General features: G+C 46.6%; 1 protein-coding gene across 1 annotated transcript; it reads right to left on the minus strand.

Moving 5' to 3' along the window:
* Window positions 1-20,191: 20,191 nt before the first annotated feature.
* On the minus strand, window positions 20,192-121,633 carry LOC115092930 (protein NipSnap homolog 3A-like). Its single transcript, XM_029604368.1, has 6 exons — window positions 121,456-121,633; window positions 79,971-80,175; window positions 47,932-48,090; window positions 36,543-36,692; window positions 35,458-35,544; window positions 20,192-20,482 (listed from the first exon to the last, which is right to left on the minus strand). Exons 1-6 carry the CDS (start codon window positions 121,519-121,521, stop codon window positions 20,406-20,408), a joined length of 744 nt encoding a protein of 247 aa, XP_029460228.1. The 5' UTR covers window positions 121,522-121,633; the 3' UTR covers window positions 20,192-20,405.
* Between the last annotated feature and the right edge of the window lie 263 nt (window positions 121,634-121,896).

Raw genomic sequence — 121,896 nt, forward strand, 5'->3', positions numbered from 1 at the left:
TTCCCACAGGTTGCTTGCAGTGTTTGCTGCAGATTTATCCCTTTTTTCCTGTTCCCTGCAGGCTTACTAAGGATGGTAGTAGATAGGACTGTAAACGGAGGGGCACGGAAGTTTTTATTGTTTTCCTAGAGACCCAGCAATTGATACATATTACCCAAGTCTCTGGGTGAAATCCAGAGCCCCCAGGTATGTTGGGCGAGGAGAATGTCCTGATAAACAGGTTGAGTTAAGTCCTGGAACCTCACAAATGGTCCTTGAACAGGGGAGTAGCAAACTAGATATTCTGCACATGGGGACTCCCTCCTCCTGGTATACCTGCACCTCCATTGGACAGAAAGGCCCCTAACGTCTGCTCCAGATGAGTGATACAAGGCAAAAAGGCATGACACTGACCCATGACTGAGAAAAAGGATGGGACTCTCTTCAAAATTCCTTCCAGTGCTACACATAAACCAAGCACTAGATGGCATCCTAAGAGTAACGAAAGAATTCATGGAGCTGACTGCAGAGCTCTTTCTACAGCACACAATCTTGATTCAGGCATAAGAACATAAGAAATTGCCATGCTGGGTCAGACCAAGGGTCCATCAAGCCCAGCATCCTGTTTCCAACAAAGGCCAAACCAGGCCACAAGAACCTGGCAATTATCCAAACACTAAGAAGATCCCATGCTACTGATGCAATTAATTGCAGTGGCTATTCCCTAAGTAAAATTGATTAATAGCCGTTACTGGACTTCTCCTCCAAGAACTTATCCAAACCTTTTTTGAACCCAGCTACACTAACTGCACTAACAACATCCTCTGGCAACAAATTCCAGAGCTTTATTGTGCGTTGAGTGAAAAAGAATTTTCTCCGATTAGTCTTAAATGTGCTACTTGCTAACTTCATGAAATGCCTCCCAGTCCTTCTATTATTTGAAAGTGTAAATAACTGAGTCACATCTACTCGTTCAAGACCTCTCATGATCTTAAAGATTTGTGTCATATCCCCCCTCAGCCGTCTCTTCTCCAAGCTGAACATGAGAAATTATCAAGAGAAGTTATTTCTGTCTACTAGTTTGATTTTATGTATATACCCAGAAATTTGCATATAGGTGTGCCTGCAAAAACAGCATAAGGCTCAAAATTAAATCTTGGGTGATCCGGATAATTTCCCAGTCGCCTCTACTAAGCTTTAAGCCTGCATCAGTTATTACGGTCCCGGTCGCGAGTGCCGCGACCAGGCCCTTACCTCCACGTTCCTGGACCCGTTCCCGCTTCTGTTGGCAAAGTTCGCGGTCTGTTCGGCGGCATCCCCATGGGGGCAACGCCGCCGGGGAACCTCCGATGGACGCCCTGCTCCTAGGCGCACGCGCGTGCAAGTTGGATGCCTTTCTAGACCCGTTCCCGCCATTGGTGACTCCGCCCAATTCCTGACGTCAGACACCGCGGCCTTGATAAGCCGGCTACGGACACTCAGTCTTCGCCTTGCAACGGGGTTACCTTGCGGTTCCCAGTTGCTCCGTGCCCCGGAGTGGGTTGCCTTCCTGAACTCGCTCCGTTCCTGCCTGCTACACTACCTGCCTGGTTCCTATCTGCTTGCTACAGTACCTGCCTGGTTCCAGTACCCGAGTCTTGCTACAGTTCCTGCCTGGCTCCAGTACCTGAGTCTTGCTACAGTTCCTGCCTGGTTCCAGTTCCTGAATCTTGCTACTGTTCCTGCCTGGTTCCAGTTCCCGAGTCTTGCTACTCTTCCTGTCTGGTTCCAGTTCCCGAGTCCAGCTACAGTTCTCTCCGGTTCTAGTTCACCAGCCTGCCTGCTCCGGTCTCGGTTCCACCACTCGCCTAAGTCCCAGCGGCCGAGCTCCTACGGGCTCCTCCCGGGGGGGGGCTCCAGCTTCCAGGGGTGAAACCTCACCTAAGTCCCAGCGGCTGGGCTCCTACGGGCTTCTCCCGGGGGAGCATCGTCCACATCCTGCCTGACATCTGCCTCCCGGCCTGTGTTTACCTAGAGACAGCTGAACACTTTTCCCAGCCTCTTGCAGGTCGGCCCAAGGGTCCACTAAACTGAGACTCCACAACATCAGTTCAGTTATTTATCTTAGAAGAGTATGGCATGCCTCCCCATCCTAAGTTTAATTTCTCGCTTTACATCTTTTTAAAGTAACTGCAAGTTTTATACAGTTGGAATAATTCTTGGTTTCACATTCTTGCATGACAAAGACTCAGGGAGCCCAATTTTATAACATAGTGCTTATGACTGAAGTCCGCATGCACTCTGTACAGGTGTACTTCAACCATAATTTTCAAAACGGATTTATGCACGCAAATCTGCTTTGAAAATTAGGCGGCTCATGTGAATTCTTGCATGGCAGACATGTGCACAGCTATAGCTGCAAGGAAGCAGGTGCAAATGTTCCTGGGCACATTTCTACACATACTTTTGGTTTTGGAAAGTAGGCCCATGAATGGTTTCCCTGCCCTACCTCTCCCCTGGGAATGCCTCTTTCAAGGAGACATGAAACTACGTGTGAAATTGCCTCCGCGTGTACTTTTACACAGACATCTCCTGTGGTAATTTTTTCAGAAGGCCTATACACTCCTGTAAATCAATGTTTTCCACGTGTATATGTTTTTGAAAATGTAGCCCAAAATATTTCTCTCTTTCCCTCCCCCAAAGTATTTTAAAGCACTTCTTCAGCATAGCTAACTCATTTTCAGCTTCGGTGACATGCTACCCAGGAGTGTCTATTATGTACTCAGCCTACAATGTAAATGTTAACTCCATTCATCAATTACCGTATTTGCCGGCATATAGGACGCAGTGGCACATAAGACGCCCCCCAGAAAGAGGCCTGTGACTGGTTTTCCTTTTGGAATAGAAGAAAGGATTTCAAAGATACTGGAAAAGTGCCCACTGTCTGAGGAGCGAGAGCACGCCGCCTGATTGGCTGGTGTTGGGGAAAAGGGACTTGCTTCGGCCAATCGGGAGCAAGGGCGCATAGAATCAACATTTACAGCAGGAGGGAGTGACTCGAGGAGTGAGGGCGCGCTGCCCGATTGGCCGGTGCTGGAGAATGAACATTTTACAGCATCCGGTGGGGGGGAGGGAGTGACTCGATGAGCGAGGGCACGCTGCCCGATTGGTCGGTGCTGGGCAAAAGGAGCTTGCCAAAGCAAGCCCCTTTTGCCCAGCACCGGCCAATCGGGGAGTGAGGGAGCGGAGAATGAACATTTTTACAGCATCCGGTGGGAGGAGGGAGTGACTCGAGTGAAGGTGCGCTGCCCGTTTGCCCAGCACCGGCCAATCAGGGAGCGGAGAATGAACATTTTACAACATCCGGGAGGAGTGACTCGAGGAGCGAGGGCATGGAGAATCAATTTCTACGGCGTCCGGAGGTGAGGGTGAGTGACTCGGGGAGCAAGAGCGCATCGGCCAATCGGGGAGCGAGGGCGCGGGGAATCCACCAGACGCTATAAATTTGGACTACTGGCGCATAGGATGCACTCCTTATTTTTCACCTATTTTCAGGGGAAAAAAGTGCGTACTATACGCCGGCAAATACGGTATATTCTAGCTGATAAATACAAGCAGGGCCTGTCTCCTAGGAATCTATAGTAAGTGCCACAGAATTTGGCCCATGCCACAGAATTGTGCAGTCCTCTATAGAACCACAGGAGACCAGAGGCAAAGTCAGGTGTGCAGCAACTGGATAGGCATAGGTGTGCATAAGCAAGTGTGCACCTCGCACTCCTCTCCTAGAGCATGTGCTGATTGGGCTGTAGTAGAAATAGGTTGGGGTGTGCATTCATTTTCGACATATTGGCAATCCGCAACGTATATATCCCTATTCGTTTAATTTGTGGGGAAGTGAAATGTATCGCGACTCCCCACGAATATAACGTATTATCTGTTTCATCTGTTGCGCAGCGTGTGCACTATTTTCTTCGCCGCCATTTGCAATCGGAGGATGCCATTTGGGTGTATCCAAAGCCAAAATCCAGCCCTTTCCTGTGAGTCATTAGTGACCTCACAGCCGTGTCAGAGTGGGTCGGACAGGTTGGCACGGATGCCGGAATGCAGCATATCAGCGATAACATTTTGTGAAATGCATTGAATGCAGCCAATCGCACAGTGACGATTTTCCTGATGACCCAGAACTATATATACTTAAGCATGTGGTGTCCCACGTACTTTCTTTGCAGGGGTGGTCTGGGGAGGTGGTCTCTGCGGAAGGTGGCTGCACTCTGAGCTAGTCTGAGTTCAGAAATCTCTATTCAATTGCTAGCTAGGCTAGTTACTTAAGAGAAAAAGATATTTGTTTATTTTGCTGCAGTGCAAAATAGCCCTGTTTGTTTGTTTTTTTATTAATTTTTCAAAACTATTACAAAGTAATAATCAACTTTGCAAAATGAAATATTAAAGTTTTGAACATACATTCAAAACTTCAAAATTGTTTGTTTTTTAAGCAGTTTATTTAGGTGATCTGAGACGGCCTCTCTGTACCAGGGAGAGAAGCTGCTAGCAGTGCCATTTTGTTTAATTCACCCTCTGGGCTAGGCAAGGCACTGTGACAGTGGGCAGTGGGTAGTTTAACAGACTGAACTTTATTATTGGGACAGTCTGTGCAGTGAAATCCCCAGTCTGCCTCTTTTGTGCTTACAAGCAAGGTGTGTGTGTGTGTGTGTGTGTGTGTGCGCACTTATTTAAAAAGTTTTGTATTCTGTCATTCGAAAAGAATGGTTTACATAACAGATACATCATAAAACAAAAACAACAATGATATTTATCAGAGGGAAAATTACAAAAATGTTTTCAATGTAAAAGCAAAACAAATAATAAAAGGATGGGAAAATAATATCATTACATTACTGCATAACAGGGCACTGTGACAGTGGGCAGCCAGTAGGCACTAGGCAGTGACATTAAATCCATAATGTCAAGGAAAGCTAGATGTGGTCGAGTGATTGGGACTGGCAGAGGAGGCACTTCAAAAGGCACTAGTGCCAGTCCCCCATTAAAGTTAAAAAGGGACCTGTTGCAACTAAACTCTTTGGAGGGGCAGGCAGTTCCAACCGGAAAAAAATGAAATCTAAACATAATGCATCGCCACCACCTGTTTCTGACCCTGTAGTTTTGGAGGTGAGGGAAGGGGAGGCTGAGTCATGCCAGACCAAAATGTCGACACCCAAAAGCAGCAGTGGGACAGAAGTCTCGACTAAGCATTGACAATATAGCGTAGGCACCGTTGCTTCTGATTCAGATGAAGAATCATCTTGTGTGGGATTCTCATCAGAAACGGAAGAAGTAATAGCTGACAAAGTTTTAGGAGGATCAGTTAGTCCTGTCTTAGCCTCCACTTCAGTGCAGCAGGGGAGAGATGAAACTGATGAGGAGGAAGAACAGTCAGCACAGGCACAGAGGGTGACTAAGGCTCCTGGCATTGCTTCTCAGGGTGCACCCACTACTAAAGCTCCAGTGCCAGCATCCACCCCCAAGGCTATACAGAAGGGAGGATCACAAAAGACATCTGCGATCTGGAGCCACTTTAAAGTGACAGATGACCCATGTTTTGCTCGGTGTAATTACTGTGGCAGGGCTATTAGCAGAGGCAAGCAAATGGGACATCTATCTAATTTTGACATGACGCATCATTGAAGAGGCAACACCCAACAAGAGTACTGCCATCTGGGGATGGTGGCAGTACCAGTCAGGGGACCCCTTCCAAGCAGCGTAAAGAGGTTGAAAAGCAGCAGAGTCAGCCCATGCCCTTATCCCCTTCTAGCACTCAGGTGGCAGGCCAGCAACCCCCTGACATGTGGCAGAAGCGACAACCTACCATGGAGGAAATGGGGTGGAGTGCGGTAACGCTATCCTGGGGTAGGAGGCAGGCAGCCCAGGAGCATTGGAGAAATGATTGCCCTTGATGACCAGTCCTTGCAGTTAGTGGAGAATGTGAGTTTCAAGCATTTTCTGAAGGTCGTAGTTCCAAATTACAAAGTCCCCTCCAGAACCACATTTAGCAGAAATGACCTCCCCAGCCAGTACAAGCAGTGTCACAGTCGCATCCAAGCACTGCTAGCTAAGGCACAGGGGAGTGTGCATTTCACCTGCGATATCTGGACCACCATGAATGCGCACACTCTTTCCTCTCCCTGAAAGAACACTGCTGGGACCTGGCTGAGGCAGGGGCAGCCAGCAGCTCTATTACTGAACAAGTATCAGGGTGGAGGTGGGCTTTACTGCACACCTACCTGACGGACCAGGCCCATACCGCAACCAGTATCCTAACATGCATCAGACAGAAGCTGGAGGGCTGGCAACTACACCAGCGAGACAGGAATCCTCATGCAAGGTTCTTTGTCACAGACAATGGAGCAAACATGGTTAAGGCAATAAACGACGGGCACTTTAAGAACATCCGATGTTTTGCACACACTCTGCACCTGGTAGTGAAGTCAGTTCTGGGGTTGGATTCCAATGACCAAGAGAATGACTACCTGCATAGGTTAATACAGAAGTGTAGGAACATAGCAGCGCACTTCCACAGAAGTGTGAAGGCGGGGCAGGTTCTCCGACAAAAGCAGACTGATTTGGACATGCCTCAAAAGCGTCTCATTCAAGACATTGCCACCCGGTGGAATTCCACCTTTATGATGCTGGAGAGATTAGTGGAGCTGCAGACACCCCTTCATGAACTTTCTGGTACAATGGACATAGGTGTGCAAAATCCCCTAGGGCATCATGATTGGTTAGTCATGAGTCAGCTGGTAAAAATCCTGCAGCCCTTCAACGATGTCATGGAGGAGCTGAGTTCCAGAAGTGCCACCTTGGCTGACATCATCACTATAGTTAATCTCCTGGATGAAAAGTTGGAGGCCTTTAAACAGGAAGAGGGAATGACAGTTGAGGTGCTGCATTGTCTGGACATGTTGCAGCAGCAGGTGGAAGAGAGATTAAGGCCTTTAACAGAACAGAACACATACATGCTCGCCACAATCTGTGATCCCCGTGTGAAAGGGAAATTCGCCCTACAGTACGATTGTCTTTAATTGGTGAAGGACTTGCTGTTATCAAACGTCCGTGAACAGGAGCGCCATACACAGAGACAGATTAGGCGTGAAGCAGAGGTGGAAACAGCGGGCACTTCAGAGAGTTCTTGTAGCCCAAGCTGGAGCAGCACTCTGTCAGTGACAGCTAGTACCTCCTCCTCCTCCACTTTAGAATGCCAAAGGCATGTTGCCCATAAAGATTCATCTGTTGTGCTATGGGCTAGAGAGAAAGCAGCTGGCATGAGTGATTCTCAGCCCACCCAAGCCAAGGACACATCAGCACAGCAGACAGTGACACGGTTTCTCTCAGAGCCGAGAGAGAACATGCAGACAGATCCGCTGGTATATTGGGCACACAAGTCCACTGTCTGGCCACACCTAGCCAAAGTGGCATAGCGATATCTGTCATGTCCACCAGCCAGTGTGCCCAGTGAACATGTCTTTTCAATGACAGGGGATATCATGAGCCCTCACCGCTCAAGGCTGGCACCAGAGTTGATGGAAATGCTAGTGTTTTTGAAAGTAAACCTGCCTTTGCTTGGGTTTCCAAATTTTATCTGTGAATGGCAAGATGAATAAAAGCAATTGAAAGCCTTGCAGCAGCTCCAACTGCCTCCTATGCTCCAGATAATATAAGCACTGCAGCACATGTAGCTGACCTTAAACGCTGTGCCTGTCCGTCCACAGTCAAGGCCGTACGTCCCTGCAAGGGCCTGACCTAAAACGCTGTGCCTGTCCAACCACTGTGCAGGTCATACGTCCCTACAAGGACCTGACCTGGAATGCTGTGCCTGTCCATCCACTGTCCAGGCCGTACGCATTTTCAAGAACCTAACCTGAAATGCTGTGCCTGTCCATCCATTGTCCAGACCATACGTCCCTACAAGTGCCTGACCTCTAACTCTGTGCCTGTCCGTCCACTCTCTAGGCTGTACATCCCTACAAGGGCTTGACCTGAAACACTGTGCCTGTCTATCTACTGTCCAGGCCGTACGTCCCTACAAGGGTCTGACCTGAAACGCTGCGCCTGTCCATTCACATTTGGAATGTAAGAACATAAAAAGCTGACTTAAGATGTTTGGAGCTTGCATATTTCATATGCTCAATATTTTTCATGACCTTGCCAAAGTAATGTTTATAGTTCTATCGAAAACTGGTGGTAGTTGCACTCTAGTTCATCCTCTGTGTTCACATTGTTTACAGAGGCACTGTGTAAACCACAAAGTCAACATAGGTTAATATTGTAGATTTTGACTTGGGTAGCGGTTTCCTTATTTCTGAGAGCTCTTCCTGTTCCTTTGTCATCAGCTGAAGTGCATAAGTACAGTTAATAGCTTCTGGGTATTCAAAAATAATCTCCAGCTCAGTTCTTGCTTTACAAATGGCAGTCTCTATTGCTCTAAAAGCATCTTCTGTTGAATTATCTTTCAGAAATGAAAAAGATGCCATTTTCTTCTGGTAGTGAACCAGTTCAGGAAGAAGTGACAGGTCAAACCACAATATACCTGCACAAAGGAAATCCTCGAATGCTGTGCCTGTTCTGTATTGGGACCCTTACTTTTCAATATATTTATTAATGATCTGGAAAGAAATACAAGTGAGATAATCAAATTTGCAGATGATACAAAATTGTTCAGAGTAGTTAAATCACAAGCAGATTGTGATAAATTGAGGAAGACCTTGTGAGACTGGAAAATTGGGCATCAAAATGGCAGATGAAATCGAGGCGTCATAGTGGATATCACATTGAAATCGGCAGTTCAGTGTGCTGCGGCAGTCAAAAAAGCAAACAGAATGTTGGGAATTATTAGTAAGGAAATGGTGAATAAAACGGAAAATGTCATAATGCCTCTGTATCGCTACGTGGTGAGACCGCACCTTGAACACTGTGTACAGAGGTCAAGCCCACATAGGGACATAAGGCCTTGACGGACAGGCACAGCAATTGAGGACAGAGGTCAAGCCCACATAGGGACATAAGGCCTGGACAGACAGACACAGCATTCGAGGACAGAGGTCAATCCCACGTAGGGACATAAGGCCTGGACAGACAGGCAGGCACAGCAGACGAGGACAGTGGGAAATCCCACCTAGGGACATAAGGCCTGGACAAACAGGCACAGCATTCGAGGACAGAGGTCAAGCCCACGTAGGGACATAAGGCCTGGATGGACAAGCAAAGCAATCAAGGTCAAACCCTTGTAGGGACACAAGGCCTTGACAGACAGGCACAGCAGTCGAGGACAGAGGTCAAGCCCACATAAGGACATAAGGCCTGGACAGACAGGCAAAGCAAAAGAGGTTCAACCCCTTAAAGGACGTAAGGCCTGGACGGACAGGCAAAGCAGTCGAGGATAGAGGTCAATCCCACCTAGGGACATAAGGCCTGGATGCACAGGCACAGCAGTCGAGAACAGAGGGAAATCCCACCTAGGGACATAAGGCCAGGACAAACAGGCACAGCAGTCGAGGACAGAGGTCAAGCCCACGTAGGGACATAAGGCCTGGACGGACAGGCAAAGCAATCAAGGTCAAACTTTGTAGGGACATATGGCCTGGACGAACAGGCAAAACAGGCAAATACTGTGTACAATTCTGGTCGCCACATCTCAAAAAAGATATAGTTGCGATGGAGAAGGTCCAGAGAAGAGCAACCAAGGGTTTGACTTAGATTGTAAGCCCTCTGGGGATAGGGAAATACCTACAGTACCTGAATGTAATCCACTATGAAGTGTTGGAAAAGCATGAAAAGCGGAATATAAATAAATAAATAAATAAATAACAAATTGCTGTGCCTGTCCATCCAGACCTTATGTCCCTACATGGGCTTGACCTCTGTCCTTGAATGCTGTACCTGCCTGTCCGACCATGCCTTATGTCCCTAGGTGGGATTGACCTCTGTCCTCGACTGCTGTGCCTGTCCGTCCAGGCCTTATGTCCCTATGTGGGCTTGACCTTTTCCTCGAATGCTGTGCCTCCCTGTCCGTCCAGGCCTTATGTCCCTACGTGGGCTTGACCTCTGTCCTCGATTGCTTTGCCTGTCTGTCCAGGCCTTATGTCTATACGTGGGCTTGACCTCTGTCCTTGACTGCTGTGCCTGTTCGTCCAGGCCTTATGTCCCTAGGTGGGTTTCACCTCTGTCCTCGACTGCTGTGCCTGTTTGCCCAGGCCTAATGTCCCTAGGTGGGATTCACCTATGTCCTCGACTGCTGTGCCTGTCCGACCAGGCCTTATGTCCCTACAAGGGTTGGACCTTGATTGCTTTGCCTGTCCGTCCAGGCCTTATGTCTCTACAAGGGTTGGACCTCAATTGCTTTGCCTGTTCATCCAGGCCTTATGTCCCTACAAAGGTTGGACCTCAATTGCTTTGCCTGTTCGTCCAGGCCTTATGTCCCTACAAGGGTTGGACCTCGATTGCTTTGCCTGTCTGTCCAGGCCTTATGTCCCTAGGTGGGCTTGACCTCTGTCCTCGACTGCTGTGCCTGTTCGTCCAGGCCTTATGTCCCTATGTGGGATTGCCCTCTGTCCTCGAATTCTGTGCCTGTCCGTCCAGGCCTTATGTCCCTTCGTGGGCTTGACGTCTGTCCTCCATTGCTGTGCCTGTCCGGCCAGGCCTTATGTCCAGTCCTTATAGCTGTACCCTCGTTGCAAAGGGAAACCTCAGAATCTGGCAATTCAAACTAGTAATCTTTCATAGCATGGATCCTTAAATAAAACAAACAGTTTTCTTTAGTTTCAGGGCAGAGAAGAGAACTTCCTCCATCTTGCTTATGAAGTCATGATCTGTTTGCAAATGCTTAAATCCTAACAATTTGTACCATTATACATCTTAGGGGCTAGCCCATTCCAGGGAACCTTTCCTGCTCAAAGGAAAGGGAACTCTCCCCATTGTTGCCGCCTATCTCTTAGCACCTGTTGAGTCATGTTCAGAATGAGAAAAGATCTCCAAGGTACTTAGACTGTGGCAAACACAACACAGTGAGACCTTGCTCACAGTGAGACCCTGCTCCAGGTCACCACGCTTTGAAGGCTCGTGCTCCACTCTAGGGGCCAACCCATTCCGGGGAGCCCCTCCCGGCTCAAAGGAAAGGGAACTCTCCCCATGTGTAGCCAGCCTGTATCTACCCTCTAACCCATGTTGAACCACTTTTTACATGGTAACCTCCTCCGCCTCGGCCTTGAAAATTCTCGTTTGTATATCGGCTAACTCTACCAGATTTTAAAAGACCAGCAAGAGCTCACTAGATGCCAATGGAAACAACCCACTCTAGGGGCCAACCCATTCTAGGGAGCCCTTTCCTACACAAATGAAAGGGAACTCTCCCCAGGTGTAGCCAGCCTGTATCTACCCTCTGCCTCTGTGCCTTGCTGCCATATACCAGATGACTCATTCAACTCCATGTGGTGTTCTGGCCACTATCATGGTTCCTCAGTGTGTTGGTGCTAGTCTTTCTGCTTGCTATGTCCCCCCTTCATTGTGCTGTAGGATGTGGATGCCACTTGTCTTGCCGCTTTGCCTGTCATGCTGCCTTCGAGGGCTCATGCATCTGTTATCGGTGCTCTCTTTCGAAGCTGTGTGTTTTTGACACTCTCGCTGCTGCTTTGCACCTCTATTAAAGCAATCTTCTTGCCACTCCTGGTACCCCTTTGCCCCTTTAAAGTACCTTAGGCTATTCATGCCACTTTGGTGCCACTTCGCCACAATCTAAGTACCTTGGAGCTGTTTTGTTGTTCTGATGATTGCTCCCCAGAAGTTTCATCAAAATTGATCATAAAACCCCAATTCTGCAGCCAAAATAGGCTGCAAATACTTCCCCCATTGACTTTAATGGGAACCGGAAAACGAATGCACATATCAATGTATCAGGGGCGCCATTGAACGAATGCAACGTATCTGGGCCCTGACGAATATGTATCCCGAATCCAATGAATAGTTTCCTGCTGCACATCCCTAGAAATAGGACAGAAAGGGGTGTGTGGAGGTGAGTACTTAGTTTACATCCAAGCTGATGCAATATAGTGCTCTCAGGTTAGCGTAACAGGCAACACTCTATTGGATGCGCATTTTGGACGCTCTAACATAACCCCCGATGCAATACAGGGATTAGCACTTCCCAGCGAGCGCATAGCTAATAGCACTCATCACATGCAAACTCCATCTAGAAGAGCCTATTAGTTATTATCCCATGATGCCAAAAATTGCCACGCGGCAAAGGCACCCATTTTAACATGGCAAATTTAATGCCTGCCTGGGAGCTGGCGTTAAAGCACGTTGCCCTCAATGGCTCACCAAAAAAAAAAAAAAATCAATCCTGCTTTCTGTAATTCCTCCTATTAGTATCATGGCAATACTAAGTAGAAGGAACCACAGAAATTAGAATCATGCCATTCTCAAGGGCTCAACAACAACAAAAATAATCCTGCTTTCTGTGATTCCTCATAGGGGGAGCCACAGAAAGCAGCATCCCCAAGGACTTGCCCAATCGGAACCTCTGCCTTCAGTAAGTGAAGGAGTGACTAAATCAATATTAAGAGTTCTTCACTCCTTCACTTACTGCTGATTGGTCTATTCACTGTCACATGTCAGTGAAAGGACCAATCCCCTTTCACAAGGGCCGCACAAATTACCCATTGCATGTCCCTTTTAGTGCAGCTGCTCATTTGCCTATTGCATTGAGTGCCCAGGAGAGGTGAATGTATGCACATTCAAAAAATACTATGGCCAGTTTGGACGCACATTTTTTACGTGACGATATTGCATTGGCCTGATCAAGTGTTTGCAGCTGTTAATGGGCTTACTCAGAAGACAAAACAGCAATGGTGTTTGGTAAGGGCTTTTTAGGGATTCAGTGACTCCATAAGAGTTCGGTTCCTAATGTATAGTTAGTTCCCTAAGCAATGTACCCGCAGCCCACGGCAAAAACTCAGATATGCTGGCAAATTTTTCCATTGGCCAGTCAAAGCCACAGGCAGCGAGAAGAGTTGAAGCAAGCCAGATCCACTGCCGCTGTCACTGCCAGCCATCTACAGTTCCCCCACTCGCTGGCCTAAAATATCTCCTCCAGCCAGTGGAGTCTCTGGGCATCAAGACTTTGGGAGCCTTTCCTCACAGTTGGAAATGAGATTAAAAAAGGCATAAGAATTCAGCACAGGGCATCTGCGCCCTAGTGGGTTGACAGGCCCTGCTGTGGCCTCACCCTTTGTATGGGTTTCCTAGGTAACAGAAAACTCATGCACGAGAAAGGGGCTGGGCCATAGCATGGTCTGCGAGCGCACTCGAGCTTAGAGGCCCTGAGCTGAATTTATTCTTTTTGCTTTCATAGTATGTGGTGGGTGGGGGGGGCAGATACATGTCTACTGTGCCTATTGGATAATTCAGCATTGCCTCCAGCCAACAGGGGGAGTCAGTGAGTAGCACTTGCTGCTGCTGCTGCTGCTGCTTCTTCCTCCTTTGGAGGCTTCCTTCTGTAGTCTCACAATATTACTGGGCCCCCCACATACTTCACTCTGCAAATGCCGCTCACCCAACTCCTCCTGGCTGGAAGTGATCAGAAGGGAGGAAAGGCCGATGATTGTGCCAGAGGTGGAGCCGGGAGAGGGAAGAGAAAGTGATTATGCCAGGGGAATTGGGCGGATGATTAGGCATTTCAGTAATATCTGGCACATTTATTGAATCCCCTGCTATGACCATCACAGATTGCCACTGCAAAACTATTGTCTAATGCTATCAGTTAGAGCAGGGGTCTGCATTCTTTTGAAACAGAACAGCCATATCCATTTTTTAAAATTTCTCCAAAATATTTTTAGACTTGCCACCCTGTCACAAATTGGAACACTCATGTAAATTGTCTCCCTTCTTATCCTCAGCAACTACGCTCTCTCTCTCTCTCTCTCTCTTTCAATCCCCTCCATCCTCAGCAGTCTCTCTCTCTCTCTCTCCCACTTTTTCTTGACTGCCCCTTCATCCCAAGCAGTTACTCTCAACCTGCCCCATCTCTAGCCTTCTCTCGTAAAGCTGCCTCCCCCTTGTGTATAAGTTTTATGTAATATGAAAACCAACAGAGGGAATTGTATCGGAATTAGTTCTGTAAGTAGACAAACTTCAGATACTGAGAGGGGATATTGGTTCCTGGTGTGCTGTGAACATTTATGCTGTTGCTCTATTTTTTTTTTATTATTCATACATTTTTGTATTGGTGCTTAAGAAACATGAATCTTAATAAACAGATTTGAACTAAAAGCAGATGCTCCCTTTCCCTAGTTTCTTGTTCACTGTGTCTCCAGCCAGGACCAGGCACTTGGACCAGCATGAGTAGTAGATAGCACTTCCTTCCCCCGCAGCCTGCACACCCAGGGCCTTCTTCATTCACAGCCGAGGATAGCGTCTCCTTCCCTGCGGCCCACGCGTTCTGAAAGTGCCGTTGCACTATGTCCCTCTCCCTCCGCAAGAAGTCTGATGATGCCAACACTGTGCCCGTTCCCTGCAGCCCTCCCGTGCTGATGATGGCTACCCACAGTCTCCCTGTGACTAAGGACACTGCCACAGATTTGTGTGTGTGTGTGTGTGTGTATGTATTTGCTCAGCACCAGCTCCGGCATGAAGGGTTGCTGCTGACCCCTGAGCCTCACCATTCAGTAAACGAGTGTAGACAAATATGATCTGAACCAGTTATCTAAGCACCCAGGAGCCAGTCGTCTCAGAGCAGCCTGCGTAAATGCTCTCAGCAGCCTGGGTATTGCAGTGACGATCTTCTGCCCCAGGAATACATAGTGAGACCCATTTCTCAGCTCAATAAAAGAGCAAACTGTTGGCTAATACACACCACTGCAGGGCACTGCCCTTTTGACAGCTGCAAGCATTGCTTTGGAAGCTGATTTATTTGAATTTTTTACCACTGTTAAAGGGATACTGCCAGGGCCAATGTCATAAGAAATCAGTATAACTGAAAATGATCCTACTGTCATGAATGCTTTTTTAATTAATCATGTTTATTTTTCTGGTCTTTGTTATATGGATCTTGGAAGTAATTATCTACAGCCTGCACAAGAAAAGTTGGTAAATGTACACAGGAGTTACACCAGTTTTCAAAGTGTACTTGCATGCATGCATATGTTCACTTTTAAAATTATCCCAAAACAGTTATCCTCACACAATTTCACCTACTAGAAATTTCCACGCACCCTTTTGAAAACGCAAAAGGAGGTGCACAAGCCCAAATCCCCCCAGGAACGCCTCTGCTCAGTCGGGGTAAATTCACATGCATACAGGAAACACGTAAATTTACCTGCATATCGGGTAGGCAATTTTAAAAGAAGCCATTTCTGCAGCTAAAGCACTGTTTTACCTACAGAAATGCCTACGAAAATTATCCTCAGAAAGGAGCTAGAGTCTTGGTCACAGTCCAAAAAATTCCTGCAGTAGCTCAGCAACTTTTCAGAAATGCCTGCGACCTAGGACCTGAAGACAGATCTGCATACTTCTCCCAGCAGCCGTGGCAGAAGACTCCAGAGGTCAATGGGAACTGTCTAGACAGATAAATAGATATATAGAGAGATAGACAGATATATATATATAGAGAGAGAGATATAGATAGATATATATGAGTACATATTTAGGTATTCTCTTCAGTATTATCTGATTTTATTTATTCTCTGTTCTACCCTCTTATTGCTTAAATAAACCTATTAGAAAGACCTGGAACCATGATGTATTGTTCATGTGAGTATTTGTGAAGGGAATAAGCTCCTGGGTATAATCCCGGTAATTGTGTATGGGTAAGCCCATGAGGTAGTCCTGTTGCATGTAGCTGTAGTTCCTCAGGTAACTCCCAGTGTAGACCCCAGTGAGATTGGGCCTCGCATTCAAGTCCCCAGGCAGAATGCCAGCATGCACAATCTGAACCAAGAACAAATTTGGTACCAAGAGTGAAGTTCCAGGTTTCAATTAGCCTGCACTGTATGGGGCAGATTTTTAAAAAATACGCAAGTGCGAACTTTTGTTCGCGCACCAGGCGCGAACAAAAGTACGCTGGATTTTATAAGATACGCGCGTAGCCGCGTGTATCTTATAAAGTCCGGGGTCGGCGCGCGCAAGGGGGTGCACATTTGTGCAACCTGTGTGCGCCGAGCCCAGCGCGAGCTGCATGTTCCCTCCGAGGCCGCTCCGATTTCGGAGCGGCCTCGGAGGGAACTTTTCTTCGCCCTCCCCCACCTTTCCCTCCCTTCCCCACCCCCGGCCCTATCTAAACCCCCCCTTACCTTTGTCGGCAAAGTTACGCCTGAAAGCAGGCGTAACTTTGTGCGTGTCGCCGACAGCCCTGCTCCGTCCTCCGGTCCCGGGGGCTGGTCCGGAGGCCTCGACCACGCCCCCGGGCCCGCCCCCGAAATGCTGCATCGTTTTGGGAACGCCCCCAAACACGCCACCTCCCTCCCCTTTTCAAAAGCCCCGGGGCTTAAGCGCGTCCCGGGGCTTTATGCGCGCAGGGCCCTGCGCGCGTAAATCTGGCCTTTTAAAATCCGCCCCATGTGCTTTGTGTATTTCTTGATCTTTTAGTGTGAAGGGCAGATGTTTTTGTTTTGGTACCGTATCATGTTGTTTGTGTTAATGATTTCTCTTGTAATCTGCAAAACACAGGATAGACATAAGAAAACATATTGACAGGCCGATACAGTAAGGTCGCATGGAAAACAGGCACTCAGTGTTCAGCACCTGCTTTTCTAATGAGCACCCACCCACCTCTCCTGGGTGCTTGATATAGTATTTAAATGAGGAATCACACTAAAAAGGAAGCACTAGGGACAATAGTGTGCCCCTAGTACCTCCTTAGCAGCGGGAGCCCAGGAGACGTGGCTGTCAGCGGGTTTGGAAAATGGACGCTCATAAAATTGAGCATCCATTTTCCTAACCTGACTGCGGCACACTTTAAAAAATATCTTTTTTTAATTTAAAAAAAAAAATGTTTTTTTACCTTTTGGTTCCTCCGACTTAATATTATCATGATATTAAGTCTAAAGATGTACAGAAAAGTGAATCGGGCTCCACTGTTTATTGGCCTGCTAGTAAAGAATATTGTATATTTAGCTTCGGCATCACGTGGTCACGGAAGGTATCATTTGATAAGGGTCAGAAGGACAGTAAGGGGTAATTAAAAGCAGAAATGAAGGGAAAGTATCTTTTGGAGATTGCAGCAGCATGTGGGAAAAAAAACCTATGGGGTCCTAATGTCGTACCAGACTTAAATTCATTTGCTGTTGTGGAGAATATGATTACTAAGTTTATAAACTCCACAGTCCCCAAGGATCGGAATCTCTGTGAAGGTTTGAGCTGTTCTGAGTTATGTGTTACACAGCTGGAAGCAGGGGTTCCAGCCAGTGAGATTAAGCAGAAAAATCATTCAAGTGCTAGGGATTAATGGCAAGAGTACCCATTAGGATGAGGCTGAATAAAGACAAGAATGTAGATGTGCATCCCCGTCCCTCCCCCAGAGATCGAGGCAATTCATTGTGCTGGTAAAAAATATGGGGAAAGGCAGTGCGCACTGATCTTCATGGTACCTACTCTCAGTGCTTTTACCAGAGTAACTGAAAATTCAGTATATGGCTATCACTGGTTCGTGTTATTAGGAACTAGTTTTTGATGTATGCTTGCTTCAATGGAACATTTAGAGGTCAATATTCAGCCGCTATGTGGCTAATTAACAGGCTGATACAGTACAGTGCGCTCCGAAGGAGCGCACTATTAACCGGCATTTGGACGCGCGTTTTCAACGTGCTAGCTTTACCTCTTATTCAGTAAAGGGTAATAGCACGTCGAAAACGCGCATCCAACCCCCCCGAGACTAATAGCGCAATGCATGTTGATGGCCCTATTAATCATTCCCGCGCGATACAGTAAGCAAAATGTGCAGCCAAGCCGCACATTTTACTTTAAGAAATTAGCACCTACCCAAAGGTAGGCGTTAATTTCTGCCGGCACCGGGGAAGTGCACAGAAAAGCAGTAAAAACTGCTTTTCTGTGCACCCTCTGACTTAATATCATGGCGATATTAAGTCGGAGGCCCCAAAAGTTAAAAAAATTAAAAATTAAAAAAAAAATTTTTAATGGGCCCGCGGCTCACAAACCGGATGCTCAATTTTGCCGACGTCCGGTTTCCAAACCCATGGCTGTCAGTGGGCTCGAGAACCGACGCCGGCAAAATTGAGCATCGGCTGTCAAACCCGCTGATAGCCGCCGCTCCTGTCCAAAAAGAGGTGCTAGGGATGCGCTAGTGTCCCTAGCGCCTCTTTTTACCGCGGACCCTAATTTAAATAAATTAATTTACTGTATTGCTCGCACAGGAGAGTGTCCTGTGTGCGTGCCGGGAGAGTGGGCGCTCGCCCGCTCTCCCGCGATTTTTACTGTATTGGCCCGTAAGTTAGCCGGATATACCTATCTGGCTAACTTAACTGTGCTTATTCAGCGGCACAGCTATGCTGCTGAATATACCCAGCTATCTTAAAGTTAGCTGGATAGGTATAGCTGGCTAACTTTACACCTGCCCTACAGCGTGGGCAGAGTTAGCTAACTCACTCCTCCTGGAAACACCTATTGCCCGCCTCTGGATCGCTCCTGACTAACCCGCTACATTCTAAATGGATAACGCATTATCCAGCTAGAATATAGCTGTGTAAGAGTTTTAAATTCATGGTTTGGCCATTTAGATGGATAACCTTTCAGTTATCCATCTAAATGGCTTTTGAAGGTCTATCCCGTAGAATCTATTCTGAACCCTGGTTTATCAACAGACAATGGGCATTCAGTGAAAGTAGAAACTGCAAATATTTGCCTGTTTTGGTTTGTTCTCTCCCTTCTTGTCATATGAAAAAAGATATCTCGTCTGCTTAATAGTCCTATGCTTACCTAGATTAATGATTTAAGTTGTCTCAGGAAAAAAGGGGAAAACATTTAGTTAAACCAGGAATTTTTTTTATTATTTTATTCTCCATCTTATCTAATTTAGGTAGAAAAAGAAATTTGGGTAGAGTTGTATTAAGATTACATGAAAACTAGTGTAAAGGATTTGTGGCAAACAGGAATGTAGTATGCTGATGCTGAAATTTTGTGGGGGGGGGGTTTTCGTTTGATATATCTCTAGCCTATGACTAAGCTCATAGGAATGTAAACCTTTCTGCTTTTTTTGCTTAAAAAATAAAAATCATGTATCTATGGCTGGCCCAGGAAGTTGCAAAATTATACTCTTGATGCCAGGATTCCAGTATTGGTTCTGATTAAGATGGAAATACTAGCCAAAAAAAAAAGTGTCCAAGAGAACTGCACTTTGTGACTTTTCTTATTAGGATTCTGATTTTAAGGCTTTGGCTCTAACCAGCTCTCATTATTTTACAGTCCCTTTAAATAGATGTTTTTATAATAGGATTCAGTTTGCAATAAGGTATATAAAGACCCCTTGGAAAGATCACATTGGCATTTATATTAATTGCTGTTTTACAAAACCATGAATATAACTAGAGATGTACTTCATTTTAAACTTTCGGGTCGGCTTTGGGTCGGGCGCTTCGTGGAAAACTTCGTTTTCCTACGGGTCTTTTTTTTTTTTCTGCAGATTTTTCAAACCAAAAAAACCCCACCCCAACCCTTCAAATTTATTTAATTACAACCCACCCACCATCCTGATCCCCCCAAGACTTACTAAAAGCCCTGGTGGTCCAGCGGGGTCCTGGGAGCTATCTCTCCCTCTTGGGCCATCGGCTGCTACTAATCAAAATGGCGCCGGTGGTGCATTGCCCTTACCATGTGACAGGGGCTACTGGTGCCATTGGTCGGCCCCTGTCACATGGAAGGAGCAATGGATGGCCTGCGCCATTTTCAAAAATGGCACCGGCCGTCCATTGCTCCAACCATGTGACAGGGGCCGACCAATGACACCAGTAACCCCTGTCACATGGTAAGGGCAAAGGGCCACCGGCGCCATTTTGATTCCTGGCAGGCCCGATGGCCCAAGAGCAAACGATTGCTCCCGGGACCCCCGCTGGACCACCAGGGCTTTCAGTAAGTCTTGGGGGGGGATCGGGATGGTGGGGGGGGGGGGTTTGTAATTAAGTAAATTTGAAGGGTTGGGTTTGGGGTTTTTTTTTTATAAATTTGCCCCTCCCCCCAGCGCTAACCCGAAAAATGAATTTTTCCTGAATTTTGGGAAAAATCCGTTTCAGGGTTCGGGTCTCCTGAACCAGGACGAATTAGGCAATTTTGTTGAAATTGCCTAATTCGTTCTAAACAAATGCACATCTCTAAATATAACAAGAAAGGCATATCTTCCCAATTTAGATAGGCAGATTGTGACATCAGTTGGTGCCTGCTGGATTCATGGAGAGCTACTTCAGTGGTGAAAACAATGCTGGAATCAGGAGCATGTTCTGTTGGGACTCCACGAAGCTTAGGCTCTCCCTCACTGCAAGCAGAACATAGTAAAGTTTACATTCCAACAACTGAATAATATTCATTACTAAACTGTACATCCTTATTATCCTTCAAGTATAGGAAGTATGGAAAGCTCAAAAGGAGCAGCAGTTGTTAATCCATTGTGGCCAAATTTTCTAATTTGCCAAACAAGAACCAAGGTGATACCTTCACTGGGATTGCAAATGTAAGCTTTCAGAACCACTATGGGCCCTTCCTCAGCAAATCATGAAGCGACCTTAGCAGTCCCCAAAGCTAATATTTTAAAGCATTCATTGGTCATCCAACCTGGCATCTAAGCAACAAGCACTGTACATTGCCATGCAGCATACCTAGGTCAGGTCTCCATTCCCTGGGCCATCCAGAGTTGGGGATGCTGTGGAGGTAGTGTTTCATACCCTTACTCTACAGCATCCCCAGCCAATGCTCACTAACAGCACCTAGTGGTCAGACTTAAGGAACCACAGTTGTAGGGTTTCAGACTGAGTTCTGGTGTATCACTGTAGGCCAAGGATTGTGCTGCAGTGGCTAGGCTGGTGTAGTCCTTGCCCTGCTCCGGTCCTAGGCACAGGGCCTCAAAGGGAGACTCATGGCCAAGATTACATCTCATGATCTCCCAAGGTTCTTGTATAGAAGATAAAGAAGTCTTTCTTTCAGGGCCCTTAGGTTTTTTCTTTCTGAAGCCCTTCTGCTCATCAGGCTGGTCAAAATATTAAAAAGCAGCATATGGACACCACAGCTGTTCAAATTAAAAGTTCTTTACTGGAACTGATGGCAGGCAAAACAAAGTAAAAAATAATGATACATCAATGGCTAGTGCACCAAACAGAACACAAAGTCCAAGAGTCACACAAATAAATGTCCGTCACTTTCAGCAACAATTACAGCTATCCTACCGTAACAGGTCAGCTCTTGGTATAGGAACCTTCCTCCCTTGGGTTCTCCCAGGTACCTGCTTGAAGAAAGCTCTTTTTAACTTTCAGAAGCTTCTCATACTCTGTGGGAGCATCTGGCTGACTCCTCCTCAACTAGGAGCTAGAACTCCTTCCTTAGATGGGTAGTTTCTTCCCTTCTCAAAACTCCCACCAAAGCAAAATTCCTCTCTTAGTTAACACTTTCCCTAAACTTCTCCCAACACAGTTCAGGAATTTCAAACACCACGGCTTCCTGGTAACCTTTTAAGAAAATAAAAATTGCCATGTTGGGTCAGATCAAGGTCCATCAAGCCCAGCATCCTGTTTCCAACAGTGGCCAATCCAGGTCAGAACTACCTGGAAGATCCCATAAAGTAGATCTAATTCATGTTACTCACTCCAAGGGATCTCTTGGGGTTCTTCTTGTTGAACCCCAGGACCTATCTCCTTCATGGAAATATTGGGTACCCCTCCCTTGGGTCCCCTTTACTGGACAGGAATTCTTCCTTTCTCCAGACATTCCTCAGTAGTGCGACAGTCCCATTCCAGGATAGATCTCTACTAGCCCCACTCTGTGGGGAGATGGCAACCTCAGACTGTGGTGCTTCTCCAGACTCCAACTCCAAAATCCCACTGTGTCACATGGATGCAGGAATTTTATTAAAACTATGATCCTCCTCCCACTGGGGAGTGTCAAACCTCCGAATACACTCCCACCTACACTGACTTCACTAGCTGGAGAGGAACTGCTGAGACCACTGAGCCTATACCATTGGCACACCAGGACTGTTAAGACCGCTGTGCTAGTAAGGGCACATATGGGGGTCTCCTTATACCTGGTAAGTAAGAGCGAAAAAGAAAATAGGGGAAAAATCAGATAGTGAAAACCAAGCTACTTGGAAATGAAGATTCATGGTACCATAATGCGGTAAAAGATGGCTCCAAATGAGCTGGAGGCCCATACGTACAGGCGGAAACTTTTGAACCAAAAATAAGTAGTAAAAATAAGAATTCATTGGTGAAAACTTAGAAAAGCATTTGGGTAAGTAAAGTACCTGCTTATATTGCTGAGATTTTGTAGAAAATACGTGAAAAATAGTTTTCAAGAATCAAGCAGGGGAAAGGAGTTAAAAGGTCACATGGAAGAGTAAAACCAAACCATTGTGAGAGAGCTACGAGCTGAAGCATAGTAAAGGATGGGAAATTAGCACAATGTGGCAGAATTCTGCAATAAGAACGGCTACTAAAACATGAGAGGCAATGTAGAAAAAATCAGAAAGGGGACGGAACTTATTTAATTGAAGAAATAAAGTCAATGGCATGACAAATTTAGACAATCAAATATACCAGATATAGGGCACCATAAATTAAAAAAAATATGAAATAATGCTTGCAACTTTCACAAGAAATGTTATTATGCAGGACCTGCTTGAGAGCTTTAGTTTTTAGGGCCTGTATCTCAGAGGAGCCATTTTTAACTGTCCAATCAAATAAAGCAAAATAAATCCTCCAATCTGAAACTCAACTACCTCTCTAGTCTATTAAATGACGATATGCCGCAATATTAGCAAGATCTGAATGGGTGAAAGTTTGATATCAGACATTATAATTTTTTACATGCCTGACCTATGGCTTTTAATTGGCTAGTTTCTGGCAGTCCTTTTTCCCTATCCAGTGGAGGATAAAATACAACATCTCAATACTATTAAAAAATTATGGACAATTGACTCACTTCCATGGACTAACATGACGTTACGGGTATATAATCTGATGAGAGCCTTGCGCTCGTCACAGAGAGCTCTGCTGAACGTGCCTTCAATCCACCAGGCAAAATGTGTTGATATAAAAGAAAATGCTTTCTCGATTGCTGCACCATCATTATGGAACTTGTTGCCTTAAGAGCTAAGGCTAAAAGGCTACACTAAGACATTCAACAGCTTATTAAAGATAAGGCAAGCATTGTCCTAAATAGGTTTGCTCTTAACGCTATAGTAAACCCTTCTCCATTGATCTTTGGATGTAATATGTTTTGTTTTAGTCCGTGATAACATTAAAATCTGTGTATAGTTTAGAATGTAAACCGCCTAGGGCCATAGGTACTGGCGGTAGAGAAATACAAATAAATAAATGTGCTGTGAGTGCATGCCTTTTCTATGAATTATTTGTGGGCAGGCAATCAAGGTGAAGGTTTTTAATATTCACATTTTTATAGTATATTACCTAACCTATAAGCTATTGTCATAAGATTTTCTGCTTCAGCTTCTTGAGGCTACTTTCCTTAATAACAGACATTTCTTGATGCAGCTTTATTGTGAAACACTGGCCACAGCGTCTTTTCATGTTTTATAATCTCTTTGACAGCATCTGGAAATCACTGACCACTGTGCAGCTTTTCTTTCAGACTATAAGACTGCATTGGATGCACTTTCTATGACATCATTTAAGCTAAACATTGTTGTGTGAACAATGTTGTTGAGTTTGGGTTTACATTTCCAATTATAAAATGAATATGAAGAGACTTTGGAGGTTTTTATGATCAATGATTAAGAGTATTTGAGTCAATAGTTTCTTTTTCACATTTAGTTCTCATCTGAGATCTTTTCCTCTTTTTATATGTGTCTTTAAAGCCTGCATGTGAATTTGTGTATCTGTTAGATGACATTTTTCTTTTTTTATCTTTAAATGTTTCAAATGAGATATTGTGTTCTATTCACAAACATCTTTGAAACACAGCTATGAGCTTTAATCATGTTCTAGTTTTGTTTGTTTGACAGAGTGCATTTGTACAAAACATTTCTTCAAATTGGTTGGAAAGCTCATGATTACATATAAAGTACCGTGGTAGACTGGGTAAGTGCTTATGTGTATAGTACATACCAGCCTCTCTTTTATATAATAGTGAATAATATTCTTGTATAAGATGTCAGTATTGTACCATACACACAGGGCCGGCGGAAGCACTAGGCGAACTAGGCGATCGCCTAGGGCGCTGAGCATTAGGGGGCGCCGAGCCGCTGACGGCCAATGGCCGCCGGTGGACGTCATCCCAATGGCAGATACACACAGCAAGAAGATCGCAGGGCCGTGGTACAGTCGCGTCTAAACATGCTGGTGCTCCTCCTCCTTCCTGCCCGCGCGGCCCCGGAAGAAAAATGTTGCCGGAGCCGCGCGGGCAGGAAGGAGGAGAAGCAAGGAGGAGGAACATCAGCCAATGCAGGAACTTCTCCTCCTTCCTGCCCGCGCGGCCCCGGAAGAAAAATGTTGCCGGAGCCGCGCGGGCAGGAAGGAGGAGGAGGAGCATCAGCCAATGCAGGAACTTCTCCTCCTTCCTGCCCGCGCGGCCCCGGAAGAAAAATGTTGCCGGAGCCGCGCGGGCAGGAAAGAGGAGGAGCATCAGCCGCGTGCCGGAAGGAGGAGGAGCATCTGCCACGTTCAGAAGAGGATCAGCGCGGCTCGAGAAGACCGGGGCCGCTGCAGAGCCCATCCTGCAGTGGCCCGTGAAGAGGAGGCCCAGAGGTGAGAGAGAGAGACTGAGGGTTTGTACAGTGTGTATGTGTGCGTGTATGAGATGAGTTGAGAGACTGTGTGTGTGTGTGGGAGTGAAGACCTGAATGTTTGCAGAGACAGCATGGGAGAGCCTTTGTGTGTGTGAGAGACAGCATGTGGTAGTGAGAGCCTGTGCTTGAGCAAGACAGCATGTGGGAGTGAGAGAGAGCCTGTGTGTGTGTGTGTGTGTGTGAGTCAGCATGTGACAGTGAGAGCCCGTGTGTAGGAATGATTGTATGAGAGAGAGCATGTGACAGTGAGAGCCTGTGCTTGAGCAAGACAGCATGTGGGAGTGAGAGTTAGACAGCATGTGCAAGAGAGAGACTGTGTATAAATGATTGTATGAGGGACAGCATGTGAGAATGAGTGCCTGTGTATGTGAGAGAGAGAAAGCATGTGAGAATGAGAACCTGACCGTGTGTTTGAGGGAAGCAGACAGATGGAGAGAAAATAAATATGTTATAAAAGGAATTGGCAAAAAAATAAGAAAGGGAAGGTGGAAAAAAAAAGCCTGTGACCAACCGATTAGAAAACTAAGATCAGACAGCAATGTAAAAAGAAATAAATTACTTTTTACTGATTGGAACATGTAATCTTTGGGAATGTGCAAGAGTAGCACTTTCTCTATGCGGATCTCACAATGTACGAGATCAGCATAGAGGAACTGGAAGCCCATGGGGCCTGCACAGAGGAGGCAGCAGAATGGGCTTCAGTGCCAATAGCAGCAATCAGCACCTCCGCAATAGCCATACAGCGGCAGTGACAGTGGCAGCAGAAGAATGAGAGAGGCTCTGAGGTTGCTGGCAAAAGAAAGAGAGGGGGTCTCTGCCTTTAGTGTGTGCATGTGTATGAATGGGAGTCTGCCTGGGGGTGTATGTGTGTGAATGCATGGGTGCCTGCCTGAGGGTGTGTCTGTGAATGAGAATGTATGGGTGTCTTCCTGGGGTTTGTATGTGTGAGAATAGGTGCCTGCCTGTTTGTGGTGTATGGGTGTGTGTGAGAATAAATTGGTGCCTGCCTGGGGGTCTGTGTGTGTGAGAATGAATGTGTGCATGCCTGGGGGATGGGGAGGGAGTGGTGTGAAAATGAATGGGAGCCTGCCTGGGGTTCAGTGTGAGAATGACTAGGAGCTTGCCTGTGTGTGTGTGTGTGTGTGAGAACGAGTGGGAGCTTGCCTGGGAGTGTGTGTTTGTGTGTATGTGAGGGAGCCAGTGAGAGTGAGAGCATGAGTGTGTATGAGAAAATCCAGGGGAGTAAGAGTTTGTGTGGGGGTGTGTGTGGAGGGGGAGAGAGTGCCTTAGAGCCTGAGTGTGTCAGTGTCTGTGAGAGCGAGAGGTTATGGTTGGGTATAAGAGCATGAATGTGTATGTATGTGACAGTGTATGTGTGAGAGAGAATGGACATGTGAGTATGTGTGAGAGAGAGAGGATAGCCTCCTAATCCTCGACAATATCAGGGTGACTGGAAATCAAGAGCTCCCATGTATGGACAGCAGGGGCTTTTTAAAATCCTTATTAATTTTAATTATTGTGTGTTATTTGATATATGTACTGTTTTGAAATATTTTATTGGTGTTGGGAAATTGTAAAAAATGTATATGATTTTAATTAATAGAAATTCTATTTATCAGTAGTTTTAAAATATTTTATTAGTATGGTTTTACTATTATAACTGATGCTTTGTTTCTTGATTTTATTTGTTTTATGAGGAATGGTGGTTCTGTTTTTCCATTATTAATACACAGAGTCTGGCTTCTTGGGGTTTCCATTCCAGTTTTTGTCTAATTTGTGCTCCTTTATTTTGTATTCTGTATTTGGTGAGGGTCTGTCTCTGCTCTGTGTGTGTGACCACGATGAGAGATTCTGCTAGCATGTAGTGTCTGTATAGGGATCTATAGCAATCGGGTTTGTTTTGTTTCCTCAGTAGGTGGTGTATTGTTATCCCAGGACCCAGTGTAATATTTACCCTTGCTTTTTCACAGGTAGGGTTATTATTGTTTGAATCCTTGGTGTTATTACAGTTATGTTATGATGGGATTGCAGTATAGATTTTGGGTGTCTCTTTTGCGGTGCTTTATGTTAGTTCACAATGTGTCTGGCAGTGGAAGGTGTTTGTGCTGCTGTTACTGTGAGGTGACACCAGAATTTGAAAATATCTTTTAGTATGATGAGCTGTAAGGGAAACATCCAAGCTCCATTGTTTGGGGGGAATTTCAGTGGATGCACAGAGATACAGAACTGGAGGTGCAGGATTTGTATTGACATTCTGTCCCTTCCTATATATTCCAGACTTCATTCTCATAATCATATAGAATTAGTTGAATGAGGCTATCAAATAATTTTATAGTAGTTTTACTAGAAGTGTGAAACTGGCCAGCTTTTTAAAATAATGCAGAGGACCCTTTGGACTTTTTTTAACAACACTTTTTTTTATAACCAATTTTAAAGCAGGATCCATGCTATAGAGGTGGGTGTGATGAAGAAATGTCATTTTGGCTCCCCCCCCACCCAAAACAAATTCTTCTGTCTAGAGATGCCACTGATTTTCTGTGGCACACAAATGCATTGGCCCCTGGGCGCTGGAGACCCTTGGTGCGCCACTGGGTGCGAGCCATATGGGGCCGCAAGTGGTGGCAAAGAGGAGTGGAGATTTGGCGGGCCGCAAGCAGTGCCCAATCTGCTCGCGACCCAGAAAACCCCAGTCAGCGGGCGTGATTGAGAATGAGGTAGGAGTCGGGGCCGAGACCGGGGGGGGGGGGGGGGGGCGCAAGGAAGAAGGCTCGCCTAGGGCGCCAAATCCCCTTGCACCGGCCCTGCATACACACAAAATAATTCAGCAGGCCTGCTTGACATGACTAGGCCCTATGATTTTCTGGATAATACTGAACAATCCCTGACCCTTGCTTATCAGACTCAGTGGCTCCAGTTTCTTTTATGAATGTCAAATGAGAAGTTGTCTCTTCCATCCTGGACATCACACTTGCATGTAAGAACCAAAAGGATATCCATTCCAAAAGGGACAAAGCAATTTCAAAACACAGATGCAAATGAAGATCCTTAAACCTTAACAATATAAAAATAGAACCATCAAGGACTAGCAGGGAGACACACAGAGAGAAGAGCACACTGGAACATCATATACATATTTGCATACAAACTCACATCCTCTCTTTTTCAACTGCACAGCTCTCTAATATATAGATTTGTAAAAAGCTGTTGTGGGCGTGGACATTTGGGCTGAGGTGTACTTGGTGCAACCTGCAAGAAGGAGTTCTATAGGTCCCCACCATCGACTGGCAGAGTTAGCTGAGGCAGAGGCCCAACTAGAGCTTCTTCTATACCAGTCCTCGTTCCTCTTAGGTTGAGCCCTTGGGTGCCGAGGCTGGTAGGACTTAGGCATGGGTCTATATTACTGAGCTAGAGATCCGTGGAGGCAAACAAGTCACAGGCCAGGGTCTGGGGCAGGCTGAGTACATGAGTAATTGAAGGCAGGCAGCAGTCAGGCTAGGCAGCATTCAATGAGGTCAAAGGTCAGGCAGTGGTAAGTGGCAGGTAGATTTCAATCATAGCCAAGAGTCAAGCCAAATTCAAAGCCAGAGATCTGTGTGAGGGAAAATGGGACAGATAGGCAGGTAGGGCGGCAAGGAGTAGCACAAATGGGCAGGAGAAGACCAGGAACTGAAGAGTGACGGCTGGAAGACTAAGAACTGAAGACTAACTGGAAGACCAGGAACCGAAGACTGACCACAGGATAAAGATGAAGACCTGAGGATGAAGGCAAAGAACTCAGGCCTGACCACAGGACGAAGACAAAGAACTCAGGAAGGAGGACCAAGGAACATAGGAATGAAAAACAGGAACAGAGACCAGGAACAAGCTGAGGCAATACAGTCTATCAGAGTTATCCGACTATTGCCGAGGTAAGGAGAAGCCCAAACTTGTGACCTCTTCAAAAGGGGCTGAGGAGCTTTTCTCGCTGTGGGCCCTTTAAATTTAGACAAGGGGCATGCGCGCATGTGCCTAAGGAGAACACACTGCATCAGAAACTGTCAGCGGCATCTTGGCCACAAGTCCTGACAGAATGCTACTGTGTCGGGTGGCAAAACGTGCATAAGGAGGCTCCCAACAGGATGCAGTGCATTTGCCCGGAGCATAGTAGAGGTGGGAGTGGCGATCCGAGGGAATAACCCACTGACCACCGAATGCAACAGTACTCCCCTCTTAAGCCTTGCTCCTGAGGCCTTGAGTTTGCAGGGGTACCAGCCACAAAGAGTTCTTCGGACCCTTATGGGTCTTTTGATTCGGGAGGTAGTTTCTATAACCAAATGACTGGTTTTGTCCCCTAGGTCATGCAATTCTTGGAACTGAAACTGACTAGTAAACGAAGGAATGGTCTCCTCTGGATTGCTTTGGCCAAGGGCAGAAGTCACTTTTAAGGTAGGAATGGATTCCTCCTTTTCAGGATCCAGGCAGGCAAGAATAGACAGAAATAAATGTTTTTTCTCCCTCTCTTGCTAAAGAAGAGTGTGCAGGGCTCGATTCTCTTCATCTTTCCTAATGACTTAAAGATTCAAAGTTTTTCATGGTATGGTTACTTTCTTTTTCCAGGGTTTCACGTTCATACCTCTCTTTTCCCAACTGTTCTTTTAATTATCCAAAGACTATTTTAAGAGTATTCTCCTGGAGGCACTGTGGAGTGCTTTCAGTTCCTCAGGACTCTCTACCGGAGGTGGAAAGTGTTGGAAAGGCGGAGGCCATGATTACCAGGTGGGGGAATACAGGATTCAATGCATCTGGGTCCACAATGGAGACGTTCCAATATGGTCCAGTTAAACTGTGACTAGTATCACCAGAGCCAGGGCCTGCCCTGAACAATTGGACTCATGGCTCTGGAGAGTACATGGAAGCTAATGACCTCTGAATGCGAGGATCCCACCCTTAGAGTAAGTGGCACAGAGAACTGTGTCACCAGACCTGGGAAAGGTTCCCCATATATGGAGTAGAGTGCCAGAGGTGGAGTCATAAGCACCGTGGGAATCCAGAAGCATTCAACAAGTTCTTGCTGAATAAAGTTCCCTCTGGAGCCAGAATCCACCAGGGCTCTAGTGGAGAAACATATGGTAGAGTGTTCTAAGGTGACCGGTATGAGAAACTGGGGAGTTGAAGTAGTTAGGCCTAGAGTTACCTGCCCCAGTGACTCAGGGGGGGGGGGGTGTGTGAAAAACCGTTCCTTCTCTCTGGGCACTGAGCTATAGGTGGCCTGGAGCCACGCAATAGAGACAGAGGCCCAATTGTCGACATCAGGTCCTTTCCTTGACAGAAAGATGACATCAACCTAATTGCATAAGCTCTTCTTGTGGCAACACCACAGGGTGGGAGAATCAGGCAGAGTCAAAGTTTGAAGCGATAGTACCCAGGTTCTGTCTCTCTTTGCTGCGCAATCCTCTTGTGCCCTCTCCTGAAGGCATCTATCGATCCTCCCTATGAGGTCAATAAGAGCTAACAGGGAAGATGACAACTCCAGGGCCACAAGCTCATCTTTGATCTTTGGCCACAGACCCTCCAAAAAGATCACTAGAAGTCTGTCTCCCTGACAAGTCAGCTCTGTGGCCAGGGTTTGGAATGTGATTGTGTATTCGCTAGGGACCAGACGACCTGGCGCAGATACAGGAGATCGAACTCCATAGTGTGCGGTTGGTCGGGCTCATCAAAGACTTGCTTGAAGACGGAGACAAAGTGCTGCAGCCCCTGGAGGAGTGGATCCAAGGGCTTCCATACCGGAAAGGCCCAGGCCTGAGCCTTACCGTCGAGGAGGAAGTGTATGAAGGTTGTCTTTACTGTATCATTGGGAAAGAGTGCTGCTTGGAGCGAGAAGTGCATATAACACTGATTAAGAAATCACTAGCCCTATTTAGGATCCCTGGCATACTGGAGCGGTGCTGGCAACTGGATTATAGGCTGGTTAATTACTGAAGGCAGTACAGGGGTGACTACTGGTGGTAGTGGAGTGGCAGGTGCTAGCAAAGTATCCAAACGTGTGGCAAGACAATTCATATCTGCAGTTAGTAGTTCCAAGGATGTCTGTAGTGCCTGCAATTTCTGGGCTAGGCCAGGAATGGCCTGTAACGTAGACAGGTCCACCAGGTCCATGGCCTTGGCAATCTGTTGCGGGCGTGGACCCTTGGGCCAAGGTAGAGTTGGTGCAACCTGCAGGGAGGAGCCCTGCAGGTCCCAACCGTTGGCTAGTAGATTTGGCTGAGACAGAGGCCAACTGAAGCTTCTCCTATACCAGCGCTCGTTTCCCTTAGCTTGAGTCCTCAGGTGTCAGGGCCAGCAGGACTTAGGCATGGGCATCTTTTACTGAGCTCGAGATTCTTGGAGGCAGGCAAGTCCTAGGCCAGGGACTGTGGCAGGTTGAGTACTGTCATAATTGTGGGCAGGCAGCGGTCAGGGCAGGTGGCATTCAACATGGTCAAATGTCAGGCAGTGGTCAATGGCAGGCAGAGTTCAATCAGAGACAAGAATCAGGTAGTGTTCAGTGGCAGACGGAGTTCAATTGTAGTCAAGAGTCAAGCCAAAGGCCAAGCCAGAGATCCTTCTGAGGGAACACAGGATAGATAGGCAGATAGAGAAGCGAGGAGCGGGCAGGAGAAGACACTGAAACTGATGGCTAGAAGACATGGAACTGAAGAGTGACTACAGAATGAAGACTAAGAACTCAGAAAGGAAGACCAGGAACACAGGAATGAAGACCAGGAATACAGGAAATAAGACCAGGAACAAGCTGAGGCAATACACTCTACCAGAGATAGTCAACCTATTGCTGAGGCAAGGAGAAGTAGCAAGGAGTGGTCTTTTGTAGGCCCAAACTTGTGACCTCATCAGGAGGGGCTGCAGGGTTTTTCTTGCTAGGATCCCTTTAAATTTAGGCAAATGGTGCATGTGCGCCTAAGAAGGATGTGCCGTATCGGGAATCGTCGGTGGCATCTCGACCACGAATCCTGGTGGGATACTACAGTGTCAGGTGACAGCATGGTGCATTGGGAGGCCCTCGCCACACCAGGATATGGTGCATTTGCCCGGACCAGGGTAAAAGTGAGAGCGGCGGTCTGTGGGACTAGATCCATGGACCACCAAACAAACAAAAACGTAGATGTTATATAAAATATTCTTTTTGTAGGAATACCTAACTTTGTGTTTACCTTATTCTATTATACCCACTGCTTCTGGAAAGTGAACCTAGAACCTGCATTATTACCATTATTATTACATAGAAACATAGGCAAGAAGATGAAGCCAGAGGAGGCCAGAGGTCGGGACAGACAGCGAGAAGGAGAGATACAATGGGCAGGCAAAAGGTCGAGCAGGCAGCAGACAAGGCGAAGTCCAGGAAACATACCGAGGTCAGAGCCAGAGAAGCAGTCTGAGGAATCTGGAGGATAAAAGCAGGAACACGGAGCCAAGAGCAGGGTCAGGAACCAGGTGCGTGGAGACAGGAGTCAAAGATCAGGAGCACAGAGTCAGGAAGTAGCCAGCTACTCACTCAGAGTGGGACCTGTTGCTGAGGCAAGGGGGAGATGGCCAAGCTGTTTATATAGTTCCCCAGCCTGATGTATTCAGCCGGGGAAGCTTTCCCGCCACTGGCCCTTTAAATAGCGAGGAGAGATGCGGTCACACACCTAGAGAAGCCGACGTGTGGGTTGGCATTGGCAGTGCCGGCATCCACAGAGGCAATGGCTTCCTGCCGTGCATGTGGAGCATGAGACCAGAGGCGGGACGGCATGGCCAAAAACAGGGTAGGAGCGAGCCTCCTGCCCCTGGAGGTGAGGGACACCGGCCTCAAACATCCATGGCTGGTGAACGCATCACATTGGTTGGTGTTTGAATCCAATTCCCTGTTATGCCTTGCCATTGAAGCAGAAAGCAATGTTAGAATTTCAACAATATCAAGGCTTATTGGTAAGAACATAAGAACATGCTATACTGGGTCAGACCAAGGGTCCATCAAGCCCAGCATCCTGTCTCCAACAGTGGCCAATCCAGGTCATAAAAACCTGGCAAGAACCCAAAAACTAAGTATATTCCATGTTACCGTTGCTAATGGCAGTGGCTATTCTCTAAGTGAACTTAATAGCAGGTAATGGACTTCTCCTCCAAGAACTTATCCAATCCTTTTTTAAACACAGCTATACTAAATGCACTAACCACATCCTCTGGCAACAAATTCCAGAGTTTAATTGTGCGTTGAGTAAAAAAGAACTTCCTCCGATTAGTTTTAAATGTGCCACATGCTAACTTCATTGAGTGCCCCCTAGTCTTTCTATTATCCGAAAGAGTAAATAACCGATTCACATCTACCCGTTCTAGACCCCTCATGATTTTAAACACCTCTATCATATCTCCCCTCAGCCGTCTCTTCTCCAAGCTGAAAAGTCCTAACCTCTTTAGTCTTTCCTCATAGGGGAGCTGTTCCATTCCCCTCTTCATTTTGGTAGCCCTTCTCTGTACCTTCTCCATCGTAATTATATCTTTTTTGAGATGCGGCGACCAGGATTGTACACAGTATTCAAGGTGCGGTCTCACCATGGAGCGATACAGAGGCATTATGATATTTTCCGTTTTATTCACCATCCCTTTTCTAATAATTCCCAACATTCTGCTTGCTTTTTTGACTGCTGCAGCACACTGAACCGACGATTTCAATGTGTTATCCACTATGACGCCTAGATCTCTTTCTTGGGTTGTAGCACCTAATATGGAACCCAACATTGTGTAATTATAGCATGGGTTATTTTTCCCTATATGCATCACCTTGCACTTATCCACATTAAATTTCATCTGCCATTTGGATGCCCAGTTTTCCAGTCTCACAAGGTCTTCCTGCAATTTATCACAATCTGCTTGTGATTTAACTACTCTGAACAATTTTGTGTCATCTGCAAATTTGATTATCTCACTCGTCATATTTCTTTCCAGATCATTTATAAATATATTGAAAAGTAAGGGTCCCAATACAGATCACTGAGGCACTCCACTGGCCACTCCCTTCCACTGAGAAAATTGTCCATTTAATCCTACTCTCTTGTTTCCTGTCTTTTAGCCAGTTTGCAATCCACGAAAGGACATCTCCTGTCTTATCGCCATGTTCATAAAACTTGGCTTTAGTGAATCTAATAGCTTTTTCAATCTTCTCTATTTCAAGAGAGCGCAGGGCCTGGCGAGTTTTCTCTAATTCATGTAACGTATGGGGAGAGCAGTTTTGTTTATGAAGAGATTCCAGTTTGTGAATCTTAGCCAATAAGCCATTAATTTGTTTACGTCTCTCCTTGCAACAAAAACTGGCATAGCTAATCATTTTTCCTGTTAGAAGGGCCTTAAAGACCTCCCAGTGCAAGGTAAGATTGTATTCATCATCTGGATTGTGCTTGTTGAATTCAGCAGTGGCCTGGATGTTTGACCTTTTTGATGTTTCTACTTCAACTTAACTGAGTTAGTTAGAAGTTGGTAGATGGAGAGGTAGGATATAATCTGATGAGTAAGAAGAGTTTTATGGAATTCATCTGAGCCTGATTAACTCAGATCAGATAGGGTTAGTGACACCTGTGAGCCTCAGCAGGACTTAACACTGATCTTAAAATCATAGATCTACTTTTTACTGTTTGCAGGGATAATGGAGAGGTCACTACCTTCACCTTACAAACGTAAGGCCTCTTGCTAAATGTTTACAGTAACCTGAAAATTGTGATTAGACTGAAGAAAGGAGATAGAGAAACAATACAAAGGTCGCTGATCTGACCCGGGCCCTGTAGCAATTTGCTAATATTTACAGGAATCATAAAAATGTCACTAACATTGTGAAACCTAAAAGTCATGCTTAGGCTGAGGGAGAGGGCTAGGCATATGAAAAGACTTATAAAAATGATCAGAACTATCAGAAATCAGATCTCTTCAAGCAACAGACTTACGGAAGTACCAGAGTGAAGAAAGAGCCCAACATATATATATTGGATGTTATTAGGTTATTAGACAGTTAGTATGTATGAGGAAATCTAAGTAGATGTAGATTTATATCAGTCTTGTTGTGTTGACCTTTAATATGTATGTTATTATTGTAAACTATTGTGATCTTCATTGGGAGCAACGGTATATAAAATGTCTAAATAAATAAATAAATAAGGTTCTGCACAGAGCAAGTGGAAAAATAAAGAAATACTTAGGATTATAATCGAGCTGAGCAATTCAGTGGGCTAAAGGGATCGACTCCTTGTGCAGAATCCTCCCTTTAGCTAGTCTCACACAAATAACATTAGTCTACTCTGGATCAGTCATCAGAAGAAGATGGAACATATTTTGCTATAAATCTCCATAAAGGACACACCTCTCTAATCAGTACAGATTTGTTACAGAGCAAGAATAACATCTTCCTAGTATCTATTTGAGTTTCCATAATACAATGTTTGGAGATGTTATAGACACTTCATCCATCCTAAAATCATTTGCTAACTTACCAGCTGCTACCATTCTGGGATCCTCATGGGACAGGTGTCTTCCAGAAGCACGACTATCTGCATTTTCATACCACCAGAGTACATGAACTGTGACAACAACAACAAAAACACAAGAACAGCATTAATATTCTTGTAAAGCTAGAATAAATCATGTAGAGCAGAAGATAAAGGTATGCAGATATTTCTTTGTATACCTACAGTATCTTTCTCTCTCATAGGTCAATTTTTAGAAGCCATCTACTAGGTAAATACTGAACATGCTTAGCAATGCTAAGTTTGGGAATTGCGTTAACCCTGCCTGCAGATAATTGCCTGGGTATGTAGGTCTGTATGTCTCACTTTCCAATGAGAGAAAAGTGAATCCAAAAACCTTCTTCATCTGAAGATGTCATCAAATAGGATTTAAAAATAAAAAGAGTGAGCAACATAAATCATAGTAAGTAATGACTAAAAATGTGAGCTTTGTGAATAGAGATTACAAGCTGAGAAGAGATGATAACTTTTTTGCTGTTAATTTATCATTAGTTCCTTGCCATCCTGTCTCTCCTACCTAATTCTATCTCCTCGTACCCCTTTCCCTAATGCACCCTGCCAGCTCTTCATACCAATAAACCTGCAATGGTTCTTTCTTCAGCTCATGGGAACTTACTTCACTAACCAATGTCCTGATTCACATCCCATACCTCTTCTTTGGCCCGTAGGGAGCTGGGGAACTCTGCGGTGTATAACCCTTGTCCTGGACCAATGTTTCTCTGTTCTATTGGCTTTGAACTGGGCAATCTGACTAGTCACAGCCTGAAGAAGACCGTGCATCTTCTCTTTTTGGCTAGCAGGGAATTTCTGCCAATCATGGCTGATCCTGATCCTGCACTAAACATCTTAAGATGTTTTGATGATTTTGATGATGAGTACCTCCTAGACTAAATAGCACATGGTCCATAGCATAACCAATAGTTTTGAGAAAACTATTGACATCAAACTTAGTCCTCCACAGCTACCAATTACATTACTGTGAATTATGCGGCAATAACAAACACAGATGTTTTCAGGCGGCACAAATATTCCCAACAGAGACCAAAAATTACCTTTGCTAAGTAATCCATATTCTGTGTGGAAGACTCCAATCAGCTTGTTGTAGTCAGTTGAAACATGGGTATTAATTATAGTTTTGAAGGCCTCACCCCAAATAGCTGGTCCCCCTTGTTTCATCTGAAAGGTAACCATCTCATACATCCCTTGAGGAAAAAAAAGACACATAACAAAACCATAATACCATAACAACATTAAGGGCCTCTGGTGAGACTACAAAACACAAAACCAAAGCTCAAGTGATAGAATAATGTGACCATTTCCACCTCTCTTTCAATATTTTATATAAATTAAATTCTGCTGATAACTCTCTTTCAGCTCCCAGTGATCATGGTCTCTTCCTGGACCACACACACCAGGCCATTTCTTCTTTTGTATAAGAAAGACTCTCCTGCTGCAACACTAACTGGCATATGAAATATTTCTGTAATTACAGGCATTGAGTCTGCTATAAGTATGCTGTGAGTAGTACCATTGCAGCTTGGTACCAAATAATAATATAGGGAGGATCTGGATGCCTCCATGGTTGCTAAATAGCTTTTTGGCTTCAAGAAACAGATTATGAATTCACATTTTACTAGTCTTGGGAATTCTTAAGAGCCCAATACCCTCCCCAGACAAGAGTCAGAAGGTTCACTGAAGTGATCATGTCAGTTAGGGATTTCACAAAATTAGCAATTGTTTACTCAAAGGCTGGATGCTAGGACATGCACAAGTTTGACCACTAGATCTAACATACACATAGCAGATAGAAACATTTTATTAGTTTGCAGATGTGATGTTAGCAATTGGTTGTGATTTTGTGATTTAGTAATCACATGAATTCTAGCTAATAGGGTTTAGGGACGAAATATTGGAAACTATTTGGCAGGGTTTTATGGTTGACTCCACAGCAGGGCATGTAAATATAATGTACACATATTGTAAATTATATTGTATTTATTATTTTGTTGTGTCTGAGGACCCTTGGACTGAGGTGGGATTGGCTCTACCTGCAAGGAGGAGCCCTGTAGGTTCTCACCATCAGCAGGCAGACCCAAGCAAAGCAGAGTCTGGTCAGGAGCTTCAACTATACCAGCCTGCGTTCCCCCTTGGGTTGAGCCTTTGGGTGCTGGAGCCAGCAGGATTTAGGCGAGGGTCTCTGCTGATTACTGGAGATGTGGTCCAAGTCTGGGCTGGGGTCGTAGGCAGGCAGTGGTCAGGCATATCAAGTATCCAGGTGATGGCCAAAGGCCATTCGGGCATGTCAAGAGACTAGGCAAAGGTCAAGATCAGGTATCCATCCAAGGAAGAGGAAGAGGGATGGATAGGTCTGAGGCAGGCAAGGCAGAAGCAGGTAGCACAACGAAGACTAGAACAAGCTGGGCAACAAATTATAGCAACACATTCAATGAAGTAACTGGACCTATTGATGATGCAGAGTGCAATGGGAGAGCTACCCTTATATAGGGCAGAATGGATGACGACATCGCTAGGGCTGCAGGGGCTTTCCCACCACAGATCTTGTAAAGGGGTTGCCATTTGGTCAATGTGTGCACCTAAGGGGAGGCAAGAGGGAAGCTGAGGCTGGCAGCATCCTACTGCATGACACCTGAGGGCCCACTGCTGGGGAAGGAGCCAGTGGTGTCCCACAGCATTGGGAGAAAGAGCAGCTGGCCTGGCCACACAGATAAGGGTGGTAGTTCATGGGAGGCACTCGGGAACCGCTGAACACAACAGTACCCTCCTTCTTAAGTTTTCCCTAAGACATTGGGTTTTATGGGATACCGCTGATGAATCTAGCACTTGCTGTTGAAGAAGAGGGCAGGATGAATCTACAAGCAGGTTCTCTTGAATGTAAGCTGAACTGGGTGGAGATAGAGGGTAAACCTGGCCCTGAGGGGGCGTAGTTCTGGAAATTATCTCAATGCCACAGTTGAACGTGTGATGAGGAAGCAGGGTCTCAGCACTCTTCTTAGAGAAGACATCCGCATAATCTGAATATTGAGGTGAGAATCCCAGCAGGCTCTACAGATACCAAGCAGGAGCTTGTACATCCATTCCCCGGCAGGAGAGCTCCAGGGTAGACCAATCAAAGAGAGGTTGATGCTGTTGGAGCCATGGCAGGCAGAGTATGATGTGGTTAACAGCTCTGGGGATGACATGGAAGCTGATCTTCTCTGAGTGCAAGGTTAAAGGCACAGTGGTCTGGGTCACCTATCCAGGAAATGGCTCCCTTAGACCAAGGATATCACCAGCGGTGGAGTTGTCTGGGCATTGTAACTGATTGACCAGTTCCTGCAAAGTAAAGTTTCCCCCGGAGCTGGAGTCCACAAATGCTTGGGTGGAGAATATCATTGGGCCCAGTTCCAGGGTAACCAGCAAGAGGAATTGGTGAGCTAGAGTAGTAAGGCCTAGAGTCATGTCCCCAAGTGACCCTAGGCATTGGCATTTCCCAGCTTCTTGGAGCAATGAGCCAGGAGATGACCTTGAGCCACAAAGTAGGGACAAAGGCCCTGTTGTCTGCAACAGTGCCTCTCTTCTGGGGCATGGCGGTAGTGGCTCAGTTGCATTCGTTCCTCCAAGGGAGAAGGAGAAGCCAAGGGCATAGCAGTAGCAGGCAAGGGCTGGCATTGGAAGCGAAGTGCCAAGGAAATACTTCTGCACACTGGACGGATCTCCCTGGTCCTTTCCTGCAATTGACCCAGAAAGCAACAAGGAAGACGATCTATCAAAGCCATGAGGAAAAGAAAAAAAGATAGAAAAGTCCTTAAAATTCTTTATTGTGGTAAACAAGGCAATTGCTATCTGTGTTTACCACAATAAAGAATTTTAAGGACTTTGGAGCTATCTTTTTTTGTTTTCCTAACCTGCAATTGTCAATCTATTTTGATGGCTAGGGAGATGAGTGCCTCCAGTGAGGTGGGGAGCTCCCAGGTGGTGAGCTCATCCTTAATCTTCCCTGAGAGGCCTTCCAGGATGATGGCAACCAGGCTGTCCTCCCTCCAGTTGAGTTTGGCAGCCATGGTTCTAATTTCCACTGCATACTCACTTAAATTTCGGGAACCCTGATGGAGATAGAGTAGATCAGAGGCCATCATGGCTGCTCGATCTGACTCCTCAAAATGGAGCAGAATTGTTCCATAAACTGCTGGAGGTTGAGTAGGAGGGAGTCCACATGCTCCCAGAGGAGGGAAGCCGAGACCAGCATAGTCTCGTCCAGTAACAAAAGAATATATATCATCTTGGCTTGATCACCAGGAAATAGTGAAGTCTTTAGCTGAAAGTGCATTTTGTACTGATTGAGAAATTCCCAGCACCACTTGGGATTCCCTGCATACTGGGGAGGAGGTGGTATCTGAGGAACTGGCTGACTGAGTGCCGGAGAAGGTGGCGGCACCAGTATAGGCGGAAGTAGTGCAGCAGGTGTAGTCCAAGCACCCAAGCGAGTAGTGAGGTGGTTCATCACTCTGGCCAGAAGCTCCAAGGCCCCCTGTTGGTCTGGCAGCCTGTGGGCTATACTGGGTATGACTTGGAGCAAGGTCAAGTCCACCGAGTCTATGGCCTCAGCAAACAATTCTGTCTATGGACCCTTGAGCTTAGGTGAGATTGGCTCTATCGGCAGAGAGAAGCTCTGCAGGTTCTAACCATCAGCAGGTGGACCTAGGCGAGGCAAAAATCAGACAGGAACTTCACTTTTATTATTTCATGTTCCCCTTGGGTTGAGCCTTTGGGTGCCAGGGCTGGCAGAATTTAGGTGAGGATCTCTGCTGATGACTGGAGATGTGGTGCAAGGCCAGGCTAGTGTCATAGGCAGGCAGCATTCAGGTGTATTGAGTGTCCAGCAAAAGTCAAAGGCAGACGGAATTCAGGCATGTTGAGTGTCCAGGCAACGATCAAGATCAGGTATATGACAAAAAAAGAGGAAGGGGGATGAATAGGGCTGAGGCAGGCAGGCAAGGCAGGAGCAGGTAGGACAATGAAGACTGGAATAGGCTTGGCAACAAAGGCTGGAACACGCTGGGCAACGGGTGGTAGCAACACACATTACAAAGTAATTGGGTCTGTTGCTGATGCAGAGTGCAGTGGGAGAGCCACCCATATAGAGGGCAATGTGGATGACATCACTAGGGGCCTTAGCAGCTTTTCGCCATTGCCCCTTTAAATGGGTTGCATTTGGATGCACGGGAAGCTGAGATTGGCAGGGAAGGAGCCAGCACCATCCCACTATGTCGGGGGGAGAGTGGCAGGCCTGACTGCACAGGTAAGAGTGGAGGTTCACATGAGGGACCTGCGGACTGCCGAACTCAACATATTTATTTATAAAAACAATTTATAGGCCACATTATTTAGATAAGAAGACTGTACGTTGAATATCCTTTTTCAGGTAAAATCTGTTACTTTAATTGCATGGAGGCCCATATTCAGACACAATCCAGATAGCAAACTTTAACCAGCTAATTTTAGGAAGGTCTACAAGCTGACCAGACTTAGCTGAGTAAGTTATCTGGCTAACTCTGAATCTCGAAATTGCTGGTTAACTTAGCAGGCTAACTAATCTTCTCCCAGTTAGCCCCCAGATGCTCAATTCTAGCCTTCTAATTTGTTCACCAGCTATAATTTAGCCAGATAAGTGCCCAGATAGTCATTCAGCCAGTTTACTTCTCAGTTAGCTGGCTAAATGCTTCTGAATATGGACCTCATAATTTTTAATTGTGTGTAGGAATGGATGAGTGAGGTAGCTCAGATGGGCGTGGGAACTTGGGGACTCTGTTTAAAAGAAGGGTTCACAATCTTGGTGTGTTGTGGTCCCTCTCTAAAGAAGGAATACTTTTTTCAGGAGAATGGGATTTCAAAGTAATTAAATTGTGCCTGTTGTACTATCTTTGTTTGTAGCATTTTTGGAGGGGTGCCAAATTACTAAGGGGAAAATTTCTAGCCTGCCCTGGGCACCTACATGTCTCAGTCTAGCCCTGTGCCCCCCCCCCCCCCCAGAAGTTGCCATCCTGTGCTAAAGCATGGGCTGCACCTCTGCTCATGTGGCATCTGGCCACATGGTGCCTGAAGGAAAAAGGCAATCATCTCTTCCAGAATGGCAGGCCACAGAGCCCCTTCTTTCTTAGGTCTCTTTACCCCACACTGCAGGGGGTGGAGGGGTGGCAGCAAGGTGAGGCAGTTTGAAGAAGGAAAGAGAAATGTCAGCAGCCCAGTACCACTGAATGGAAGAATGCATCGGAGCTCATCCCTAACACCCAAACAGAACTGAGGGAGATGAGATAAGCTGGAGGAGAGGAGGGCAAAGAACAGCATGAAGAGGAGGAGGGAGAGGGGAAAGGAAAAGAAGAGAGGAAGGGAAAGGATAAATTGGAGAGGGGAAGGGTAAGAGAAAAAGGAGGGGAGGAATGGGGAGAAGATGGCAACAAAATGGAGGGAGAGCAGCAGGAAGGGAGAAGAAAGCCGGATAAAGGTGAAAGAGAAAAATCTTAGGTATCACCAAGAATATTCTAATAAATGGAATCACAACCCCTAGTTTTCTACATAAGCTCAGGAGAAGATTCAGCAGCAAGTGTTCATTGACACATCTGCATAAATTTGAATACACGTGCATATTAAATAATATAAATGTTCATTTACTTTATATAAGTAAATTCATTTCCTTACCCTCCCATATGGCTAGATAAATTATTTTTAGTTGTTTTGTTTTTTTATTTTAGTTTTTTTTGGGTGAGAGAAAAGAGATCTTAGTAATTGGTTAGGGAAGGAAAGAAAGAGGATCGATGGGGAAAGAAGAATTAAAATTGGAGACAGAGGGAGGGGAAGGATGGAGAAGGCAGGGAGATCTGGAAGGATAAGCAATGTAGGAAGGATGGGGAGGAGCATCCAGGGGAAGGGGCATCCAAGACTGGGAGAGGGGAAGGATCCCTTCTCCTCTTACTCTGTTTCCCCACCTGACATAGATACCTTTTCTCTCACAAGCATCCACTGCTGATTCCCTTTCACATACACACACCCTGTTGGTCTTCTATTGTCTCTCTTTTGCCCCCCCCCCCACCACACAAACACACACACACTAATCCTATCTCATTCACTCCTTTGAAACTGATCCCCCTCTCAATATCCATCTGGTCCCCCTCATACATTAGCATCCCTCCAGACACTCTCTCAGCCCCTCACTGATTCCGTCCCACCTTCATTTCCCACCCTCCCCCCATTGATTAAAAAATCCTTTCCCCTCCCCCACTGCTGATTCATACCCTTCTCGTCCTCCCCTCTTGTTGATTAATAGGCCTCTCACCTTGTCCCCTTACAATCCCCATGGTGCCAGTCTGGATTGGCAGGAAGTGAATGGAAGTACTCAAGCCACATCCTTTCCTGCAACCTGAGGCTTAAAGTGACATTTGGGCCCTGGATGGTTTAGGAGGACAATTCAGCCCAAGGCATCACTGCTTCACCTTTTCCTCCTGCAGGCAGATGAATGTGAGGAATTTTATATATTTGCACCTGACTGCACAGCTATCCCCAATCCCCATTCTCCCGTGATTCCACAATGGCCCATGCAATTCTGCAGTGAGGGCTGGATGCTCCTTCCCTTGCTGCAAATCATGAATAGATGGGTGACCACAGACCCTGCATATGATATTAGGCACTGATGATCCTTACTTGCAAGTTTGTACAACCAAGCTGAAGGAAAAGTGTGCAGCAGTTGTGAACAGCCCCTCTAAACTTGTTAATTTCATGTTTTCCAATCTCAGAATGAGCAAAACACAAACATTCCCAGGTATGTTAATGTAAATTAGTATAGTTAAAGGCCAGCATAAATTTCCTTTTTAACCACATTTTTATATATTCCTTTTAATATAAACATTAGAGGTTAATAATTTTTTTTAGGTAAATCGTTTAATCTTGTTTTTCCTATTTCTTTCTTTGAATTCTGCTGACTTCTAATAGATGTCCTGGTCTCCTTTATCCAGCTGACCTTTCACTTTTATTGTCCATTATCTTAAGTTTCCTGCTACTTTTCTGCTCTTTGCAATAAGGAAAGAGGGAAAGACAAGTTTTCTTAAAGCACTTGCAGGCCGATGCAATATAGGGTGCTCGGGTGAGTACACTGTTTAACTTGTGGTTAGATGCTGGTGTTGCACTGGAGGTGGACCCTTGGCCTGGTGCAGGATTGGAACAGCCCTCTGGTTGGACCTAGAGAGCGCCTGCCACCAGGAGGCGGAACACACAAGGAGACAGAGGCTAGCTGGAGTTTCACCAATAGCAATCCAGAGTTTCCGCAGGTTGAGCCCTTGGGTATCCTGACCGCCTGGACTTAGGTGGGCCTCAGAGGGTCTCCCAAAGAGGTGGCAGAGACGTGTGCCCACCACGAGCAAAGGTACACGGCTGGTGAAGAAAGGAGGGACTAGACCTGAACCAGGTTCAAATGAGACCTCAGGAAAGCAACAGGAAATGAAAGTCCTCTGGGCGAGATAGGCAGCACCTACTGGTCTAGTCTGAGGTAGGCCGCGGGCAGCGTCCGAGCAGGCTGGTCTGGTGGTCACAGGAGCAAACAGAGTATCCGAGTGAAGCGCAAGGGTCAAAGCCAGGGTATCTATCCGAGGGTGGTCAGCCAAAGCAAGGGTCAGTTCCGAAATCAGTCCGAGAGTAGTCAAGGTGAACAGAGGTCAGTTCCAGGTGGCAGTCAACATGGACAGGCAAGCAGAGGTCAATTCCAGATGGCGGTCAAACATAGTCAAGAGCAGGCAGTGGTCAGTTCCAGGCAGTGGTCAAACGTGGTCAGACAAGCAGGGGTCAGTACCGTGAATCAGTCCAAGAAGGTACGACAAGAGGAGGAACGTGGAGCAGGAATCCGGACAGACGGTGGAACACAGAGAGGACCACGGGAACACAGGAACACAGGAGCACTGGAAAAAGACAGGAACATGGAACGCAGGAACACTGGAACAGACAGGAACACTGGAACAGAGACTGGATCAAGGAAGCAGGAAGAACACAGGAACATAGGACAGCAACTAGCTACACTGAAGGTGTCGATCCAATTGCCAAGGCAAGGTTCTGGAAACAGAGCCTCGCCTTAAGTAGGAAGCCTCAAGTGACATCATTGGGCAGTGTCCGAGACAAGATTCCCGCCCTGGGCCCTTTAAATATGCAGACGTAGGCAGCGCGTGTGCCTAGGGGCGGGGCCGAAGACGCTGAAGAAACGGAGCCCCTACAGGAGCTCCGCTGAGAGGCCTGCGGCGTGGAGGAAGCTGGAGAGGCCCGAAGACAGTATCAGGGACGTCAGGAGCTGGCGGCTGTGGCAAGGGAAGAGGAGCCGGAGCTTGTGGAGGGAAGTGCGAGGTGAGCAGGCCCAGTTGCGGCACCAATGCAAACAGGATGCGCATCAGTTGGTTTTTGACGCATATCCACAATCCCTTATTCTAGAAGGGGATTAGCGCATCCAAAATGCACGTTCAGCCCCCAGCGAAACTAATAGTGCTCATCACATGCAAATGCAGGTTGATGAGGCTATTAGTTGTTTTCCCCCGATTCAAAAAATAAAATGTGCACTCCTTTGCAGCATGACCCCTCATTTAACTATTCGATCACACACCCAGGAGAAGCAGCTGGGCATGCGTTAGGAAAGCAGACGCTCAACACTGAGCGCCCATTTTCCACACTGATGGTGGGTTAGATAGCAATCACAAGTTGAACTGTTAATTAATCAAAGGCTGTGAAAATGTCAGTGGTCATCAACTCAACAAAGATGGACATATGAAATTGCAGAGATTGCAAAAATAACTTGGTCTTTCAAAGTACATAAGTTAATTGTGTGTTTAGTAAGTGAACTGTGTCAAATCCCAGACATCAGAAGCAACAGCTGGCAAGTAAACTTCTGAATTGGAAAAGTTTCAGTAATCTTGCATGAACAGTGCCAGTATGATGTCATGGCAAGATTTCCACTGATTGAGCTGGAAAAGGTGTAAGTTACTAAGAATTAGTTGCTGAAAGAACTCACTCATGAAGGAACTCACACTTCAAAGAACTTACTTACTAACCAATTCACTTATACAGCTGTGCATAACTGCAGTAACAAATTACTGTAATACCGGTGCAATTACAACCAGCTGTAAGAGAGATTCACAGCACTAGTGACAAGACTAACAGCAAAGTGCAGCATCCAGAGTAGCCCAAAAAACAGGAAGGAAGACGGTCTAGCAAAGCCGTGAGGAATATCAAACAAAGAAGCCGAAGTCTTCAGAAGTATTTTATTAAAGAGGCAATATTCCAGTAAATGCCCGACTCAAGGCCTGAGTTTCTCCCGACCATGGGCTGCTTCAGGGGCTGCTCATGACAGATTATGGCAATTGCCAGGGAACAGTACAGTTATCTCATACCTCATCCAGTAATGCGAAATCATTAAAAAAGGAGGTTTTCCAATTTGTTTATGAAGACACTTTAAAAGCTGCGTAACACAGGTACATTCAAAATAGAATGAAATTGCTCCAGATCACACAGTGTTATGTTTTAAAACTGGAGAGCAAAACAAGCTGAGGAAATATTTGTTACGATGCAACGTATGCTTGACGCTATAGCTTGTTCTACTCTCCAGTTTTAAAACATAACACTGTGTGATCTGGAGCAATTTCATTCTATTTTGAATGTACCTGCGTTACGCAGCTTTTAAAGTGTCTTCATAAACAAATTGGAAAACCTCCTTTTTTAATGATTTTGCATTACTGGATGAGGTGTGAGATAACTGTACTGTTCCCTGGCAATTGCCATAATCTGTCATGAGCAGCCCCTGACGCAGCCCGTGGTCGGGAGAAACTCAGGCCTTGAGTCGGGCATTTACTGGAATATTGCCTCTGTAATAAAATACTTCTGAGGACTTCGGCATCCAGAGTAGCAGCATCATTATCAGAAGCAGAGAGAAAGAGACCTGCATGAGAGAACTTTAGGACATCTGGGAAGAGACAGACAGCCGCTGGAAATTCCCAGTTCCAGCTTGTGGGTGAGAGATTTATATGAAGGCTAGGATTTGCAAATGTTGTTTTCCTATTTTAAGCAGAGCTGATCATACATTTAATGGGAATTCACAAGGAGTTTTAGGGTAACAGAATACCAAAAATTATCTTATGGTTCAGGGATATTTTTGATTTAGTATGGGGTCACTGAAAATATAGCATGGTGAATTGTTGTTGTCCAGTGGTAGGTTTAAGTCAGATTGAGAATGTCATAATAATGTCTGATGATATACAGAATCTTGTCTTCTGTTATGAAATATATTTTGTTTATTGTTAGGAAGCTTTGTTAATAAATATTGGTGGCTTATCTTTTTTCTGCCTAACAGTGTGGTTTATTTTTGGTGTGGAGTGGGGCCTTAAGATAAACAAGGAAAGGTTTATCAGGGTATTCGTACATGAAATAGGGGGAAGAAATCTGGGGGGGCTGAACTTAGGATAATTTGCCAGGTTTTCTTCCCTAGTAGTTTACACTGACAGTATCTAAAAAGTGCTCCGCATACCAGCACTAATAGTATGCCATATATATAGCCTCTTAATGTTAAGACAGCTCCACTGCGGAACTCAAGTTTGTAAAATCGTATTGCTTAGAATATAAAAAATGGTAGAAGGCTTTTGGAATGCAAATAGGGGTAGATTTTCAAAGGGTTATGCGTGTAAGATACGTGCGTAACTCCCGAAAACCTACCCCTGCCTCCCCCTGTGCGCGCCGAGCCTATCTTGCATAGGCTCGGCGGCGCGCGCAAGCCCCCGGGACGCGCGTAAGTCCCGGGGCTTGAAAAAATGGGCGTTCTGGGGACGGGGCCATGGACTCCGGAACAGCCACCGGGCCGGGGGATAGAGAGCCGGCGCGCGCAAGTTACGCCTGACCAGAGGCAGGCGTAACTTCTTCGATAAAGGTCAGTGGGGGATTTAGTTAGGGCTGGGGGATGGGTTAGATAGGGGAAGGGAGGGGAAGGTGCAGGGGGGCAGAAGGAAAGTTCCCTCCGAGGCCGCTCCGATTTCGGAGTGGCCTCGGAGGGAACGGAGGAAGGCTGCTTGACTCGGCGCACGCAAGTTTCACAATTGTTCACCCCCTTGCGCGCACAGACCCTGGAGTTTATAACATGAGTGCGGCTGCGCGCGCATGTTATAAAATCGGGCTTAGATTTGTTCGCACTGGGTTGTGCGAACAAATCTACACCCACGCGCATGTTATAAAATCTGGCCCATAGTTATTTTAGCTTAGCAGTCAGGAAGGCCAGGGCACATCTTGGTACATTTTACTGTTCTATTAAACAATTTTAATTGCAGAAAATTCATATCAATAATTCTTTCTTTCGCCAATGCATATTTATAATTACTTCTAGAAAATATTGGACATCCTTCCTCATTTGATACAGGAAACAATCACACTCACCCGCTTTTTCAGGTTTCCCCAGCTGACACCATGGAACCAGATAGGCAACTTCAACACATATTTTATCTAACATAGGTAGTGCTTTGGAGATCATTTTTTCCTGCCATTCTTGATCCTGTAATGATTTTCTCTGGGCTTCTGTTCGGTGGGCAAAACTATCTATGGCAGAAGGGGAAAACAAATTAAGTTGAAAATATGAAGCATATGTACATCATTACTTACCTTTTTTGTCTATGTCTACACCTTTGGCTGCTAAGTTCAGATGTATCTGAACAATTTCAGATTATGTTCAAATTAATTACACAACCAGAGGACTAATTGCACATAGTTTCATATTTGAACCCACAATATAAAATGATTCCTAACAAGGAGACACACTGTTTTACAGTTGTTGCATACTTTATGGTAAAATTATGTTCAAGCACAGTGAACACTTGGAGGTCTGATTTACTAAGGCTTTTCTATTCATCTTTGTCTATTAAAACCCCAAGTGGCATATGGCTTTGTGTTTAGAAACATTACAGTCTGTTAAGTTTTGATCCTTCAAGGATTATTTTTTCCTCATAGGCAAAGAATGGGAGAAAATCCTTAGTGAATCAGGTCCTTAGTGCTTTAGATCAGTGGTTCTCAATCTTTTTTCTGTCGGGACACACCTGACAGATGGTTCTCACACTGAACCCATGATCATCACAGGGCTAAATGTAAACATATATTCTGTATCTACAGGAACTGCCCTGACCCCCCAACAATGGGTGCAGAACAGGACTAGCACATTCCTCTTTCAATTTACCATGCAAAAAAGATATTTTCTGGTGTCATTTCAGTAACAGCAACATAAACAGTTTTTATGCGCAATAGCCCTCCTTATGAAAAAACAATAATTTATCACCAATACATGTCCTATTGAGAAAACACAACAAATAATATTGATACAAATGCCTACATGCTAGTAAAATACCTCACCACGGTCACACACACAAAACTGACCTTCACCAAGTACAGAAAGATCGCAAATTACAAATATGGAGACAAACTGGAATGGAGATCCAAAAAAGTCACTCTGCATTCAGTGCAAAACTGGAAACAGAAATATAGCACCTATCAGACTCCCAGGATCTGCAATAATGCTCACAAACTAATGCACAAAAAGTTATAACTGCATTATGGAACTCATTCAAACGGTAACAACCCTACCTATGAAAACATAGAAACATAGAAACATAGAAATGACGGCAGAAGAAGACCAAATGGCCCATCCAGTCTGCCCAGCAAGCTTCACACATTTTTTTCTCTCATACTTATCTGTTTCTCTTAGCTCTTGGTTCTATTTCCCTTGCACCCCCACCATTAATGCAGAGAGCGGTGATGGAGCTGCATCCAAGTGAAATATCTAGCTTGATTAGTTAGAGGTAGTAGGGGCAGTAACCGCCACAATAAGCAAGCTACACCCATGCCCATTTGTTTTTACCCAGATTATGTTATACAGCCCTTATTGGTTGTTTATCTTCTCCCCTGCCGTTGAAGCAGGGAGCTATGCTGGATATGCATCGAAAGTGAAGTATCAGGCACATTTGGTTTGGGGTAGTAACCGCCGTAACAAGCCAGCTATTCCCCGCTTTGTGAGTGTGAATCCTTTTTCCTTCTCCCCTGCCGTTGAAGTTATGCTGGATATGCGTGAAGTATCAGTTTTTCTTTTCCCCTGCTGTTGAAGCAGAGAGCTATGCTGGAAATTCGTGATGTATCAGTCTTTCTCCCATGCCGTTGAAGCAGAGAGCCATGCTGGATATGCGTCGAGAGTGAAGTATCAGGTACATTTGGTTTGGGGTAGTAACCGCCGTAACAAGCCAGCTACTCCCCGCTTTGTGAGTGCGAACCCTTTTTTCTTCTCCCCTGCCATTGAAGCAGAGAGCTCTGCTGGATGTATGAAGTAACAGTTTTTCTTCTCCCCTGCCGTTGAAGCAGAGAACTATGCTGGATATGCATTGAAAGTGAAGTATAAGAATGGAGTGATCAAGCTAGTTGAAATGCATCAGGAATAGAGGAAGGTGGAGGTAGTAATTTGGTTATTTGGTTTGGGGTAGTAACCGCCGTAACAAGCCAGCTACTCCCGTCTTTGTGAGTGCAAATCCTTTTTTCCACATTTCCTCTTGCTGTTGAAGCTTAGAGTGATGTTGGAGTCACAGTAACCATGTGTATGTTTATTGAATAAGGGTATTGTCTCCAGGCAGTAGCCATCATTCTGGCGAGTCACCTACTCTTCATTGGCGGCCTCTTGACTTTATGGATCCACAGTGTTTATCCCACGCCCCTTTGAAGTCCTTCACAGTTCTGGTCTTCACCACTTCCTCCGGAAGGGCATTCCAGGCATCCACCACCCTCTCCGTGAAGAAATACTTCCTGACATTGGTTCTGAATCTTCCTCCCTGGAGCTTCAAATCGTGACCCCTGGTTCTGCTGATTTTTTTCTTATGGTAAAGGTTTGTCGTTGCCTTTGGATCATTAAAACCTTTCAAGTATCTGAAAGTCTGTATCATATCACCTCTGCTCCTCCTTTCCTCCAGGGTGTACATATTTAGATTCTTCAATCTCTCCTCGTACGTCATCCGATGAAGATCCTCCACCTTCCTGGTCGCCCTTCTCTGTACCGCTTCCATCTTGTCTTTGTCTTTTTGTAGATACGGTCTCCAGAACTGAACACAGTACTCCAGGTGAGGCCTCACCAAGGACCTGTACAAGGGAATAATCACTTCCCTTTTCTTACTCGATATTCCTCTCTCTATGCAGCCCAGCATTCTTCTGGCTTTTGCTATCGCCTTGTCACATTGTTTCGCAGACTTGTTTCGCAGACTTGTTTCGCAGACATTGTTTCGCAGCCTTGTCACATTGTTTCGCAGGCAACACTACAAATATTTAACCAGGCCCTAAACACCAATACACCGCCTATGAGGAAAACAGAACAAGCCAAGCTGCTATGGATCCGTACACAGAAACAACAAGCTTGCAGAATACCTTTACCTGGGTCACATACGCAGAACAAAGATAGACTCTCACCAAATACAGAATAAAGTAACCATCAAGTTAATGATTTTGTTTTTCCATTATTGCACTGCATATACTCTGGCTTCTTGCTGTTTCCAGTTCAGTTTTTGTCTCCACATTTCTATTTATACATTTCTCAAGTAATATAAAATAATAATTCTAAAACTAGAATAATAAATATAATAAATGTTTCAAAACAGCTGATAAATAGAATAAAATCCAATCATTAAAAACTTTCAAAATTATTAAAAATTCCCTAAACACCAATAAAATATTTCAAACAGCAAACACATTACATATGGGCTGATACAGTACTGTTAGCCAGCATTTGGATGCGCGTTTTCGACACGCTAGCTTTACCCCGTATTCAGCAAAATTGAGCGTCGGCTGTCAAATCCACTGACAGCCGCTGCTCCTGTTTGAAAAGAGGCGCTAGGGATGCGCTAGTGTCCCCAGTGCCTCTTTTTACCGCCAGGCCTAATTTAAATAAATTTTTTTAATGTATCGCGCACACAGGAGAGTGTCCTGTACGCGCGCTGGGAGAGTGGGCACTCGCCCACTCTCCTGTGTTTTTTACTGTATAAGCCCGATAATACCCAATAATTAAAATGGCAGTCAATCAAGAAAGATAAACTTAAAAAGCCACCTTTACTTACCCTCTCCAGCAACTCTCCTATTCCTTTCCTTTGTAGGCCTTAGCACACACCAGAAGCAGCAATGGCTGCTGAAGCTCTGTTCTGATGCTACTCTTCCTTAGGGTCCATGACTAGTCTGTCTCACACACACACACACACACACACACAGACACACACACACATACACACTTTCTGTCACTCACACACCAGTCATCTTTCTGTCATACACACACACAGTCACCTCCATGACCTCTCTTTCTCACACACAAACACACACGAGTCACCTCCCTGACCAATCTTTCTCTCACACACACACACACACCAGTCACCTTCCTGGCCAATCTTTCTTTCTCTCTCACACAGACACACACATACCAGTCACCTCCCTGACCAATCTTTCTCTCTCATACACACACCAGTCACCTCCCTGACCACTCTCTTACTTTCACACATTTTTCTCTCTCTTACACACACAATCTCAATCACACACATTCTCTCACACACTTACACACATGCGGGCTCACTCTTTCTGTCTCACTCGCTCACCCCCACCCCACATGGCAGCTATAGCACAAGGCAGCCGGTATTCTGCAATTAAAGCAGTCATAACAGGCTGGGAACTGCAGCAGGAGTGACTCCCCCGGCCCAGCAGTGGTAAGAAGGCAGCACTCAGCTGTTTGCCTGTGCTGTGATCGTTGCAGCACAGAGCAGTCAACTGAGAATGTGGCCACGGGGATTTCCTGCCATGTGGCTGTTTGGGAAATCTGTCCAGTAGCTGTGATATGCAAGGGCCACGGGTGAGTGGCCAAGAGCAGAAAGGCCATGATTCTAGCTGCAGAAGCCAGGGGACGTTCCTGTGGTACAGAGGGTGCAGGGAGAAGGGGCTGAGAATAGCGGCTGTAGCTTGTGGATGTGCAGAGTCTTGGGAAGCCAATGTCAGGCTTCCCATGGTATAAAAAGGCAGCATTTTGATCTGGAGGAGCCAGTTGCGCGCAGCCTGAGGAGAGGCATGAAGTGTTCCCGAGGGGAAGGGCTGGAGCGGACAGCTGCATGTCGAGCCACTGTAGCTGCCAGCCCTCCCACAATGAACCTGGCCACAGTCTTGAGTCTCTGAGCCTAGTGCCATCACGAGGAGAGAGGGGAGCTGCAGAAGGCATTGGGTGCCTTACGATTTAGGCCACAATCCTGCTGACATCAGTGATGATATACTGCTACCCATGTCTGCTATGTGTTATCTAATTCCAAATAATTTCATCACTACTGTTTTCCACTATATTTATGAACTTAGCAGAACTTAGTCAGTATTTGTTAAGCATCTTTGGAATTGCTGCTACTTTAAATTGTTTACACTAAGTATTGCAAAGCTGCAAAGGACCTATGCTCATCTGCTGCTACTTAAATTGCACTGTAATTTCTTATTCAAAAAAGGCAAGTAATATTCAAAATAAGCAGATAAATAAAGTGAACCCTAATTGTCTGCTCCTGCATTTCTTCTCCAAATTTTACTTTTGAATATTTTCAAGGTCTATACGCCGAGGGTTGGAGCTAGGGTTGCTAACTGACCCCAGGTTGACCGAACAGGCTGATCCCGTCTTGGCTTTACTCCATTGTTCCCTAAGATACAAATCTATCCAAGCAAAACTAGGATTGGATTAGACTGGTTGACCTAGGGTCAGATGGCAGGAGACAATTTAACCTCCCATTCAAAAGCATTAGTATAAAAGAAATTTTAGAGAAGTGATATAAAAACACATTAACAGTTTTGAGCACATATGAGAGAGGCTAGCTTCTTGTTGAAATTTGGATTGCAGTCAGTGATGGGTTTACATTTTTTGATGCACCTGTGCACCATTGGTCCTGGTCTATTTTTTTGCACTTTCTCATGTATCTCTCCTAACTCCTTTTTCCATGGTGTCTAAGAGGCAATGCTCTTAAACACCATGTGCAGGACTTGGATAGATGCCTGGTCCAGCTTAAATGCCTTAAGGAGAGTAATTTTCTATGGGCGGGATCCTGCGGGGCAGGTGGGGCTCAGAGGGTGTAACCAGAGACTGGGATCCAGGTGGGGATAAGTAGACCAGACCAGGTCTCCGGGAGGAAGGCAGCTCCTGACTGCAATACTGTCCAAATACTGAACTGAGATGAAGCAACACACTGTAAGTAAAGAGTGTCCACTGTCTGAGGAGGAGACAGTCTATGGATGTGCAAGTGTAAAGTTATAATAAAAAGTACTGTTTTAGGAAGGCAGGAGTCAGTCTTGTTTGTCTCCAGGCCTGTGGGAATCTACTCATTCCCACATATGTTGTCATGCATGGGATTTATTTCTAAGCAGTGCACAGGAAAAAAAAACCAGCCTCCAAGAAAGTGTCTGTGTGGGGTGCAGAGAGTTCTGAAAAAGACCTGTGGTTTTAAACATTGTACAGAACCCAGGAGGCCTGTGGCCTTAAAACTAAGTACAGAATACAGGGACTGCAGGAGTGCATGCTGGTTTATGAAAGAGTGTGGCAGAAGCTGCACTGAAGAAAAAAACCCATGGTTTTAGAGAGGAAACAGTGTATAGTCCTGGTTGCAAGGATAGCCAGGAAGTTTTAGGGTTGAACTGGCTAAAGGGAGAAGCCCTGCTGGGAAGTAGGCAGGGATTTATCAGTGAGCAAGTTATTGCTCGTCAAGCAGGGTTTTTTTTTTAATTTTTTTGCCTTGAAAAGTGAAAGAACACCAGTGCAGCAGGGCTGTGCTGAGTAGTATGGGGCCCTCTTCCAGCAAGGAAGCCTCTCTGCAGGGAAGGTGTGCAGCCCCAGAATGCAGCAGTCTGAGACCATGACTGAAGAAAGCTGGCAGGCCCTGATCCAGAATCTCCAGGAGGGAGATAGGCATGTAACCCAGACCACCTTTTGAGTTACTAATAGGTCCTGTAACAGCTTAATGCAGTTAGGGAAGTAATTAGGGGAGTATCCATTAATGGACAGTCCTCCCACTGGTGGAGCTGTAATGGATTTTCCTGGTCCTGAGGTTTTATAGCTTTGACATTAGCTCTGAGGGCAATATTATTTGGAAGTCAGAGAGAGAGGTTGTATTTTTCCTAATTTGGATTGGAACCTACCTGAAGCCTCAGAAAGCCTCCAAGACACCTCCAGGACAGACCAAGGTGCAGAGTGGCTGCTCTAGGAATATTTTGGGATTTTGAACATTTATTTAGAGGACCCCTGCTGGAGGCCTAGGCCTTTCTGAAGTAGGGATTGGGGAAGCCCGAGCTGAAGACGCCTAGTGTTTAGGGAAGATTTTCCTTCAGTTTGAGCCTCAGTGAGGAAGGGGGTGTAGTGACCCGCTACAGAGGATTTCCTGATTTTCTAAGTTTGGGAAAGAAGAGTTGTTTTCAACATCTGGGAGGAAGTGTTTTTCTGTCCATCTTCCTGCCCATCAAGGGGACGAGCAAATTCTGCAATCCACCTAGGATTCCTACCATCTGGGATCCCACCAGAAGATTAATCTAGTAATGTTCGACAGGAACCGTAATCTAGTAATCTTCGACAGGAACCGTGCCTGCTAACTTTCAGAAAAAGGCTTAAGACGTGGTTGTTTAAACAAGCCTTTCCAGACCACAACTGACCCCTAATTCTCCGACAACCACAGTCAGACACTCTTAGAACATTATAAACAATTGCTCTTTCTGTTAAATTCCTCTCGCCTTTTTCTCCTTCCAGTTTTGAACATCCCTGTTTTATTGTAACTTCAGATTTTCTCCTCACTTGTTACAGTTCTATGTTATTTTCATTTTACACCCCTTGTTAAATGTAAACCAGCATGATGCAAACTTTATCGCGAATGCCGGTATATAAAAACACACTAAATAAATGTGAGTAAAAGATCCATATTCGAGGGAGGACACCTATCTGGCATCTACCAGAGCCCTGACAGATAGAGACAGTAAATTCTCTGCAAAGATAGATTTTTGTGTCATCAGGAGGGGTTTCCCATCCAGCCAAGGGGGGGGGGGGGGGGGGGGGGCCATGTCCAGAGGGACCACTGCACAATCTAATCCAGAAGTGTGGATGAATCCTTTGCTTAATAAAGATTAATTCACAGATAGAGGAGAAAGGAGCTGTAATTGGAAAAAGTATAGCAGACTGTGGTGTGTGATTTGCCATATCTAATTGTGCCATTCAATGAAACTGTATCAGTAAAGTATTATTTTGGACACTGCCTATGCAGTCCGAGTGTGGTTTGTTTGGCATTCAACTCACAGCTCACAGTACAATGAGGAAAATTCAGCTAAACACTCCATCAACCCTGAACTGGGACTGGAGAAGGCTTCTTTCCACTCCTGGTCCAAAGGACCTACACCTTGGGATGGGAAGAGAAGAAAAAACTAGCCAGGGTACATGCCCCAAAGAACTTATAAATAACTTTATGTCCCCTTCTGTACCCAACTCATACACTAAGGAAGCATTACAAGATGTTACAAGAAAGCCTGGCAAGGTGTCAGCAGGCCTGGGCTGAGCAAAAACTGAACCAGGAAGCACACTGGGCCATCATCAATTTCTACATGGAATGGTGCTTCGTGGCCTTGTCAGGAAGTGGTGACGCATTGTGCCCAGGAGCGGGCACTACAGAATGACAGCAGTTGATCGCTCAACTACAAGAAATTTCAACAGAGATGGCCCAATGAGAGGAGGACCGAAAGCAAGTTGCCAGAGAGAATGCTATGCTAGTGAGTGAGCTGAGAATAACTACTAGCTTGCCAGAAGAAAGGCCAGAGATTGATGCTACAGGTGGTCCTGGTAAAGACCTTGTAGGGTGTCCAAACACTACTGGGAGTCCAAAAATAGCTCCTGTGAGAAATGCAGAGAAAGAGGCTTTGAAGAACCTTGAGCGAGGGGTCACAGAGAGCTCTAAAAAGAGCGACATAGACTGCCCAGGAGGAGGCAGTGTTGAGAAGTGGAACATTGGCGCTACAGGCGGACCAAATTAAGACCCTCTAAAGTGTCCAAACACTACTAGGAGCCTCAAAACAACTCTTGTAAGAAGCCAAGAGGGAGAGGGCAGGGAAAAGAAAGTGAAAGATGCCATGTCAGAGACCCTAGCAATTTATGCTGCAGAGGAGCCAGTGACCGGCATGGGTGATTGGCCAAAGTGTATAGAAGAGGTGGCCAAAGTGTAGAGAAGAGGAAACCATGGGGACCCCAGAAGAGGGCACTGCAGAGAACCTTGAGGAAGAGTCCACAGAGAGCCCAGAGGGAGGCGCTGTGGAGACTCTAGGAACTGAGGATCAGAGGAATCAGCAGCGGTGGTTCCTCAACTGTCTATGAAGCTCTATCGGGGTGAAATTTGAACCCAGAGCCAGTAAAGGACTTAATTAAAGGACTGGGATGTGCATTGTGCAAACAGTACACTGGGTGGTCATCATGACACGGTCGAGGGTAACCCTAAGAAAAGGGGATTGGGAGGTCTTGGACTCTCCTGGATGGGATCCAGGAAGCAGTAGGGACCCCATTGGATCCAAACTGAGGAGAGGGGTATGTGAGGCAGTGTCCCTAGTGTTCCCCTATTTACCTGTGCAAGACCGGGCTAGATGCCTGGTCCATCTTAAATGCCTTAAGGAGAGTATGCTCAATGGGCGGGATCCTCTGAGTCAGGTGGAGCTCAGGGAGCATAACCAGAGACTGGGGAATAAGAGCTGGAATCCAGGTGGGGATAATCAGACTAGGGCAGGTCTCCAGGAGGAAAGCAGCTCTTGTATGCAACACTGTCCAAATACTGAGTTGAGATGAAGCAACACACTGAAAGCAAAGAGTGTACACTGTTTGAGGAGGAGGCAATCTATGGATGTGCATGTGTGAATTTATAATAAAAAGTACTGTTTTTAGAAGGATGGAGTCAGTCTAGTTTGTCTCTAGGCCTGTGTGAATCATCACTTGTTCCCACAGTGTCCTTTCCATTATTTTTATCTCCATCTTCTTCACTTCCTCTCATCTTATTGTTCTCCATTTCTCTCCTGTCTATTCCTTTATAGCTAGATTTAACTCCTCCTTTTCCTCCTCTCACCTTCCAGTTCTCTGTATTCCAACCCTTCATCCCCCCCCCCAACTCACCCCTCCACTGCTCCCTGTCAGTTCTCTATCTTCCCCTCATTAGGATACTCCCCTTACCAATCTCCAGCTATTTATAGATCAATATTCAAAAGCTTTCAATGTGGCTTCTGAAAGATGCATGGGGGAGGAGCTTCATGGCAGCATGAAACCTCACATTGCTTCTGCCCTGATTAAGTTTCCAGTTTCCTTTTGCTTGGTTTCTTCAGAATAGTAATGCCTTCTAAAATGACAAAGAAGATAGGATCTTTTCCTCAGAGTCCCTCCCTTCCTCATCATCACATGGGAGCTGCATCTGATACAGAGGTGATGGGTCCTGTGGCTTGTGTGAAAAAAGGAAAGATTTCCCTGGTTGTGGATGAGGCATCACTGAGACCCCTTGACAATCGACTTCCACCGGCAGCTCGAGGCTCCACTCCTAATGCCTTAGCATTGCAACCTGTTCAAGGCACCAAGTTTGAGGAACTGTTGGAAATGAAGCTACCAATGTGGAGTTTTTTCCCTTTGGTTGGAGGATCTTTCAGTGTTGTGGTATTGAGCCCAAGGTAATCTTTTCTGGGAACAGGAGGTGGCCCTCTATGGATGAACCAACAGTTTGTTCCAGAAACTGACGGTCATCATGCTAGACTCACTATGGGACCTCACAGTAAAGCTTGGGTCAGCTTTTTCTGACTGTGCTATGAAAGCTGATATTATTTCTAATAAGTTTGAATCTCTGGTTAAAGAAAATGCACTACAACAAGAACTGTCTGGGAAGACTCCATCTCCAAAGAAGGAATTAGCTCTGTGAAAGCTATCCATGCTTCTCTTATACAGGACTATGGAACTATCAATAGAAGAGTGGAATTTGTTGAAAATAGGCTGAGACATTTGAATCTTCATTTTTTAAATTTTGCTAGGGTAGTGAGGGAATTACCATGTGTTACTTTAAATAGATATCTTTTAGAGAAAGGAGGATTACCTCCCTTCCTTTAATAGGGTTTACTTTTTACCAAGTTTTCAAATGAAGCAGCGCTTTACAGCTAATGTAGATTTGACTGCTTTTCTGGAGAGAGAGCAACTTCGTTAGTTGTTTTTTTTTTCTGAATATGATATGAGTTTGGTAATGAAGAGTTATGTTAGGAAGATGAATATTCAATTCATGGGTGATAACGTAAGGATATTTCCTGATTTGTCAAGAGTTACACAGGAAAGAAGGAAAAGTTTCCTGGCTTTGAGCCAGGCTTTGGGGGTTACATTCTCTTGAGATATCCCTGCAAATGTATTGTTAAGTTTAATAATGATTGTTGTTTTTTGGTTTTTTTTTGGGGGGGGGGGGGGCGTTGTTTCGGAGCAGCTACACGCTTTCATTGACTCTAACAAATTGTTCTCCCTCTAATGTTTTATCCAGCTAGTCTGATATGAAGAAAAATGCAGGATTGAGTCATGTTATGCAGTTTCTTTGTTTCTTCTTTTTTCTCTCAATCTTTTTCTTCTTCCTGTTTTGTGGGCTAACTGATGTGGTATAGTTACTATTGATATTTGGTTTCTTTCTTTCTTTCTTTTTTTTTTTCCTTTTTACACATCTTATTTCTGTAACAAAGTGGATACTTTGTCATAAATTGCAAATTTAAGAAATATAAAGTGAAAAAAAAGGACGCATAGCACAGAAACCCTGTTATTGTCCAGCGTTCATAATGGTATCAGGGGTTTCAAAGGAAATACAGAATATGTCTTGGTCCTCCTCGACATCTCTGCTTTCTTTGATACCCTTGATTACATGATCTTGTTGGCACACCTGAAATCCTTGGGTATTTCTGGAATTGTGTACAAATGGTTTCAGTCCTTTCTCACTCAAAAAATAAAAACAAAAACCAACAACAACCAGCAAATCATACTTGGTAGCAATTGTTAAAACTGGAATACTGTGACTACTGGTGTTCCTCAGGGCTCTGCCCTATCCACTACATTGAGCAATATCTGTCTGGCACTTATTTGAAAGGTCCATATTCAGACACAGTTTGAATAGAAAAGTTAGCTGGATAAACTTATCTGGCTAACTTTGGAGGAATATTCAATAGTGCAGCTGCACTACTGACTAATATGTTAGCTGAGTGCTGACTAACTATACCCTGCTAACTTTAGGATAGTCTTTGGGGTGACCAGACTTAGCCGGCTAAGTCATCCAGTTAATATCAGAGTTAGCCTGTTAACTTACAGAGTCAAGCATGAAAGTGTGCTATGCTGTTTTTGCATGCGATAATGCATTATCGCATGTGTAAAGCCCTGTACTATGAATGCAAATTTTTGAGGTGGGTGGGATGGGGGAGGAGTAATGGGCGAGAATTAGAAGCCATATTACACACTGGAAATAACTACACCTTTTTTTGTGGTGTTAAGCTGTGCAATATGGCCAGAACGCAATTCACGATAAAGTTTTGGAATTGCATTTTGGCCATTTCTGGAGGGAGAGAGAGAGAGACTATCTATACCCTAGCTTGATGGTACCCTGTTGTAGAGTCATCAAGCTAGGTTGAGAGAACATAGTAGAAATTTCAACTTTGTGAGACTTTCCTCACTCCAAATGATGCCAAATCTTCACAAGGTGTACTGTGCTGTTCGTACTTATCACTCTACATGTGAAACTGACCCCTAAACCCTAAACCACCACTAACACCTCACCTTGACCTATCAGGTGGCCCTCCTATAGAGATATAAATACTTAACTACTATGAGGCTTTTATAGATAGTCTCTCTCTCTCTCTCTCTCTCTCTCTCTCTCTCTCTCTCTCTCTCTCTCTCTCTCTCTCTCTCTCTCTCTCTCTCAATAATTGATGAATCTAGGCCTTAGTTGGCTAACTCAATTCCTCCCAGTTATGCCCCCAGAATTCCCCTAAGTCATCTGGCTAATTTTTAGCCTCCTAACTTATTAGCCAGATATTTGCCCAAATATTCATTTAACCAGCTAACTTCTGAGTTTTTGTACCATACTCATCATCGTGGTCTGAAACTCTCAAATTGATGACTCTATGTTTGCAGTAGGTAATCGATGGTTATTTCATAATAAAACGTATGCTAAACATTGCAAAGACTGAAATTATAATTCTCAGCAAATTCCCTCCAAATGATTTTCTATGAGTATTCACATTTGATAATCAGAACATTCCAGTGAACCATCAAGTATGCAATGTAGGGGTCATTATTGATCTTAGTTTGTCCTTGTGCTCTCATATTAAAGCTGTTGCCAATGCATCATTTTTTAAAGTTTCGTGTTGTCAAGAAGTTGCATCCACTATTGTAGCCATCAGATTTTCAAACTATAGTTCAGGCTTTAATATTGTCAAGCCTTAATTATTGTAATGCTCTTTACATTGGGTGTCCAACGGTTGAAATACATCCAAAATAGTTCAAAATGCTGCAGCCCATATCTTGATGGGCATATCAAAGTAGCCTCGCTGATACATAAGGTTATTTATGGTAATTCTGATTGCTGGGTAAATTCCATCTTAAGAATTTATAAGCCATCCTGTTTTTTAAGGTCTGAGAATAAATGCTTATAAGAAATTCCAGCAATCAAATTGGCACATTTAGAAATGACTAGAGTGAGAGGCTTTTCTATAGCAGGACTCCATTACTAGAATTTTCTACCAGTACCTTTTGTAAGGTACTTAGAAATCTGATTGCTAGGCGATTAGTGAATAAGCCTTGAGAAATACATGCAGTGCAGTGTTATAATTATCTCTGAATTTTATTTTATGTTGTAATGTTTTAAATTGTGTGTTTTATGTACTCTGCCTTGATTTCTAAATTATGAGTGCAGATAATAAATTTAAATAAATGTAAATGTAAATGCAATATAGAGGGTGAAATTCTTTTAATCACGAAAGAAGAGTGTCATCTGGGAGTGATTGAATCTGATGATCTTAAGGCGACCAAAGAGGTGGATAAAGCAACTGCAAAAGCCAGAAAGATACTTGGGTGAATAGGGAAAGGAATGACCAGCAGAAATAAAGGAGGTGATACTGCCCCTATAAAAGACCCTGATGATACCTCATTTAGAATACTGTGTACTATTCTGGGCAAAATGCTGTAGGGTCTGCATCAAAAGCCATATGATATGTGAATGAAGGACTAAAGGTGCAGGGGAGATATGATACAGACCTTCAAATACATGAAAGCTATAAATGATGCACAAAACTTTATTACTGGAAACAAAACTGCAGAACTAGGGTCATGATATGAAACTCCAAGGGGGATGATTCAGAACTAACATCAGAAAATATGTGTTCATAGAGTGGATGGTGGGTGCTTGGAATGCCCTCCTGGAAGAGATGGTGAAGACGAGAATAGTGATGGAATTCAAATGGGCATGGGATAAACACTGTGGATCCCTTCAGGCTAAAGGATGGGAATGAAAAAATAGGGTAACCTATGTTATGTTTAGGTATAATACTATAGCATGGTGTGGCAGCTACTACCCTTAACAGTAGGCATGGGGGTTAGCTGTATGGAGCAGCAGATACCTCCAAAGGAAACTTGCTGGGCAGATTCGATGGACCTTTGGTCTTGATCTGCCATCATTTACTATGATGCTATGGAGACTGCACCTTCAAAAAGATATAAACTGGCTGGAGTTGGTCCAGAGAGTGGCTACTAAAATGTTCAGTGGCCTTCATTCTAAAGCATGTGATAACAGATCTAAACATGTATACCCTGGAGGAAAGGCAGGATAGGTGTTATGAAATGAGGACTTGTGGACCCTTGGACCGAGGTGGGAAAGGCGCCACCTGGGAGGTAGGCCCTTCAGGACCTCACTATCGGCAGGTGGAACAGACAAGAGACAGTCAGAATCAAAAGACAGTTCGAAGGGTGATCCGGCAGAAGCAGGGTCAAGGTCTGGAGATGGTCCGAAGCGTGGTCAGGCCAAAGTCAAGCCAAGCAACAGAAATAAGCTAGGAAGCTGAGCTGTTGCCAAGACAAGTCCTGCCAGGCAGGGCTTACCTAAAATAGGGCCCTGAAGAAATGACGTCAACAAGGAGGACCGGCAGCTGACTTGCCGCAGGCCCTTTAAGTAAAGCAGAGAGGTGCGCGTGCCTAGGAACTTGAGTGTCGATGGACAAGAGTGGCGGCTTCTCCTGCCATACCTCGCAGCACGCCGGTGGTGGACAAGGCCACGAAGAGGAAGGCAGTGCTGAAAACGCCCCCCCCCCCCCCCAGCCCCGCTGCAACTCCAGGAACCAGCTTGGGCAGGCCGAAGGGTAGGTGAGGCAGGCTGATCGCGGTCTCTACTGCCGGTCGATGTAACAATAGGGAAGATATGATAGAGACTTTTAAATACCTCCAAGGTTTCCAAGCAGAAAAGAAGAAAAGAAGGCTCTAGAACAAGGAGTCATGGATGAGAGTGAGAGGGGCTAGGCTGAGGAGTAATCTAAAGAAATATGTCTTTACAGAGAGGGTAGTGAATGCATGGAACAGTCTCGCCATAGAGGTGTTGGAGGCAAGGACAGTATCTGAATTCAAGAAGATATGGGATAAACACAGAGGATCTTTGAAGGAATGGTAGGAATCATAAAGCTGAGTAGTTGGTGTAGCTGGGCAGGTTGGATAGGCTGCAATGGTCTTTTTCTGCTTTCATGTTTCTATGACATGCAAAATGTATGTGAGTACTTTAAACTTTTCAAACAAAATGTTACAATAGCTCTGTGTTGCAGTTTTTCTGTCCCGAGGGGGAGGGGGACGGTTTGGGCGTGGGTGTAGTAGAGTGGAGTGAACCAATTTGGCCTCTGTCTGCCTGAGCAGGGGTCACGAGGTGACTGAGCAGTGCAGAGACTGAAGCATGCCAGACAGTTTTGTGGAGACTGTCAGCTGAGCGGTCAGAAGTAGGGCACTACACACAGTGTGACACTCAGGGCAGTATTGTCTCTCTGTCTGTGAAAGCTTTCTGCACACATACAAACGCACACACTAGAGTGGCACAGTCGATGGGTAGGTGCACTCAGCTACATTGCCTCCAAGAAAGGCAGAGGAGGAAAAGGAAATAGTGGCAAGGCTGCAGCTGTTACAGCCCCGATCGCCTGCACTGCGACTGGGTCCTTACCTTCCCCGCGGGTCTCCCCTCAGCGCCGCGAGCCGCGCAATTCCGGGCTGGCCTGGCCGCATGGCAGCGGCGTCCTCCTCGTGGGGACGCCGGCAAGGCCCGACGGTAGCTCCGCCCCCTGCAGGGGAACACACGCGCGCGCGAGGGCAGTCCTTTTAAGGACCCAGCACCCGGAAGTGCCGATCCGCCCTCTCCCTGACGTCAGCCCCGGCGGGGGATTTAAACCCGCAGCTTTCTTCCTTGCCTTGCCTTGCAACGAGGTCGCTCCTAGGAGGATTAGTTGCAGTTCCTGATTCCGGTTACCAGTTCCAGTGTTCCTGTCTTCACGCTTCTGATTCTTGCTGCCTGCCTTGACCACGGTTTGTCTTCACGCTTCTGATTCTTGCTGCCTGCCTTGACCACGGTTTGTCTTCACGCTTCTGATTCTTGCTGCCTGCCTTGACTACGGTTTGCCTTCACATTCCTGATTCCTGCTGCCTGCCCTGATCCTTGCTCCGTTCCGGGTTTTTCATCTCATCTGCGACTCTCCTAAGACCCAGCGGTCCGGGTTCCTACGGGCTCCTCCTGGGGGAACCTCGGGCTTCCAGGGCGAAGCCACCTAAGCCCTAGCGACCCGGGCCTCAACAGCTCCTCTGGTGGGGTCTCGGGTTTCCAGGTGAAGATCCGGTTTCTACGGTGTGTGTCTGCCTTCTGACCATTCCTCTTCACGGTCAGTCCAAGGATCCACTTTGACGCTAACAGTTTGCAAGGCCATGGATCCGGCAGACCTCGCCGGCCTGCAGGCCATTCCCGGACTTGCCCAGCGCTTGGTGCAACAACAGCAGGTACTGGACTCTTTGGCCGCCACCGTGGAACGGTTGGCTACTCGCATGGACGCGGAACCTGCGGCAGCGGTTCCGGTTTCGGTATCCACACCAGCACCTGTGGTGACACTCCACACCCCCACGCAGCTTCCGGCTCCGTCACGTTTTGCAGGGGATTCTAAGGCCTGTCGCGGCTTCCTGAATCAATGCTTCGTACGGTTTGCCCTGCTGCCCAACCAATTCGCTTCGGATGGGGTTAAGGTGGCCTACATATTTTCGTTGCTTGATGGTCGGGCTTTGAATTGGGCGTCTCCTATGTGGGACAAGAATGATCCTGCTCTAAGTGACCTGAACAGATTCGTGGAGGAATTCAGAGCTGCATTCGACGAACCTGCAAGCCAAGCCTCCGCAACCTCTGAGCTGCTCCAACTCCGGCAGGGTACGTGAACCCTAGCTGACTATGCCTTGGAATTCCGCACACTTGCCCTAGAGGTTGGTTGGGGCGTCGATGCTCTCCGTGGTGTTTTCCTGGAGGGTCTGGCAGCTAGAATTAAGGATGAGTTGGCGGCTCGCAACCTCCCGGAGGACCTTAATTCTCTTATTGAAGTGGCAGGCCGCATCGATCGACGTCTTCAACAAAGAGCTAAGGAGGGGCGTCCTCCCCGTCGCTTGCCTCCCCTATCCTTGGCCATCTCTAGACCATCAAATTCTGGGTCTCGTACCACCAGTACCCCTGCGGAGTCCTCAACGGAGGAACCCATGCAGTTAGGAAGATCCGCCTTATCCCCTGAAGAGAGGCAACGCCGCCGGGACTTGAAGTTATGCCTCTATTGTGGAGGGAAAGGTCATTTCTTGGCCCAATGCAAGGAACGGGCGGAAAACTCCCGCGCCTAGGGGTAAGAGAGGAGGTCTCCTTAGGCTGTTTAAATGCAACTCCTCAATGTACGGTACCAGTAACCTTGAGGTACCCGGGCGGTTCATTCAGAACACAAGCCCTCATTGACTCCGGGGCAGGAGGGAACTTTATCACTAAAGACTTGGTGCAGCGACTCCAACTCTCCACGCAACGTCGGGAACCGCCCTTACGGGTTACTTCTATCCAGGGTACCCCCCTTTCTGGCAGCATCTCCACTATTACCACGCCCCTCATCCTCCAGACTGGGCTGCTCCATACGGAGAGGATTTCATTTCTGATTTTGGAGAAGTCCGTACACCCTGTGGTCCTCGAATTGCCCTGGCTCCAATTACACCCCCCGGAGATCCGATGGGATGATTTTCAGATCGCTCGATGGAGTCCACAGTGTTTCCGCTCCTGTATCCGATCCTGTAAGGGGCAACAAATACCCCTAGCACATACAGAAATCAAACTTCAGCTTCCGTCCCCGTACCAAGATTTCGCCGATGTGTTCTCTAAGGAAAAGGCGGAATTGCTGCCGCAACATCGCCCTTTTGATTGTGCAATCGAACTGCTTCCTGGCTCTACCCCTCCTCGGGGAAGAGTGTATCCTCTATCTCAACCTGAAACTCGGGCCATGTCAGAGTACATCACCGAGAACCTCGCTAAAGGCTTTATTCGTCCCTCGAAGTCTCCTGCAGGGGCAGGCTTCTTCTTTGTGGCAAAAAAGGATGGGTCCTTGAGGCCATGCATAGACTATCGCGGACTCAATGCCATAACCAAGAAGAATCGCTACCCACTGCCTTTAATCCCTGAGCTGTTGGACAAACTCCAGGGAGCACAAGTATTTACTAAACTGGACTTACGGGGAGCCTACAACTTGGTCCGTATCCGTCCCGGGGATGAGTGGAAGACCGCTTTCAACACCCGGGACGGACATTACGAGTACTTAGTAATGCCATTCGGACTATGTAACGCCCCCGCTGTGTTCCAACATTTAATGAACGAGATCCTTCGGGAATTTCTGCATTCCTGCGTCATAGTATACTTGGATGACGTTCTCATCTACTCTCCAGATCTGATCTCTCACTGGCGACACGTTCGACAGGTACTCCAGATTCTTCGGGATCATCGCCTGTTTGCTAAACTTGAAAAATGTCTCTTCGAACAAGACTCTTTGCCCTTCTTAGGGTATATCGTTTCAGCAACAGGTTTTCGAATGGATCCCAGCAAAGTATCCGCCATCCGGAATTGGCCTCGGCCGGTAGGTCTGAAGGCTTTGCAACTTTTTTAGGTTTTGCAAACTTCTACCGGCACTTCATCCCACAGTATTCCCGGATGGTGGCACCACTCACCACCTTGACCAAGAAGGGCGCGGACACTCGAGTCTGGCCTTCCGTGGCTTGTAAAGCTTTTGAGGACTTAAAGGAAGCCTTCCTCCTAGACACTTGCTTAAGACATCTGGACCCAACACGGCCTTTCTTCGTGGAGGTGGATGCCTCCAACATAGCTATAGGAGCGGTCCTATCCCAAAAGTCCAGTTCCGGTCATCTATTCCCGTGCTCCTACTTCTCCAAGAAGTTTACCCCAGCCGAAAACAACTATGGAATAGGAGACAACGTGCCTGCCGGGGGTTGAGTCGCTGTGCTCGATGCAGGTATTCGAGGTTTTTATGGTCCGTGTAGACCGTAAACTGGTGCTGTGCCCCCTCGAGCCAAGGGCACCATTCTTCTAGGGCCACCTTATGGCTAGGAGCTCCTTGTCACCGATGGCGTAGTTCCGTTCTGCTGGGGAGAACTGACGAGAGAGGAAGGCACATGGGCGTAGCTTGTGATTCTCTGAAGTCTGGCTCCGAACGGCCCCTATGCCTTCTGAGGACGCGTCCACTTCGATGACAAACGGCCGCTGCGGGTCCGGATGCTGAAGGCACGGTTGTTGAAGGAACGCCTCCTTGAGGCGACGAAAGGCGACCTCTGCTCCAGGAGGCCACTTCGTGGGGTCCACGCCTTTCTGGGTCAGGGCTGTCATTGGGGCAACGATGGACGCATAATGCAGTATGAATGATCGATAATAATTTGCGAAACCCAAGAACTGTTGGAGTGCCTTTAGTCCGAACAGCTGCGGCCATTCCCGAATGGCTTTCAGCTTCTGGTGGTCCATACGGAATCCCTCGCTGGAGATGATGTACCCCAGGAAGGGAAGGGACTCCTTCTCAAAGAAGCATTTTTCAAGTTTCGCATACAATCTATGCTCTCGGAGGCGTTGCAATATCTGGATGACATGCTGACGGTGAGTGGTCAGGGAGTCCGAGAATATCAAAATGTCGTCCAGGTACACGACCACACACTTGTACAAGAGATCGCGAGAATCTCGTTCATGGTGTTCTGGAACACCGTGGGAGCATTACAGAGCCCGAACGGCATCACTAAATACTCATAGTGGCCGTCTCGGGTATTGAAGGCCGTCTTCCATTCATCCCCCTCCTTGATTTGGATCAGGTTGTAGGTCCCTCGGAGATCCAACTTAGAGAAAATCCTCGCACCTTGCAGCCGATCGAAGAGCTCGGAGATAAGGGGCAAGGGGTAACGGTCCTTGACCATTATAGCATTCAGGCCCCGTTAGTCAATGCAGGGGCGAAGGCTGCCATCCTTCTTCCCGATGAAGAAGAACCCAGCCCCTGCTGGGGACTTTGACGTTTGAATGAAGACCCTCTCCAGATTCTCTCTGATGTATTCTGTCATGGCCTGCGTCTCTGCAGGCGAGAGGGTGTAGGTGCGCCCCCGAGGAGGCTCTGTCCCAAGGAGGAGGTTGATGGCGCAATCAAAAGATCGATGAGGCAGAAGTGTCTCGGCCTTTTGCTTCGAGAAAACGTCCGAGTATGAGGCATAGGGGGCCGGCAGGCTCTGAAGGCTGGTGAGGCAATGGAACAGGAAACTGGAGTCACTGATTGGAGGCAATTGCCGTGACAATTCGGCCCCCAGCGAGATAGCTGCAAGGTCTTCCAGTTGAACTGAGGCTCATGTTCCTGAAGCCAGGGAAGGCCCAGGACGACCGGATGTATGGAATACTCCAAAACATAAAATGGCATCTGTTCCCGATGAAGGATTCCGACTCTCAACGAGACGGGAACCGTGGTGTGTGTCACGCGTTCCGGGAGAGGTTTCCCTTGACTCAAGGAGATGACCAACGGAGCTGGAAGACGAGCTTGCGGGATCTTTAAGTGTTCCACCAGGCTTCTCATAATGAAATTGCCGCCGGCGCCGGAGTCCACCAGGGCTAAGGTGTGGAACTCACCACCAGCGGATGTTAACACCACTGGTAGCATTAGTGGAGATGCAGGTGAAGTATGGCCCAGGAAGAGACCTCCTTCAAGTCCTAGGCCAGGGAGTTTCCCAACTATGTCAGGCATGCGGCTATTTGATGGCCCGCTGCTCCGCAGTAAAAACAAAGTCCTTCCTTCATGTGTTGCCGGCGCTCTTGTGGAGAGACTCTCCCCCGGCCCAACTCCATGGGCTCCTCGGCGGGTGTTCGAAGGGCTCTAGATGCACTCTTGGAGGAAGGCGAGGGCCTTCTCGCTGCCTTTACTTCTGGAAGGCGAAACCGCATACGACAATCCACTCGATTGGCCAATTCTATCATGCCATTGAGGTCGTCTGGGAGTTCCTTCGCTGCTAGCTCATTCTGAAGGCGCAAGGCTAGCCCTTCCAAGAAGATCCCGTGGAGGCAATCTTCTCTCCAATTCAACTCTGTGGCCAGGGTGCGGAATTCTGTTGTGTATTCGGCCACTGTCCGAGTACCCTGTCGCAATCGGAGCAATTCTGAGACAGCAGCTGGTTTGCGGACAGGCTCATCAAAAATCTGTCGGAAAGCGGACAGAAACTGATTTAAGTTTCCAAACACAGGGTCTCTTCTCTCCCATAGATGAGAGGCCCAGTTCAAGGGCTTTCCATCGAGCAGGGACATAATGTAACTGGTTTTGACCAGGTCACTAGGAAACTGCGCAGGCAGCAAGGAAAAACGGACCTGGCACTGGCTAAGGAATCCCCGACACAATTTCGCGTCTCCGGCATATCGAGAGGGTGCCGGGAGTTGTGTGGGAATTACCTGCCCAAGATCACCCCCAGGGGCCTGGACGGTGCCTTGCTGAGTAGGGTGGCCTCCTTGAACCACGGGCAGGGATGACAGTGTGGGGTTCATGGGCCCTAACACTTCGAGGCGTTGGTTCAGGCCCTCCACAGCAGAGACAACGGCATCCAGGGTCTGTTGCTGATCATTCAGGTGCTGGGCCATTCCAGGAATGGCCTGGCGGGCAGATATCTCCATCAGGTCCATGGACTTGGCAAATCTGTTATGCTCAGGCTTGTGAACCCTTGGGCCGATGGGAGGATGGTATGCCTTAGGAGGAAGATCCGAGGTTCTCCCGTCGGGTGGCGAGGCAGGAACAGAAGACGTGACCAGCTGGCCCTTGGCACTGGAGACTGAGATGACCGTGGAGGCAGACAAAGAGTCATGACATCAAGGAAAGGAACTGTGTCTTTGCCACTGGTAGCCCGCGGTCCCCCCAGGAGGAGCCCATAGGGACCCGGGCCGCTGAGACTTAGGTAGATGTTTGAGAGGCCAAGGAGTTGGGCGTTCGGTGCAAGGGCTGACTGGAACTTCATCCCTGGAAGCCCGCAGTCCCCCCGGGAGGAGCCCGTAGGGACCTGGGCTGCTGGGACTTAGGTGGGCCCTTGGAGACGATGGTCCAGAGGAAGTCCGAGGTCACGTGCCAGAGGGTCGCCGCTTACCAGTCCGAGGTCGTATACCGAGGGATCGCCACTTGTCAGTCCGAAGTCACACACCAGGAATCACCGCTAGCTGATCTGAAGTCAGGAACCACAAACACCAAGACAAGACAGGAACAAGGATCCAAAGCACAGGAAGACTCACCGAAGCAAGCAGACCTGACAAACGAAGGACATTGCCAAGTCAAGGAATGAGCAGAGGAAGTCTCCTTTTATACTTCCTCTGTTCTGGCTCATAGGAAACAGGTGAGTGTAGTTAAAGGGATCAAGTCTCTTTAAATCTGACAGGGAGGCGCAGCCTCGTGCTTAATGATGGCGGCGGCCATCTTGGATTTCCTCCGCGGAGAAATGCCACTGGACGCCACGAGGGAGGAGCAGGGACGGCTCCCCACCCGGCGATCAGCTCTGGGGTTCGATGCGGAGCGAAGGGCATCGGATCCAGGGTTTCTCCCGGAGTTCCCGTGGTGGGTCGCTGTCGCAGGCATGGTAGAGGACCGCGGTCGTGGCCTTCCATGGCCGCGGAACACAACAGTCCAATGGGATATCTTGATTGGGCAGTCATGAAGTAGGTGGCAGAAATCCTGGAGCCCTTCAAGAATGCCACAGTGGGCATGAGTTCCAGAAGCGTCATCTTGGGCAATGTCATCCCTATAGTAAACTGTCTGGAGTAAAAGTTGGCGAGCTTCCATCAGGACGAAAGAACAAAAGCAGAAGTGTTGCGGTTTGTGGACTCCTTGAGTACTAAATGCAACATGGACTGAAGCCTCTGACTAAAAACAATGTATACATGCTTTCTATACTACTTGATCCCTGGGTGAAAGGGAATCTTGCCCTGGAGTCCCATTTTCTCTCACAGATGGAGATGCTGAACAGCCCTATCAGAAGGAGTGCTAGATGCATGGCCAGAGAGGAAATGTAGCACAGGAGGAAACAGTGGTCACCTCAGAGAATAGTGCAAGCAGGAAAAGCACTCAAAAAACTAGCACTTCCTGCCCTAGCACAATATGCTAAAGCTATGTTTCCTGCAAAGAACCATCTTTCCTGGCATAGGCAGGAGTGAAAGCAGCTGGCAATAAGACTCTCAGCACATGAAGGCAAAGGAAAGCTTATCACTAAAGTCTGTGCAATGCTGTCTGAATGAGCCCATTGAGGACACATATGCACTAGCATATTGGGCTCATAAGTCCACCATCTGGCCAGACCTAGCCAAAGTGTCACAGTGCTCTCTTTCTTTTCCACCAACTAGCGTTCCCAGTGAATGTGTCTTTTTGTTGACAGGAGACATTGTGAGCCCTTATCACTCAAGGTTGGTGCCACAGTTAACTGAATAGCAGATTTTTAAAAATGTTTCTATGTGAGTGGCAAGATGAATGAAAACATCTTGAAGGCTTTGGTACTAGGGATGTGCATCGGGTGCCCGATCGTTTGTGCTTTTGAGTTTGTGCGGCCGTGGAAAATCTCGTTTCCCGCGGATCGGCTTTTTTTTTTTTTTAGTAAAAAATTGTTTTTCGGCTTAGTGCGCGCTAACTCCCATTAGCGCACACTAACAAAAAAATAACCAAAAATAACCAAAACAAACATTTTTTTGTTATGTAACCTGAAAAACAGTTTTTGTTATTAACCCGAAAAACAATTTTCATGAAATTTCGGGGGAAAAATTGTTTGTTTCTCATTTTAACCGATATATAACGGTTAAATATATACCACCCCAAGAGTCTATTTCTTCTCTGCCTACTTGACATACCCCTAGTATAGTACAGGGGACTTATTTTATTTATTTAGTTATTTATATTCCACTTGTTAGGTATTGTAGGTAATTCCCTTTCCCCACAGAGTTTACAATCTAAGGGAGAAAACCTTCAGTGAATAAGGCCCAAAGTTTGAACCTGAAATGACAAAGGGTAAAGTGACTTGCCCAAGGTCACAATGAGTAGCAGTAGGATTTGTAGCCTTGGTTTCCCTCATTTGTAGCCTTCTGCTCTAAACACTAGACATTCATTCCTCACTCACTGCCTACCTTTTGTGCAGTATAATAGCAGGGCTACACACTTGTAGCTGCAGCGAAAAGTATGTAAGGCAAGGGATAAATCATCAATAGACTCTAGTTTTACTCTTCTTGCACAGAATTATGTATACTGCCAGCAATATAGAAATGTCTTTCTGTGGGGGATGTCTGATTCTGAGTCATGCTCCTCAGGCTGTCACTGGGAACCAGGGGAGCACATGTGACTTGCTGGCACATGTCTATCTGCTATGCCCCTTATACCACAACTGTAGCCTGACTGTTACTGCTCTACCTGCCAGCTATGCCTCTCATACTGCCAAATAGGACTTAGTGCTACTGCTCTGCTTACCTGCCATCCCTATTATGTATAAGCATGGGAGATTTGATATCTTGGTTTTGTTTGCCGTTGTTTGTTTCTTGGTTGCACTGGGTGAAAAAAATTGAAATAAAAAAAAATTCTTCCCTCTCCATCTATTTTATGGTTCTTTATTTTGTTCTAATCCTCCATGTTTGTTTGTTTTTTGCACTGGGGTGTTTTGTCTCCTGAACAAAAATGTGAAAAAAGACAAAAGATACTGGATTCTATTACCACAGCATGGCACCTGCTCTCCAGTTCTTCCTTTTCTCCTACCCCTTCACAGTCCCAGTCTGTTTCTCCCACCCTGTTTGATAGTTAATTATATTGTGGTGGTTTTTCCACAGAATCTATCAATCCGAAAGAAGAAATACAAGCAGAATAGAAAACATAGAGGAGAGAAACTATTTAAATGTTCTGAGTGAGAACTCATGAAAAACCAGAAAATCAGGAAATGTAACAGCCAGCTACAAAATGGGGAGAGGTTTCTAAATAAAGCAACCCTCATCACGTTGCAGGAAAACACCAGCACATTCATTAGAGAAACCATTTAGATGTTCTGCATGTGATATATTTCCTTCAGAAAGCCCATTTCACGTGAAAATCAAAATTGCACTCAGCAGCTAGATCGAGTTCAAACAGAGAATGCAATTAAAGCTTATTTCAAGAAAATTATACTTATCACAGTCGATTCTCTTGTACTGAATCTGGCAATTAGCAAGTACTTCAAAAGAATGACTGACATCTCCCTTGCCACTCTGCCTTGCTACTATAATCCTCAGGTTACTCGTTGGAGATCTTTGTGCCAGTCAGTCTTGCTGCCATGCCCAGACTTTACACCTTGGGGTTCTTTCTACCACTGTGCCTTGCTTCGATATTCCAGACTTTACCTCTTGAGGTGTTCCTGCCACTCTGGAGGGAGATGTGTTGCATCTCTCATGTTGTTTTGGTGTCTTGAAGCAACTATTTGTGTTGCTTGACCCCTTTATCAGTGCTTTGGGGGGGTTTCCTGCCACATTTTCTCCTTTGTTTTCCTTTCATAGTGCCTTAGGATTGCTGATGCCAGATTGCCTCGCATGCTGCCTTCAAGGGTTAATGCCATTGTTTTTGGTGCCCTCTTTTGGAGCCTTGGGGTAGTCTTCAGCTTCTTTCTGTTTCTTTGCTCCTCTGCCAAAGCCTTGGAGAATTTGTGCCACCTTTAGTATCCTTATACTCCTTTACTGAGCCCTAGACTATTCATGCCAGTTTTGGCACTACTTTGCCACAATCTAGGTACTTCTGGTGATTTCTTCCCACAAGCTTCATAGAGAATTAATTAGAGAACTATAATTCTGGAGCTCAAAATAGGCTACAAATCTTTCCCCATTGAGTTTAATGGCCAACGAAAAACAAATCAAACAAATAAATGATTTTTTTTCCCATTTTAAAACTAAAGAATTGGTGGCCCCCACAAAACAAATGGATGAAATGAAACAAATGCTTTTCTTCTGCACATCCCTACGTACAAAGGAACAGACAGAAGGCCCCTCCAAGATATATGTCTAGGGTTACAGAATCTTCAAAAATCAGCTGAAGGAATGCCAAGGTAAGGGGAGCTGTTGTAGGTAGTACAGACATGTTCCCTATCAGTCACGTAATGAGCTAGAACATGTGATTCCTGCATTTGTTTTAAAGAGTGCAGTGCATTCACAAGAGTAGCACTGCAAAGCAATTTACATGACTAAGTCAGTTGTAGCCTCCTTCACTCTTAGCCCCTTCTAATGATGTCAACATCCTTCCCTGGCTGCTGATGTAGGCTTACTAGATATCTCCAATTTGAGCCTTATCCCCGACTAGTCCATGTCTAATCTGAACCTATCCCTGAATTGCCTGTTCATGTCCAATAAATCCCACCAGAATGAGGCTCCCTCTAACTGTAAACCAAATCCTCAGTACATGCTGTGTTTTTCTAAGACAGGACACAAGAAAGCTGATAGTGACACCAGCCTCCTCGCGTTCTCATGTGGTCTTACTGAGAATGGTGCAGGTGGGAGGAGATGGAAGTTCCCAGGCCTAGAAGCAGATCTAGCACAGCAAACAGGGAAATCAATCAAGAGGCTGAGGACAGAGAGTGATGGTGCTGCAGTCAGGGAAGGAGGACAGCTGGAAAAATGTGTATCCTGGCGTCATGGAGCAAGGATTTATTACACACAAGATATTGTAAAAACCGGGTATATATGGAGGTACAGAAAGCCAGAGAATTTTGGAGAAGGCTAGCACATTTGCTGAGGCATGTGACTAGGTTATTATGTGGTACTCCTTACCTTCTCCCTGGGCAAAACGAATAAGAGAACTGATTTTGGGATATTGCTTTTGTGCTTTTTAATAATACTTATAGCTGAGCACAAGATTATGATTATTATACTTATAAAAGAAATGATTATAATTAACTTGTAATAATTTTCATATTCTTACTAATAAAAGAATTATAAATTAATAAATAATTCTGAATACAAGTCTTTCTCTTCCTAAATATATATATAAAGGTAAGAGAGAAAAGGTGACATTTGGGGGGGGGGGGGGGAAAGAAGGTTTAGCCTGACTAAATTGGCTCTTTTCTGTCTTATAAAGGAGAACTGAAAGAATCTTAAATTCCAGAATTAAATTAGCACAAGTAGGGTTAAGTTCAGTCGGGCTAAATAGTATCTTTGGGGAAAAAAATGATAAAAGAAAGTTTTTTAAAAAGTGCTATTGTTGCGGGTGTGGATCCTTGGACCGAGGTGGAGATGACGCAACCTGCAGGGTAGAGCCCCTTACCGTCGGCTGGCAAAGTTAGCTGAGGCAGAGGTCCAACTGGAGATTCTCCTATACCAGCCATTTTTCCCCTTAGGTTGAGCCCTTGGGTGCCAGGGCCAGCAAGTCTTAGGTGGGGGCCTCCGCTGAACTGGAGACACATGGAGAAAGGTTGGTCACAGGCCAGGGTCCAGGGCAGGTGGTAAAGGCATAGTCGATGAGAAGGTGATGGTCGAAGCAGGCAGAGTTCAGATGTGGGCAAGAGTCAGGCAGTGATCAGTGTCAGGTGGAGTTCAAGCGTAGGCAGGAGTCAAGCCGAGGTCAGAACCAGAGATCTGTCCAAGGGCAGGTGGGACAGACAAGCAGGCAGAGAGGCGAGGAACAACAGAGGCGGGCAGGCAAGGACACTGAAGACACTGAAAAACTGAAGAATTGAAGACTGACCACAAACAAAGACCAGATGAAGAACTGAAGACAGACCACAGATGAAGACCATGGGAATAAGGAACAAAGGAGACCAGAAAGTGAAGAGACGAAGACCAGGAACAGATGAGAAACCCATGAACACTGAGGCAACTCACTCTACTTCTCAGTAGTGGGCCTATTGCCGAGGCAAGGAGGAGCTGCAGTAGTAGGCCTTTTATAGGCCTACCTCTGTGAGGTCATCATTGGGCGCTGCTGGCCTTTTCTTGCCACAGGCCGTAGGGACATGGGGCATGCGCGCGCCTTAGGAGGGCCCAGGGAAGTGGCGGTAATGTTGCGTCGGGAGCAGGAGAATGTAGCAGTCTGCTGCGTGTCCATTCTGGGGCTTTTCCCACCATCTGGGCTTCAGCCGGATTCCCTTGTGAGCTGTATCAAGGTTTTCTGAATTTCAGTTTCAACTCCAGTTTCAGTTCAACTCCAGTTTTGGCCTTTGGTGGTCCAAAGGCCAAAACGCAACACAGGAAGTCCAAAAAGTGCACTAAAACTGGAGTTGAAACTGAAATTCAGAAAACTGCAGTACAAAAGACGACAGTAAAAATGATGCTAAGTTTGATAAATGCTTCAGTATTCTTTATTGATTGATAGAAGTGACCTAGGCAGACCTGTAGTGAGACTGGTGGTGCACAGATGTTCATTTGTTTTCTTGGGCATTCGTCCTTTAGAGAAATAAAAGGCAACCTCTTCCAGGACCAGGCAAGCTCTGGACTGGGAGTTGGAGGTTTTTTTTAGTTTTGTATAATTTTGACTGCTGATTTCAATCTTTGCACTGCATGTTTTTTGCTTTACTGTTTCCCATCCTTGTGTCTTTTTTTGTGCTCTTGAGTGAATCTCTTGAGCGTGCATCTAATTGTTGGTCTGTGTCTATTTTTTGTCCATTTTTGTATTTAGGTTCCTGAAAGAGCAGAGTGGGTGTTCATGACTGTGGAGGGAATGAAGCATGACAGAATGGATGCAAGTGAGAGAGCAGATGGCTCTGCCAGGCAGGTGAGTGGTGGCACAGCGGATAGGAGGAGTGTGGTGTGTGGGTCAGTGGAGTGTAGCCAGGGAGGGGAGATAGTGCAAGAGGACAGACAGGGATCAAGGATCAGTTGGGGACAGCAGGAGCTGGAGAGTGGATAGAGAGAAGAGCAGGAAGAGGGTGCAGCAAGATACGTGTGTAAAGGGGTGTATATTAGATCCTCCTTAAAAGTCCAGGAACAGGCATTTAGCCTGGTCCACCTTGATACAGCCCACAAGGGAATCCTGGCTGCAGGGCAATTCCCCTGGGGAGAGGGATAAGTCGGCAAGGATTGCAGGTCCCACACACGAAGACTATTGCATTTTTGCTTCCAGCCCTACTGAGGTAAGCAGGCTCTGGGTTGCTTAATTTGACTGTAAATAATAAAAGTCTGTAGAAGAATAGCTGGAGTCCAGTCTGCGCTGTCCTCTGGTAAGCCAAAGACCACTCATGCTGTGTTATGGGGGAGGGGAAGAAAAGAAAGTGGGCGGAGGTGTCAGAGCTGGAAGAGGGGGAGAAGAGTAGGAGTGGTGATTGGGAAAGTAGAAATCCATAAAAGTCATTCCGGAGTGAGGATGAGGTGGGAGCCAACAGCTAACAGCTGAAGGAGAAGTGGTATCAATGTGATGTGCGCTTCACAGAGGAGGATAGGAACCTTCTGGTGTGGCGACCTGCGAGAAATACAGAGCACTATACAATCAGAAGATATCCTTGAAGATCAAATGGAAGATTTGGGAGGGCATCGCCAAGGATGTCAGCAGGCGTCAGTGAAAACTGGGACTGTGGATCAACTGAAGCATTGCTGGCAGAATACCAGGGCAGCTGCCAGTGCCAAGCTGGCACCGACTGAGAGGTCCAAGTGCTGGATGGGAGGAGGCCCACCATGTGATGCACAGCTGACACCAGTGAAGGAGCGGGTCTGGGGAGGACTTCGGTTGGATTCTGTTGCTGGTGTCCATATTGGCATTTTTTTAACGAACGATACACCTGCTGGGAATGAGAATGGCTGGGAATGTATTTCCAGCGGGAAGAGAGTTGACGGGGGGGGGGGGGGGGGGGCAGTAGGATGTAATTGTCTATTCATACTTGGCACTTATATATTTTTTAGATTTAGTTTTCCAGGTCCTCATCAGCTGATGGAGACAGAGGGGCTTGCCACAGTGGACACAGCAGAAGAGAATTGGGGAGCATTTCAAGAGATACACTCTGTGGGTACTTGATGTACATCCTGATCTGTTTTATCATAGCCTTCAGAACCTGACTGAAATGCCTTGAAAACACTGACTAGTCCATACAGCCACTACATTCTGGAAAGAGCCAGTGGCAAGAAAAGATACCAAGAAACTTGACCAAGTTTGCAATGGCATTTCCATGATCGGTTAGAGGATCGATATCATCTTCAGTTTCTTCATAGACAGAAAGAATTGCCCTTGAGTTCAGTCTCTATGTCTGGACCGAATCTGTATCCAGTAATCCTAGCAGTGCTGTCCTCAGGTGAAATATGAGCTCCTGTGTGCCCTTCTGTGAACGGCTTGAACCAAGACAGCCTGCTCCTACGGACCCCCCTTTCATCTCTCTTTTCTCTGTCCTTTAACATCTGCCGCTCTAATTTTTTGGCTCATGTGTAAAATGTACCAAACCATCAAAAACAAAAAAAGGTATGGAATCCATATTTCCTCAGAGGAGCACCTATGCACACCACATAGAGGCACACATTAGACTAAAATGGTTCTAGAAATACGACTTAACTTTTACTCCTGCCCTGACCCAGGCATTAAATTTCCCATATTAAAAAACACATATTAAAATGTCTCCCCGCTAATGTGACACCCTGCATCGCCCTGTAATAGCTAATGCCTTTATTTATGTGGGATTTGCATGCATCGATGCTAGTCATTCATTGGGTTTTTAGAGTGGGGTTTTTTGGCTTTAAAATACATATTATATACCTGGGTAAGGTTAGCACTGAAAAACTTGCACTAAAACATGAGTAAAAACCCACGGCAAGTTCAGTGAGGCTATTACATCAGCCCCATAATGACCAAAGTCCATATTCTTGGTCCACTTTTATTTAGAGACACTGCTTCACAACAAAATAATTCAGCAGAGGGAGGCCCAACTTAGCCAATAAAGCTTTTTTCCCTGCTGTAAGAGGACAAGCAAATTGTCTGGCCCCAGCCTCAGCTTCTTAAACATGGTTCAGTGGCACTTAAGCAAAATATTACAGTGCCTACTTACTCTGGTAGAGCTGCTTCTCTCAGAGTCTTAAGGGCAGTCTTTATAGCTTTCAGCCAGTTGCTAGGAATGCCTGGTTTCCAGTAAATAGGGCTGGCCTCTCCTCAGCAGTCCCCTTGCAGCAGCCTTGACTCCACCTCTCTCTGCCTCTCCTCCCTCTGGGCTGACCCTACTGCCATTTTTGTAGAGTGTCTGGACCTACCCACCCAGGAGTGAAGGGTTTGGAGCTAGGATCTGCCCACTTCCTAGAACACCACCCCAGGAATCCTTCCAGTTTAGGGTTGCCAAAATCAATTGACTCCAAATTTTCAGGACAGACTGATCCAGTCCTGGTTTTACCCCACCGCCTGCTTGGACTTTAAGTTTTACTTTTCAGAGGGAAATCAATAGGGACACCAGATCTACAAGTCCATGCAGGGCGATGGAGTAAAACCAGGACTGGATCAGCCTGTCCTGAAAATCTGAAGCCAGTTGGCCATCCTATTCCAGCTTCTGAAGTGAAACTGTCTCAGTCAAATTAATTAGCATGCTCTTCCCTGGGACTAGGGCAGTGCATTCCCTGAAACACCACCTCTTTTGTTTGGGGTCTAATTCTATGCACCATACCTGCTTTCCAGTGTGGCGTGTAACATTACATTACAAGCCCATAGCACTATTTCCAGTTCTTCAAAATATTTTTGTGAAACAATTCCTTTTTAATTGCAATCATTCATTTTCTTTCTTTCTAGTACAAATGGAAATTGTCTCTTTTTTCGCTTTCATATTTATTCCTATCTGTTTATATTTTGAGACACTTATAAACAGACACCAAGACAACAAAATGCAGCATCTATGAAATTACGGCCTTCACACTAGAAAGTGACATTGCCCGTACCATATTTCCAAATATGTAAGACCTTATTCAGAATACCAAGATCCACAATCCAATAGCCAATTAGCTCAGCATAAGCAGTATAACGGGGGACATGTTCCTGGGATAGTTTCATGAATTCCTTCATCATTGATGGTTTAATATTGTATGTACGAAACTCATAGAATTTGCTATCTTCTTGCCGAGGTCCTGTGGCAAACAAACACACCTGAAAAGAAAATATGAATATTTTTCATTAAAAAAACCCCAAAAACAAAATAGTCAATATTTCCTAACAAATAAACATGTAAATGTTTTAAACAAATATACCCAGCTAAATGTGTTTTAAACAAATATACCCAGATAAAGTTACCAGATAATTTTAATACAGCAATTTTTCAGGTCTGACTTATCTGGCTAGTGCTGACTGTCAGCACTATCTGGATACATTTCAGTCATATTCCTGGACTTCTGCCTACCTGCATCGTTTTTTTATCCGGCTAAATTTTTATCTGGGTAGTGACTTAGCCAGATAAAAGTTTGCCAGTGACACGGACAGGAAATTCAAATTGCAGGGTTTGCCAGCTAAAAGCTAACCAGACACTCTTTTGAACATGGACTTCACAGTGTCAAACACCACATGATATGTAGTGAAGCTCTGCTAGTGCTAAGCTGCATCATTCGGAGGTCAATTACCGGGCCAGCTGGGGGGGCCCTGTAGTCCCTCCTGCCAATAAAGAGCACATCTCAAATGGTAAGTAACCATCTGGAGGGATGGGTGGAAGCTAGCAGGTGGAAGGGGTTCTTTAGTAGCACTCAGAGAGACTGTCATTGCTGCAGGAGAAGGGGTCTGGGGGCCTCTGTGATAACAGTAGGTGTCAGCACATTCTTTGGGGTTGAGACTTAGGAAAGGAAATCCCCACCCCCATCAATCTAACTGGCCAGTTAGCAAAGGGAATTTCTCAAAGCATAATGCACGTTAAAAATTTAAAGGTGAATTTTAAAAGACCGATGCACGCATCAACTGGGGGATGTGCAAATAAGTTGGGCTTGTGCCTGTCGGCCGTATTTTAAAAAACACTCAGGACAGAGTGCACTCTAGAAACCCTCAGAACCCCTAAAAAGACTGGTCCCAGCTGCCCAAGCCCGGCCCACCTTAACACAGGGCATTCTGGGTGCAGGGAGTCTCTTCTGAGCAGGAATAAAGTGTATGCTCAGAGGAGAGCTAGAGAGGCCCTGGGAAGACAAGGAGAATGCAGTTCCATTTAAATACTGCTTGGTTGATGTGTTTTGATAAGAAGTACTGAGGAGGTAAGCTGCTTCTGTATACCATCTACATATAATAAAAGTGTGCAAGAGAAAACTGGAGTCCAGACTGTAATCTGTCCTCTAGCCAGCCATAGACTGCTCGTGGGGTGTGACACAAGCGTAAATGTCACGGCGCGCAGATCTGAAAAATGTCTAAAAAGGGCAAGGCGTGGGTGTGGTTTGGGTAGGGCGTGGGTGTTTTGGGGCCTAGGTCCCCTACCTCATAACTTTACTTCTGCCGTTTCACTCCATCTTTTGGGAGCCAGATCATGCAGGGGCAATGGCCTTTGATCTGCTCCATCTCCGTCAAGGCTCCCAAACCTTGGTCGAGTATGCTATGGAATTTCAGACACTGGCTTCTGAGCTAAACTGGTGGGAGGACAGCATGGTCGCATCTTTCTAGAAAGCCTCTCTGGGAAAATCAAGGATGAGCTCGCCATCCAGGAGCTCCCCACCTCACTAGAGGCTCTCATTGCTGTAACCAGCAAAATAGATCATCACTTACAGCAAATGGCTCAAGAGAACCATCTGGCAGGAAGAAGTGTGTCCCTGGCACCCCAATTCCAACATCCGCTCTCATCCCCTATTGCTACATTCTCGGCCTCTTCTCTTTCTTCTGAGGAACCAATGTAGCTGGGACACTGCTACGTGGCCCCAGAATAAAGGCTCTGGTGCAGACCAGAGGGCCTCTGTTTCTAATATGCAGCTCGAAGCCATCTCTTGGCCCAATGTCTGCAGGGATTGGGAAACTTAACGCCTAGGGTCCTTCATGGAGATGATCCTAGGCATTTACCTTTCCAGTTCCCCAACTCCTCCTACAGGTCAGACTGGAACTGGGCTCCACGTGTTTTCCACCCAGGCCTTTGTAGACTCTGGATCCAGGAGGAAACTTCATTTTGAAAGATCTGGTCAACCAACTCCAAATTCCCATTGTCCAGATGACTTCCCCGCTGGTGATCGCCTTAGTCTATGGAGATCCACTTCCAGGCCAGGTTACACAGACCATGGTGCCTGTAGCCTTATGCATTGGCCTCTTGCACTTGTAGAAGATCAGTTTCCACGTGAACTCCAGAGCTGTTAATTCCATGAAACTTGGTCTGCCGTTGATCCAACAACATTAACCTTACTTTGATTGTTCTGCCTTACAATTTGCGCACTGGGGCTGTGGGTGTACAGATTCTTTCTTGGTACCTGTGGAACCTTCTTGTTCAGTGACCATGGCTTCCATACTTCCAGGGCTTCCTCTCCAATATGCGGATTACAAGGATGTCTCTTTAAAGAACAGTGCAAAGATCTTGCCTCCTTAGAGCTATGCACTCATGGGACCGGGTTTACCCCTATCTCTCCCAGAGACTCAGGTCATGTCAGCTTATATCCAAGAGAATCTGAAATGTGGATTCATCTGGCCCTTCTCTTCTCTGGAAGGAGCTGGGTTCTTCTTCATCATGAAGAAAGATAGGCCATGCATAGACTACCACGACCTGAATGCTATTACTAAGAAGAACAGTTATCCACTACCTCTAGTAGAAGAGCTTTTCCATCGCCTACAGAGCACCAAGATATTCATGAAATTGGACCTCAGGGGTGCATACAACTTCACCCGCATCAAGGCTGGTGATGAATAGAAGACCTTGTTTAACACTCGCCTCGGGCACTACAAGTATTTTGGTTATGCCCTTCGGGCTTTGCAATGCCCCAGCAGTTTTCCAGAGAATGGTCGAGATCTTTCGCAATCTGCTGTACATCTGCATGGTTATATACGTGAATGACATATTGATCTTTTCCCAGACCTTGAGTTCCCATCATAGAGATGTTTGCACCCTCTTGAAAGCCTGCGAGAGAATAACCTCTACGCCCAACTGGAGAAATGTTTCTTTGTACAAGAGGAACTCTCCTTCCTTGGGAACATAGTCTCGTGAGACAGATTTCGGATGGACCCTGCCAAGGTAAAAGTCATTATGGACTGGCTTCACCCAGTGGGGCTCCAGGCCTTACAAAGATTCCTGGGATTTGCTAATTATTACCACCAGTTTACTCCAAATTACTCTTCTGTGGCAGCCCCCCTTGCTACCCTTACCCACAAAGATGCTAACACCAACCAGAGGCTACTGAGGCTTTCCAGTAATTAAAGTACACTTTTGCTAACAAACCTTGCCAATGTCAGCCAGATCGTACATGACCCTTCATTTTAGAGATAGATGCCTCTACCCTAGGGGTAGGGCTAACCTCAGTCAACACACTCCTCAAGGGGTACTTCTTCCATGTTCCTTCTTTTCTAAGAAGTACTTCTCAGCCAAATGCAACTACAGCACTGGAGATTGAGAGCTCTTGCAGTCAAACTGGATCTTGAGAATGGCGCCATCTTCTCGAGGGGGCTAAACACCACATCACTATATACATGGACAACAAGAACCGTGAACATCTACATCAAGCTCAGCAGCTCAATGCTAGATGGGCCCATTGGTCCCTAAGAACATAAAAACATAAGAAATTGCCATGCTGGTTCAGGCCAAGGTCCATCAAGCCTAGCATTCTGTTTCCAACAGAGGCCAAACCAGGCCACAAGAACCTGGCAATTACCCAAACTAAACTTGTTCTTTGCTTGATTTGATTTTGAATTACCATATTGCCTGGCACTCGAGTCAATGACAGATGCCCTCTCTTGTTCTTTCCAGACCGTGGATGTTCCAGAACCTCCTAGGCACATCCGCAATCCTGCTAAGATATTCCTGGCCACTACAGCACCTGTTTATCTGCGGCAGAAGGTAGTGCCTTCCAGACTACGTGAGAAAGTGTTAAAATGGGCTCATGACTCCCGTATAGCAGGGCACCCTGGACAGGCATGTACCCATCAACTGCTTCAACAGCATTACTGTTGGTCCCAAATGAAATAAGATATCAAGGCCTATATCAACTTGCAACCCACCTGCACATAGCAAAAAGCTCTGCATGGCAATGCCTGGGGACTGTTACAGCCATTACCAGCCACCAGGGAACCCTGGACCCATTTGTCCACAGACTTTATCATGGATATCCCCGTCTCTAATGGCACCACTGTGATATGGGTGGTGATTTATCAATTCTCCAAGATGTCACACTTCATCTCGTTGCCTAGTCTTCCTTCCACTCCAGAATTTTTATGTGTCTTCACTCTCCAAGTTTTCTGCTTACATGGTTTACCGAAACATATACTATTAGATAGAAGAGTTCAATTCACTGTGCGGAATTGGAGCTCCCTCTGCAAAAAATTCAGTATCACACTTGACCCACAGGCAAATGGAGTGTACCAACCAAACCCTTAAAACCTTCCTTCACTCTTATGTTAATGAGAACCAGGACAATTGGGCCACCCTCCTGCCTTGGGCCAAATTCTCCCATAGCATTTACGTCAATGCAGCCACTGGCTCCTCCCCTTTTCAACTGGGTTATAGAAAACAGCCCTTGCCTTCGCTGTTACTATCCGTAACAGTTCTGTTATCTGTGGCTTAACTCTCTGCACAAGAACTGCATGATCTATGGAACTGAACAAATCAGTTGATTGAAAAAATTGCCACCCAAACCAAGAGAATAAGCATAAATAAATGGCTAACGGTCAGTATACCTACCCCGGTCTTTCCACATGATGTGGGCAAGAAGGTTAAACTGAAAGGAAAAATGTTGTTACAAAATATTCCTCAGTAATCTCCTACTTTGTTAAGAAACGAGCTAATGTAAGGCTTGGAAAGGGGAAGTAACTTTTAGATGATTAAACACTGCCATCTAATGGAGTTGACCTTTTTAGGTCAGTAACACTTTCATTATTGCCTAGTGTAATAAGCAATGCTAGAAGCCCCTCTCCTCCACCCCTCCCCTACCTGCTTCCAGAAAGTACCAAAGTTCCTCAATACCTCTCCCTCCCCTTCCTTTTGCAAGATTGAAACCCGGAACAAGAGGGGTATAAAAAGACCTCCTGTTCCCCAGCTAGCTCGTGCCTACTACATGTATGTCACCCCATTTGCAAATGGTCATGTAAAGATCTTTTATAATGATTTTACTGAATTATGCTCACTAATAAATAACTATTCCCAGAGAAGAGAGTTGTCTGATTTTTGTTTCCAACACTGCTCAAGCCAGTAATGCTTTCATGGCCATCCAGACTGCCACCTGAAGCCCGAGAGGTTGTTGCAGATGGGTCACACAATATATGAAGTCCAATAAATCCTGGATTCCTGCCGGACAGGCAAATGAATAGAATATTTGATCTCCTGAAAGAACTATGGTTCAGAAGAAAATTAATGGGAGCCATCATCAAATATACTGTATCCCAATCTACTAAAGAACTTCCACCACTGGTATTCAATAAAAACCTTTTGCGCCGGAGGTGGACCCTTGGGCCGAGGTAGGGTTGATGCAACCCCCTAGGAGGGATCCTATGGGTCCCCACTGTTGGCAGGCGGAGAGGGCTGATGGACGGAGGCCAGCTGGTGCTTCACCAATACCAGCCCTCATTCCCCGCGTGTTGAGCCTTTGGGTATCTGGGCCGACTGGACTTAGGTGGGCCTCCGTTTGTCATCGTCGTCGATGGAAGGATTGAGATCAGCCCAGAGGCAGCAACAGAGGAGATTAAAAGTCTATACTGGACGAGGCGGAGTCCCGGAGACCCGGGTGCCAACAGAACCAAAGTCAGACAGGGGGCGCCCGAGCAAGAACAGGCCGAAGCCTGAATAGGTCAAGTCCAGGATGTAGACTGAAGAGGCATCGTAGGGCAAGAAGGAGTCAGGGCCGGCGGCAGTCTGGAAGCAGTGGAAAGCAAGGCTGAGGTCTGGATGAGAAGAGAGTCAAGAACATAGTCAGGCAATGCAGAGGTCTGGGTCTGGAGAGAGGCAATGGAGTAGTCAGGCAATGCAGAGGTCTGGGTCTGGAGAGAGGCAATAGAGTAGCCAGGCAATGCAGAGGTCTGGGTCTGGAGAGAGACAACAGAGTAGTCAGGCAATGCAGAGGTCTGGGTCTGGAGAGAGGCAACGGAGTAGCCAGGCAATGCAGAGGTCTGGGTCTGGAGAGAGGCAACAGCATAGTCAGGCAAGGCAGAGGTCTGGGCATGGAAAGAGGCAATGGCGTGGTCAGGCAAACAGAAGTCAAAGTCCGAGGAGCAATCCAAGGATAGGTTGAGGATCAAGAACACAGGAACAAGGAAACCAGGAACAGGAGTCAGCGAGGATCAGGAACGAGGAGAATCTCTAGGAGTCAATGAGTACTCGACCAGCAAGGAGACCTGTTGCAAAGGCAATCCTAGGGCTTAAGTACTGGAGCTCCACTGATGTCATCATCCGGGGCCGCGGCTCGGTTCCCACAGCGGGCCCTACTTAAGACACAGTGATGGGCGTGGTGCTGAGTGGCGGCGTCTCTCCGCAGGCCATGTGGAAAGGCCCAACGCGGAGCACAAGGATCTGTAGCTGAGCCTGAGGCACCAGGGGCGGCCCGAGGATGGAGCCGGCGGCCTACCTCCACAAGGGACGAGGGACCAGGCACTAGATTCACTTGAAAGAGGTAAGGGGGCCGAGCCACGGGTCTGCTGCGGCCGGCATGCGTAACAAAACCAAACCCAAGGCCTCAGGGAAAGGGCCTAACAGGATGGTAGATTTGCATTCACAGCTTGCGGGAAGGATCCCCCAGCATGCTATTCACCCCCAATGCCAGAACACCACTACAACTGCAACATCCCCATGGCCTCCTTAGGTGCACATGTGCCAAACTTTTAAAGGACCAGCAGCAGAAAAAGGCCACAGCACCCGAAGAGGACTTCATCAGGCTAGGTTCTATTTAAGGACCTCACTGACAGCTCTTCTTTGCCTCAGGACCAGATCCAGCTATCCTGTGCAATGTATGTTACTATTTATCCTGATCCTGCCTTTGCCTCAGCTTGTCCCAGTCTTCGCCCCTACCTGTTCCATCCTTGCCTGTCCAGTCTGCCTCTGCCTATCCTTCCCTCTTCCCTTCCTCAGACGGAACCCAGGTTTGACCTTCACCTAGACTCTGGATACGCTTGACCACTGCCTGCCTTGGACCTTCGCCTGGACTCTGGATACACCTCTTTGCTGCTTGTCCCTGATCCCTGCCTGGAGCTTTGACATGCCTGACCGCCGCTTGCCTATGACTCTAGCCTGGCCTTAGACCACATCTCCAGTCATCAGCAGGGACCCTTGCCTAAGTTCTGCCAGCCCTGATACCCAACAGCTCAACCCAAGGGGAACATGGGCAGACCAATCTCTGCTTTGCCTGGGTCTGCCTTCCATGGTGCAAACCTGCAGGGCTCCTCCCTGCAGATAGAGTCAGTCTCGCCTCTGCCCAAGGGTCCACAAACACAACATAACCATAAAGACTATAGCAAATTTTCAACTGAAAATAATTCACAATTTATTATAAAATTGCCATAATAATTCAAAATTCTGTGATGACAGAATTAATTAGCAAGTGGATCAGTCTTGCATGCTCCAAGTACAGTGGTAGCTGAAGTCCCATCACAAATGCAAGTAGTCATATAGCTAGGTCTATTGGACAGATGTTCAAGCAACAGCCAGGCTAGTATTGGTAGCCTTTAGATTAGGATATATTAACAGAAATAAACTAGCAGCTAGGTCAGTCTGGCAGGCTATGCAGGGGATCTAGGAGGCTAGATATTTGGGCAACAGCCACTCTGGTATTGCTAGTTATTTAGATTACACTGGTCTACAGTCAAAATTCTTCTGAAATGAATGTAGTCAAACTTTACTAAATCTGAGTCACTGAGAACAAAAATGATACTTAGGGCAGTATAATACAACCTTTGACTTGAGAATTGTGGAGGATAAGTGAGTTAAGAAAGAAAAGGAACTCAAATTAAACCAGAAATCACTAATATACTGGTAATCTTTGACTGATTCTATGACTGGTTTTGGACAGTATTTGCTTAGTGGTACAACAATGAATATACAATCTGAAGCTCATATTGCATCATAGATTATATAAATTGCATTATGTTATTCCTAGAAATCATAGATGATGCAATCATAACTCAGTTTACATCACTCTGCTGAACATATTGCTCTAGAAATCATACAGTGTCCACCAAACTAGGAAACAGTGAGCAATGAATTTGGCAAATGATTTCAGCAGAATAGTGCAGACTAATTTCTTTTTTTTTCTGCCATTATCTTATTTTGTTACTTTTTTATTTTATCTCTAACTCCAGATTCATACAGCTATATTGGAAACTAGGCCCCTTCCCTACTACTCTTATATATTGTTGCATCAGATACCTTATTGTATGCAAGAAAGCAATTATCTAACCAATCCATTGCAGGGCAAGGTGGAGGAGTTTGGCATTCCTGGAATAATTTTTATACACCAAGAAAAATTGTGCAACCCTTGCTACTGCATAGTCAGCTTATAAATTCAGAGAAAGAAGTCATAAAAATAAAGTTATGGCATGTCATATTACGTGGTGCTGGCAGAACAACGCAGGTGAGATTCGATTTATCATAACCTTGTCTTATGCAGAATAATAAATGCATCCAAATTCAGAAGCAGCCTTCTGACAGTTATTTCTTTAGCAGGATGATAACTGTCTGCAAAACAGAATCAAAAGCCAAAGCACATAGCAGAGAGCAAAAGCAAATAACTTTGAGCTCTAGTGAACAAGGAGGCTGTTGATATTTCTGAGAAGGGGGAAAAAAGTTGTAATAACTGCATTAACTGTTGCTAGCATGCTTTCTTGGAATGTGTTTTTCCTATGAATTAGATCATACAAATAGTACAGACTCCCATGAAGACACATACTTCAGAACGCTGTAACACTGAGGAAGACATAATGCAGTTATAGTTGTACACAAAAAAGAGAGCTGCCCACAGAAGCTGGTTGGTACGTGGGCCCTACATCTGTTTTAATTTTGTTGTATCCTGATTAGGGCTTCCCAAACAGTGAAGTCGGAACTCCACTTGGAGTCACAAAAACTTCAGCTACAGTCGCAAGTGCCTGAAATGGCAGAACTCTTTAGGCACCAGCAGCATTAGTAGCAGAAGTGAGTGTGAGGATTGTGAGCTAGCATGCACTCACAGGCCCTGCAGTGGCCCTGCCCTTGTATGAGTTTCTGTAGCAACAGGAAGCCCTGTGTGAGGAGAGATCAGGGCAACTGCAGGGCCTATGGCTTGCAATGGTTCATAGTTTCCACTAAGACTTTAATTACTAACAGGCCGAATCAGTAAAGTCCGGGGGAGAGCGATTCAGTATTCAAATTAGGTGGTGTGGTAGAAACGGGGAAAAGGAGGTGTTAGGGACACTAGCGCATCCATAGCGCCTCCTTTTAGCCCGGAGCGGCGGCTGTCAGCGGGTTTGACAGCCGACGCTCAATTTTGCTGGCGTCGGTTCTCGAGCCCGCTGACAGCCACGGGCTCGGAAACCGGATGCCGGCAAAATTGAGTCGACCTTTGGGTCGGCGCTAATTTCTGAAAGTAAAATGTACGGCTTGGCTACATGCATGTTGAGGGCCCTAATAGGGCCCTCAACATGCATTTGCATGTTGAGGGCCCTATTAGGTGCCGCGGGTTGGACGCGCGTTTTCCTCCCCTTACTGAATAAGGGGTAAGGGAAAGCGCGTGTCCAAGAGCAGGCTAACAGTGCGCTCCGTCGGAGCGCACTGTACTGTATCAGCCTGTAAGGCTGCTGCTTGCAGATGACCATGTAGCTTAGGATCAAGCATGAGGAGAGGAAATGGTTGAGTGTGGTATGGGCTGTTCAAGATTGCCATGGATCCTCTCTCCTCATCCACTACTGAACTTAAGAGAAAAATATTGCCCCTGTCATCAGCCTGCCCTTTCTTCTCACCAGTTGTCATCCACCTTTGGCCCAGGATCAAAAGGAAAATGTTGCCACTGATGCTGGCCAGGTGGATGTTTAGAGATGAGGCTGTTTGCAGTGAGGGATCAGATACAGGAGGGGTTTGATGTTTGGATCAGCTGGAGAGGCACTGGCTGTAGAGGGTAAGAGAGGTGAATGAAAGAAGATTAACTGGCATATAATAGAGGAGCTTGAAGAGTGAGAGGGTATCAGAGGGATGTAAGCAAAGGGTTGAAGGGGAGGTAAAAGAGGGGATAAGAGATGACAGTGTATCAGTTCGTTATAAGAAGGGACTGGGAATGAGAGAGAATCAGCTGGAAGATGCAAAAAGGGATGAAGGTGTTGAGAGGGGTTGGGCTGGAGAGGTAAAAGGAGCTGGGGAATATATGATGGTATCAGCTGGAATAGCAGAGGTTGAGAAAGAATTGACTGGAGAGCTTGGAGGCTGAGAGAGGGGATCAGTTGCAGTGAGGGTTAGAATAGAGCGTTGCGCCGGAGGTGGACCCTTGGGCCAAGGTGGGGTTGACGCTACCCGTAGGAGAGATCCTACAGGTCCCCACCGTCAGCAGGCAGAGAGGGCTGATGGACGGAGGCCGGCTGGTGCTTCACCAATACCAGCCCTCATTCCCCGGGGTTGAGCCTTTGGGTGCCGGAGCCGGCTGGACCTAGGTGGCCTCCGTCGGTGGTTGTCGATGGATGGATCGGGGTCAGCCCAGAGGCAGCAACAGGTGAGGATATCAGTGGATGAGGCGGAGTCCTGGAGATCCGGGCGCCAATAGAAACACAGTCAGACAGGGGGCGCCCGAGCAAGAGCAGGCCGAAGCCTGAATAAGCCACATCCAGGACAAGGGCTGAGGAGGTGTAGTTGAGTAAGGTAGGTTCACGACTGGTGGCAATCTGGAAGCGGTGGCAAGCAAGGCTGAGGTATGGACGAGGAGTGAAGCAAGTGGATGGTCAGATGAAGCAGGGCTGGAGAGAGGCAATGGAGTAGTCAGGCAATGCAGAGGTCCGGGGCTGGAGAGAGGCAATGGAGTAGTTAGGCAATGCAGAGGTCCAGGGCTGGAGAGAGGCAACGGAGTAGTTAGGCAATGCAGAGGTCTAGGTCTGGAGAGAGGCAACGGAGTAGCCAGGCAATGCAGAGGTCCGGGGCTGGAGAGAGGCAATGGAGTAGTTAGGCAATGCAGAGGTCCAGGGCTGGAGAGAGGCAACGGAGTAATCAGGCAATGCAGAGGTCCAGGGCTGGAGAGAGGCAACGGAGTAGTTAGGCAATGCAGAGGTCCAGGGCTGGAGAGAGGCAACGGAGTAGTTAGGCAATGCAGAGGTCTAGGTCTGGAGAGAGGCAACGGAGTAGCCAGGCAATGCAGAGGTCCGGGGCTGGAGAGAGGCAATGGAGTAGTTAGGCAATGCAGAGGTCCAGGGCTGGAGAGAGGCAACAGAGTAGCCAGGCAATGCAGAGGTCCAGGGCTGGAGAGAGGCAACGGAGTAGTTAGGCAATGCAGAGGTCTAGGGCTGGAGAGAGGCAACGGAGTAGCCAGGCAATGCAGAGGTCCGGGGCTGGAGAGAGGCAATGGAGTAGTTAGGCAATGCAGAGGTCCAGGGCTGGAGAGAGGCAACGGAGTAGTTAGGCAATGCAGAGGTCCAGGGCTGGAGAGAGGCAACGGAGTAGTTAGGCAATGCAGAGGTCTAGGTCTGGAGAGAGGCAACGGAGTAGCCAGGCAATGCAGAGGTCCGGGGCTGGAGAGAGGCAATGGAGTAGTTAGGCAATGCAGAGGTCCAGGGCTGGAGAGAGGCAACGGAGTAGTTAGGCAATGCAGAGGTCCAGGGCTGGAGAGAGGCAACGGAGTAGTTAGGCAATGCAGAGGTCTAGGTCTGGAGAGAGGCAACGGAGTAGCCAGGCAATGCAGAGGTCCGGGGCTGGAGAGAGGCAATGGAGTAGTTAGGCAATGCAGAGGTCCAGGGCTGGAGAGAGGCAACAGAGTAGCCAGGCAATGCAGAGGTCCAGGGCTGGAGAGAGGCAACGGAGTAGTTAGGCAATGCAGAGGTCTAGGTCTGGAGAGAGGCAACGGAGTAGCCAGGCAATGCAGAGGTCCGGGGCTGGAGAGAGGCAATGGAGTAGTTAGGCAATGCAGAGGTCCGGGTCTGGAGAGAGGCAATGGAGTAGTCAGTCAATGCAGAGTTCTAACCAGGTCAGCAGTCCGAAGGGGAGACGAAGGAACTGGAACATAGGAACGAGGAAACAGGAACAAGGATACGTAGGATCAGGAACCAGGAACAGCAGAAGCAACGAGCACTCGACAAGCAAGGGGACATGTTGCAAAGGCAATCTGAGGTAGTGGGGACCGGCCTTATAGACCGGCGCTCCTCTGACATCATCAACTGGGGCCTGCAGCTAGGTTCCCACCGCGGGCCCTACTTAAGGTATGGTTGTGTGCGCACATGCACCTAGGGAGGGGCGCAGAATGGTCGGAACGGCGTCTCTCCACGGGCCACGCAGAGAAGCCTGGCGTGGAGCGCCAGGAACAGTAGCAGAGCCGGAGGCACCGGGGTGCCCCGGGGACAGAGCCGGCAACCCACAGCCGCCAGAGACAAGAGACCAGGCACTGGATTACTTTGAAAGAAGTGAGGGGGCCGAGCCACGGGTCTGCTGCGGCCGGCGCATGTAACATGGATCTATTGCCGGACCGCAAACTGCTAATTTGTTTTGGTCATCTTCTGGGTTCAAGTGAATTTTCAAGTCCTAAAATGGGGTTACACTGGCTAAAGTGTGGGAAGCCCTGATCTAGATTTACAAACAAATATACTTAATGAAAGAAATGATTCAGAAATGCAGCCCATTTATACTCAAGTTGTAACTTTAATGCTGCAGGCCAAGTGTAAAAAAGGTTGCCACCCATTCTGGAAGAACAGGGATTATTATGCGAGTTAGTCTATGATTAAGCAGAGTATTCTCATCCCTCTCTCTTTAAAGGAGCAGGACCAAACTCTAGGGCAAAGCCAGTCAGGGTCTTCCATTTAACCATCCACCTCCCCCTTGAGTTGAACCCACAAGTTCTGGTGGCTGGCAGGGTTTTCCAGGAGAGTAAATAGCAGGCTGGGGTCCTGTTTGGCAGAGTTCAGATGAAGTCAGACTCAAAACAGGAGGTATAGACAGATGGTGAACAGATGAAGTCAGGGTCCAAGCGGGAGGTCAGGGCAGGTAGTAAACCAGTGAAGTCAAGGCCAGAGACAGTCCAATTCAGCAATGAGATCAGTCCTTGGAATGTTGACAGGGAAGGCAAGGAGAGACATCACAAGGGAACCAGGTTGGAGCTGAGGACTGGCATAGGAGGCAAGAGCTGGGACTGGAGGCAGGGCCTGGAACTGGAAATAGGGACTGGAACAAGCGACAAGGCAGTTGACTGAGACAAGGGCTGGAACTGAAGGCCCACAGAGAGCAGGGGCCACAGGGAAAACTGGGCAGGACAAGAAAAGACAAGACCAGACAAGGCTAAGACTTGACAGAATCACAAGAACAGGACAAAGAATGTACTAAAAGGAAACTAACACAAAACAAGGTACATATAAAACAAGGCAAGGGAGAAACAGACAAGGAGGCCTAGCAGGCCATAAAGCAAAGGCAGAGCGAGGCTAGTAAGCCTGATATTACAGGAGTGGATCCTTGGGCCAGCGGAGAAGGGAACTAATGGGGAGGAGCCCCAGAGGGCCCTTCCAACGGCAGGCGAGGCTGTAGGAGACCACGCAGGACCTTCACCACTACCAGCCCTCGTTCCCCGCAGGTTGAGCCCTTGGGTGCCTGGGCCGGCGGTGAACTAAAGTCCGCAGGCAAGGATGTAGGCAAATGGCGTACCTCGTACTGAAACTGGCAAGGGTCTTGGCAGGCAGCGTATCTTGTAGTCTGGCAGACAAGGGTCTTGGCAGGCAGCGTATCTCATAGTCAGGCAGGCAGGGGTCTTGGCAGGCAGCGTATCTCGTAGTCGGGCAGGCAGGGGTCTTGGCAGGCAGCGTATCTTGTAGTCAGGCAGACAAGGGTCTTGGCATGGAGAAACAGAAGACAGGAAACAGGTATCAGACGACGGAGGATCCAAACAGGAACTGGAGCCAGGAGTAGCCAAGGCAAGGCCTGAGAAGCAAGCCCTGCCTTAAGTTCTTGCAGGTTTGGGAGGAGGAGTTCAGGCCCCTCCCGGGGTGACCCCTGAAAAGGGGTCAGGTGGCACACGCACAAGCCTGGGAAGCTGGGGGTCAGGAGGAAGGCCAGAGCAGGAGCTGCCGGCGTGCCGTCCTGTACGCGGCGTTGGCGTGGCAGTCCAGAGGGAGGGCTGTGGCGCGGCTTGCCGGCCGCAACTGCCGGCTGAAGCAAGGTTCCCGGGTCCGAGGAGGGGGAGTCCGTTGAGCCGGTAGGTGGGGGAGTCTGGCTGCGGGCCCGTTTGGCCAACTTTTGCAACACCTGAAGGCCACAAGACAGGGCAGAAAGGCTGAGGAAGCCGCAGATAATGTGAAACAAGAAAACCACAGAGGCCATGTAGTAGGAAGGGAAGGCAAGATGGACCAATGCAAACTTCGAAAATGATTTGATGAAGAGGAAACAAGTTGTGGGAGAGGCAGGGCTAAATAGGGCTGGCCTTGCTGATTTATGGACCAGTAAGGAGGTGGTTAGAGCAGGAGAAAGTATAGCTCCATGAGGATCTTTGTTGGCGGGGAGGCTGCCTAGCAGCCAGGATCATGACAAAGTAATAAATTATTGTATTCCAGCTGTCTGAAGAACCAGCGAAATGAAGGATGGGACTCACAAGAACTCATTGTAAAACATGTAACTGATATTCTGTCTTCCACAGCAAAACTGCAATTTCAAAGCAGATCACGTTTTTAAACAATAAAAACAGATGCATAAAAACTACATCAAATCACATTTACATCATCACAAAAATAAAGCCACAAGTCTACGTATCACATTTAAATCACCATGCCCCGTGCTCCCCCAATTACCAATAAAGCCTAACAGAAAAACATCAAATACAAAATATCCAATAAAGAAACCATAAATTCAAAAATAAAGTAAACTCTCTTCATATGCAGAACAAATAGTAAATTTACTTCGCCATAATATTTTTAAAAAACCCTCAAGAAATATATTTTGTGGGGACAATATTAAACATAGCCTAATTTTCCAAACACCACATTTTCAGTCGCTGACAAAAGGATAGATAATCTGAAATCTTTCTCAAAGTTACTGGCAAAGAATTCCACAAAGTGGGTGACAATCTAGAGAGGGCACACTCTCCAGTTCAAACTTTACATATTGTGCAATTAAGAGAGCACATCTAAATGTATATCTTGACTCAAGTGCAGTATTCTTGTACCACATTTTTAGTCAAATAGCTAGGACTAAGCTCAGTAAAGGTTTAAAAACAGCCAAACAAAGGATCATAAACTGGATGCGATAGATCACTAATAACTAATGAAGAGCTATCAATAAAAGGTGAAGATTCCACCCAGCAGTTGCTGCCCTTAAAAATCCTAGTTGTATCTGCAATCTACCCACAGATTTCATATCTAGACCTTTTATTTCACGTAAATAAGTATATATTTGTGTGAATTTATGAGATTTGAGATGGGGCAACTTCAGGCAAGCAGGGGAAACTTCACCATTTTGTATGATCACAAGGAAGCTAATCAGTGAGACAAACCTGCTGTATGAGACAGTACTATAGAAAGAGGAAAGCCGTATTAGATCTGTTGCTCTAGTTAGACTCTACCTTGAGTGCTGTGTCCAATTCTGGACACCATCTCTACAAAAGAACATAGAAAGGAAGTTATAGAACAAAGGGGCACGAGATGAGACTCCAAGAAGGTACTAAGAAGCCACATCAGGAAATATCTCTTCATGAAAGAGTATTGAATACACAGAATGCCCTCCTGAAGTGGAGAGGGGGGGGGGGGTGTTAAAATGATAAACTTTAAGAAGGCATGGAGTAAGGATCCTTATTTGCAAACTACTGAAGAGATGGCAGAGAAATTAGTTGCTCATTTGTTTGGCAAGCTGCAAGTACAGCAAGTTTGCTTACTGTAAATGGTGTTTTCCATAGATATCAGAATAAATTTGCCATGATTCATGGGTGACATCATCCAGTGGCACTGAACAGACGTATCTCTCCAAACTAGTAGAGTTTTAAGCTCTGCTGAGCATGTGCGGGAGTTCCTGTGTGAGCGCTGCCTCAGAGCCTCTTCACTTTGTTCTAGAGCTAACTAGATGCATAATTGACTAAACAGGCTGAATTAGCCACGATCTGTGGGGGGTTCCAAGCTGAAAGTTGCAGCAAAGCCATTATTTCATAAGCAACCTAAACTCCACCATGGAGGGTAGACTACTAAGAGAGTATATGATGCAGCATTGCCAATCCCCTTGCACAGTCAGATGCTGGTAGACTGTCCAGGCAATAGTGGGATGTGAAGGTGTGTACTGAAGACCATGTGGCAGCTTTGCATATATCTTCTGGAGATACTTCCCATAAGTTAGTGATGGAGGAGGCCATAGCTTGTATTTGGAGAGCTTTAACTGGATGAGCAATATTGAGTTCTGCAGATGAGTAACAGTGCTAGATGCAGTCTGTTATCCAGTTAGATAAAGTTCTACAATGCTTAGTCTGTTTGGGTCATAGGAAACAAATAGCTGTGATGATTGTCAGTAAGGCTGAGTTCTACATTTGTAGTAAGTCAGGACTTGCTTGCAAACCAGAGTATGAAGAGTCTTTTCCCCAAAATGAGCATATGGGCAGGAAAAAAAGTAGGAAGAGTAACGGATTGATTGATATGAAACACCGAGACAATCTTTGGAAGGAACTTAGGATGTGTACGAAGAACCAATTTATCGTGGTAAAATTGTTGAAAAAGTGGGTGATATACAGGCGCATGAAGTTACTAATTCCGCTAGTAGAAGTTATGGCGACCTAAAAAACAACTTGAAAGATAAGATGTTTTGAATGATGCTGTGTCCAACAGCTCAAAGGGTGGTTTCATCAACTGTGAAAGGATGACATTGAGATCTCAAGGGACTGCTGGTTTACAGATTGATGGTTTACCTTTCAGCAAACCAGTCATAAATTTGGATACTAAAAGGATGTACCGAAATAGGTCAATTGTTGACATGGATATGATAGGCTGTAATTGCACTTAAGTGTACTTTGATTGAAGTAGTCACAAGATATAATTTTAATAGATGGTGTAGTTAAGAGAGATTGAGATTTGCTTGAGAATGGGTCCAGGCCATTCTGAGAGCACCAGTGAGAATATCTGAAGGCATAGTTTCATCTTGTGGAAAGTTTTTTTCTTGCAGAACGGGCAAGGTCTTCTATTTCTCTTGGTAAGAGAAAATCAACAATTTCTGTGTACTCAACATCCAAACCATTAGATTGAGAGATGTTAGAGCTCAATGAAGCAGCTGGCCATTTTCTTGTGTAAGTAGACAAGGGCCTGATCCCAGATAAATTGGAGGGAGTAGTTACAGTTGCACTAGATATGCATACCAGGCATGTCTGGACCAGGCTGGAGCTATGAGTATCATTTGTGCATGATCTTGAATTAGCTTTTTCACTGTTCTCGCAATTAGTAGTAATGGAGGAAAAGTTTGTACCCCAATCCTGAGCAAACTGAGAGGACTCATTAGTATGGAGCAAAACTGATCGAGTTTTTTATTTTGTTCCCACGCAAAGAGATCAATGGTCAGACAACCTCAAGATCTGAATAGTTTTCTATGGATTGTTTCAGTGACCACTCAAATAATCAGAACACCTGGCTGAGGCAGTCCGCTAATATGTTGGACAATCTGGGAAGGTGCGTAGCTTGCAGCGTTGCCTGATTGGTCTATTTTCCATTGTCAAATTTGAAGTGTTTCTTGACAAAGAATCCAGGAGCCTGTGCCACCTTGTTTGTTGAGATAAAATATAGCTATCTGATTGTCTGTTTATAAGAGCACCCTCTTCCCTATGAGAAGATGTGTAAAGCATATAGTAGATTCTTTATAACTTGAACTCTAGGAGATTGATATGTAGCAGTCATTCCTGGGGGTTCCAGGTTCCCTGGGTTCGACAGGACTGTGAATGCACATCCCAGTCTGTCATTGATGCATCTGCCTCAATGTTACCTGACAGGGTAAAGGGCGAAGTAGCACTCCCTCTATGAGTTCCTGGGGTATAGCCACCATTTGTGCTCATGTTTCATTTCAGGAGTAATGTTGATTATTGAATGAAATGGGCGGAGTAGCTGACTCCATTAGTTTCTTAGGCCCCATTAAAGGCAGTGGATATACAAGTGTGTTAAAAGAATGATGTGTATTGCTGCTTCCATGTGACTCAAGACTACCAGCACTTGATGTGCTGTGGATGACAGAGCTGAAAGAAGGTTCTTGACCCAAGAGACGCAGGAGGCTTGCTCATTGGGAGAGTAAATAAACTCTGTCTTGGGAGGAGTCTATCACTGCTCCAGTGAATTGAAGGAGTTGTCTTGGGGGTTGTCTTGGGATGAGATTGGACTTCTCAAAGTTGATAAGGAGACTGAGGTTCTGAAGTAACTCGGCTGTATGATGTAGGTTTGCAAGACTTTGTCGCAGGATGAAGCCATTATGAGCCAGTTGTCTAAATATGGAAAGATTTGAATCCCCAGCTATCTGAGGTAAGCCACTACTACCGCAAGACACTTGATGAAGACTCTTGGGGCAGCAGAAAGTCCAAATCGGAGTACTTTATATTGATAGTGGATAGACTCTCTTTTGAAGCGAAGGTATCACCAAAAGGCTGGATGATTGGGGATATGAACATATGAATCCTTCAAGGCTAACAAGCATAGCCATTCTCCCTGCTAAATAAAGGGTAAGTTGCTATTGAGGGACTTCATCATGAATTTCTCTTAATGTAGAAATGTGTTGAGGTGTCAGTGATCTAGGTAGGTCTCAACCCTCCCAACTTCTTCAGAATTAAAAAGTAATGGAAATAAAAATTCCATGTTGAATTCAGAAGGAGGAATTTGCTCTATCACTTTCTGTTGGATAAGGGTCTGTACTTCAAATTGTAGTTACAGCAACTGTGCGGGATCCATTGGAGAAGGATCAAGATGTGGAAGGGGCGGCATCATGGAGAAATGTAATCAGTAGCCATGTTGGACTATTTTGAGGACCTATTGGTTGGTCGTGATTTGATGCCAAGCTTCCAGGAAAAATTGGATTCTGTTCCCTACAGGGTTGAGGTTCTCCAGAACAGTCAGGATAAAAAACTTAGAGCAGATTTTGATTGAGCCTGCTGAGATGTTTATGGCTGTTGTCTGTCTCTTTATTGAATTTTAGCCACAAGGTGTTGGGTCCGTTGCCTCTGAGATGGAAGAGGTGGGAGACAATAGTGCTGTAGGGGACGGTAATTTCATCTGGTGAAATATGGTCTTTTGTAAGTATTGAAGGACCTCCTGTGAGAGGCTAAGGGTCTGCTGTAGTGGAAAGAGATTGTAGTGCTACATTTTGGTCTTTTATTTACAAAACTGTTTCACAGAGTTTCTCTCCAAACAGGTTGTCTCTCAGATAAGAGAGATCTGCCAGCTTTTCATGTGTTATGAACCCTGCCCGCGGGTCCCCCCAGGAGCAGGCTCCTTACCTTGCTGCTAACTGCCTGCTTCCTGACTCGGCCAGACGTCGCCGAAGTCGGGCCTTCCTTGTGGCCGGAGCTGCGGACTTGCTGTCCCCCTGCGGCCCGGAGGCCGCCCATCTTGTCTCCCTTCACGTGGCAGGAGCCGCGGACCGCTGCCTGCCATCTTCACGGCTGGAGCCACCGCCGACGTCCTCATCATCTTCGCGGATGGAGGCCGCAAGCCCCGGCCTGGATTGGTGGCTGGAGCCACCCTCAGGGCCTCCTGCAGTGGCAGGAGCCGCTGCAGTCGTCGGGGCCTGCCTCTAGACCCAGCCCTGCTTGTCCGCGACGTCGCCATTGGTGCAGGACCGCTGTCCACGGTCCTGCACAGCTTCCTGCTTCCTCCTAGGTGCGCGGCTGCGCCTCTCTTCTGGATTTAAAGAGCCCACGGCCGGATATGTCCTGGACCCCACCTAGAGACTATTTCCTGTGCTAGCCCTATAAAAGGGCTGTTCCTGCAGTACCTCGTTGCCTTGCATCAGAGTTGCTTCAGTCCTGGAGGCTCCTGCCTGCCAGTGCTCCGTCAGGTCCTTGGTGTTCTTCGTGGAGCTCCTCGTCTCGTCTCGTCTGCTTCTTGCTATGTCTTCGTTGCCTGAGGTCCCCGTCCAGGTTTCCTGATGTCTCGCTTCCTGGTGTTCCAGCCCTCCTTGGTGTCTTGCTCTTGTGCTCTGGAGCCTTCTGTTCTTCCGGCCATGGATCTCCGGGTGATGCTTCTCCATCTGTGGAGATGCCGGCAGTGGACTGGGGTCCTGTGCTCCTGAGCCGTCCTGTCTTGCCAGCCTTTGTGGAGCTCCGGATGACATCGCCTCCGTCGTCGAAGTTCTGCCTCGGCTGGATTCTTCCCTGCGCTCGTCCCGCTCTCCTTGTGGTCCGTGACCAGCTTCCTTGGGCTGTGTAGGGCGTGTAGTGGGACAGGGTGGTCCATGATCAGCCCATTGGGTCCGCCCATGAAGGTGGGCTGAGTAGGGCGTCCTGAGAGACAGTGCCAATGTCCACATTCCCAGCTTCTCGTTTCGTCTGGACTTTGTCAAGTTCCTCGTTTCGTCTCTGATGCCGTTGCATCAGCCCTGGTGTCATGTCTTCGCTTTAAGCCTTGGTGTCATGTCTTCGCATCAGCCTTGGTGTCATGTCTTCGTATCAAGCCTTGGTGTCATGTCTTCGCTTCAGCCTTGGTGTCATGTCTTCGTGTCAAGGCCTCCGTCTGCCCTCATCCTCAGGCCGGCCTGCTGCTCCATGCTGATTCAAGCGGAGGTCCGAAAGGGCTTGGAATGGTCGGAGGACCATTCACCTCCCAGCAATGGATCCGCCTTGTTTCTGAAGTTTGTCTTCAGAGTCTTGTCTGTGTTCCTGGACTGGTTTTGGGACCAAAAACGTTTTTTCAGGATTTTTGTAAACAACCTGCTGGAGGCGCCAGCTGTCTGGATTTGACGACCCGCAGGAGGCGCCTGCATCCAGACTTTTTGTCTTGTTTGCCAGCTTGGGGTTTTACAACCTGCAGGAGGCGCCTGCACCCCAACTGGTTTGCTGGTTCTGGTTTCCCACCCTGGGTTCCCTCCCCCAGGTCTTCTTGGTGTTTCTTGTGGGTTTTGTCTTGGGGCAAACGAAAACAGGCCACACAACATCATGTATATCTTCTCTAATGCTGCTAGCCGATAGCCAAGCCATACACCATGTTCTGATGAATGATGCTGAAGTTCTTGACAAAGTTTCAAAAGATTCATATATTGCCTGAAGGAAGTGTTGAACAGTTTCTTCTAAGCCCAGCAAAGGCTTAGGAGGGAAAGACTCCCCCTAAGTTAGAGCAAATTAAAGGCTTGAGATCTCTTATACACATTAAATATGTTCTGGATCATATAGAATTTATGATGAGCTATGTGGGACACTAGCATGGCTCCTTGAAAGAGCTTTTTACCAAAGTGGTTTTGAAAGCAAGGATCCTTGCCTGGTGGGGAGTTGGAGTGTAGTCTAGTTTTTTTTTTGATTTTTTAAGTGCCAACTCCACTACTTCAGATTGATGAAAGAGCTGAACTACTGCAGAGCCAGAAGATTTCTGCATTCTGAACTTTAGATCCAGCTTTCTGGCAGCTGTGCTTCCAGAGATGGGAGTCTCCCACATTTTCATTTGGAAATTATCCAAAATAGTGTGGGATGGTAAGGCAACCGGATCAGAAGGAATATCTAGGATTTGTAACAGACCTATGATTTCCATTCGAGGATCTGGATCCTTAGTATATGTATGTTAAGAGCCTTCCCCATTTTCTCATTAAAGTTTGCGTATGATAGGTCCTCCAGCAGGTCCTCTAGCAGAGAAGAATGATCTGGAGGATCTGGAGGCAGATTTAATGGAATTCTAGTGGAACTGCATGGGGATTCCCTTGGAGATGGCTTTCCTGATAAATATGCTGAAGGTGACCGAGGTAATAAGAGTAGATAGCATGGATGAAGCAGTGAAGATTAGGGCTGAGGCCTTTCTTCTGAGTGGAAAGAATTCATTGCATTTGATGAATTAGATGGAGTAGGCAATGGCAGAGCACTTGAAACCACCACCAGCGGCAACTGTGCAGTCATTAGTGGAAACATATATAGAAACATAGAAATGACGGCAGAAGAAGACCAAACGGCCCATCCAGTCTGCCCAGCAAGCTTCACATTTTTTTCTCATACTTATCTGTTTCTCTTAGCTCTTTGGTTCTATTTCCCTTCCACCCCCACCATTAATGTAGAGAGCAGTGATGGAGCTGCAACCAAGTGAAATATCAAGCTTGATTAGTTAGGGGTAGTAGGGGTAGTAACCGCCGCAATAAGCAAGCTACACCCATGTTTATTTGTTTTACCCAGACTGTGTTATTCAGCCCTTATTGGTTGTTTTTCTTCTCCCCTGCCGTTGAAGCAGGGAGCTATGCTGGATATGCGTGTAGTATCAGTTTTTCTTCTCCCCTGCCGTTGAAGCAGAGAGCTATGCTGGATATGCGTGAAGTATCAGTTTTTCTTCTCCCCTGCCGTTGAAGCAGGATATGCATTGAAAGTGAAGTATCAGGCTTATTTGTTTTGGGGTAGTAACCGCCGTAACAAGCCAGCTACTCCCCGCTTTGTGAGTGCGAATCCTTTTTTCTTCTCCCCTGCCGTTGAAGCAGAGAGCTATGCTGGATATGCGTGAAGTATCAGTTTTTCTTCTCCCCTGCCGTTGAAGCAGAGAGCTATGCTGGATATGCGTGAAGTATCAGTTTTTCTTCTCCCCTGCCATTGAAGCAGAGAGCTATGCGTGAAGTATCAGTTTTTCTTCTCCCCTGCCGTTGAAGCAGAGAGCTATGCTGGATATGCATTGAAAGTGAAGTATCAGGCTTATTTGGTTTGGGGTAGTAACCGCCGTAACAAGCCAGCTACTCCCCACTTTGTGAGTGTGAATCCTTTTTTCCACATTTCCTCTTGCTGTTGTAGCTTAGAGTGATGTTGGAGTCACAGTAACCATGTGTATGTTTATTGAATAAGGGTATTATCTCCAGGCAGTAGCCGTCATTCTGGCGAGCCACCCACTCTTTATTGACGGCCTCTTGATTTTATGGATCCACAGTGGAGATTGTAAAATTGAATACGAAGGCAATAGTGGATGAAGAACTGCTGTTTCTCCTGAAAGGGAGGCAAAGAAACCTCTAACAAGTCTGTGATCTGCTCAAAAGATGGAGGAATTCTCAGGCCCAGTGTTGGAGAAGGAACATCTTCTGGTACCAGTATAAATTCTTGTTGCACAGCAAGTGGTTTATTGAATGGAAGAGTAATAATGGAGCATATTGGATCAGGAATTTTGATATGGAAGTGCCTCATGATGGATGGTGGAAGACTAAGAAATTCTTCTTGGGTGAATAGATTAGGACGAGAATAATGTATAGATAAGGCTGCTCATAGTATGTCAAGTTCACCAGGTCTTGCAGAGGCCATATGGCTCTCCTGAGTTGAGATTGGTAGAACAGGAGCTTGAATGTGCTTGGATTTCTTCAACCTATGGTTGGAAGTAGATAAATGAGTTGAAGAGAGTCAATGAGATTCCTTTTGCATCAACAAATGCACAAATGCTTCAAGCCATTTTGCATCAAATGCATCGATGACGATCGGGATGCATCGCAGTGCACTGAAAGCTTCGATGCCTCTTGCGTTGACTGCTTCAATATAGTGGATTGTGACAGTCTTTCTACTGTTCCATGCACTGGGTGCATCAGTGTGCCATGCATCGGGTGCTCCGATGCACCATGTGGGCACTTTGATGCATCATGCCTTTTGGAAAATTCATGGGTCAGTTGCTTCAATGCACAATGCATCACTGATTGCATAGAGGTTGTCTTTTGCACCAGTGTCGAGGTTGATGTCATTGATGTATCGGAGTACTCGGTTGAGGAGACGTGGGGGAGGGGGGAGGGTTTGAAGAGCGGCTGGTGCATATACTACTCAGGGAGGACAAATTGCTGTGATGCAGGCCCTGTATTTTTGCTGCCCTTGACCACTGAGACCGTGGTAACATCTGACCACAAGCTCAACAGTTCAGTTGGTCGTGGTCTGGACCCAGGCATCAGTAGCAGAGATCATGCCCATCCATTATGGACATTACCTGACCACAGACACCCATTTTGAAGCCACTTAGTATGGAGTTCTTTTTGCCAGACATTGTGTTCTGGAATATTCTAGATGTTCATTGTTGCTTTTTCCACAAAGTTGTTTGCTATTTAATTTTTTAGTAGCGCTGAAGAGTGCTATTGGGGTTAACTGCCAAAGCAGTGAGGTAAAAAACTTGTTGTTGTTCTTTGTTATGTTTGAAAAATGATAAGAGACTGAGAAAATTGTCTATCCTCTAGCTTCGGCAAAAAAAAGACTGAACTCCTGCACATGCTCAGTAGAACTCAAAACTCTATTAGCTTGGTGAGATGAGTCTACTCGGTGCCACCAGACAACTTCACCTACAGATCATGGCTAATTCAGTCTACTTATCAGCGGAAAAATAATTTCAAGGGTTTGACCTCGATTGCTGTGCCTGTTCGTACACGCCTTATGACCCTAGGTAGGATTGACCTCTGTCCTCGATTGCTTTGCCTGTTCGTCCAGGCCTTATGTCCGTACAAGGGGTTGACCTCTGTCCTTGATTGCTGTGCCTGTCCATCCAGGCCTTATGTCCCTACAAGGATTTGACCTCCATTGCTGTGCCTGACCGTCCAGGCCCTATGTCCGTACAAGAGTTTGATCTCGATTGCTGTGCCTGTTCATCCAGGCCCTATGTCCATACAAGGGTTTGATCTCGATTGCTGTGCCTGTTCGTCCAGGCCTTATGTCCCTAGGTGGGATTGACCTCTATCCTCAATTGCTGTGCCTGTCCATCCAGGCCTTATGTCCCTACAAGGGTTTGACCTCGATTGATGTGCCTGTTCATCCAGGTCTTATGTCCCTAGGTGGGATTGACCTCTGTCCTCTATTGCTGTGCCTGTCCGTCCAGGCCTTATGTCCCTATGTGGGCTTGACCTCTGTCCTCGATTGCTGTGCCTGTTAATCCAGGCCTTATGTCCCTACAAGGGTTTGACCTCTGTCCTCAATTGCTGTGCCTGTCCGTCCAGGCCTTATGTCCCTGCAAGGGTTTGACCTCCCTTGCTGTGCCTGTCCGGCCAGGCCTTATGTCCAGTCCTAACGGATGAACCCTCGTTGCAAAGTGAAACCTCAGTCTCTGGCAATTCAAACTAGTAATCCTTCACAGCATGGATCCTTAAATAAAACAAACAGTTTTCTTTAGTTTCAGGGCAGAGAAGAGAACTTCCTCCGTCTTGCTTATGAAGTTACGATCTGTTAGCAAATGCTTAAATCCTAACAATTTGTACCATTATACACTCTAGTGGCCAACCCATTCCAGGGAGCCCTTTCCTTCTCAAAGGAAAGGGAACTCTCCCGGTGTAGCAGCCTTTCTCTTAGCACCTGTTGACCCATGTTCAGAACGAGAAAAGAGCTCCAAGGTACTTAGACTGTGGCAAACACAGTGAGACCATGTTCACAGTGAGACCCTGCTCCACGTCGCCACGCTTTGAAGGCTCATGCTCCACTCTAGGGGCCAACCCATTCCACAGAGCCCTATCCTGCTCAAAGGAAAGGGAACTCTCCCCCGTGTTGCAGTCTATCTCTTAGTACCTGTTGACCCATGCTGAACCGCTGTTCACATGGCACCCTGCTCCACATCACCATGCTTTGAAGGCTCGTGCTCCACTCTAGGGGCCAACCCATTCCACGGAGCCCTATCCTGCTCAAAGGAAAGGGAACTCTCCCCGGTGTTGCAGCCTATCTCTTAGTACCTGTTGACCCATGTTGAACCGCTGTTCACATGGCACCCTGCTCTAGGTCGCCACATGTTGAAGGCTCATGCTCCACTCTAGGGGCCAACCCATTCCACGGAGCCCCTTCCTGCTCAAAGGAAAGGGAACTCTCCCCGGTGTTGCAGCCTATCTCTTAGTACCTGTTGACCCATGTTGAACCGCTGTTCACAGTGAGACCTCCTCCAGTTCGCCATGCTTTGAAGGCTCATGCTGCACTCTAGGGGCCAACCCATTCCACAGAGCCCTTTCCTGCTCAAAGGAAAAGGAACTCTCCCCGGGTGTAGCCAGCCTGTATCTACCCTCTGACCGATGTTGAACCGCTGTTTACATGGTAACCTCCTCTGCCTCGGCCTTGAAAATTCTTGTTTGCATATCTGCTACGTCCACCAGATTTTAAAAGACCAGCGAGAGCTCACTAGATGCCAATGGAAACACCCCACTCTAGGGGCGAACCCATTCTAGGGAGCCCTTTCCTGCGCAAAGGAAAGGGAACTCTCCCCGGGTGTAGCCAGTCTGTATCTACCCTCTGCCTTGCTGCCATACACCAGATGACTTACTCAACTCCTTGTGGTGTTCTGGCCACTATCATAGTTGCTCAGTGTGTTGGTGCTAGTCTTTCTGCTTGCTATGTTCCCCCTTCATTGTGCTATAGGATGTTGATGCCACTTGCCTTGCCGCTTTGCCTTTCGTGCTGCCTTCGAGGGTTCATGCATCTGTTATCGTGCTCTCTTTTGAAGCTGTGGTGTGTTTTTGACACTCTCGCTGCTGCTTTGCACCTCTATTAAAGCACTCTTCTTGCCACTCCTGGTACCCCTTTGCCCCTTTAAAGTACCTTAGGCTATTCATGCCACTTTGGTGCCACTTTGCCACAGTCTAAGAACCTTGGAGCTCTTTTGTTGTTCTGATGATTGCTCCCCAGAAGTTTCATCAAAATTGATAATAAAACCCCGAATTCTGCAGCCAAACATAGGCTGCAAATACTTCCCCCATTGACTTTAATGGGAACCGGCAACGTATCGGGGTCGACATTGAATGAATGCAACGTATTTGCCCACCGACAAATATGAATACCAAATCGGACGAATCCATACCCTCTGCACATCCTTAGTAGTTTTATTTTTATTAATTTTTAATATGTTATATATTTTATTTTATTGTATTTTATGCAAATGCAGATTTATATTGTAATCCACTTAACACATGCCTGTTATAAGCGGACTATAAGTATTTATAAATAAATAAATAAAAGGTATGGGAAGGAAGGCGTTTTCCCTTCCAACAATATCTCTCTTTCAATTCCCCCACCCTGTCCTCACCAATCTTTCTCTCTCTCAATTCCATGTTATCCCCACCCCCAATCTCTCATTCCTCCCATCAGCCTCTCTCTCTTAATTCCCCCACTCAGACCCCACCAGTCTTTCTCAATCCTTTCACCTTGTTACCTCCTGTCTCTTGACAAAATTTCCTTCTCTCCACCCCTATCTTTTGCCTAATGTGTACGTGTGTCTCTCTCTTGTCCCTATCAGTCTCTCACTTAATCCACTACTCTATCCTTACCAGTCACTCTTTTGGCATCCCCAGCATAACATTCCCCAAACCTCACAAGGACAATGACAGGGGCTCAGCGATCCCAACATTAACACTTCCTTCCCCACCCCTTGTGCTAATTTAAGCCCCCTCACCCTCTGTCCAACACCAGCATCTCCCCTTACGTTCTCTCCCTGTTTCTATTGTTGTTCCTCCACCTATCGCTGCCACCAGCTCATCACCAGGGATCCAAGCTCCGTGTTTCTCCCTTGTTCTCACCACTTTTCTCTTCTGTTTCCATCTTTTTTTATTACCAACTTTTCTTATTCCTGCCTAGCTTCTCCCATACACTTCTACTTTCCACTCAGTTTTCCTCTCTCCAGTATTTCTCTTCCTTTATTTTGTCTCACATCACTTTTACAGCTCCACAATATCCCTCATCTATATGTCTCCTTCTATATTCTTACCACTTGCCTCTAGCAACCCTCCTTCCCTCCCTTTCTCCAGCATCTCCCCCATTTCCTTTTTTACCTTTCCCCCAGCTTTTGCCCTCTGCTGCCTCTTCCATTCCCCATCCCTCCACCAATATCTGCCTTCCTACCTTCTAATCCCCTTCTTCTAGCATCCTCTCTCCCAGGAGTTAACTGAACAGTGGCTGTTTGTCCTATGACTGCCAATTGCACCAGTAAATCTGTGCAGGCAGGGGGAGAAATGCCAGACATTCCTGCTGGTCATCTCATGAGATCAGCAGCAGAAATTGCTGCCCACGAGGTCTGAACAATTGGCAGCTCTGGAACAGGGTGAAGTGTGGCCTGTGCACTTGCCCACCTTGAAGGGAACTGTGCTTGTAGACTGCTTTGATCTGGCTTATTATAATCAAGAAAGGCTATTACTGTGATAACATGGAAACAGTTGTAAAGAGAGTTATCAAAATGGTGCATTGTTGCAGTAGCCAGTCTTACTTTAGACAAGTCCTTTTTTTGGAGGGTTTTTTTGTGGTTTTTTAAAGAAATTGTCCTGTATCCTTCTTAAGAAATTGCACAATTGTCCTGCTTTCAGTAGGGCTCTAAATGAAAAAAGAAATCTGATTGAATTTCAAGCATGATACAAATGGGCAGAGATTGGATATTGAAAAGAAGGGATGCAGATAATACAGAACAAAGAGCAGATTGGCCTATGAAAAGATTGGGCTTCCCCTAAGGGGCTGATTGCTCCCCTCACATGGTTTTTTTTCAGCTTCCCAGCCAAAGAAAAGAAGAGGGACAGCTATAGCCAGAAGAGAAGCCTGCGGGGCCATAGCAGAACCCATCCTGCCACAGCTGGAAGAGAGGAATGAAGTGCTGTGGCGGAGCCCATCCTGCTGTGGCCCAAAGAGAGGCCTGCAAGGCCACGCAGCCCCTCCCCCACCTTGCAGGAACAATGTGGCAGAAGTAGCCTCCTTTCACCTCCCTTCCAGCAGTAAGGAGCAGTGCTGCTATCCAACAGCTGCTAAAGACAAGGCCCAGAAGAAAGGGGAGGTCTGAAAGCTGTATGTATGCTTGTGTGTATGTGAGTTAGACTGCATGCGTATATGAGAAAGAGATCACCTGGGTGTGTATGAAGGAGAAAGCCTGCATGTATGTATGAGACAGCCTGCATGTGTAGAAAAGAGCAACAGGGCCTGCATGTGTGTACATGAGACAGTGACAGAGACTGCATGGGGCGGATTTTAAGAGCCCTGCTCGCCTAAATCCGCCCAAATCCGAGCGGATTTAGGCGAGCAGGGCCCTGCGCGCCAGTAGGCCTATGTTCAATAGGCCTACTGGCGCGCGCAGACCCCGGGACTCGCGTAAGTCCCGGGGTTTGGCGAGCGGGTCGTGTCGGGGGCGGGCCCGAGCCGTGCGGCGTTTAGGGGGCGTGCCGGCAGCATTTTGGGGGCGGGCTCGGGGGCATGGTTACGGCCTGGGGCGGTCCGGGGGCGTGGCTGCGCCCTCCGGACCCGCCCCCAGGTCGCGTCCCGGCAAGCTAGCGGCCCGCTGGCGCGCGGGGATTTACGCCTCCCTCTGGGAGGCGTAAATCCCCCGACAAAGGTAAGGAGGGGGTTTAGACAGGTCCGGGCGGGTGGGTTAGGTAGAGGAAGGGAGGGGAAGGTGAGGGGAGGGCGTTAGAGGATTCCCTCCGAGGCCGCTCCGATTTCGGAGCGGCCTTGGAGGGAACGGGGGTAGGCTGCGCGGCTCGGCGTGCCGGCTATACAGAATCGATAGCCTTGCGCGCGCCGATCCAGGATTTTAGCGGATACGCGCGTATCTGCTAAAATCCCGCGTACTTTTGCTTGTGCCTGATGCGCCAGCAAAAGTACGCCTATTCGCGCGGTCTGAAAATCTACCCCCATATGTATAAGAGAGTGAGAGAGCCTAAATGTGTCTGTGAGCTTGTGTGCATGTGAGAACATGAGAGACTGTGTGTGTGACAGCATATATGTGAGTCAGAAAGAGCCTATGTGTGTGACAGTGTGTGTGGGGGGGGGGGGGGGGGAAGAGGATATAGATTGTGAGACACTCCTCTCCCATTCCACAACAATCTGTCGGTGATTGGAAATCAAAAGATTCCAGATATGGAGAGTTGGAGATTTTTAATCCTATTATTTTAAATTCTGGGGTGTTATTTCATGTGTTTGCTGTTTGAAATATTTGGTGTTTGGGAAATATTAGAAAAAATTTGAGTCATTTTAATTACTAGATATACATTGGTTGTTGCTTGCTTGACATATTTATTCTTTTTATGGGTATGGTTTTAATATTATGAATGATGTTTTATATCTCTTGATTTTATTGCTTAATGTTTTATGAGGAATGCTGATGTTTCTGTTTTTCCATTGTTGCACTGCATAATACAGTCAGGCTTGCTGTGGTTTCCAGAGCAAGTGTGAGAGTGAGAATGAGTGAGCCAGCAAGCATGTGTATGAGAGAGAACAAACAAGCCAATCAGCATATGTATGAGTGAGAGGACTATTTAAACCAGTGGGCATGTATGTGAGTGAGAGCGAGTCACTGAACATGTGTATAAGTCAGAGTTTGTGAGCCAGTCAGCATGTATGTGAGAGAAAATATAGGGAAGTTTGTCTAAGAATGAACATGTGTTTTAGACCATGTGTACATATGATAGAGGAGAAAGTTTGTGCATACCTTCTATCCCTGACTAATCCATGACAATCTCAGGATGACTAGAGTCTAAAGTTCCCAGGTATGGAGAAAAGGGGATTTTTTTTTGTCTTGGTTTTAATTATTGGGTGTTATTTGGTATGTCTGCTGTTTTGAAATATTTTATTGATGTTTGGGAAATTAAAAAACAATGTTATATATTTTTAATCATTGGGTGTTCTATTCATCAGCTGCTTTGAAATATTTATTATTTTTATGAGTATAGTTTTACTTTTATAATTAATGGTTTATATATCTTTATTTTATTGTTAGATGTTTAATGAGGAATGTTGATGTTTCTGTTTTTCCACTGTTGAACTGCATACAGAGTCTATCTTGTTACGGTTTCCAATTCAGTTTTTGTCTGCATGTTTCTAGTTATGCTTTATTGTCTTGCTATTCTGTATATGGTGAGGGTCTGTCTATATTCTGCAAATGTGACTGAGGTAAGGTATTCTGCTACCATGTAGTTGCTGTGTAGGGATCTACAACAGCTTGACTTGTTCTGTTTTCCTAATATCAGGTGTATTTGTGTTGTAGGGCCTGGTGTAATATTTGCAGTGTTGCCTTTTCATAGATAGGATTGTTACTGTTTAAGTGCTGGCAGTTAGTGCTGTTTTTGTATGGGAGGTTTACTATATTGTAATTCAGTTTACTTAAAGCCTTCTGAGGGCTGACATGTTTTATAATAGTCCTAATATCATATGACTGCAGGTGTCTTTTTTTGCAGAGGGTTCTAGTTAGTACCAAAGCAGTGCATAAATACACGTTATAAGTGATTTTATTTACCTTAGAACACTGAATGTTCTTTTTCATATAAAATCTGTTACTATAAATGCATATTTTTAAAATTATTTGTGGGAAGGGTGGGGCCAGAAGTATGTGAAAGGCTGAAATGTTCACCTATGACACCTAATATCCTTGCATCAGGCCTGGCTGCACTGGCTCCACAAGAGAAAGCAGGATTTCATCTGGAGCTGTGCTGCTTTGGGTTAGTAGCTTTCCCCAGTCTCAGCCAGGGTTTAATTTTCTCTTTTTATAAGCCCAGGGAACAGTATGGGTCACTTATGGTCTCCCCTCCCCTGGAGTCAGTAGGCAGAACAGAGCCTGAGGAACCATAAAAACAGCAAACTATGTAGCCTGCAGTCAATGGACATGCACTAGAGTGGTGGGTTTCAGAGAAGAGAAGGAAAATTACAGGCACAGGAATTAAAGGGGTAAACCAGGAAGTACCTATGCAGTGTTGGGGAGGCTTCTGTCTGAGCTGATTGTACTGAGCTCTAAAATAAGCAGCTGCCTGTGGAACCAGTGAATCTCCTGGAGACTGGGAGAGGGGAGGAGGCTGCTGGCAGCAAGCAAGAACTTTACACTATCATGCAACAGTGCCGGACTGGAGGCACTCACTGTGTGAGCATATAAGCAGCAGCACAACATTAGCATGTCAGAGAGTGTTTGTGAGTCTATGTCAGAGAGTGAGAGACACAAATCCATACGCACTTTGTCTGTGAGAGTGTGTGTGTGGGTATCTTTCTTTCTGACACAGACATACACACTCTATGTGTCTTTGTGTCTGAGAAAGATTATGTGACTTTGTGTGTCAGTGTGCATGGACCAATAAAGTTTCTGCAATCTAAAAATCTGTTTGTGACTGAGCATGTGTGTGTCTGACACTGGCTGGCAGTACCATTATTTGCAACTAGTTCAAGAGTCAGACCGGGAATCCAAGATATAGCAAATGTTGCTTACCTGTAACAGGTGTTCTCACAGGACAGCAGGATGTTAGTCCTCACATATGGGTGACATCACAGGATGGAGCCCAATCATGGAACACTTCTGTCAAAGTTTCCAGAAATTTGACTGGCCCCTACTGGGCGTGCCCAGCATGGCACTAACCCTGCAGCCAGCAGGGGTCCCCCTTCAGTCTTGTTAAAAAGCTACAGGTAGTGCCGAAAATAAAATAAGAAAACGTTACGAACCCAACACTGCAGGGCAGCGGGTGGATTTCGTGAGGACTAACATCCTGCTGTCCTGTGAGAACACCTGTTACAGGTAAGCAACATTTGCTTTCTCACAGGACAAGCAGGATGGTAGTCCTCACATATGGGTGAGTACCGAGCTGAGGATGTCCGAGTATGCACCAAATGTACGCAGGCATGCAAAGCACTAGGCCTGGGATGAAATTTGGCCGAGGGCATCCTGAACCCCACTGGGCAGGCGGAAGGGTGTTGGTACGTCACATTGTAAATAGGTTGCGCAAGACAGACTGGCTGAAGATGGAATCTTGTCTTCTGACTTTATCTAAGCAATAATGGGCTGAAAAGGTATGGAGAGAACTCCAGGTTGCAGCCCTGCAAATGTCAGGAAGCGGCACCTAGCGTAGGTGCGCTACTGAAGTCGCCATGGCCCTTACAGAGTGTGCTTTACACAGTCTTGAAGTGGAATGCCCGCTTGCTGATAGCAAAAGGATATGCAGTCCGCCAACCAGGAGGAGAGAGTCTGTTTACCCACATGCTGCCCCAATTTGTTAGGATAGAAAGAGACAAATAATTGAGTGCTCTTCCTGTGGGCAGCTGTACGGTCTAGGTAGAACGCTAGAGTCCGTTTACAGTCAAGGGTATGCAGAGCTTGCTCTCCTGGATTGGAATGGGGCCTGGGAAAAAAGGTAGGTAGTATAATGGATTGATTGAGATGAAACTCCGAAACTACCTTAGGCAAGAATTTAGGGTGAGTGCGGAGTACCGCCCAGTCCTGCAGAAGTTTAGTGTAAGGCGGATAGGTAACTAGAGCCAGTAATTCACTAACTCTGCGAGCGGAAGTGATTGCCAAAAGAAAAATTACTTTCCATGTAAGTTATCGAAGGTCACAGGATTGAAGAGGCTCGAATGGTGGTTTTATGAGCTGACCCAAAACTAGGTTGAGGTCCAAGAAGTGGCCGGAGGACGCAGATGAGGCTTGAGGTGAAGCAAGCCCTTCAAAAAACGTGTGACAAGGGGTTGTACTGATATGGGAACATCCCCGATACCTTTATGGAAGGCGGCTATCGCACTGACATGCATCCTGATAGAGGAAGTTTTTAGACCTGACTCTGACAAATGCCAGAGATAGTCCAGAAACTTCATGATTGGACAGGTAAAAAGGTCAAGGGACTGAGAAGAGCACCTTGACATAAACCTGGTCCATTTGTAAGAATAAGATTTTCTCGTGGAAGGCTTCTGTGAAGCAATCAGGACACGGGAAACTGGTTCAGAAAGGTTAAGTGGCTGAAGGATTAACCTTTCAACATCCATGCCATCAGGGCCAAGGCTTGAAGATTGGGGTGACGTAGGCACCCGTCGTTTTGAGTAATTTGAAGCGGGTCTTTTCCCAAGGGAATGTGCCTGCGAATGGAGAGATCCTGAAGTATTGGAAACCACACTTGGTGCAGCCAGTGAGGTGCTATCAGGATCATGGTTCCCTTGACCCGACGTAACTTCACAAGAGTCTTCAAGAGAAGTGGAAGTGGAGGGAATGCATATAGGAGACCAGTTGCCCATGATAGGGAGAACGCGTCTCTTGGCTGATAGTGTTGGCTGCAAATGAGAGAGCAGAAGTTGTCTACTTTGTGATTTTGAGGTGACGCAAAGAGGTCTATTTGAGGATTAGCCCATTGTTGGAAGATGGAGTTCGCTACTGAGGGGTTGAGAGACCACTCGTGCGGTTGAAAGGTACGACTCAGCTTGTCTGCCAACACATTGTCCACTCCCGGCAAGTAGGTGGCCCTGAGATACATCGAGTGGGAGAGGGCCTCCGCCCATATCTGTGCAGCTTCCTGACACGAAAGGTAGGAGCCCATCCCTCCCTGTTTGTTGATGTACCACATGGCCACCTGGCTGTCCGTCTGGATCAGGATGACTTGATTGGAGAGGCGATCCTGAAATACCCTGAGAGCATATCTGATTGCTCGAAGCTCCAGGAAATTGATTTGGTGTTTGGCTTCCTCTGGAGACCAAGATCCTTGTGTCTGCAGATCGGCCACGTGGGCTCCCCAGCCGAGGTTGGAAGCATCGGAGGTGAGAGTTATTTGAGGATCTGGAGCCTGGAAGGGCAAGCCTTGGAGGTGATTGACTGATTTCTCCACCAGGCGAGAGACTGACAGAGTGAGTTGGTTACGTGGACAATGGTCAACAGGGGCTGAATGGATTGAGTCCATTGTGACCTTAGAGTCCACTGCATGACTCTCATGGCCAAGCGGGCCATTAGGGTGACCTGAACTGAGGATGCCATGTGTCCCAGTAGGTTGAGAAAGTGGTGTGCAGTCATGGTGTGCTGAGACTGCAGCTGGTGTGCAAGAGACACGAGAGTGAGAGCTTGCTGTCGAGGCAGAAAAGCCTTTGCCTGCAAGGTGTCCAAGTCTGCCCCAATGAACAAGGTTTGTGATGGGACTAAGTAGGATTTGTCGTAATTGACGATAAATCCTAGCGAGATTAGAGTGTGTAAGGTAAGATGCAGGGACAACAGAGCAGCTTGCTGAGTGGGAGCCCTGATCAACCAATCATCTAGATAGGGGTAGACATGAACACCTTGAGTCCTGAGGAAGGCTGCAACTAGGACGAGGCATTTTGTGAAGACTCGTGGTGCAGATGTGAGGCCGAATGGAAGCACTCAGTACTGATAGTGCTTGGGGCCTACTAGAAACCTCAGGTATTTGTGATGAGATGGAATTATCGCGTCCTGGAGGTCCAGAGAGCAGAGCCAGTCTCCTCTTTGTAGAAGAGGAAGAAGAGAGCCCAAGGTTACCATTTTGAACTTCTCTCGCTGGAGGTACTTGTTGAGGGCACGTAGATCCAGAATTGGATGAATGCCTCCTGATTTTTTGGGAGATTAGAAAGTACCGGGAATAGAACCCTAGGCCGTACTGAGAGTAGGGTACTGGTTCTATTGCCTTGGACTGGAGGAGGAGGGAGACCTCCTATTCCAGAAGGATGGGTTGATCGGATGTTCTCCACGTCAGTAGAGGTGGGGAGTCCGGTGGAATGGAGAGAAAGTTCAGCTGATAACCCTGAGAAATTATTGCCAGGACCCATTGGTCTGAGGTGATGGAGTACCACCTGTTGCCACCTGTTGTTGAAATGGCACAATCGACCTCCCACTGGTATGTGGGGCAATGGAATCTGGCTGCTGCTCTCTATGCAGGAGTCAAAAACCGGAAGCAGGGCCCGGCTGAGGAGCTGCTTGCAGTTTTTGTTTTCGTATCTGACGAGACTGGAATTTTTGAAATAGTCTTGTAGAACGGGTTCTAGATGGTGGCGGGTAGGATTTCTTAGGGCGGAAGAATTACTTCTTAGAGTCCTTCTGGAAGGGTTTTTTTGAAGAGTACTCAGAAGGTATCAGAGAGAGCTGTCTTAAGGTCTCATGATGATCCTTGAGTTCCGCCACTGTTCGCTGAATCTGCTCACCAAACAGATTATCTCCTACACTTGTACTTCAGGGCGAAGGTCAGAAGACTTGAGCCAGGCCCATCATCTTGCCGAGAAAGCAGCTGCAGATACCCTGGTAGCAATGTCAAAGATGTCGTAAGATGATCTGATCTCATGCTTGCCTGCCTCAAAACCCTTGTTTACTAGGGTTTGGAGCTAATCTTGAAATTGCTGAGGCAGGGAGTCTGTTAAGTCTTGTATCTGCTTAAATAAGACCCTATTATATTGGGTCATATAGAGCTGATAAGAGGCAATTCTAGAGATGAGCATTGCTCCCTGGAAGACACGGCAACCAATGGCATCTAGAAATTTCTGTTCCTTGCCTAGGGGGAAGGAAGTGTGAGGTTTTGATCTCCTTGCTCTTTTCTGGGCAGATTCTACAACCACAGATTGGTGATCCAATTGAGGTTTGTGAAAACCTGGAGCTAACTAGACGAGATAGGTGGTGTCAGCTTTTCTGTGGACTGGGGACACAGAGCCAGGATGTTCCCAGTTCTTTTTGAGGAGATCCAGAAGAACCTGGTGGATAGGGATGGAGGTTATTTCCTTGGGAGCATCCAGGAATTGTAACAGCTCAATCATTTGATGCCTGTCATCTTGTTCAGTCTGCAATTGGAAGGGAACCAATTCAGACATCTCCTTCACAAAATTTATAAAGGAAAGGTCCTCTGGAGGAGAACGCTGTCTGCTTTCAGTAGGCGAAGGTGTTGAAGGCAAATCCTAGGTGTCTGGTGAAGAATCATCAGTCCAGATATCGTAGGGATCAGCACCTGTTCCTCTAGGAGCTAGAGGAGGACGGGCCGGTGGGATGCCTGAAGGTCCTGGTCTAGGCTCCGAAGGACTGAGTGAAGGCACCGATGAAGGCACTGAAGGCACTGGCACAGGCATCAAGGTCATCGATGGATGGCTTGGTGGCGCTGATGGACGTATCTGCACCGATGGGTGGATTGGTGGCATCGAGTGACATATTGGCATCGATGGCTGAGGCATCGGCAGAACTCCCGATGGAGGGATGCGGAATGGTGTTTCTCCTCCCGATGACAAAACAAGCGGGGAGGGCACTGGAGCCATCCGTGACCCAGGATCCATCGGTGGAAAAGCGGCCATGAGCGCTTCTATCCTCGACAGCAGCGGTGCCAATGCTGCTGGAATCAGGTCGGTGGTTGGTTCTGCAATCGGTACCGGTGTCGGTGCCGGAGGAATCTGGAATCGATGCATCGCCTTGCCGATGGCCTCCTGAACCATCCGGTCCAGTTCTTCTCGGAGACCTGGAGCAAGCAGCCCCGGCTCCAGAACAGAAGAAGGAGGCAGAGGCATAGCCGGAGGGACCACCATTAAAGGCGGAGTCACGGCTCCCGATACCCTGTCAGGTGAGGGTTGCCTCGGTGACCCAGTCGCTGAAAAGGTTGGTGTCTTTTCTGGACGGGGTTTTTTCGATGGCGGCTCGGACAATGGCGAGGTCGATGATTTCACTCCCTCGATGGTCCGAGACTTTCGATGCCGGTGGCGATGTTTATCTCTATGGTCCCCACAATCCTGAGGGGGAGTAGAGAGTATTGAAGCCCGAGAAGTCGTCGATGCCGGATGGTCACCGGTCAAAGGTCGATGCTGGCGCAAAGTTGACGGTGCCGCTTCTGACGACGTCATTGCAATAGACGGCGTCGGGGTTTGAGCATGGAAGAGAAGTTCCATTTTCTCCATTCTAGCCTTGCGACCTTTTGGTGTCATTAGGGTACATTTGGTGCAGGTTAGGACATCATGCTCACATCCGAGACACATTACACAGACTTTGTGAGGGTCTGTGATGGACATGGTGCGATTACAGTCCGGGCACCGACAGAATCCCGATGCCATGGCCATGAAAAAATTGAGCCGTGGTACGGTCAATGGCCAGTAGGCTGCGAGGGCCAAACTCGAAGGAAATCGATGGAAAATGGATAAAACACTTACCAGAGTACCGCGGCTTGAATAAGTTGAAGGAGGGACCCCTGTGGGGTAAATAGATTTTTAATAATTCCATGAGGAAAAATCCTGTCAGGAATCTCTACAGAGCTCCTTAACCGTGTGGCTACTGCTGCGCGGAAAAAAGAAGACTGAAGGGGGACCCCTGCTGGCTGCAGGGTTAGTGCCATGCTGGGCATGCCCAGTAGGGGCGAGTCAAAGTTCTGGAAACTTTGACAGAAGTGTTCCGTGATTGGGCTCCATCCTGTGATGTCACCCATATGTGAGGACTACCATCCTGCTTGTCCTGTGAGAAATCTCTAAAAGAGATATAAGCAGATGTATATGAGGCCCAACCAATTTGCATGGATAGAGCGGGGGCTGCAGCTCTGCTCACCCCTGGTCTTTGAATGTGCTCAACTTCTTATTTAGGAATGATGAAGTTTATTTTGGAGATATTTTGGCTCAATTCTGCCAGATTCCAGGGTTGACTTGGCATTATTTTGGGAGCTGTTGACACATGTGCTGCAAGGAAAATGCATGAGGGCATCAGATAACTCATGGGTCGGTTTTGAAAAAATCCCCGGGACCAATATTGTCCTGCAATCCACCCCTGATAGCATATCATCCCTCTGCTTCTCCATTCTCACTCATTATCCCTTCTACTCTTTCTCCCCATCTCTCTATTCCTCCCTTCTAAACCATTCAGATTCTTCTCGAACTCCACCTTTCAGGGTCTTCTCTACCTACCTCCTCCTATTTCTATTATCTTCTCCTTGCTCTCCACTCCAGGTTTTCTCCTTCTCCAATGGGTGGGTCTTCTTCATCTCCCCTCATCTTTAGACTCCTCTCTCTTCTTTCGATCTTTCCCCTTAAGTTCATCTTGCCCTTATCTATTTCCCCAGGTCCCCCTCCATCTCCCCTCCTCTCATTCAGGCTCATCACAGTTTCTTGGAGCATAGTACTATGAGTACAGTAATAAAAAGCCAGGAACCTGGCAAGTGTCTACTTCCTGTGGCCTCTGCTGCTTTTCCCCATAGTATATGCTTTCTTTGTAATCAGGAAGCACACGAGGGGTGGAGGAGGGCCCAGCAGAGACTGGAAGTGCATGCTTACTTTGTCCCTACACTGCCAGTCTACTGCTCATCTGACCAACAGAGAAGACAGGATGCAGAGTGGGGTCAGCCTTTTAAATATGGTAATGTTTGGATCAGTTTTTATCAAGATGTCTTGTATTCTAGACCTGGTCTTCAGCTGTAGCCACTTTACTACATACAGGCTGACTCAGTACAGTGTGCTCAGGCTGAGCGCACCGTTAGCCACCGTTTGGACGCGCATTTTTGACGCACTATTTATAGTGGTAATAGGGGTAATAGCGCGTGGAAAATGCACGTCCAACCCCCCGAAACTAATAGCGCCCTCAACATGCAAATGCATGTTGATGAGCCTATTAGTTAGCACCGCGCAATACAGAAAGTAAAATGTGCAGCCAAGCTGCACATTTTACTCTCAGAAATTAACGCCTCCCCAAAGGCAGGCGTTAATTTCAGCCGGCACCGATATTAAGTCGGAGGCCCCCCCAAAAAAAAAAAAAAAAAAAATCTGCCTGCGGCCCGTGGGTTGGAAAATGGACGCTCAATTTTGCCGGGGTCCATTTTCCGAACCAATGGCTGTCAGCGGGTTTGACAACTGACACCGGTAAAATTGAGCATCGGCTGTCAAACCCGCTGACAGCCGCCGCTTCTGCCAATAAGGAGGTGCTAGGGACGCGATAGTGTGTCTAGCGCCTCCTTATTAGCACGGGCCCTCATTTGCATACTGAATCGCATGCCCAGGAGAGTGGCCTGGGCACGCGTTGGGATAGCGGGCACTCACCTTGGAGCGCAAGCTCTCCTGCGCATTTTACTGAATCGGCCCGATATATAGGTAGTAGGAGTAGCCTAGTGGTTAGAGCAGCAAGCTGAAAACTGATGAAACCATGATTCAAACCTTATTGCTGCTCTGTCTGTGACTGTGGGAGGAAATCAGCATGTATACATCTATACATGCTATTTTGTTCCCTGCACAAAAAGAGGGTACAGCACACAATAATGCTTTTAGAGTGCGCACTTTATAAGTGCTAATTTTCCAAGAGGAACAATGTGAGTATTTTCTCTGAAAATTTGTGTAATGTGTGCATGTTAAAACTGCCTGCAGAGTTTGCAACTACATGACCACCTGAAATATGCCCCTTTCATAAGAAAAGCTTTAGAAAACTTATGGAGCGAAAAGATGCATTTTCTAGAAGAAAGGAAGGGAAAAGCAAATACAATACAAGCAAAGCTATTGCTGGATAAACAGTGCCCATGGCATAACTTGCTTTTGGCACCTCTCTTTCCTTTTAGGCATCTGTGTTCACAGACTGACGTAAAAGGACAGTGGGGCACCCCAGGCAGTCACCCTGCAGTCACCCTGCTTGCCCACCTCTTGTGATGAATTCAGATATCCACTACAAGTGTCAAAAAGGTACCAGAAGGAAAACCAGCATTTTCCCTAGAATTAAAAGCTCAAGGACAAGAGTCATTATAGGAAGCTGAAGGAAAGGAGCTCGAAAGAAACATCCTTTTTTTTTTTTTTTTTAACTGAGAGTGTGATGAACATCTGGAACAGATTTCCAGCAAAGGTGATAGGAGCCAAAACAGTGGCAGAACTGAAGCATGTTTGGCCAGACACAATGAGACCTCAGAGGCAAGGAAAAGTTGGGAGGGGTTCAGTGCTTGAGTAGATCCGTGACAGCAAATTAGGAAGATGTCAAATTGGCCCTTATGTTCCGATAGACTCAAAGGGGGAGCTCCCGGATACTCAAAGCTGCTCAGATCATACATCTGAAAGCAATCGTTGAGAAAAAGTTGGAGACGCCTTAAATACCTATTGAAATGCATTAGAGGAAAAAGCTGCTTTAAGATGCAGATTTTAAAAAAAAAAATGTTTTCTAGAGGAAAAGAAGGCAGTCTGTCTCTAGCCTAAATGCAGCAGGTCGACAACTGTCAGAGCAAGCTCATGTCACCCTCAGTCTATCCCAGCGGGACTAGTATTTTTCTCAAGCGATGCTAGCACAGCTATTTGCTGGCAAAGATGTTTTACATCTCGGCGCGAGGCTGCTGCGAGGGGTCAGCTGCATGCCCTCCCCCCAGCCACCCAAGGGGCCGCTTGAAACCGCCGTTTTCCGTTAATCGCCCTGGGGCCTTTCCTCTCGCTCACTCACCTGGGCTCGCGCTGCCGCCGCGCGCACGGCCCCCGCTCCCCGCAGGAGGCTGCGGACATTCAGCATGGCCAAGAGTTTATTCTGTAGCAAATGAAAACGGGAAAGAAAAAAAAATAGCCTGGAAGTACAGCTGTGCACGATAGCTGTACACACAGTGACTTCGTGGATGCCTGGGTGAGAAGTGAGGCGCGGCAAAAAGAAACCTCCTGCTTACCTCTGCTTTGCATTTTTTTTTTTTTGTTTTGACTGGAGGCGAGAGGGCACCGCCGTCTCTAATGAGATGCCTGCAAACTTCCAAAGATTGGAAAGTCTTAAGATAAAAGATTAACAGGAACCCTCCTGGAATTTCCTTGTATCTGACAGACAGGTGTGATGACAATTGCCTTTATCGTTTTTTGTTTTTTTTAAATTGAAATTTCACTTCAGGTCAGGGATGTTTGG

This window comes from Rhinatrema bivittatum, chromosome 1, assembly GCF_901001135.1.
Source record: "Rhinatrema bivittatum chromosome 1, aRhiBiv1.1, whole genome shotgun sequence".
In the NCBI taxonomy this organism is placed as follows: domain Eukaryota; kingdom Metazoa; phylum Chordata; class Amphibia; order Gymnophiona; family Rhinatrematidae; genus Rhinatrema; species Rhinatrema bivittatum.

Coding starts and splice junctions, on each gene's coding strand:
- LOC115092930 (XM_029604368.1), bottom strand. CDS start 121,521: ATGCTGAATGTCCGCAGCCTCCTGCGGGGAGCGGGGGCCGTGCGCGCG. Junction 80,176..121,455: donor CGGCGGCAGCGCGAGCCCAG/GTGAGTGAGCGA, acceptor TTTTCTTTTCAG/GTGTGTTTGTTTGCCACAGG. Junction 35,545..36,542: donor ATATGGATTACTTAGCAAAG/GTAATTTTTGGT, acceptor TTGTTGTCACAG/TTCATGTACTCTGGTGGTAT.